The sequence below is a fragment of the Struthio camelus genome, chromosome 2, assembly GCF_040807025.1.
Source record: "Struthio camelus isolate bStrCam1 chromosome 2, bStrCam1.hap1, whole genome shotgun sequence".
NCBI lineage: Eukaryota > Metazoa > Chordata > Aves > Struthioniformes > Struthionidae > Struthio > Struthio camelus.
Window position 1 is genome coordinate 89057466 of NC_090943.1, and position 144179 is coordinate 89201644.

Consider the following 144179-nt stretch of genomic DNA (forward strand, 5'->3'; position numbering starts at 1 on the left):
GCCTCTGGAGGGGCGTGTTCGTTTAAGATGGCTGGAGTTTTGGGGGCAGTTAAAGCTCAGTGAAGAGAAACATGTTATGGTCAGTCAAAGCAGTGAGGGCCCGTACCCTAATGCCTCCTGGACACTAACGCTCCCCCCCGAGGCCACACGGCTTGTGGTGAGAGGAGCTGGGTTCTGCCCCTAACTCCAGCACTGTCCTGCTGGGCGGCCCTGGGGACATGGCTGCACGCGTGAGTGCTTTTACTACCTGTAAAACAGTGATAATGATACTGACCTGCTTTGTAAAAATCTTTAAAAACTAGGAATGAAAAGCATCATTTAAGAAGTAAGCATTATTATCGTTGCTCCTAGCAACTAGCAGCCTGCTTCCTGACAGCTGCAAAAGCAATTCACAAGTGACAAAATCCTTCTCCTAATTTCCACCTCCCCGTCTTTTTTTTCTTGTGAAACTCTTCCTTTCACCCCTTCTTCCAGCAGTAAGTGTCAGCTACGCTCTTACATGATGCAGTGTCGGGGGGAGAGGGAGGAGTCCTTCTGCCTCCTGCTGCTGCTCTGAATTTTTTTGAGGGAAGGGAGGGCTATGAGGGTCCTGGACTGCATTGTAAAAATAGGATTTTTTTTGGATCCTATACCGCTCCAAAGATATTCTTGCACTACTCTAATGGATAATAAACTGATCTTAATGTGGTCTAAATGTCTGCCAGTAACTCAAAAGGTAAATTGAAGGACAGAACTGTAAGTAGTGAACAGTGTTATTATCATTTTACTCCCACCAGAAAATCAAAATCCGTGTTTGTGCAGGCTTACTTTGTACAGCTTGTCATTCCCCTGTGAGAAGTGATGGGAGAAATGCTTGGCACACTGACTCTAAAAGCAAACACTTTTTGAAATTATGGAGTGCATTCCAAGCTTGATGAGGGTATATTAATATGTGTTGTGACAGGAGCTATGTCAAATTCCGTGGTAAAATGAACCAAATTAGGAATATGCTCATATTGTAAGTCATGGGACTGCTATGAAAATGTATTTCCTGCTAAAATAGTGCACACTAGCAAGAGGAAAAACCCATCAAAGTTCTGATAAGACATTCACTTCTTGGGCTTTTACTGATGATCTGAAATTTGTTAACATATATTCTAATGAATTTGCTGGAGTGGGAGAAGGGTGTTGCAAGGTGATCTGCTTTCGATGGGGATGGTGGAGGAGAGTGGAGGGAATAAAGTAAATGTTCCTGAGTCTTCTCTGTTACGTGGTGCCTTGTGGCAGCCAGTGGGTTGAATGCAGAGGCGCTCAGATCCCTACAGACATAACGTGGGCATTATTTCTTTAGGGTGCAAGAACGCTGTTCACATTTTTTCTGTGAGTTTTTAATGAAGATATAAATCTGAATTTGGAAGTGATTTTTAAGTAGAGTTCAGGCCAGATCTCTTCTATTTTGAATTACGGTTCATGAAATGAAACTTGGAATTGTAAAATACAGCCTTGAACAGCAGCCAATAAAACTATGTTCTATAATGTCCTTCAGTGTGCACAACTGAATGTGTCTTGTACCTTGCTGTGCTTTTTTCTGTTAGATGAACATCACTGAATAGAACTGGCACTTACTGTTCTTGTTTGTTAACCTTTTATGTACAAAATAAATTTATTTTTTAAACTTCTTTGGATAAAATAACTTTATTATCTATATCTATCTACATATATATATACACACACACATCCACACAAACATATACGCACCTAATCATATACATACAAGTAACATTTATTTACATTCTCTGGAAAAAATGCTTCTAGAATTTATCTTTCTCTCATATATTGTAACTAATCATATAGAAATAACTATTATTGCTATTTTTTTCAGTTTTAATAACAGAGAGGAAAATGTTTGATTTCCCCATCCTGATTAATTTTTTTCTGGAACTGCTTGAGTTCATTTACAAATTCATTTGTAATACAATAACAACATAACAGCAACACTCCAGTATGCAATGACCCAAACCACCCTCATCTACTCTGTGTCTGCTTGGCACAAGTGAGGGGTGAAGAGCAAATGTGACTTTAAACATAAATTCTGATGTAAATTAGACTATTAATTATTGAAATGCCTTAGGCAGAGCAGGTGTTAACGCTAGTTGTCATCAGTGCATAAGAGGAGTACTAAGGAAGTACTTTAATGTGTTTTTTGTTTGAGCAGTCTGCTCTGAAAACAGTCATGTCATGTACTGCCTAAAAGTTTCAGGCTTGTCTGTCTGGTGGTAGTTAAGCTTAACCTGGCATAAAGAGGAGTCTGTTCCAATACTTCACTGAAAGGTGCAATCTTCTGTGGAAGGGCGTCTCCAGCAGTCTTTCACTGATGAGACATTTAATCAGGATACGTTCATGCAACAGTATGAAGCTGTTACAAAGTGCAGTTAAAGTGTAAAGAAATAGAAAACATGTAAACATTGCAAAACAAGACCTTTATCATGTGCTCCCTTTTTTTTTTCCTTTTCTTCTTTCAAGATGGAATTGCTGTACATTGCTTTTTTTCTTCTCAGAATGTTCTGTCACTTGGAAGTTTTCCTCTTTCATTGTATTTCTTTTCACTCGTTTTTCTCAGCTTATTTGCTTTCAGTCCTGGAGAGAGCCCATTTAAATTTGATTTAAGCTTCTGTTTTGCACGAGGATTTTGTATGTTTATTTTGGACCTTAGCAGTCACAAGCACTGTGGTTGCAGGAGACCCAGAACTGGCCTTGTATTTCCTAAGAGTTTCCAGCTACTTTTACTCCTTTGGAGCAAACCATAACAGATCTGAGTGGAAGAAACTTCGCCAGAAATAGATCCCTGGTAAAATCAATGCCATGAAAAATGATCTTTCTCCTCCTTCTTGAGCCTGCTCTGAGACGTCAGGGCCTTGAGCTTCCCAGTAAGCCATGCCTGAGTTTTGAGGAAATCCCAAAGGCCTGGAGCATAGCTAAAGGAAGTGGATTTTACAGAGGATGAACATGTGCATACACTTGAAGTGCCCTGGCACTTCCCTGCCTCACTTCCATCATGTGAGAGGGGAACCTCTGAAGAACCATCCTTGGAAGGAATTCCTACCTTTCCTTCCTCACCTCCAACCTTCTCTTTCTTTGCCATGACTTAACCAATGCTGCATATCTCCCACTATGTCAATCCTAAAATGGGACTAATATCATTCACACGTCCATTTGAAGCTGTCTTTTCTGTTGGACCTTTTGTCAGCTGTACCTATTGTTGCCAGAACGCTAATCCTGAAATGTGATGGGAAGCTGACTTCCCTGGTATTGGTTTATATATGAGAGTTCAGAGGATTGTTCCCATGTTAGTGCTCGCACAGCTCCGTTTCAGCTCCTTCAGCTGTGCTAGATTAGTAGGATCCATGCTGGACCTTCCCTGACTCCTCCAGGTATGGATCTGTGCAACTAGATCCACAAACTCTGCCATCAAACTCTGAAGGGCCTCTCAGGACCTTCTTTTCCTTCGCTGTGACTTCAAAAATCCAGGTAGAGGCATCTAGATGTGATGCCACATTAAGACTTAAAGAAATCGTATGGCCATTTCTTAAATGACAGTAAAAAGCAGATGATTTACCACTGATTTCAAAGTGAGTTATCCACATACACATTTATTACTCACCCTCCTTTTCTTCTCCCTCCAAATTCATGTTTATTCATGGAATAATGGTTTGTTTCACAAGTATTTTGTGTGTTTCATAATGGTTTGCTAATGGATTGTTTCACAAAAACATTATTTAAATAATCAAAGATTTACCGCACATAACCCAGCAGACTGAACCTATTACTGGAAAACAGAAGTTAATCAAAGAGTGATCTACAGTTTTTCTGCCACCTGTATAAGGTAGTTTTCTGTTTCTGCTGATGCCATGCAAATAGTCTCTCCATCCCACATCTGGCCATCTGCCTCTTCAGAGACGTAGAAAACTTGAGATTTATTTGCCTGCAATACCCATGCGCAGCATGAGGATGTTGGTATGACACAAACTTTACAGGCATAACCCCCTAGCATTTCAGGAAGACAGACTCAGAGGTAGTCTGACTGCTCTCCTGACTACTCATTGTGGAGAAGGCCCTCACCTCCATCATGGGCAAAGCTGGCAGGCGTACCCTTGAGGGACAGAGGTATGGCTATGGAAATGGATTCCTGAGTGAGAAGTACTGTGGTTTACAATCTGACTTATGACACTGGAAAGATCTCACTGATGAAGATACTTAGAAGATCATCTTGTTGCATATGGCTGTCACTCCTTGGTTCGTTGGTAGGAAATGTGATCATAAAGGCCAAAAAAATCCCTCAACATATGTAAAGAGATAAAAATTGTACAAAACAAAATGGAAATATTGCAGTAGTTTCCGTTGTGAATACAGATGTCTCTCCTGCGGCATGCTATGTTGTTTCAGATGTAAGAATAAAAGAAGATTCTTTTTTTATAAATAAAAATAGAAAAATAATTTCTGCAGCCCCTTTGAATGAGTATGCCCACATAACTACAGGTTAAGGATGCCAGGTGATGAACCTGCCAATCAGTTTTAGTCATTTTAAGAATGTCTGGAATTTTTAGTAATTTTGAGAAATGACCTTTTTCATTATATTGATTAACGTGAACTTCTGTTGGCTGACAGTCTGTGTAGGTCAGCATTTAAACATATTGTTTTAAATGGTACAAGGTTCTTGGGCTCACCACTGAAATAATAGGGAAGCATGAGTCTCACTCCCTTGCAGAAAACACAGGATAAAATTTCTTCTGTTTTTGCTTTATTGGCAATAAGACATCAGATAGGAAAATTTAGAGTGAGAGGAGGAGGAGCTGGCACCTTTTTTTGAAGATTTTCTGGAGTTTCTGATCTTCTCAAGTACCACAGTGTAACATATGATACTGAGGATATATTCCTACCAGAGAGTTCTCTCTGGTAATTTTTACAATAATTCTTTTTCCCCTCCTCTCACTCCTCCTGGAGAAAAAGATAAATAACAATACATAAATTAGTGAATTTCTATATGGAAAACACAATTTCTAAATTGAATTCAAAAGTATTCAGAGAAGAAGAATGCCTCACATAGTTTCTTTCATCCTGCCTTCACCAGTAGCCTCTCTCAAATCAAATGGATAGCCTTTAATGTGTCCTGCGCCAGCTGGTAGCATCTTAAAACCTTACTCAGCTCCACTAGCGTACACCGTGTTTGTTTCTGGCCTTGCTTAAGGACAGATGCATTTTCATTTTCTTCTCTCCTGCCATACTGTGTCACTGTGTGATATTCAGATTTCTGATGACAGCTTACAAAATCGCTAAGAGCTCTCCTCTTAGTCCAATCAATTTTGTTTGTCACTGAAAGTAAAGTTTAGGCATACGTCTTTTTCAAGTCAGTGAAGATTTCCCTGATTTTTTTTTTCTTCATTTGAGTCATTTATTTCAGAAACATAGTTGCTTTATCACATTTCTTTTCTCTCATCCCATCTTAAGGCAGTGCCTTGAAGTTATGAAGGTTGCATTGAAAGACTAATGCATTCCTGCATACTTCCACTTTGCCAACAGCACTGTTAATAACATATATACCATAAGGCTTCTGCTTTCTCTCTCGCCTCCGAAAGGCACAAATAATATATATGCATATGACATCAAGCTTGCATTACACCTTTATGCTGATGTCTTGTTACAACATCACATCCATATACATGGCTGCCTCTTTTGTTATTTTACCTCGTTTGCATTGGTAACGTGTTTTTGCCTGCAACATACTGTTGTAGACTTGAAATGCAGCTCACAGTGAACTGCTTAGGCGTCTGCTTGGAAACCTCCCCAGAAATTTCAGTATCAGAAATCCTGAGATGCATCCCTGGGGTTGGGAAGAGAATGTGGTACAGAGATAAGCTAAACAGTAAGAAAGAGAGATCTTTGAGGAAAAAATCTGAAAGACAATACAGTAGAGAGGAAAATATTAGGCAGGAATGTGTTCCTATGTGTTGGGAAGTGACCTTGCATTAAGGCCTCTTTATTAGCTTTTCAGTAAGAGGAGAGAGCAACTGTAGCCACATTAGATTTTCTTTTAGGTAGAAGAGGTACGGCTGCTTAATATAGGGTCAGCAAAATAGACAGGAAAGTAAATAGAAGAAGAGGGTTTTGAAGTCCTGTTTCCCAGACTTCAGCTTCTTTTATGTGGGATTCTTTCTTTTGTCAAAGTTCTGGGTGGCTTTGAAAAGATAAATATTACCTCACCCATGCAGAATACAGAAGGTACATATTTACGAAAAAATGCAGCTATTTTGCAGTACTGAAAATTGTCCTAATGAACAAGTGCTATGTGCTTGCAATTTCTTTTCTTTTTTTCTTTTCTTTTTTTTTTTTTTTAAAGAATTCTGATAGGTAGCACAAACCTGAGGATGTTTTAAGTTTCTTTTTAAAACAGTCTGAAAAATAATCAAGTAATCTAGAGAAAATTTTTATATGTGATTATTTTAGATATCTATACATCTGTATTTTCCTTAAAGTCAGTATAAAAGACAAAATGCAATGAATAGTATTGTTGATCCTGTTCTGTTGATTTCTTTGATTCTTCTTCTGATATACAGGGTTGTTGTTGTTTTATTTTTAACAAATGTGGCTGAACTTTGCAACTCTCAGTTCTTTCACAGGTGATCCAGGTAAATTACTCATATCCTAAGGGAAAACTTACATTGCCTAAAAGCTGATTGCATAGTCAAGCAAACAGATTTTAAACACAGGTACTTGATCATTGCCACTAATGCTGTAAAATATATGCAAATACATTGCATATACATTTGAATATTTTCTTTGGAGGAAAAAAACACTGAATTTTGGACTTTGTTTTTTGTTGCTAAGCTCACTTTGATTTTAAAAGAAGTTATTAGTAACAGAGGGCTGATTTACTTAATTGCATCAAAAAGAAAAACGAAATTAGAATACAATAGACTCTTGATTGTTGATGTTCGGTTACTTATTCAAAATTTTAAAAGGCATATTATAAAATTACTTTTTATCTACCAGAATAAACCTTTTTGATTCCTTAAACTCCCAAGAATATATCTGTTTAATCCTCTCACTGGTCACCTGCTCATGAAAGAAAGTACGTGCGGGGGAGCTTCATAAGCAAAATATATTCATATGCCATATAGTAATATACATTGTAAGTCAGACTGCATTAATTTATAATCATTTTTTCAAAATCATTTTTCTTTTTCCTATACTCCATTCTCATCACAGAGCACTCTATCAATATTGTTCTTGCACATACATTTTAATCACAAATCCAATCTAAGGAGATACATTTGCAAATGAAGTATTGCATAACAAATATTTCCTGTTATTCAAAAAGACTGGACAGTCCCTTGTGATTAACAACGTACTAAGCAGTGTTTTTATAAATACTAATTTATTTAATAAAAATACAAAAATATAAATATACATATATAAAAATATCATGATGAATCAACACACAGACATTCTTTAACTCAATAAATATGGCAATAATACTAATCTTAAATATACTTTTGAGATTATGTTACAATACAGGTGTACCATGTCCCAGATAGTAGGAAAGGTAATGCAAAGCAATTTAAAAAAACAAACAAACTTTCTATCTCATTATTAAAGGCACAAAAAGCCTTTTATTGTATTTTTATTGTCGATGAAAACCTTTCTTCAGAGGTTTTCAGGCAGAGAGGGTGAATTTTAGATTTTTAAAAATCTAAATCATTCATATTCATTCACGTTGACTTATGGATTAAGCAAACTCTTACTAAGACAACATCTATTTTTTGTAATATTTTTTTTTCCCCCAAAGTAAGAGAGTAGGCCACTTTATCTAGCAACATAAACATTAATTCCACTAACACTGACCAGGTCACAGATTACTTTCTCAATCTCGGTCACTTTCCTCTCCACCATACATATCTGCTAGTTTTTTAAACCGAGGTCCCCACTCGCTGAGGTAATCGTAATCTTGGTTACCATCCGTGGTAAGCGATTCTAAAGAGCTGAGTGAATTTGCTATAGAATCATTTCCTTCGTAGGCATACGTTGCCAACGAGTCATAAGGAGGTGCACTTGGGTCTAAATCATTTTCCTTTAGTCTTCGATGAATAAAATCTTGGACATCAATATTTTCCCAAAGAGGTGCAGTCCGTCTTATCTGAAATATGGTTTCGGGGATAACATCTCTTCTCATCTTACTTTCCTCCCTCGCTTCTGGATTTCTTAGTGTGCCAATGTCAAAAGCCTGGGTATCTTCTTCCCCACCTCCCTCATCATTGTAGGTCACAATGTTATCCCGAACATCGTCCTTTGAGATAATCAAGGGTTCTTTCTTCCTCTGTCTCTTGAGGGCTGCAAACAAGACGACTAATACTGAAATGAAACAAAAGATGAATGAAGAGATGGGTAGTTAGCAGTGAAATAAAGGATCAAATATTTTACCTTATCTGTGATTCATGAAAATTTTTAAGGCTAGGATAGGAAAATTAATAGGAAAATAAGGAGAAAAGCTAGCTCCAAGTTAAAGTGAAAAAGAAAAATACTAATGTATAGCAGTCAAAGCATCTGTTCTTTTATAGCTATGGGAATAATAATTAAAATATTATATATGGATATATATATATATATATATAGATGATATAGATAAACATTTTACTATTAAGCTGAAGTTGAAAAGCAGTGAAAATAAATTGTCCTACTAATGCTTGACTTCGATTTAGTATTGTGCAGTGCTGCCTTCTGGCCATCTGCAAGGTAATTTTATCAAAAGTAGCTGTATTTCCTTTGCAAAAGTAATTTGTGCTCTTGAAAGCTAGTGATTTAGGTATTCCTGAGTGCCTAATTCACTTTTGAAAATAGGATCCACAAATCCTCTTAAAATAAGAACATGAAAGCCTTCAGCTCTCAATATTATTGACAAAACTCTTTTTGGTTTTGATGACTGCAGGAACTGAAATACAATCTCTGCTGTTATTTCTTTTCAAATACATGATCCCCCTAGTTTAGGAAATGTTAGCTGAATAGCCTTTCCTTTTGGAGAGGCAGGGATTGAAGTTGAAGTGAGACTCTACAGAGGGACATGAAAAACTGGTGTTAAGATTTGTAAATACATTATGGTACCTAAATGCCATTGATTTCAGTAAGAATTCAATGCTGAAATGTGTTTAAGAACTTGAGCCTAACTCTAATAGCTGGAGTAAACAGTGGAGGCCATCAAAATCATCTGTGGATGAGGCATAAAGGTGGATGCCAAGCCATACTTAACACATTACAACTGTGCCGAGCACTTGTGCTTAGTCATAGGAGCAAAGTTTTTTACCCTAAATAACTTGAGTGATAGTGAATAAAAAGGAAAAATGGGCGTGCTGAGGTTAGAGAGGTGAACCGCGACCTTCCGCATACAACGTTGTGAATGTAAAGGCTGTTCTATATTGTTTGTGGGGTTGTATGTGTATGGAAGCCATTCTTTTGAAGTTTTCCGAATGCTAGACAAGTAATAGCCTGCACAGAGGGGTTTAAGAACTTCCTGTGAAAGAATAGAGGCAACTGTGAGGGTAGATCACTAAAAGGTTATTGTGGAAAAAGTGTCTTTTACAGCCAGGTACATAACTTCCTCTGTGGTCCTCTGAATATTTACTATAGCTAGTCTGAGTCCAGTTGATCTTGCTAGTGGTCTAAAAAAACAAAAAAAGTGTTCTTAGAAATACATTAACTGAAGTGTACACTTGTCACCTTCTCCTTGGTGAGCTTTTTGCTAGGACATGTGGGAAGAGAAAGAGATCAACCACAAAATTTAACAGGAAAGTAAAGAGGGCAGGAGTAATGAGGGACTCCTTTCTAAAGAGTCACTCTTCCAGTAAGTAAAACTTGTGAGCGGCAATTTTTATGTCCTTAAAGTCAGGTTACCTGCTAGCATTTATTCTAGGTCCTTCATTTATCCCTTCACCTTTCTAGTGCTTCTGCTTCCCAACCATCCATCTCACCTCTTTGCTCGCACTTCATGCAATTAGCTGCGCTCACTACCACTTACAAGCATTTGAACACGGCTACACTTTTCAGCTAAATATTTCCTGAGAATAAAAATTGCAAATCATTCATGATTAAATAGCTAGTGTAATTGACTATCTCTTAATTACTGATAAACATACCATTCAGCCTCAGGAGTATGATTTTAAAGTCCTAGATGTAAGTGAAGCTCTGTTTGTAAGGTATAATATTACTCATAGGAGCATGGTATCTAAAACTGGTCCTAGATTTTCAAATTTATTTCCTGCAAACACTATTTTTTTACATTTTATGATTAGTAATAATGACAAACAGCCTATAAGGAACTTCTTTTCCCACTCTGCCACCTCCTTTCCCATTTCAGAAAAGAGTCAGGATTAAAAAAAAAAAATCATGTTAGGTACGAAATCTTTCTCTGCAGTGTCACATGAATAAAGGGTTGGAGAATATCAGGAGTCAAGAGGTGACCAGCGCTTTGCGTAGTTTATTAAACATCTCATTGAAGGCGCTTACCCAGCAGGATAATGATGCAGAGGAGAATGGCAATCAGTGCCCCTGTGCTGAGGCCAGCAGGGAGGAGCAGGGCCTCAGCGTTGCAGGACTGCATGTTGCCTCGGCTGTCGCAGGCACACACACGAATGGTCAGTGTGCCCGTGCTGCTCTGGATCGGGTAGTCATTGTCAAAGATTATGACTGGCAAGAGGTATGTGCTCATCTTGCTGCGGCTGTATCCATTTCTTCTAGTCATAATTCCTGCTGTGTTATCTAGAACAGAAAAGCAGAATAAATGAATGTTGCAGGATGAAGCTGCATGTCGCATGGGGTAGAGGAGAGGGTACTGATTAGCAGTTACCTTTGTTGTCGATGATGGAGAAGTTTGGATGAGCAGCAAATTCTGGCACCAACTCAAAGAAAAATTTGTGTCCTCGAGGAGGCTCATCCTTGTCAACTGCACTCACAGTCTGTATCAGCTAAGAGGAAGACAATACTTCATAACTTTTAGACACTTTGTTTGTCTGAAATAAGCCCTCTGCTTTTCAAGTACAGTAAAAATCCACTGAAGTTTTATCTGAAGACACAAACTGCTGTCCTAGGCCAAATGTTCTCCCCATAAACATAGAGAATAAAATAAAAAAAAAAAAAAAGGCAGTCTACTGTAAACACATAGCAGAGGGCAAAAAAGGGCCTAGTCCTCATTGCAAGACAGCCATCTGCTTTGATTTGTAGTCAGTGTCTTGCAGTGGTACAGATACAACTGCCTTTCTGAATAAGCCATAAACCTTCTGTGGCCTTATACAGTGAAGATACAGAGTAGGGTGTAAACCAGGTGTTAAGCGGATGTAATTCCCAGTCCACCTCATCTGCTCCAGGCAATAAATTGGAGTACTCCACTGGCAGGACGCTCGGCTGTCCAAAGGTAGTAAAGGGAGATGCTTTACTTCCTCCTTGAGTGAAACGTCTGCTGTGGAGCTTTATAGCTCCCCTAAAAAGGGCTGTCAACTCCAGCTGGGAGAGAATGATAATAGCACCAGCCTAGGTTCGAAGTGGAGTGGATTAAAAAAGAGAGGCCTTAACGGTAATTCTGAATTGGACATTCTTCCCTGTCACATGAAAATGTGTGCAAATACGTGTTCCTGTGTGCATACATCCACACACACTTCTTTTTTACTGATTATTTTAAACCACTGCTAGAGACTAAGGAAAAAAGTTGCAGAAGTGAGGAAGGAAAAGCTAGCCAGGAATAGCTGTGGGTTATGAAATGACTTGCAACAGTTAACATCATGTACTATTGCATAAGTAGTAGTAACTTCAATGTACAATGTGAGACAGCTATGTCCTTTGCATTCCCTCGCACTGTAGAGTGACCCATGATCTACCTTGGCTTGTTGAGGGCATATCTGAATTTTATCAGAAGATGGGAAGCTTTATGGTATAAGGATGGGAGTAAACTTCCCTTTAGGCAGCTGCAACTTGATATGGTCCAAAAAAGAAATTCGTATAGCGCTTAACCATAGAGAGGTGCTCAGCAGTCAGACTTGCTTCCCTGAAAGCTGTGGGGGGAATCAATGCTTGCCTTGAGGTTTCTAACTGCTTCCAGCATGTAGGTGTCCTACAGTCCTACAGACGTCAAAGCTACTTGTTATCAAAGGCTTACTTTGCCGCATGTTTCTCTGATATTTCCAGGGCACACATAGCATGAGTTCGTCAAGAAAAACAGCAGTTGACAAATAGCATTGATACGACTTTTAAGCTTTGCAGGAATCAAGTTGGGAAAGGCTTTTGCTCGTATGCTTTTCTGAACATCAGTTTGAGTGGGGCTTGAGGACAAAGTTAAATTTTTGGAGATACTCAGTACCTCTCAAAACACTGTATTGGGCAAGCATAATTATAGGGCTGCTAAAAATACCAAAATATTTTTATTACTATAACTTTCAGAAGCTAGAAACCTTCTGTTGCTAGTGCTGTACTATAAGATGCATAAAAAATAACAGTAAAGAAGGTCCGAGTTTGGTTCATTCACTTCTTGGGAGTTCCTTCAAAAACAACTGCAAGAGCAAGAGCTTTTCTTTCCCCGTACTACTTTTTTTTTTTATTTGTTATATTCCTGGATAGCTTGTCATGAGGGAGGAACTTGCAAGGGAATTTGCAAACAACAGCCTTGTACATGAGGAAGAGACCATGCTGAAAGTAGGATTATGTTGCTTTTCTGAGTGCAATTAGAATCGTAACTACATATTAAGGTCTCTTCATTTTTAAAGCATATGACGATCGTGGCACTTGAGGAAATTTTTAAAATGATTTAGCTAGTTCCCAAGGTTAGCCAAATCATTGCTTACAGCAAAGCAACCTGCTCAGTATGTCACTGATGCTCTAATTATACCAATATTTTTCAAATGTCACATTGTTCTTCTGTTTGCTGCAATATCCCTTTGATAGTGGCTGTGTATAGACTGAGACCAAGATGGTGTTTCAACTTAGTTTTCTGTTGTTTAACGAAAAATGTAATATTACTGCAACAATGCTTCTTTATGACAAAATACCAAATTGACATGAGAAAGTTTTCTTCTCATATTTTTAAAAGTTTGAAAAGATAGAGAGAGAGTAAAAGCATCAAATACGAGAAAGAGAATTAAAATATGTGATAATATTTGTGCAAATACTTGCTGAAAAATTTGAGGAGAAAATATCTGGATACAATAGCTACCAAAAATTGCGGTTGAGTATCGTGGGGCTTTTTGAGATGCATCAGTGGGATGTTTGTAGGATCTGGATTTGATTCCCTTCATGTGCAAATCACATGGAGGAGACAATTGTACCAGGCATAGAGGAACCTAATTACATTGAAAACTTATTGTTGAGCGTAAGGCTGAAGGAAGAAAAAAAAGCTATTACCTGCTTTAGCTATTGGCTGCATAAATTGACAACCAGCTGTTCTTCCACCAGGAAAGATGCAAGAATAAAAGAACAATGAGAAAGGGAGATTGCAGGTGAATTTTTCCAAATGATAAATAGGTGAAAGGAAATTAGAAATGTTATCTAATTAAGGTTTTTTTCCAGCTATATAGCTGGAAATAAAAGAGATGGTGTTAATGATAATCACTGCAGAAATTAGAGAGATGTGTCTATTTTTGAATGTAGCACTTTTAAGGATAAATCTAGTGTTGTTTTGTGTACATTTTGTAATTTCGTGTTGGAAATGCATTCTTCCCTTTTAAAGCAGTTCTGGACATTGAGTTATGATCACTCTTCACCAAGACTTTGGAGAAAGATCTCGGACACTGTAAGATTTATGAAGGAAGTTATTTCAGGAAAATGGCTTTTACTCTAATATGATTCAAGTACATCAGACTTAAAGGAGAAAAAGGGTACTCTCACCCCCCGCCTCCACTTCCCATGTGACTGAGCTCAGTTTCGAAAATGCAGCCTTGCTGTCATTTCTTCTACTGCTCTGCGTGTGTGCACACGTGTGCGCACATATGCTTCTGGGTATGTGTTTAAGGAAAGAGAATCATTCTTTTTAGTGGATTTTATTGGGTAAATTCAAGTTCTTAGTGGTCACCTATTTGAGGATACTGAAAACTCAATCTTAACCATTGACATAAAGCTCTTTCTTTTATACTCAGGATGAAGTAGGAGGAGTCATGAATGAGGAGTTATTGCCACTGAAGTTGGAGAATTTATTTCATGATAGGGCCAGGGATTCCAGTAAAGGGGTTGTGCCTATTTCCCAGTGGCATCTGTATGTTTTGGCTATAATACTATTTTATCTTTTTCTCCAGACTACTGTGTTCTTAAGGCCATGACTTAAGCTGTAGTCAAACGTGATTTTAGGTTATACTCTGGCTCTGTTATAGGTATTTATATTCTTCATATTTATATTCAACTCTGAAAAAGTAATCTGAACCAGTCAAAAGCATGGTGTTCACTGATGTCTGTCCCCAGGGCTGCCTTGTAGACTGCCTAATATCCCAGATTCCCTACATATATCTAGTACTTCCCTAGGTGTAGCCTGTATTCTTTTGTTTTTTTTTTTAATCTCTTTGAAAGGCAGAAAGTGAGTAAGAGCTAGCTGGGGACATTTTGAAATAATAAGGGTCCCTGAGCACTTCAGAGTGTGTCCTTGGTGTCCCTGAGACTGCGCTCCTGGGCGCAGTGAGCTGCGCTGCTAGGAATCTCCTGGGTCATGGGCTCAGCCTTGGGTTTGCCCCTAAAAGGAAGTATAGGGGCTGCTAAAGTAAAGCTAAGCTAGCAGCGCATTTTTAACAGTATAGAGATCAGCATTAGCTAGTCGCTTCTCAAGTAAGTTTTTCAGCCTGCACTAGCTTGATATGTCTTGTGTAGGAATCACAGATGCATCTTGACTCCAGGGTACACCTTTTAACAATGTAGTAACATGCTTTAAATTCATTCATTAAAAGGTTATTGACAAAAATGAAAAAGATGAGGACAATGGAAGGACAGACATAACATATTTTCAGGTTAAAAATGTCTCCCGATAAAACAAAATTTTGGACAATCAGAATGTTCCCAATGCAGTTTGCTGCTGCTTGTTTTCAAGATATCAGCCAGCATAATTAGTCATTGGAATCTATCTTTAAAACCTTTTTTTTTTAAAAAATTCCTTCTTATATAATTCAATTTAAATAAGATAGTGAAAAATAATGTCACTTTTACAGCACTTTAAGGATTCTGTGCTCTTTCAGACAGTGCCTTTCTGAAGCTTTAAAGCAATGCAGTTGTCATTTAGGATGGAATTTGTATTTCCAGTGTCAGAGAAGTAAGGTCACTGGAGACTGACACTGTTAAGCTAGAGATACTTAACAGTAACAGCTGCTGAATTTTGTTATTCTTCAAGTATGGGATTATATACCTGCAGAGGAGTGGGCCTTGAATTCATTTGAAGTGTTTGGGCTTTGATTCTTGTTATATTATGTCCTTAGTTAAACCTGAATGTTGTATAACAGAGGGCAATTTTTCAACTGTCATTTTCTCTAGTTTTGCCGGCTTCCAAGATAAGACTTAAAAAATATCACTAGTCACTTTCAAAATGAATGTGGCATTTTGCTGTTTGATTTTGTTTGTTGCTTTTTTTAGAAGTGGTTCAGGAGAAAACAGAGCAAGTCTCGGATCTCAGAGCAGTGTCTTTGTCGTTTTTTGAAATTTATTAAATGTGTTTTGTTCTGCAAATATTTTTTTCAGTGAATCGAAGAAGACCTCTCCACACACTCTATCTGTGATAAACTATGGAAAACATACTGTCGGAGAGCTTGTGCTTTTAACAATCACCAGAATATAATTGTTAGTGGAGGCTACGGGGAGAAAGTTGGGAGAGCATCTTTCTGTTTCTCTTCTGTCTTTCCCTTGCTCCTTTTCCTGCCTATATGCTTGAGCAGGGCCATTCTTGAATATGCTAATAACGTAGCACAGTGGTAAGCTTGTGAGATGAAGATTTTGTAGAACATTTGGAAGCAGCTGTACTTCTCTACAAGTGAAGTGATAATATGGTTTAAGGGCTCCCCTAGAGAGACATTTTGAAGTCAGTCCAGTTGTAAGTGGATGTCTATCTTGTCATTTAGAAGGCTGAGAGATCAAACATGTTTGGGCATTATTCTAGCATATGTTACTGCATGATGTTAGCTACAGAAAGCAGCAGCAGTCATGCCAGCGTCATGTGTGTAAGCTCAACAGACCTTGGATCCTGATACTTTATATCTTATGAAATGTTCCAAAATATCTACCACTGAATGAAGTTTCATGCCTGTTAATGAAAAATAATATGTTTCTCAAGTGTTGGCCTTGTTTCATACATATTTTGACAGTTTTAAAGCAGGACTGAACGTTTGTCAGAAGTCGGAAAATTCTCCCTTGATTCAGATTCTTACTTTAAGAGAGAGACAGAGCATTAACACGGGTCTCTCACCAAATTAAGCCAACAGGTGTCTACCTAAAAAAGGAGGCTATAATGCATAAACAGTTTGAGACTGATAATTAGAAATGGTCATGCAAAGAATGTCATCTCTTTCTGCCCTGTCTTAAAATGGGAGTATATGCAGAGTAGTGAAGAGAAAAATCTGCCAGCTTTCTGAAAGACAAAACAAACTCTTTCTATGTTCTGATATTTGGGAGCCCCTGAATGGCAGGAAAGAATATAGCATCCCCAAAAAAGGTTTTTTTTTTTTTAAATATCGTTATTAGTGGATATTGAAATTAGCTGAAATGTTACCACCAATTTTTTTAACTTGATTCGGTCTCCTATTCAAGCCACTCTTCCTGGTTTCCATGGAGAGACTGATCCTCTAATCCAGCTAAAAACTCCCAATGAATTCCCATAAGGGCATAAGAGAACTTATACTGGAGCCTTCCCCACTAAGAGTTGCTGGGGCTCTTGCCTGCCACTGAAGAATTAGGGATTTCTAAATTGTGCAAGGGGAAGGCTGTGTCATACTCTTCTTTAGCCCAGCCACTGGAATAGGGCTCACATGGTGACAAATCTGTTCCAGCCCCTGAATGCAGTTGCTTACATATCTCCAATGATAATATTTCTTCCAAGTTATACTGATGTTTGGAGATGAAGGAGTGGCAGGAAAGGAGGAGACACTCTATATGATTTTTCTCTCCCCTGACCCTCCTAAGGCAACCCTAAAAAACACAACTGGAGCTTCTAATATCTGCTGATGTTAAGAATGAGTAACGTCTCTTGGCTTTGGAGAGTAATATTTGATCATCCTGACTGCTTCCTGAAGTGACTGAGATTTAGAGAGCAGTGTGATTAATATCTGGGCCCAATTAAGAAAAAATCTTTCAAAAATTAACTAAATATATTTATCTTCTCGATCTGGCCCTCCTGCTGTGGGCACCAGAGGTAGAAGCACTACTGTGATGTGTCAGGAAGCAATTATGATTCTAGTATGCCAGCTGCTTTAGTTGGTCTCTAAAATAAGGAAGTATAGTACTAAAGGAACACAACATGATTTAATATCTTTATGCTATTAGAGGAGGACTGATAAACATGAGCAGTACAGAGTGCATGCTATCTGGGACATAGCATTTGTGCCCAAAATGTTAAAGCTTGCATCTCTATATTCATTGCTATTTTAGGCAGCAAAATAAAAGTAATCTCATTTATTGAGGGTTCTTTGTTTCTGAATTACTAAGTCAACTATGTGCCAGTGTCCAAATATGAATTCAGATTTTGAAGAATCCAACTGTTAAAAAAAAAGAGAAGAAAAGTTTGGAGCTCCCATTATTCTGCAGCTACAAGCACCACAAATTATGTATGACTATAACATGAGCAGGAATAAGAGCTATGGGGAATTACACTTGACGCATACCAGCTTTCTAATGTTTGTGTAGATTTTTTTTCAGTTAGGTAAAATAATTCCTGGAATTACATTGATATGCTAAACAGATGGGAGGTCTGAATAACATCAGATCTGTCTAATTAATGGGCCTTTGTCATCTCTGTATTTAGAAATGTACAAAATTAACCACAAAGGTAAATAAAATGCTATATATTATTGGATATTTCATCAAGTATGCTGGACTACACGGAATTTAGGTTAAGGAAACTGACAACAGATACACCGAGGTTGAACTTGCTTCAAATATACAGCAGAATCTGTGCTTGCTGGTTCAGAATATTACACATGATTAATTTCTTTGGAACTTTCATTTGGGAGCTTTGGAACTTTTCTTCATATTATGCAATTAAAATATAACACTTGTGATATCAGTCATTATATTAAGATTTCCAGATTTATTTATCTTCAGTTTCAAGTCATGTAAAGAGATTGTGTTGCATAGACAGCAGTTAGGTCACATGCCAATTATTCAGTATAAATAGCTAGAATTATCTGAACGTACTCCAGCTAGAAAAATAGGTTATAAATTGTAAAACAAAATTATGAGCGTACAATAAATAAAGACTTAAAGAATAGCTTTGCTTATTCAGTAAGCCTTGAACTGTATGCTTACGTGACAATTTACATTGCTGGTTGAGACTCTAGTTCTGATCATAAACCGCAGTTGTTTTGAAAGGAGCACCCTGTTCATTTTTCTGAAGTTATAATTCTCTCTGCTGTTTTAATATAATTTATCAGTGCCTGTTGATACACATATTTCTCTGTATATGTCATTTGCATGAAAAATAATAAGGCTTTCATGCAAAAAAATAAAATAGTGGTTAAGAACCTTTTCAAAGTCAACTGATTTCACTCAAAGTATCTTGTGCCTTTGTAACCCATTTACCTAACTTCCAGTATTAGTTTCAACAAATGAAGAATCAGCAGGGTTGAATGTAAATTCCAGCAGTTCACCATATCCTATTTTCTTCCTTTTATATATAAATACACACACACACACACACACACACACACACACACACACACACACACGTACCTTTTAAATAAGTGGTAAAATGTCATTTGAGTTGCAACTGGTGAATTACACGTATTTCCTCTTTCTACAGTTCCACAGGACCTGAGGTCCTCGGTCAACCTCAGGTGACATTTATATAATTTTCAGTTAAGAATTGCAGAGATAGATAGTTTAGAAAGGGATATACACAAGCTTTACCTAAATTCAGCTCAGTCTCATACTGAATTTTAATTTATAGTTAAAACAGTTGCATTCTCCTTTAATTTTATAAAGACTTTTTAAATATTTCTCCTCAATTTAAGCATAAAAAAGTATTTTCTTGTTTTTTATATCTGAGGATATGATTATATCAGCTAAGGCTTGGAAAAAATCCCAGAAGGAAATGGTATTATCTGATGATATAAATCTTTTGTGGCATTATACAGGACTAGTTCTGAAAGATATTTTCTGATATAATTGGGGAAAAAAACACCTTAAACTAAGATTTTGTATTTTGTTGTATTAGAGTCAAATCTTACATCCTTTTATCTCCTAAAATCTTCTTTGAATCAATTAGTAGTTCCAGTAGAAGGCAGGAAATGAGGAGAAGGTGTTGGGCTTCATCCATTCAAATTATAATACACTGAAGTCTTGACAGTATTCTAGGATAGTTTCATTACAAGTTCTCTAATGACATAAATATGTGTTTACCTGTCCTGCTTTTGCATTTTCACAAACAAATGTTTCATAGTATTTGGCAAATTCTGGTGCATGATCATTTATGTCTAAAATCCGGATGAAGACAGGTATCTGGCTGCTTTGTTTAGGATTATCTGAAAAATGAAAATAATTCATAGTTCAATGTAAAGACTAGCAATTTGTGAGAAGACCTGAAATTATCATATATTTTTTCCAATGCACATCAGAATTGCTCATTCATCTTGATCATATTAAAACAATTATGTTTAATTTTCTCCTGGCACACCTTTGATATGCTTAAGAGCCATATTTATCTTTGAAACAAGTTATTATGGTACATTTATTCTGAAATAATGCAATGTCTTTTTAAATTGATTTGCATTAAAAACAGGCCACTGAGTTATTATTGATGTCTGACTTGTATTCCACACATCAGTGCAGTAAATGATCCATTTCGGAGAGTTGTTTCCTGAGGTAGAGCTGTCAAGAGTAGCATTTACTGGTTCAAAGCAGAAGAGCAGTTAAATTGTGTCAGTCAACTAAAAAATTAATAAAAGTTGTCCCTTATTGCCCCTTTGAATGTCAAAACAAAAAATGGGTATATGTAGCTGTTATCATCAGTTGATATTCACAAACTTGACCTCCTAGATCAAGCTATAGCTACAGATGAATTTTGCAGCAGAAATATTGAAAATGGAGACCGTATTTTACAAAACAATGAGAGAGCCTTGTATGAAGAAAAGGTATCAGTCTTCCTGAAAATAAGTATATAATATATCTCTCCAAATACCTCCCCCTGTCTGTTAAGCTCATAGACGCCTGGGGAGTCTGTAAAGGAGGATGAAGAAAGGGATAAGGATGAGAAAATTTGTTCCTTGTAAACAGGGATCTCTCTCTGTTTCCCCTCTGCTGCCTGTTATTAATTGGCTGCAAAGAAAAGGACTGGTGAGAGGCATCCAGATGTGTCCAACAAAAGTGTCCAACAAAACAGGAAAGAATCCAGGTGAACGATGCAGGGCTGGCGTTTACTTCAAGCCTGGAAGAGAAGTCTCTAGTCTTGGCATCAGCTGAAGCTGTTTCCTGAGATAGGTTACAGCAGATTGAAATTAAATATAATTTTTCCCCTGGCTTAAAAGAGTCTTTCTGACAAAGTTTTATTTGTCCAGCCATGGCCTTCCCCCCCTCCCCCCCCCCCCCCCCGGAAGGATTTCCCCTGAACTAAAGGCTGAGTTTAGGATAAAGCCAATACATCTCTCCAGCACCTAATTAATTTCTAGGATTCTCAGGGAATCATTTAACTTGTCTAATACCTACTCTACACAGTTTTGTTGAGCCTGAGAATTTCAAATTGCCTTTTCTCTAGTGGCTGGAGATAGTCTTGAACTAATAAGCTGAACTTAAAGATACTCTGTCTATTGATAATATTTGACTAAAGGCAAACTTAGTGAAACAAGGTAAATCATATATATTGTAGAATTGTAATTATTTTTTTTTTAGTTCTAATGTTCTTAGATAAGCAGTCTCCAACTTACTTATTTCAGTTGCTATGACAGTGATATTGTGCCAGGGACTTTCCTCCCGGTCAAGCGGCTTGGAGATAAATAAGGATCCATTTCCTGAATAGATGTTGAATATTCTGTCAAGGTCAGTGTGTCGATCCACAGAATATCTGTCAAAACACAGTACAATTGAGTGTCACTATCTACTGTTACAGTGTCTAATTTAGCCTATGGCCAGCTATAAAAATTTTCTAATTTCACGTGTGGTTAATAGGGGATGTTTTCCTAACAAGTACCTAGGCTTCCTTGCAGTTGCTCAAGGAGGCCAGCATACAGCAAATTCTGAGAAACAAGTTTTAAGACCAGTGAGGGGGATGAAGGGAAAAGCATTTATGTAGGCAGTTTATTAAAGACTGATATTCAAAATCTTATTTTAGCTTATAATGAGAATTTTAGAATAGCAATGGCTTAACTAGAAGTGAACATCCTTAGATACTATTTTCACAAGTTAATTGCTTTCTGGAGAGCTCAGCTGTCAAAGGACACACATATCAGATATTTCAAGTATCACTTGAAAACCAGATACTTTTGGTATGTCATAGGGACCATCAAAATCAGAAGATCTTTGGATGATGTTGTTGTTTAAGATGGAAATCCTTAAAATCTAATTTTATGACACTTTTTTTTTTTTTACTTCTTTCTTTCTTATCAAGGAAAAAGTCATTTTCATAGGTGTTTTCTGATCTAGATACTAATAACTGCTGTCCACAAACAGGTTAAATTCATGTTTTTTACATGGATTGCTTAAAAATATTTTATTTCCTTCCTCTACTCGTAGCACCTTCTCCATATTGTACTGCTGCAGGTCATACCCATTTTGTTCAGAAATGTAGAAATCAGGTTTGCTAATCAGTTGCATGGCAAATATACAAATTTCAGTGCTGTATTTGTCACTGCAGATAATAATAGCAGATGGCTAACAGTTACAGCAATTTCACAGCACTGAACATTTACCTCTAATTGTTATGACTTTCTCACAGTCATTTCTTATTTAATATACTGTACAAATGGTGATCATTAAATAGTTAAGCCATGGAAAACTGGCAGTGTAATATCTAAGGGGCTATTTTCCTCATTGCAACTGGGAAAGGTGCAATACAGAAGGCTGACTGCTATCAACCAGCAGGGAGGTAGAAATACACAATTTGAGCATCTTACATAAGTTTGACTTTGGAAACGTGGCATAAAAGCATAATCCTGTGAAAGGTTTGGAGAAGGCACTGGAACATGATGCATGTTAAATGCTGATCCCTTCTTTCTTTTTACCTGGTGCCTATAGGCTCTCTTTCAGAAACATCCCCTGTACTATGTTAACTGTGTATTTCATCACAAGCTCTCATAGGTATTTCTGTGCTTCACTTTTTTCAGTGACCCCTATGAGGCTAATTACACAAGTGCCTCTCTCCTACATTGTGCACTTATCACATTTTGTGTGTGAGATTTGATCTACATCTAAATCACTTTATTTTGTGGGGAAGACTTACTTTATTGCGTTCCTGGTTACATCCGGATCTTGGGCTACAACCTGCCCAATAATACTTCCTTCCTTGGCATCTTCATCTACCTCTATTAAGTAAGAGGGTCTGCTGAACACTGGAGGCTCATCTATGTCTTCTACAGAAATTTTGACCAGAGCTGTGTCTTTAAATGGCCCCAGCTGAAGAAAGCGGGGATCAGGATGCGTGTTGGTTGCTTCCACTCTTAAGGTATATAACATCTTGTTCTCAAAATCCAGCTGCTGGGGAGCAAATAATAACAATAAAGAAAATGATGTCATTTTACAAGAAAAGTGAGTCAGTTTTGTAATGCTAAATTAGAAGTCTAGGCATTATGGGCAAAAGTTCTAAAATTCAGTCCAACTTGGATAAAGCAGAGTGCATTAAGGCTTATCTTAGGTATAGGCAGAACTGGGAGTTTTATAGGACAACAAGCCAATTATTGTCCCTCTGCCTACTACTTGTTCAAATGTCTGGAAAATCAGGCTGCTATTACAGGTGACATCAAGCCACAGGAAAGAAGTAAGACTCTTTCCAGAAGTACGAGTTACTCAGCCTTATTTTTCTCATCTCTACAGCAGTAACACGAACAGTTATCCCAGCTTCTAAAAGTTCTCTGCCCTCTGTGCACTTTCCTCTCTCTCTTACTGTCTACCCTTCCCTGTTCTGTCTCAGGAGCAAACCAGGCTTACCCTGGCTTCTATATTCCAGAATGAGAAGAAAAACTTTGAACTCTGTTTTCCAGTATATGTGACCTTTACATTATAAGCTCGGCATCCACACTTTTCCACTTATTATGCTTAATACTTATCAAAGATGCTGCTATAGGGAGTTTAACGCTTAAAAACTGGGAAATGCTAGATTTAAGGTAGAGCTCTACAGAAGCTGCAGAGCCTGTGATCCTTGATGAATGACTGAGATCAACATTCCACTTTCAGGAGAAAGATTAACAAAACTGTTGTTTCCATTTTGAAGATTGTGTCCTAATATATTTTTCTTTCTCTTTCAGTAATGGCACCTGTCAATGTTTCCTAATGCATCACCCAGACTTCCAAGTTTTTAGAGAAGAGAAGTAAAGTATGTAGACTCCAAAAAGCCTTGATCTGAATTACAGAAATTCCATGTGAACTAGGCATTCCAATTTTGGGCCAGTTCTGCTCATTAACTAATCTGGATGATCCTTGAACTATTCAGGTTTGTTCCATATGTATATAAATGTGTATATTCCTATACATTCATACATACACACACATACATGCACACACACACTCGTGTACATCTCTAAAAATAGATGTATATAAATCTATATTCTATATAAACATACTTTTCTAAATAAATATACATTTTTCATAACTGACACGAAAAGAGTAATACTGAGCATAGTGTTCATACTAGATATTATCAGATGAACCTTCCTGTGGGATCTATTCTAACCTCCAATGTAAAATAATTTTAGCAGTAGTTTGGTAACACCATCACAGCTTTTTGTAAGTTTAATAGTCTGAACTTTAAAAAGCAATCAATAAATCAGAGATGGTATTTTGAATTAAACTTCTGCCTATTCCTTTTCTTTTTTAGCTTCCATTGACATGATATCCAGCAACTTAAGTTTCACCAAGATTAGACTTAAACCAAAAGAGTTTTGAGATGTTGAAAGTTTGAGCTCAGCATTCTGGATAAGAGACTCCTGTAGACTGTCAGATAGATTAGAAAGGAACAGGTTACCCTTGGAGGTGTGAGTTCATCAAACTTAGACCTTCAGGCAAACCTCATGGCCTTGGGAGCCTTGCTGCAGCATTCAGCTGATGAGCCCCGCTGTGAACTGAACCCCTCCAGATTTTCACAGCCCTAATTCAAAACCACTGTATGTGAGAGTATATACACTGAAAAGACAGCAGCCACTGAAATATTCCTTTATATGAAGTGACATGCCAGGAAATTTCCCCCAAGACTTGAAAGTAACAGATATATGCCAAAGAAAGAGAAGAACCAAACTAATACAGGAACTGCTTGGCAGCCTGACCTCTTGGGAGATCTACCCTCCCTTCCCCTAGAAGAGGATAAAATAGCCATAACACCTGGAGAGCTAAGTACATATAAAAGAAAGGGAGAGAAAATAAACCTTTTTGACAGTTATAATCCCTTCCTGTGTGTCCTTGTCAGTGATGATGTCAAACATGTCTGATCCATCCCCATTGGAGATGCTATACTCAGTCTCTGCATTTTCACCCAAGTCAGGGTCATTGGCTTTAATTCTGCCAAGAGCAGTCCCAGGTGGTGCAGATTCAGGAGAGCTGAACTGGTAGGTACCTGGAAGATTGAATTCAAGTATGCATTATTTTAAGGACCGTTGTTCTTCTGAATAATAAACATCTCCAGTGTCTCCCGGATTTTTTTAAGTAACTTGGAGTTTGAAACTTTTTAAGAAAAAATCTATTAGTCATCATAGTAGACTTTAAAATAGGTTTCAGAGTTGATTGACAAGCTGTCAAAAAATTTTCAAGTGACTCTTCAAAGCCATTTAGCACCGTGCTTTTAATGCTTTTTCCCCCTTATTCTTCAGCTAGAAGGGACACAAAAGCGCAATAATATGTTACTGATTCTAACATTGATTATTTAATGGTGTAGATTTTTTTTTTCTCCTTCTCAATCTCCTAGAAAAGTTCCAATATAAAAGCTGTGTGGATTTTGTTTTGTTTTCCCAAGACACCAGAGTTTTAGAAACCAGTCAGGATTTTGGAAGGAGGCTAAAGTAAAGTAGGATTTTTCTTCCCTTTTGAAATATATGTTCAAGAGTTTTAGGTGTTTTATCTGAAAGTAATTCATTCAGACGTTATTGGTAATACATACTAAAGAGTCATGGTAAGAAGCATTTGGATACATGTTCATGTTAATTGCTATAGTTAATTGAAATGCAGATACATTCAGATTTTCTTTAATTTACTCTGCACATACTTTTCGCGCTCTTCTAATGGTTGGTTTCATTTAATGTTTTTATAATCAGGTTTTGCTAGAAAGAATTCTGATTACATAGACATTTTAATCTTGAATATGTTTATGAAAAGTGAATTTATATGTATTTTCTGACAAGATTTGCAATAAAAATGTAATTATAAAGACATGCTGTTGCAGAAAAAGAATTAATCATATGGTTTTATTGACCAGTTAGAACTAGACAATGAAGAACTTTCATCACTGGTAAGACATAATGTGTTTCTAAATTAGCATTTTCAGTTGTTTACTAGCAAGAAAATGTAAGAATTTTCTGATATTTTCAATATTTTACATTCCAGAACTCGGTATTTATTTTCATCTATTTACTTATGTTAATTAATATCAATTTGCTGAGTGAAGTAGTAGCACTGGAAAAACATCGTAAAGGTCTGGATCCGACAAAATTGGTACCTGACAAAATGCATAATCCTTTTTTGAATAGTCTGGAAAGGACCTGTATAAATTGCATTGACTTGTACTATAATACAGTTGAGTATCTTTTTGGAGCTAGTCCATTTCCTATATTTACATGTCCTTTGCTTTCTTTTAAGGCACTTAAAAGGTCCCAAAGGTTCCTTTTAAGTACAAGGACTGCAGCAGACATTTGAGTGCTGAATGACTCTCTGTCCCCAATTGTATACTTTAAGTACAAAAGAGTGTCACTGGAAATACCCTATATTTATATAGATAAGTAACAAAATGGAAGCTAATGCCTGATGCTAAATTGTATTTGCTGTTACAAATGTAAGGCTCTAAGTGAAAGCTCAGCGGTAGATTGTTTGGCTGCAATCTACACAGACTAAAATGTATGTTTTTGCCTTAAAACAAGCTGAAAATGGGATGAAAGTTAGGATTCTTGGCAGCTAACCATAAATTTGAAGGCTTGCTCAAATTTGGGGGTGTGGCAGGTGAGCCAGCAATACTGTAAGAACAGATTTAATCATGCCACTTATGACTTCTTCCAGAAGAAATAACTACTTTAAATGCTTTTTGTGTCTGAAAGCACTTCTTATGCGTGTGGCACTGCAAATTTTTAGCATGTGAGACGGTTAGTTTGGTGTAGGGTGCAATGAATTCCAAAAATGTAAGATTTTCATTATGGTGCAACTTTAAAGAACCTTTTCCCTTACTGCCATTAAACTGTTAGAAGGTCACAGCTCAGGCCAAAATAAAGCCAAAAATTAGTTCATCCTTACTGCAGCCGGAACAACTGATGCCTCACACTACCGTTCCGTTCTTCTATCTCCTCTAAGAAACCAATCTTTAGTTTTTCAGAACCTTGGCATAAATTCCTGTTGGCCCCACTTGCAATTCACCTTCTGCTTTAGGCCACATGTTCACTTATGGTTGCCTCACATGAGAGGAAAAGGAAAGTTATTGTTTTCAGAAGGAGCAGATTCCCAGAACTACTTAGCACTTTGAAAACATGCTCCAGTTCATAACTATCTGAGAAGAACTCAAAACCTTCAGATATTTCTTTATATTTGATTTACCATGAAGTATTGAAAACTGCCCTGCTGAGGAAAAAGAAAATGAGAGTGAATGGTCATCAGCAAAATGAAAATTACACCTCTGCATTGATCCCAAAGCAGGTCATCTGTAGCCCATGCCGTGTGTTTCAGTGAAGTTTAAAATAGCAAGCTACAGAGAGTATTTTGCGAGGCATCGAACTGTGTGAATTTCTCTAAAATTAAGGACCTAAACCAAAGGTTATTGAAATCTTCAGAACTTCTATAGACTTCACAGTTTTTCAGATCAGACTTCAGCTAGACTTGAAAGAGGAGCACCAGAAGTAACAAAGGCTAAGGAGCCTGAGAAACCAAAGTTATTTTGCAGTTCTATGAATTTTTCATACTTTTATCTTTTTTAATCTCTCTTTTTTATTGTTTTTTGTTTTAAACTCAGCAGCCAAGCCTACAATGCAATACATCAAATTCTAATCGAGGTTCAAGGATTCCTATTTGCCAAAAAATATTATGGCTTCTACAGTCAAACAGGAAAGCTGGTTAAGAATTTGTGGCTTGAGTTTGCCCTGTGAAGGTGACTCTCAGCAGGTAAACTCTGAGTGTGAATTCAAATAATGATATTTACTTTATAAGACCCTCAGTGCTATTCTTCCCCCCACCCCCCGCTGTTGTTTTTTAAAAAGCAATCTGTTGTCATGAAAGGAGATTAAAACATTATATTCAACTTAAAGAAACCTCTCTTCCATACTTTCAGAGTTTTTTAGCGTTTTAGGAAATCTTTTCTAGGATGACTTGTTTATACTATTCTGATTGTAGTTATTGCCTTGGCACTGAAGTGCTTTTCAAATTTCTGTAAGTCCAGGAGAGCGTTTTCAAAATCAGACTTATTTCTTCCGTCCTTGGTGAATCTGTTAAGAGAGCGAGGCGGGTCCCCCAATCAGTGCCAACAAGCAATTCAAATTTTATAATATGGACCTTTTCCCAGCGTATGCTGAACTGAAGCAGTACGTTTCCTATATCTACAGACTATCAAACAGTTATCAGATGCTGATTATAACAACTTGGGATTAGTTTTAAACCAGTGACAGAGGATGAAAGGATCTGTGGTATATTGTGAAAATTTCTCTATTATGCAACTTTCTGTTGTTGGCCAGTTTTCAGTCTACAGAGATATTTTTAAAATCCTTAGTCATGTCTAATGTGGTCTAGATTATCAAAAGCATTCAACATCAAGAGCTGAACCTGAATTACAAGTACCTAAATCAAGTGGTGGGATTTCCAGCAGAGCATACCCCCTACCAACTCTGACTGTGCAAGCTGGTAGGCTGGAAAATTTGGTGACTTATTTCCTTGCCTAAACATGTGGGACTGCGTCTTCAAAAACTGAGCCCTAGATGTTGTCATGAAATTTCTATAAGGTCTTTCAAATCCCTGCAATTATCCTAGGTTATTGTTGCTGCTAACATTACTGTGAACAGAGATGGGAAGTAAGTTTATTTTTCTAGAAATAGTTTGCCTTTTAAAATGAGAGATGGAAATTCTCGTTTGCCTTAATAATGCTGCAGCATAAACAGACACAGCAGTAGGCTTATATTAAAAAAAAAAGGGGGGGTGGGGGGGAAGATCCCAGATGGTCACAGTGAAACAAGTGCTTGTAGAGAAGTTCTCTGAAATTCAAACAATAGAACTATTAGATGTTCCATACTCTGGGGGAATCGAGGAGGATTGTCGTTGACATCAATCAGCGTGATATTCACGGTGGTGGTCCCCGACAGTCCTCCCATCTGGCCTCCCATGTCTTTGGCCTGGATGACCACTTGATACTGTTCCCTGTTTTCCCTGCTCATGTCCGGTAAAGCAGTTCTGATTATGCCTTGGAGAAAAGAGAAAAAGAGAGAAAAAAAGAGAAAAGAGACAGGGGAAGGATAAGGAGAAAAATAACCCACACACTTTAATTGCTTTAAAACTGTGCAGACGTTAATGCATATCAAGCAAATAAATCCAATGTAAGGTATTTGGCTTTCAATCTATTACTAGTTTAATTTGACTTTAAGAAAAGAGCAAGAAACATAACAAATATATTATTTGCTGTTTATGATGTGTTAAATTAATGTAATTACTCTTCTAATGAAAAAAATATATGTAGTTGTTGAATTAATGAAACAATTCAGCTACTTTTCCTATATATTTTAATAACATATGCAACTTCCAGCCCTGGTGAGATTTTGGCACTATAGCGCAAGGCTGAACTCTATCTTGTCATGGATTAGTTATTTCAGGCTAGTAGATCTATAGATTTTAATACCAAACGGGAGCTGTGGTGGTCATCTAGGCCTATAGGTAACAAAATAACTGGATAAGCTTTTAAAATTTATGCTGGAAAATTGCATTTCGGTGTCTCATCTTCAGATAAGAGTTCCGTAGACATAACTTAAATGTCTCAGTAATTTATACAACGCACAAGAAGGACGGGGACCTGAGGTGGGAAAGCCCAAAATCCCATACCCTAAACAGAGAAGTAATCTCCATGCTTTTCTGATCTATATCACAGAAAATCTTGTCATGAAAGTAGACACTCACAGGTTTTCTTTAGGAAAAAAAAAAAAAGGAGTGCTTTTTTATATTTAAAAAGGTGGTGGCTTTGTCAGATTCAAGTAATGAGAACTGTCTCTTGTGAAGTGGGAGAATCAAATGTGGTGTCCTTTTTGGCTTGGAGGATTTATGCCCCTGTCTTTCCCCTCTCCAGAAGGAGAGCTCTTTGCAAGCTAGGTTTGGTATGGAAACTGCGCTATTATGCAGGAAAGACTGTAGCACACCTAGTCCTAGAAAGAAAGTGACACAAAGAAGATAAACTCTCTCTAATCTAGTGGCTATAGCATTTATCTCTGATCCAGGATTACTGGGTTCTGACTACTATACCTAGGCCTGTCAATGCATTTAACATTTAAAAGCAAATTGGATAAAAACAAAAGAGAATCCTGGAACCAAAGATGAGAACCCAGATCATCTGTCTCTTTTCACCATCAGCTGATGTTAATCAGCGTGATGCTCACTGTGGTGATCCTTGGTCATGGTAATGACCATGTGGCACTGCTCCCTGTTTTCATGCTCATGTCTGGGCTTGGAGAAAAAAGATGAAGAAAGGAGAAGGTGGAAAAAAAAATCTCTAACATTTTAATCCTAGATAAGTGCCCTGTTAATACTGTAACCGTGTGAATCTTATTATCCCTTTGGCATCCCCTTGCTATATTTCACAAATAAATTGTTTTAAAAGGAAATTAGATACGATAGGCATCTTCCAAGCATGTCCACGGGATTGGGAACTTCAGGGAGCATGGGTACCATTGCACTTAAATTCTCAAAGCAAAATGATTTTATTCATGTGCAGAAAGAGAACTGTTAGGCAAAACAAGGTCATGTCTACTAAGTCTTACTTGCATTTAGGATTAGGTATCTGCTAATTTCTTTGTTTTGAACCACAATTTTGGATACATGTAGCCAAAGTTTACAGGATTTTTTCATGTGTTTGTCTGATTTTTATCTATTTTCCTGTATAAGAGTTTCAAGGGCTTCCATAGATTAAATCTTGTTTAATTTTAATAAGTGTTAGAACCAGAGCATAGTTTTACCAAATGCCTTGACTTAAAAATTGGCAATGATCAAGAATCTATTACAGACATTTATAAATATATACTTCCTTTGCCATTGTGGATTTTTTCCCCTTCTGATCTGAACTTGTTCAGCTCCCTTTTTAAAATGAACAGATGAAAATTCCAGAAAATGGTGTAAAATAAACTTTTAATTACTTTCATGGTTCTTTGAATCCTTTACACCCTTTCTCAATGGTAGACTCTTACAGTGAACAACTTCTGGAAGTGTTATCCACATAAAGGGCAGTAGTTCTTCTTCTACAATAACTTTTTTCTTTTTTCTTTTTTTTTTAAAGAAAAAGGATACTTTACCTGTAATTCAAATTCCTATTTAGAAAAAGTGTAAGTACTTCCACAATGTAAGTCATTTCATGTCATAAACTTACTGTGAAATTGGAATACGGTTAAAAGTATCTTGATCCCTGTATCCTATCTCTGTCATTGCAAAAAGTAGGACCACGTGATTTGCTAACCTGTTTCTGGATCCACTGAGAAATACGGCTGTCCCTGGAGGATGCTGTACACAATTTTAGCACTGTTTCCGTAGTTGGCATCATCAGCATCTGTGGCTGTCACTTGAATAACAGATGTACCTAAATAGATACCACACAAGGAATTAGTGGATTTTAAGACAGCTACTTCTTATACAAGAAAAAGCCACATAGGCTTTTATTTCAGTAAAAAACTGAACAGCATCCACTGGAGGAATCCAGTGTTATCTTCTGCAGACAGAATATTTCCTTCCCAAGCAAACAGTAAAATAAATTCACATCTTCCTCATGACTAAAGCTAAAATCATTATCACTAAAGCTCTGTGCTTCACTTAAACCTGAGTAAATGCATAGGGATTGGCATATGTCTTTGAAACCCAGTGCAGCATTAGTTTTCTTCCTGTGATCAAACAGATTTGAGAATTGTTTCCTGGTAGAAACATGACATCAACTGAAACTGTTCACTAAAGTTGTAGGCACCTTCTCTGTGAAAAGAATTATTAAGATTTTTAAGTCTGGCTTAACTGACACTGAAACAAATTTCCCTAGACTCATTTTCTGCTAGAATGACAACCTCCAAATACCTTAATTCAGGCTGAATAAAATATTTTGTCTCATACTAAATAATTTTAAAGATATTTTTAAAAATTAGCTCAGTTTTGCAGTCAGAAATGCAAATTTATTTTTTTTCTCTTGATCAAAATGATCCACCTATTTGGCAAATAATTTCAGTTAAACCGCAACTACATTTTTTTTAGCAAACATTTTTTTGCATGAAAATGACTTACACAAGTCCTAGATCACAATGAGGAGAATATAGGATATGCGAGATTAAGAGCATTGTGAGCCAGTACTTTGGATGTAGCTTAGGGATTAGAAGCAAATGCAAGCTTCTGAAAGCCCTTCTTATGAGATTTATAAAAGGACAAAGCTATTCTCATAAGCTTTTATTTCTCAGCAATTTTCAAGATGTCAGGATACATTTTGCTAACACAATCTAGAGCTGGCAAATGTTTGGATAAATGCAAGTGGTCCAGAAGTTAGAAGTGTAAAGGTCCTTAAGGGGATATAGCTGAATAGAGGAGGAGCTCTTTATCCCATTTTTGAAGCTTTTTTTTATATCTTACTTCCCTGGTGAACATTGTCCACTTACAGGGATATCACTTCCTGTCCTAGTTTTTCTACACCTCCAGTATATCTAGATTGAAGTCCACCTAGGTAACTTGCAGCCACACACCAGCCTAGACTATAAACTTGGACGATTCTCATTCCCCTGTGACTAATGGAATAGCAGTGCCTCATAAATCATCTATATGAAGTCATGGGGAAAACAGAAATCCGGAGTAACCAAAATCAAAGAATTATGAGAACAGCTGTTATATTAGGTCCGCTTAGATACAGATGTTTTCTCTTCATAAGTCATATCAGCTTATACACAATACTCATACCTATACAGTAGTAACAATGCCCATTATTTTAGTTCATCTGACTAGTGTGACAATAGAGGAGAAATACTTCTATCCCTGCAATAATCAGCAGAGCAAAATTACAAAAGTGCTTTGTCACAATTCATTACACTCTGAAGAGGATTTTTGCTACCAGCACTCAAGATTACTTTTTGCCTGATTAAACAGTTAGCAGTCGTCTATGCACCAAGGTGAGCGGTAAAGATAATCCTGAGGTGAATATTTAAAGACAGCTTCATCCCTAACAGGGTCCAGCAGAACTATCGGTCTAGCTGCAAAATGAAGACTATTCTCCCATAAGGAATGTAAAACTCAGTGACTCCTATCTGCTCTGAAAAAGGTAAATAAGATAAAGCCAGTGCCTTCTCAGGATCAACAGCAAACAGGGAGTCAATATCACTTGCTATCCTGTTTAAAATGAAGAAATCATCAGTGGAATGAGCATCAATCACATTCTTATACTGTGAGCTACTGTAGCATGTAAAAGTTGAGCAAGAATTAGAGGAAACCAAAATAATAAAAAAAACACACAAACAAAAAAACCCTACTTCAACAGGAAAATTTACTTCTCTGGCCCTGTTTTGGCACTGTCTTGGGATTGACACCACTAGTGTGAGGTTTACTTTCTTCTCCTGGCTTGCAATTTTCTTTAAAAAAAATCCTGAAGCCTGTTTTGAAGATTTTTTTTTTTTTAAAGAACAGCATTCCAGAGCTCAGAGCTATCTGAGTAATTTTTGCCCTTGTTTCTTTGGAATGTATATCTTTGTTTCCTAAGGCACAGTGTCATATAATTAAGTTGCCGAGGAGAGTGCAGAAGAAGCTGTAACCCTATAGAAACTTTGGAGGTCACTACCAGATAATTCAAGTGGATCTGATATAGAATGAGATCCCATTACAGTCTGCAAAATCTTGCTATTTTCTTTTGTTTGTCCGATTCTGCAGAGTGGTGAAAATGTGGAATTGGAGCAACTGCTGCTTCCTAGTGAACTTATAGCATGATTGGGAAAAGTGAATAACAGTAGTACTTCCTCAGGAAAAGGTAATGTCAGCATGCAGTTCACTCTCTTCTCTGCTAGCAAGGTCTGCTGCATCATAAAGAAGGATCCTTGGGAAAATAGGCATGTAAGCTTGTAACTTCTCTGCGTTCAAGGTCAGGAATTCAATGAGTATGGGCGGTAAAATGAACCAACTCAGAACTAGCTATGAAATTACTGGAAATGGGGTAAATGAAGCATGGGTTTTTTAAGTAAAGCCATTTGTGGGCTATTCCCTGCCCACCCAAAAAGTATCCACAGAAAGTGGATTTTAATATAATTTTTGGCTAGATTACCTCACCAGGAACCTTTTGCCCACATGTGTCAGTGTGATTTAAATTATGAATCAGGCTACTAGGTTAGAAATTGGAAGCCTCCTGAGATACTTCTGCCACTCCCACCATGGTCATAGGGAGCAAGTCTGAAACCTTCAAGGTATAGTAGAGAGGCATGTGTGACAATTCCCTTTGATTTTCACAATCTGTCACTTCGAGAAACACGTTTGTCAAGCTTTGAGCTAGGGTCTAACTTCTGTTCCAAGTAAAAGCCCTATTTGCTTTTGCACCACAGTTTACAGAGAATCAGTTATCTGTTAAAGGAGAGCTGGTACAATGACCCAGATCTCTTGCCCAGTCAGGTTTTGCAATCACCTGCAGAGGTAAGGCCATATGAATAGGAATATTGTTATGAGTCATTGACTTGGTGTCAAATAGGAAAAGAATCCCTGTCATTTCTGTCTTGTAGCTTGTCAGGAGAAAGTAGGTGAAGCCAATATATATGATACAAATATGGCCACACCTCCGACAGTCTTATCCATCTGTGTCCTCCCTGTCAGAACTGGCAGGAAAGCTATCCTTATAACTAAACCTCCCAAACAGAAAAATCTCTCCAAGTGCGTTCTTCATAGCCATGTAAATAAGTTGGCCAGGAAACTGGTGCAGCAGATGCCAGAGAAAATGTGAGACTGCAAGAGCAATCTAAGGAATAATAAACACATCACTTATCTCCAAAACAAAGAGAACGTGAACCCAATCTCAGCTAGCATGCCTGTTCCATCTCAGGGTAGGCACTAACTCTCAGAGTTCTCAAGAGGCATGGTTTGTTTTGTTTTGTTTTGTTTGGATGAATTCTTAGTATTTTTTTCAGATATCTTCCAGATTACTTTATGGGGCTTTAGCTCTCAGTTTTCTATGTCTGCATGCAACGACCAAGGAATAGCAGTTTGTCCAATGTGTTGAATTTGCCAGGCTTCATGAGCACTGAAGCTTCAGCATTGATTTTTTTGTTTTTGTTTTCCTCTTCGCTTAGGTGGTGGCTTGAGTCTGGAAACTTAGGCAATCTGCTAACATATCTGAGGGAGGCAGAGTCCTAATATGAAGGTGGAAAAAATTTAGAAAGGGGATAATTATGAGGATAATCTGAGAGAAGAAAAATCTAGACCAAATATGTATAAGTGGTACTGGTGTGTGTGACTGTGCATGTGTATAAGACTGTGGAGGCCAGACAGGAAATCTGTATTGGAGAAAGCATCACTCCACTTGGTATCGGAAAGGAGTTCCATTAACACGAGTTGCAGAAGTCACGAGGAGTGGGATATAAAGTTGAAAAAGCATTTCAGATGAGGATATTTTTCTGAATTATGTTTAAAATTCTTTGGTTCCATGTGCTACTCAGTCTTTGAAATAGTCTGGTCTCCTAGCACTTTACCAAACTGCGTTAAAAAGCTGATATAAATAACAAGTAGAAAATTGGTCTAGTGCAAAGAAGGTCTGCTACTAGATGGTACAGGCACACATTTTGCTACCTTTTCATGTAAAATTTTACTCTTCAGTATGCATCCCTTGTTCCTACTTGGTTTCTTCAATGGATACAAATTAAAGGAACTCCTGATAGTCAAAGGTATAGATCTATGCTGTTTGGAAATGCTATTTTCCTGATAACTTTTTCTGTAGCTTTCGTTTTGAACAATAAGCTCCATCTTAGGTGAAGTTCATAAGCAACTTATGTTCTTATGATAGTATTTTTCAAGATGCCAGCACGAGTACTGGATCCAAAGTGACAATGTTTTAAATATTTTTCAGAACCATGACATTTTATTTCCAAAGGGAATTCTGTAACTTCAAAATCCATCTTGAATTTGATTTTGAAATTTTTAATAAAAATATGATTTTTATTAAAGATAAAAAAGTTCTGTTCAGACTTGAGTCTTATAACATAAAGTTTTTTAAAAAGTCACTTGAAATTTAAAAAAAATATAATTGGGAAAATATTGAAACAGGAAGTTTTTGACATTACCAGAAATCTTCATTTCTATTTTTGCTCAAATCAGCTTCTGTCAAAATTGACAGTTATTGAAAAGTTCTGATTTTTCATAGACTTTTTTTGCCCAGCTCTGTTTAAAAGAGAGCTCCACTCAAAGCTGAAAGGCAGTTTCATTTTCAGAAATAGAAGACCAGCTGGAGTAAATGGAGAGGCAGTCCTTTGTCTCCCTAAAGGACAAGCTCTTGTGCTTACTTCCTGTTTTCAAGCACAATGACAATCTGCTGTTCATCAAGTTTATTCATGGAGAGAAGATTTTAGAAGTGAATTACTTTTACAAGCTGAAAAGAATTAGGAGAGCTGTGGAAAACCTCTGGAAGCAAAACTGGGAATTTTCTTCTGTTAGAAGAATGAAGAAAAGTGCAGGGGTAGTTTTGTTAATTAACATGGCTTCAGGGGTTCTTTTCATGTGGACATAGTATAGAGATGCCCCTGCTGAAGACCTGAGTGAAATATTAAGTGAATTGCGGAAATATTAAGGTATAGTAAACCAGTTTTCTTTCTGAGAAAAAGTTTTCTCTCGCTGGATAGAAGTAGTCTGTGCCTACACAATGAACTGGAGAAACTACGAACTAGGAGCGGTCATAAGCAACTACCAAGGCGGAAAGAGTTTAGTAACACATGTAATTCACCACTAGGATCCTGTTACCGCATCAGTTGGACTACATCACATCAGATTACTTTCTATCCAAAGGGCAGGATTAAACAATGTTGAGATATAACCCTTATGATCCTTTAAATTTGACTGGAAGACAAGCCCTACATAAAAAGCTGGAGGACTAGAGAACTGCAGAGTGAACTTTGCTTTTTTGTACATGACCTCAATTTAGAAGAGATTTAGCTAGACTGCTTTTTCTTTGATATAGAAAGAGTTGAAAGGTTAGTAGCATAAAAGGCCTGTAAGAGCAAAGGGAAAGGAAGAATAAAAGCAGAAAAGGAGCAAGCGTCAACAGGTAAACAGATAAATGATCCCAAGCTAGAAGAATAAATGGGCATGACTGAGAAAACCAAACAAAATCAAGTTATAACAGATAAGGAACGTGCAGAACCAGAGTCAAAGGAGCAATAATAATATGACAGAGGAAAATGAAGAAGAAACTTAAAATGTAGTTCAGCCATATACATTGAATAGAAATGTATAACAAAAGAGGAGCAAAAAGACTGGATAAAATAGGAGATCTAGTGTTTCATAAGTTTCATTTTACCCATTTAATTATTTTCAATAATCCTCTGCGTAGCTGTGATGCATAACTTCATTTCACTTGAAAATATACTGTCTCACATTTTTGTGCGTATAGTCTTGCATAATGGTTGATTGGGATGTCAGCTAATGTGCTCGCTTCTATAGGTGGGTACCATATTTTCTTTGGTCTGGCTGCCCACTGACTTCCTTTGCAGCAATCACAAACTTCTCACCTCTGTGGTGAACATAAATGGTCACTGTAATCCCTGCTAATGGCACTAAAAATAATTAATCAGAGACTCAAGAAAAAGAAGCTATACTGCCTAGTATAGTCCTACCTTCTTTTTCAGAACTACCTTTTCCTCTCCCTTTCACTCTATACCAGTAAAAACAAAGGAAACTTATCCTTACATTCCTGAAATATAAGATGCTACTTTTATACAGCTTTACTCTGGAAACATTCCTCCATATTTTATAGATATAATAAAGAAATAAGACCCATTGCTTCTTGTGTGTTGTGTTTCAACATTTTTTTTTCTAAAGTTGCCTTTTATATGACAAAATGAAGTCACATTTTAGATTGTGTTATAGGGACTTGTGCTAAAGAAGTAAGTAGGTGCTAATGTGTCTCACCACACCGAAAGATGTGCAATGTGACTAGGCTAGTCTGTCTTTAATCTGCCTGAAATGCTGTGTATGGTGGAGGCTTTTGCCACTGAATATAATGCATAGGCCATTGTAAAGTAATGTCTGAGACTGAATTGGAAAAGAATGGGTAAAGCCTCCTGCCCTTGCCCCTCCTGCTGTCCGATGCCTTGATACAATAACTTCAGTTTTCCTTTAGTAGCAATTCTAACTGTGAAGTGCATCAGATGCCCTGCATGAGAATTTGGAAAGCATTATGGACACAATAAGAAGTGGAAAATAATAGAAAGAATAGTAGAAAGAATGAGTCATTTGAAATATTGGTGGATGAACAAGTCTGTGCATGCTTTTTCTTTAGGGAAGCTTTTTTTCCCTTCTCACCTTAAAGAAAGTCACTTCTGGAACAGCAGTTCTGCTGCTGTCAAATGGCAGTGATAAGTCAGACAAAAAAAGTAGTCAGACTCTTGCAAATGTTAATGATGACTAGCTTTACTAGCCTGGTAACTAAAGAGATACAGTATAAAGAGATCTGTCATCCATAATAAATACACTGCAGCTTAGAAGTCGTTTCTATTTTGTCCAACATGCTGCACAAACTTACAATTAGGAAATACACTGCTTTTAGTCAAAGCAAGTATTTGCAGGCTATGTTCAAAAAGAACTGAAGATTAAGAATAAGAAAAAAAGAATCTAAAAATTATCCTTAAATTTTCTATTCAAAATAATGAAGAAACTCACCAGTTGCACATTTCTGTGCATATGGCAAGGCTGTTCCAGCTTGAATTAGTTGCTAATGAAATCAATATATTGAAATAGCAACAAGTAATGCCACAATATGGCAGGTAATGACCTTGGTTATTTTTCCTCTGACCACGTTAATCCTTTTACAGAGCACCTGAAAACAAGCCAGCTCTGCTGGCAAGCATCTGCAACCCATGGTGGATAGGGCACAGAAGCTCTGCCACAGCAATCCCTGAAGGAGTCATTCCCTTTTAAAGATGAGGCTCAAGGATCTTGGCATTTTGTTTTCTGGAATTCTCCAAAATAGAGAAAGAACCTTCAGCTGTTTTTATGAAAAACTTAAGAAGAGCTTGTTCTCTCGCGATCCTGCTAGGTCGTAGTAGTTCCTAAGTGGTAGTTCCTAAAGGTTACACTATGGCTACCTATTGATTAAAATACTTAATTTTGAATCAGAAATTCCAAAAGAGTTTTCAGCTGTATTTATAAGATATGGAAGTAATGGAAGTAGTCACAGGTTTGTCATTTCTTCACTGCTCTCAAGGCTCATTGTTCATTTAGCTCGGCTTTAAGAACATCATTTATTTAGTTATCTTTACATGGTTATTTTGCCCCACCCTCAAAACTCTCTGCTTGTTCACCTCTGCCCTCCCCTTTTTTGACCGAAAAAGTTCTCTGGGAGCTTCTGGATAGTCTTTAAAGCTTTCACGTAAAAGGAAAAAAGTAAGGTTAAAAGAAATAGATTTTAATAAATGTCATTTTGGGACTAAATTTGGAGTTTCTGAGGTACATGGCCATACACTTCAGAGGACAGTATGCTATATTTCACATCACAGAGAGGTTTATGTTTTGCAGGGGGACTTTCCTTGCCTAACTTTCATTTACTCTTTTATTTTGAGCTTGGCTTTTGTATCTCTTTATCAGATTTTCGGGAGTTTCTCCGCTATGGATTTCTATCTGTAACAGGGACTGGAACCTCACTGTCATTTGCATCTTCAAAATTCTTTTGTAATACAAGCAAATAGCAATCTTAACAGGGTCCCTAGATTTTCCAGGGTCTACGGATACGAAGGTAAGATCAGAAACTGCCTGTGAATCTCTATTATGACCATGAGAATGCAGTGCATTATTATTAAGACAGTAGATTGGGTTCATATTTGCTTTAATCGGGGATGATTTTGTCATCTATGGGAACTATTGTTTGAGCGGTGATAAATTCTGTCTGTTTCAATATTAATATAACTGTAGAAAGTAGTCATTTTCTATGAAAATGTAGTAAAGTAAGATATTGTTGGTAAACTCAAATTTACATTAATTTAATGTGTGATTCTTGAAAGCCTCTTACTTCTGTCATGGTTAGATAGTGTGGATGTTGTCTGTGGAAATGATAACAAAGCTGTAATTTGAAAGAGAAATAGAATCTAAAGCAGAAACAATGAAACAAATTCCAGAAGTATCTTCGTCATGGGCTTTTTTGAAATTGCACTAGTTAGAGTACTATTTTTAGACAACAGCAAAGCAGTTCTAAAATTCACATATGTAAGTATAAATATGAATGCATATATAGATGTATATTTAGACAAAACCCTTAAAATTTTAAGTAGGAATGCTCTAGAAACGTTCCTATTATTTTTTCTAGACATTTCATTCATCTTCAAAAGTGTTCAAATGTCTTGAGTACAATCTGCCAAATGATTCACATGCACAGTCTTCTGCTAAGTATTACTGAGTTGCCAGTAGGCTGCCAAATCGATCTGTACATTGACTGCAGGAATATAGTGTTTTGGTCATAGTGAATTATGCATATCATGAGGATAGTCTCATCTGGGCAATCTCAGATCTCATAGATTTGAAAACTTCTAGTTGGAAAATATTACATTTATTGATTCAAAATCACTAGTGGAGGTAATATTCTTAAACTTGCCTGAGTCCATTTCCAAAATTGATTTAGACACTGGGATGTCTAGGTCTCAGTGAAAATTAATTGGACATATGGTCCTAAACAATTTTTCGGCTTCTTCAGATGGACGTAGTTTCCTGATAGCCAGGCTATCTTTTAAAATGTTATCCATGAGTTCATTATATCCTAGTCTTCCAGTCCATGAAATATAAGACCTTTTCCTGTTCTCTCTCTTCCAGCCTCAGTGTGCTAGAGAGGAGGTTATTATTTAGGTGTTTTGCACAACTGTCACATATTTTGACTTTATGAGAAAATAAACCTTTCGATTTTTTGTTTATGCCTCCAATATACTGTGTACATAGCCCTATTTATCACAGGCTATTTATCATTTGCCTTGGGGCAGAATGAAGTAGCTGTTACTGAGTTGACTTTCTGACAGGAAGCTTTGATGAAAATTTGTGGCTTATTGACAACAACACTGTTTCATGTAGGTTATTCATGCTCATCTGTACATAATTCAATGGATAGCAAGTTAGGTATTTTTTTAAAAAATTACCAATTAAATGTAAGCAATATTTTATTAAAAGTGAGGACATGAACAACTGTTCCGTAAGCAGTAAAACTGGTATTGCAGAGAGCTTAATCATACTTGATCTTAATTTCACAGTATCACATCTATATGAGGTTGCTGGGAAAAGCTATTCCGGAAATTCTTTTGAGGCACCTGATTACATAGCTGATCATAAAGTAAATGTGAGCTTCAGAATTGCTACCTTTGTGAAAAACTTAGAGAGACATATTTTCCTAGATATTAAGAAAAATGTGGTGATTGAGGTGAGAAATGATAAAAGTCTATTGCTCCACATACTTAATAAATGATGAGCATCAATGGGAATAATATAGAACAATTTTCAAATAAGAAATGGCTAGACATGTTAGTCTATGATAAGTCTTTTCTTATTTTCATTTTCTTGACTCTATGAAAGCAGTGTATGCCACAGAAAATTTCCAAAGTGTCTATACGATTAACAAGGTGAAAAAAATATAACGTAATATGGAATTTGAGCTGAATCATCATTAATTGAATGAAGAAACACACACATGCAGTAACTGCCATTTCTATAATTTATCTTCTATGTTACCAGAAACTTCTTATTATCAATTTTCATGCCTATTTTCATGATCTTATTAAAATAAATTCCACTTTTGACTTCTGTAATATTTATAAGCTTATATGTATGTCTGTATGCATGTATGACCACTATTCTAAGTGAAGAAGTAACTCATTCAATAGCATTGCATCTGTTATTGGGCAGACACTCAAATTCCATCCATTACTTTAGGGAGCCATTTTCTGGCCTCCTTGAGGGAGAATAGCAGAGTTCTGGGACAATAACATTCCTTTCTTGAGCTGACTGTTTTGGGTGGTGTTACACTGCAGCAAAACTGTGTGAGATCATTCTAATTCACATGAGATAAAGTCTTCATTTCTCAGTAGCTCTACTAAAATTGAAGGCCGGCGTGGAAAGTGATAGCTCGTTAAATGAGGTACCCAAGATTAATAAGGATGTTGGAACCTGAACCTTTTGTTTCCTGAATGAGATTAATGTGCTTGATAAGACTGTTATCTTTTTGGAACTCTGAAAGTTATGTTCAAAGCATCTTTGTGCTGGGTATAACACTTAGTTACTTTAATTTATATTGCATCGGAATAACTTGTTGCATATTATTTTATACCAATATACAATTTATTGTCTCTTATATACACATTTTAGAAATACTTAGTATTCGTAGAGAAATCTGATGAAGAAATTTGCCTTTATGTTTCACTTACAAAATAGACACTGTCATATGTTAGCATGTTTTTAAAGAATAAGCCTGGCATTTTACACTCATCCGCATAAAGTTAGCAACTGGAATATATATTCAGGCACTCAAGTAAGTACTTTCGTTTTTAAAAAATACTGAAAGGCTTTTGTCTTCAAGAGATTACACTAAGAGCATTCCAAAGGCTTGCTGTAGTGCTTTGATTTCACAGAATAAAAGAATGAAATAGTAGTTCTCAATATAACTTATAAATTTATTTTATCATTACGTATAACTAATTCTCAAACAGATTTAATTCAGAGCTAGTTAATTCTGCTTCATGACTGAGATCTGTGTGTCCAGTCTTCCCAGGCTAGTACAGATTCAATATTTGAGAAATCCTACTCTCAAAAATCATTTCAATGAAGAAAAGGCATTTCTTTCAGCCACCTAAGACCACATAAGTAAGTTAATTATATGGTGTGAGACAATAGGAGAGAACCCTGTGCATTAGCAAGGCAGAAATGGAGAAATTAATGTTATGACTTTAAGAGCAAGATCTGCCCTTAGCCAACACGTTACCTCCTTCCTAGTATTAACTTGCTTATTTTAATCTTTTTGTGCTGCTTTAGTTTTAATACGGGATATAACGTACCTATTCCTCCATTTGCCATGTTTCTTCTGATAGAGACAGATGTGTTTTTAACATTAAAAGTGTTAATTAGTCCTAGCTATCCCAGTCCTTAGCATGAGCAGTCCAATTGCTGCAGGCTCCTGTATGGTCACATAAATGTGAGAATGGGCTCACTGTGTACCCTTTTTGTTGTAGTATATCTTCAAAGAAGCAAAATTACTTGGTGGCTGTGCTAGCAACAGCTCATGAAGGAATAAATTAGATGCCTGTAAGCTGGTACCATGCATAGGAACTCAATATTTACTGCAGCTCCTAAAACAAGTTGCACATGGCTGTGAATTGTAACACATTTATATTAAAGGTGGAAATACGGGCCAAAGCAACATAGCTATCCCTTAACATTTTCAGACTGACATTGAGATTTTCACCTTCTAGTTGTGAAGCCATCAAAGCTACAGTGAAAGGGCCTTGGTTTAAGATCCCAGCTGAAGGACAGCATCTCTAACAAGGCAGAACATCTCCCATTATACTGCACTGCAGTGTGAGCAAAAAACGCTGATGTAAAGCATTCAGGCCCATTATGGTTTTGTCCAGAGATTGGAGTGTTGAAGTTGAAAAACTACTGAAATAAAAGGAAGGGAAATGGATACATCAAACAATTTTTAGTGTAAGCATGATACAGGCACTTTTGACACTAATTTCAAGCTCTGATCTAGAGAGCTCCAGACCCACTTTCTTTTTTATGTGCACAGATAATGGGGAATAAAATGGATGCAATAAAATAGCCATGCAAACAGTATTGCACGGAATCATTTGAGAGAGATGTAAAGGGAAGCTTCATTCAAGACAACTCAGGCTTGCAAATCCCACTCGGCCAGAAGGCTCTGTCATGCCGAGGGCGCTATGACGCCCGTGACTGCAGGGGCTGAACGTGTCTCGCCGTATCTACTGGGTAGGGTTGTCTACTGGCTGTCCACTGATAGGTGGGAAAGCGCAACACATGGTGATTAAACAAACTCATGGTGACCTTGAAGTGATATCTGTTAGATTTAGGCCAGTCGGTTTACAAACCTTCGAGCCCTACGTCCTGCTTTACCACTTGTCTGTCCTGCTTACCGGTCACTGCGTTGGCGCTGCTGCCATCTGACCGCTTCCCCCAAGGAGCGGCTGAGCCCCGTATGCCATGACGGGTGAGCAGGTGGAAGTGTGCGGGAGCTCAGGCGCGGGCACAAGCTTTGAAGAGAGTCTGCTGGCAGCAGCTCGATTCCCTTCAGACAGAAACGTGAGAAATATTTACACTTTACGCCCTGTGTTTACAGTAAGCGCTTAGCCCCCTGGCTTACTGACAGCAGTTCTGCACAGGCTGCCTTTTTTCCCAAATCAGGAGGCAGCGGTTTCTTGCGGGGGGTAAATAGATGCTTCTGGATTCCCCGTCGTGCTGCCTCAGTCTTGTCCTTTCGTAACAAGCTGAGAAAGAGTCATGCTCCCCAAAAAGGGGTGGCGGGGGAGAAAAAGAAAATAAAAAATTCAAGGAACTCTGTTTAGAAGATCTAAGGATTTTCTTGCTGAAGAAAAAATGAATACATTAAACTATGGACTTACATACATTTAGCTATGCACATTTAGCTATGGTTAACTATCGCTGAATAAAACAGTCTCTCCTGCCCTTTCCTGCTATGTTCCGCACGCTCCTATCGCTTTCCTAGCGGCAGCTCCCGTGCTTATCTAACCTCCTCTCATCTGATCCAAGGAACAAAGCTAGCAGGAAAAGAATATTACAATCAAACAGCTTATTTTTCTGCTAATCTAGTTCCCTAAACTGACTTATTGTGGGGTTAGACAGGGCAGCAGGTAAGGCATAAGATCACACAGCCAGGAACAGAGAGATAATAAAAGTACAGCTGCTCCTTTTAGTTGTAGATTAAAGATCTGCTTATCTGCAATGTTAAAGTATTCTGTAACGCGTAAGTTTGTGAATTATTTGAATTCCTCAGAAATACTGATTTGAATCCTATTAGCACCGATTTTTGTCCTTCGTTTCTCTGAATGTGCCGTATCTCTCAGTTCTTTCTAGTACGACATTAATATACTCTGTGTAAACTTTAAAGGGACTGTAGTTTGGTGGCTAATGAGAAATTTTTCAAATTTGTCATCACAGTTTCTTTATTCAAGCTTCTTCCTTACTTTCATATATATTTCAAATATATACTCATTTTAAAGAGATTGCTTGTATTAGTTTTTTAAGAGATTTTTAATCAATTTCTTCTTCAGCAATGATGGTTAATCATTAATGGATAAAATGATTAATGCAAAGACAAAATTAATAAAGCTCTGACGGAGAAAGGATAACATTGAAATTCAGTATATACTTTTAATTTTATATATTATGTTAGGATGTTGAGTAGAAGCGTGCAAATATAATCTTCCCAAAGTGAAACTGTTAACATACAAGCATTAAATACATTGCTTGATTTGATCCTAAAAGGCAGCTATTGCTTTTCATTCGAGTCAAGGTTTTTTTTATTGCTTTTTTTGATCAGATAGTTATTTGGGAATGTTGTAAACTCATAGGATTTCCCATGAGGATGGTTTCATTCTGGTTCCTTTAGAGCTGAAGATTCTACTTTATACGTAATTTTGTGTGTCTAGATACACACTCCCTCTATAGATATACCTGAGGAAAAAACATGATAGTTGTGAATGGACATTTAAACGCTACATAATTTGTATACATTAATCCTAAGATAAAGTCCATTCAGGAACCTCCTAACACTTTTGTCATGTCCAGCTTTAAGTCAATGGAGCTATACAAATTCAAAGTAATCTGTTCATAGTATCAGAGCTCCAGTAAGTAAGTTACTTACAGAAGAGATCTCCTTTTTGCCAGTAAAATGCTATCCGTATTACGTATGGCGCTATACAAATGATAGAGTAATTTAAGGAAAAGAAAAATCGTGACCTAAATAGGATTCCTTTGGAGTTTCAGTGATTCTTTTTTTATAACTGTAAAAACACAGTCTGAAAATGAAGCACACCCCTCATGCTTTTCAGAAAATATTCTTCCTCACGCCAAGCACAAAATATTTACAGAGCAGACTATATACTTTCCTAACAAAAATTTAGGGTAAGCCTATTATAAAAAAAATTCTATGCAAATATCTAACAAGATGCGTATCCAAAATAAACAAAAAACCAAAATCCCCAAAGTTTCGCCAAACATTAAATCTATATTCTATTAAATGTTCTTAAAAAAAAAAGAAAAAAAAGAGTTGTTCATCCTTTTCACTTTGATGGTTTCTTTAAAAGAAGTTTAACGAGGCATTGAATTCTTATTTTATATTATCAGCTTTATTTTGTTGAAAGAAAGGGAAAATTTCTTCTTCATAAAGACTTGTTTCACAAATAACAAAGACATCAAATTTAAAAAAAGGTTATAGTAATGCATGCAGAGAAGAGAAACCTCTTCTGGCAGATTTTGACAACTATAAAGGTCTTGAAATTCTTTAGCTATAGTGGTAAATGCAAGCCTAAATATAAGAAGTATTCTAGGCACAGGATTTCTGCCACTGTGCTTTTGAATGAAATCTAAAAGGAATTCTTATGCCATATTCTAACTGCAGAATGTAAAATATCAACATGTGGAAAAATATTGATTTGAAATATATCTTTATCTTCAAGCTAAATTGATTTATTTTTGAACAAAGTGTATGTTAACAATTAGCATTTCAAAATTTTGCAGGTTAGCAAATTAGTTTCTGCAGGCTTGTGACAAAGCTACGGCAGTCAGCCATAGCCTTTGTTTTTAAGTGTCTGAAACCAGCAAAAATCTGCAGTGGAGAAAAAGATAATTATTTCCTGCTGAATTATGAAAAATGAGAGCTACCTTCATTTACACTTTTACATCTGTACATTAATGCTTATTTACATAAGCAAAGTCAGAAATAGAAAATGTGAAGATTACTGTATTTGTTTTCTTTCTTTCTTTCTTTCTTTCTTTTTTTTTTTTTTTCCTGCAAGGCCCACTTGTTCTTGTAAGACCTTCTTATACAAAATAGCAAAATGTTCTTGAGGGATGCATAGTTTTGATGATATGACACTGGAAAAAGTGATGTAACTGCTAAAGTAAATATCAGAATGCAGTCTTATTGAAAGCCAATGGTAGTCGTGAGACTTAATGATTCTGAAGAGAGACTGTAGGAGTAGTGAACAATGATAATGTAGCTTCTAATATAATCATGGCCTTTGTGTAACTGATGTTGCAATATATTTCACTGTATTACCAGACAGTAGCATGGTAACAAAGGTAGCAGTAGTAATGCATTTTACCCTGCATGTTTTCCTGCAATTTCATTTTTCTTTCTTTTTTTCTCTTTCTCTTTGTGAGTACTTATACATATATACATACATGTATGTGTGTGCATATATATCTATTAAAATATGCATTATTTAGAGTAGCTGCTAAATATAATGCATGTGGTAGGCAAGCTGTAATTCTCTATGTCTAGTTTAAAACTCGCATTTATATTTCATATATAATGCCTCTCCACCTATCCTAGTGAGAAGAAATCTTTTATGCTGGTGGTATTTGCAGTGAAAAAAAAACATAATGGGAAGGTTAGTAATTTTAAATTTAGCCATTTAAAATATGACCCTCTATATCTGTACGCTACACAAATCTTATTATGTAGAAATTCTGCAGCAGGAGCTAGCTGCCTTTGGTTAGATCTATACAATCCAGAGTGGCTCGGTGGAGTTGAGTAGGAAGAAATGAATGCCAAGTTAAATTAGGCATTATCCTTTCTCTTGAAAGGATCAATTTAAAGATTAAAATTGTGTTATGAAATACTTATTAGCTCTATGCTAAAGATGCTTAATGAGAACAATGGTAAACCTTACCCACTAAAATTAGCAGGATAGGTAAGAGAGAATGTAATAATATTGACCCAGGAGTCAAAAGGAATTGAACTTCACAAAGCATCTTATTGCTAACTTCCCTCTTTAAAAATATCTTAATAACTTTTTCTTTTATCCTGAGAAAAGTCATTTTCATAGTGATTTTTTTGTTTTGTTTTGGTAAGCATCTTTCGTTAGGAGAAAATACAGAGATCATAGCTTATGTCATTGTAACATGCATGAGATGATAGTTCCTAAATAAAGCCTCAAAACTGAAAAGAGTTTATTTTCCTCACAGTTAAGGCTGCTCTATTCTGTCTGCGTGAAGAGGAAATTGACGATTATTCCCATAGCTCATAACTTGATTTACCATCTCTGAACTTTCCTCTCCAATATTTCTAAAACATAACCGTATCAGAATGTTATGCTTGATGTCTACCTGCCCTGCATTGTGGCCAAGATTTCAGCTTACGGCTTTGGCGTTCCATAAATTTGAAATGCTGAGAACCTTCTTTTCCTTAATTTTCTATGTTTTGTTTTGATTAGCCTTTATGGGACTGTCTAGCATATTTTTCTCATTTTTGGAACTATTTTATAGAACTCTTCAGATTTTATTGAGCCAATTTACATAGTTCTGAAATAAATCTCAGCAGTCCGTAACTCTTCCAGTCAGCTATAGCACTCTTTAAAAATATAGTTACAGCAGTTATTATCCTCCAGTCCTTCAGTATAGTAGCTGATTTTAATGAGGAATTCCATGTTATTGAGTTTTAGAATCCCTTAAACTAACTTTCTCATTTAATTTTTAAGTTAATATGACTGTGAGCATTTTATATGATCACTTCCATAAAATTTATCTGAAATGATACTGCAGTCAACTTAGTTCACTGGTTTTGATTACTTCTAGAACTAACTTCACTATGTAGCACTTTAGGCATAACCATAATGCTGTTGGGGCTATGACTGGATCACGTTTAGGCATATCAAGCTAACTTATGCATAGCTCAATGGTTGCAGTTTAAATGCAGCAGCATAGGATTAATACAAAGTAATACAAATAAGCATTCATACTTGATTAGTGCTTGAATTGTGCTGAAAATCCATGTTACGCTTTCACTGCTGTTGCTATCAAACCAGTTAACCTTGTGCAAGGTTTGTCTATTGATACTGACAATTACACGTTCTATCAGAGATGTAGACTCCCTTGTGTGCTCTAGATCTAGTTATTCCAAGAAACAGGCGGTAACATAGGCAGGAATATATAGTATGAGTTGGTATTTGAACAGCAGATACACAAGTTGCTGGGAAACATTGCTAGGAATGATTCCTCATCAATTTCTTGATCTTAATATCACTTTCCTAAGCTTTCATATTTGTTAAATTTGAAAGAAATATTTATATATATAAGAACAAATCTTTATATTTTTAGGCACAAAAGTGGGAAAGGATGGGAAGAAACCTGGATTTTCCCCCAAAAGGGGAGATGAGGAAGGCCTGCACATCATGAGAATACTTTTTTCTTAAAATATGTATAGTGTACTTGTATAGTTCTTTCCAGTCAGGAATATTAATTTGATTAGACATGAAAGAATCTGTGTATCTATGGTGATATCAAATAACCTTCATGATCCTAAGTGTTTATTGCAGGTAGTGCAGGACTACTCCGGCTTTTTCTTTCTATGTAGGCTTAGGAAAGATGATCACCTTTGGCCAGGCTAAGTCATTTTTTCCAGTCGTGGCATCTGCTTCTTCATCTGGAGGAATGGGAAAGGGGCCTCCAAGGATGAAAATGTTACTGTAGTTCTCACCTATGTATGTGTCTTGACTACCAAGCAAGTAGTCAAGATATTTTGGATTTTGCTTGATTAGACGTGTGCCCTGTGCCCTGACTGTTGGATTAACATTCTTATGACTGACTTTAGAGTTCATCAAATTTCTGTTCTTTGAATACTTTGAGCTGCATTCGGGGCTTTATTCTCTGCTACCCTGAGAAATTACAAAATTACTTGTATCCATTCAAATTTGAATGATAAAAATTGCCGTTCTGATGTAGGTTTTATACCCCTAAATGTAAATGTCGACCCAAAAAAGAGCAATCAGATCTCATTTTTGCCTTCATGCTGGAAGCTAAGGGCTTTTATACTGTTTAAGTACTTTTACTTTAACGCTGTCTTCACAGAAAAGCTTGCCTTTACTGGATCTTTTATGGATACTTTTTCACCGTAAAGTAAATTCAACGTACATAATGATATTTATTTTATCATCATCCTCATCAAATATAGACTTTTCATAGACTTAAAATTTCAAAGACAGTGCCAAGGCACTGGATCTGATACTACTCTCTTTTATTCACGCTTCTCCAATGACTCTAATGAGGCTGGACTAAATGATAAGGTCAAAGTTGGACAGCATGCTTTTTTATCTTTTCTATTCCTATATAGTTCTTTCCTTAGAAATGTATTTCAAATTAAGTGACAGGTGCGCTATGAACATTTTTCCTTCATGGGTTATCAGCAAAGTAAACTCTGAATGGGAAGGGATTTCTCTATTTTCCTTGTATCTTTAGGTGAACCACTCTGCATCACATAGAGTAGTGTACGAATTACCTTTTCATGACTATAAAATAGAGCTGGTCTGGCTCTTAACGCTTCCACTACTGCTCTCAGTGACTACAATTACTTTCTATAAATTATCTTGCAATGATACATATTGGTCACAAACGTTGATTGGTGTTTTATTCTCTCTCTCATCAATGCCATCATCTGGAGCTGATTTTGCAAACTATTAAAATAATTCATGATAAGTAAATGACTGTTGACAGTTCATCTGTTAGTTGTTGCCCATATAGCCTATGTATTTTATGCTTACTCATCTTATCAGAGAAACTATTTCTACTCTAAAAAAGTAAAGCACTTATGTAATCATAACAGCTTCTGACGAGTGCATGCCAGTGAGTATTCGCCATCACTTTACATTATTTGAACAAAATCTAGGGAATGATTTTCTTTTGAGGCTACATTTCTCACCCAACTCCTAACAAAATTCCACATTTTTACTTTACACTGTAGCAGCTGTGAACAGCTGTAACCTTTTTATCCATCGAGAAAAATATTATTTTAAACAAAAAGAATTATTTCATTAGGGGAGGGCTCACATGTTTACATCTTTAAAAAAAAAAAGAGAAGAAGGAAGAAGAGAAACTACATTAAAAATATACATATTTTGAGATCAAAAAGAAGAATAAGAGTTCTTAGCTATTTAGGGACATATTTTGCATCTTTTTGATTCATGAATTGATTTACTTACATGTTTAAAGTTGTTTGTGTGTGAAAGTACAGAAAGGTTCAGTGAATTAGACAAACACAGTTTTTGCAAGCGATAGTCTCAGCTGTGGCAAAACTATGTAGTAACTGATAAAACAACCTTATGTGCTACTTTAGTTGATGGTTACAGTAAGCTTAAAATAGTAGGGAATAACTTTTACTATGGAAAAAGGATTAAAAATTTGATGAAGATGAAACAAATAAAATCAGGAACCAATTATAGAAGCTTGAGTTAAATACCTCAAAAAACAAATTACTTATGAGTTCCAAATCCACTCAAACTTGTTTGCATTTTACTTAAGGAGAAGTTTTTACCTACCAACTCCAGACATCTCCGGAATGCTGGCAGTGTACATGTCCTTGGTGAATTTTGGTTCATTGTCATTGATATCGTGGATTTTAATGATAAATTCAGATTCTGGCTCCACTTGTCTTCCAGTCTTTCTGTCTATAGCCTTGGCGCGTAGCACATACAGGGACTTTTCTTCTCTGTCCAATTTCTTTGCAGCATGAATATCTCCTGTATTTTCATCTATAATGAACAGACTGCCGGCCCCATCTCCTGTTAATATGTATTTTAAATTTCCATCTCCTTTATCTTGGTCAGTGTGTAGCTTCAGGGAGGTAGAAAAGAAGAATTCTATAAACATATGCATTGTTATTACAGGCTAAATCATTCAGCACATATGAATAAGTCTGTACAATCTTGACTGTAATTAGGGTCAGCAGTGGTTATCTTCTGTTTCACGGTTGGAAAAGTTACAAATTTGAGACTCAGTCATACACAAAAGTATACCTCTAAACAACTTTGTAAGGACACAAGGGGATGTAGAAGATAATAGAGAAATATTTAAAATGACCAGCTGATAATAAAAAAATGATATTTCTTTCAATAGTCTGTCCAGAAATCAACAGGAGTCTCCCTACTGAAGATAGCAGGGGTCTAAACTATCAAATTTCTCTTTGTAAAATAACGCCTATCTTCCTGTTTTCTGGTCTCTGGTAAGGCAACTAGTTGCCTTGTAACAGCAATGAAGAAAAGTAGTTTAAAGATTAGAGTTTTCTGAATGTCCCAAAATCATCTGTAAAAGTTCTGATTTCAGAAACCTTTTTTTTTTTTTTTTATTTTAAGGACCATCTTACCTCTGTTAATTACTTCCTTCTTTCTAGTCCTCTCCACACAGGAGATATAATTTTCAAGAACGCTAGGAGGTAAATTTTCAAAGTATTGAGTGGAGTTCAGCAGTTCTTTTCCTACTATATCTCTTCACAAGAGTTCCAAACTGTATCCCTGTGTGAACTTACAGGCACTGATTAGTTTGCCATATAATATCATTATAAAAAACTGACTTAAAACAACAGTGAAAGCAAGTCAAAAAAGCTGACTCAGGCACTAGAACTTCCTACCTAATACTCTTTTCTTGAATCCTGTCCTCATAATTTCATTTAAAGGGATATACAATTCCTTTTCATGAGCATCTTTGGTATATTTTCCTTAGGTATATATTTATAGTCACATATGGCCACAGCTTGATGACCTGAGTGTTTTTCAAATACAGACAGAAAGAATCTTATCCTTCTTTTTTTTTTTTTTTTTTTGGTCCAAAGGGAACAATATCATAACATATCATCCACCCGAAAAAGAAATATTTTTCAGTATCAGCAAAGGTATTGCTCTAGGTAGTCACTAGAGCCAGAAAACTTATTTTGAGCCACTTTTTTTCTTGTTTCTGTACTCATGCCTGTGCTTAACTCCATGTTTCCTAGCTGAGCTGTTTCATCCTTTTATTACTCTACCTGTATGAAGGGCATTTGTGGTGGATTTTGTTAAATTTCTTCATTTTGATTTTTTTCTCTCCAGTTTTATACTGCAGCCTAACATATTCACCATATTGAGCTGATTCTTATTGTAATCTTATAGGTAAGGCAGGATGAGAGGTCTGTTTTAATAATTATAGGGCTTAATGTATTCAGCATATCTCTGTAATGAATATCTACAAAAATTCTTGACGATTACATACACTGGGATGAAAGAATTGTATACAACAAGCATACAGCCCTCCAAAAAGATACCGGCAACTTGGCAACTCTATAGATAATACATAGAAAATAAATATAATCACTGAGTGACCTCAGAGACTGATAGTGGAACATTAAGTAATCAATACAAAAAGAAATTAAAATAATTGATTATGATAAATATTTTTTATTCAGGGAAAAAAAAAGAGTAGATTAATTTTCATATCAAATACAAAATATAATGCATTTCTGTTGGCCAGTTGACTGCATCTCCTGCCCCGCAGGACAATTTCCTGCCCCTAAGAAATGCTGCACATTCATCCTTGTTGAGATTTTCCTCACCTTGTGGCATAAACATCACTTTTGCCGTTCTTCTTGAGGTAGAAGCTTTTTTAAATATGCCAAATTAAGTATCAGATCTCTGGATTGATGTCCCTCACCGGAACCTCATTTTCTCGTAAGCACAGGCCAGCTTCTCTTCGAGTCATTGCAATGTCCCCCCTGTGCAGTGTCCCATTGTGCTACATATCTTAGCACCCTCAGCCTCTCGGGGAGGCACTATGGCAAGAAGTGGGGCTAGGAGCTGCGTGAGGAACTCTAGGAATCACAAGAGATTAAATCATCCAACATGAGAGTCAGATGGACTTGGAGGTGGGTGGAGGCAGAAGGTGAGATGGGGGAAGCACCAGCGAAGTTGGGGCCTCTGTGAAGCTAACGCCCATGCTGGTTATGAGGAGGTGCTTCTTAATTCCCACACAGTTATAAGGAGGTACTACTTAATTCCCACAAAATATGCTTATCAATGACTTATCAGTGATTTGCTAAATTGTTTCCATAGCGCTAACATTAGTCAGACATGTAAATTCTGAAAAACTGAGTAGTTGCACATCCTGTTTTCATGTTTTTAGAAAGTTATATTCCTGCACATGTGTATCTTCAGCACACATTGTGATGGATATAAATGTATGTAACTAGCTTATTGTTAGAGGGATTAAACTACCCCCTGGCCCACAGAAATTATATTCACAGCAGCCTGCTTGGCAGATTGCAAAGCAAGAGCCTTAACTGTCAGGAGCCTTAGTCTTGAATTGTCAGGTCCGCTATGCAGTGAAAGAGCGTAATCTGGCCAGACACATCAAAAGTTTCTTGCTTTAGAAATAAACACAAATTACTGGAACAAAATATCATATAGTTCTGAACTGAAAAATAAAGGGGCTGAGGGTGTAGAATGAGATTTTTCTGTTATTCTTCCCAATTTGGAAGAGAAAACAAAATTCTACATTTAAAAAAGACTATATTGTATGTGTGGAATTGTATCAGAAATAATAAATAAATAATGCATACGTTATTGGAAATTATTTCTAAGAAATTATTTCAATATAATTTTACTTGAAAGTGTGATAATAACGTAGTTTATGTTTGCACAACGGTTAAATACTTTTTCTAGTCAGCTTTGCTAACGAAAGCATCTTTCAGGAAATACAGAGTGAAAAATGTAAATAGTGCTTGTGTGAACAAACCCAGGGTCAATAACCCTTGCAATAGAGCAATAATGAGCCAGTAGTGGGAGAAGTAATCACCTCTCCTGTGCTAGCAAATGGCTCTGGAAACACACATCTGTCCATAGCCATTTTCTTATCCTGCCAGTCAACTGTATATAGATCCCTGAAGAATAGGTTAATTTCTTTATCTGTATTATGAAACTATCCACTGAGAGGTCAAGTATCTCAAACTGTGAGGTATATATTGACCTTCCTGCTTATTTCATGTTTCTACCAAATGATGAACAGAATTTTCAAACACAGTAAATGTCCGTATACTGTTGCCAATTTTCTATTGGCAAGATCACCTGAAGTACAGTCATAAACTATCAGTTTTACTTTACTTTAGTTTTCACTAAACATTTAAGGAACCTTCATCTATCTGTGATATAGATTTTTACATAAGATAGTTTGGGCCAAATATGGGGATATTTTGATTTAAAAAAAAGAAGAAAGATGTTATCCAGTGTCTTCTAGAAATAAAATGCTAGCTGTATAAAACTAATTACACCATTCTCTGATGATGATAGAGTTCTGAAAGTAAAAAATATGCTTTTAATTTCTGAGGAAGGGTAGTTGCACATAATATTGTAGATATTTACACAAAATAAATTTAGGAATTTATAAAGTTCTAAAAAGGGTTTGCAAGCTAATTTTGATCAATCTATATTATGTTTTTATGATTGGTAATGTAAAGAGTTTAAATATTTTGAATATATAATATATATGCTATATAACATAAAACATGTCTTCAACCTTTCAAATTTTAATTGCTCTACAGAAAGCCTACAGAAAATTGCAAGTAAATATGCTTTGTTATAGCGTGTTTACAAAATATCGTGACTTTTATTCAGTAAAGACAAAAAACAAGAACAGGCTAATTTTCTTAATCCTATTCACAGTTATAGTAAATAGTAGTAAATTTTGCGAATTTAGTAAGCTGCTTCTGTGTGTAAAGGGAGCTCAGTTGTTCAGCCTGGAAAAACTAGTGTTCATATTTTTGGTCTGAAGTAACGTTGACTACTGCAAATTTCCCAGCGTCAGTAGGTCTGGGGAGATCTACCATTTGCTATCAGCTATTATTCTTATTGAAATATTTTGTTTTGCTTTACCCTACATGTTCCTTTTCAGTAGCTGGAGCAAAGGGTTAGCAAACCAAAATTCTCTGTGAATGGAAAAAGAACTTGTCAATTACCTCATTTCTAGTGTCATAAATTGTACGTTCTACAGTTTCTGTGAGGAGCTAGAAGTCATACACTTCAGTAAAATAAAATAAAATAGATAATATAACAGATTACTCAGTATATAGCAACCACCTCAATAGCAAATGTTTTCATAAATTCAGTATTCAGCATCAAGTCATCCGAAATTTGTTGGAATGGAGTATGTTACACACATTTCCTTTTCTGTAGTCTCTTATATGGCTGGCTAAATACATTCTCAACACAATTTCTCCTGAGGATCATCAACGATAAAGATACTGGTAATGGTAACGGGAGTGACAATTAGCCATTTTTGTTACAATGTATGCTTTAGAAATGTGGACATATTTGCAAATATTCTCCCAATCTTTTTTTTTTTTTCTCTCTCTATTTAAATAGAAAAAGCATGCATTTGAAATTAGCCTGTCTATCCAGCTCCGTGAAGCTGAATTTTTATGTGACATGGTAGCCAAGCTCTGGATGCTATTAGAAAAAATCTTAACGTAAATTTACATGTGTCAATGCTAGTGTAAATTCCAATAAGTAAATGAGTAGAAAAACAACAGGTTATCTCAGAGTAATAGTTGTGCAGCAAATTTCTATTTCCTCTCAATTAAGTACCTTACTTCTTTGGTCCTCACCTAACATTTAATATTTATCAGTAAATGGTAGTTATGACATATAACTGTCTAGTTTCAGGAAGTATTTTGTCTAACATTGTTAGTATGTGCAAAGGCTTGTCCCTAACCTCTCCCAAACTACTACCATTATCCTGAGCTGAAAAGATACAAGTGTTGTTTGGAGGAAAAATGATATCTCCTATGACCAAGTTAATGGACTGATATGGAAAGGCAAAAGGAGACACATAGAAGAAAGAGAAAAAAAATGTTGTCATAGCAAACAGTTTCCTAAAAGACCACATTTAAAATTAATTGTACAGTTGATCTGCTTCTCAGCTCTCTATAATGGAGGATAACTCTTTTGAAATTGGGCAGATATATAATCAATGGAAAAGGGGAGAATCAATGGACACAGCTAACACAAATTATGCAGTGATAAGAAGGAATTTTCCCCATTTGCAAACACAAAATTACCAGACTTCATTTAGATTTCATTTTATTTGCAATTTATTTCTGTACACCTATTGTTGTAGATGAAGAAGGAAGAAAAGAGCCATATGAGCTACTTAAGTTGTGAGATTGTTATGCATAAATACAGTGAAAACACGTAGTTAGTTGCCTAAAGCTCAGAAAAGAGGTATGAGCTCATTGTGGAGAGGAATGCAACGACAAGAAGGACAAAGACACATGAAGGGAAGGGTAGATCCATGCTTTCATGGTGGCAGGTGCTGTACTGATGTTTACAGTTTAGATGGCTTAACTGCCATCTAAAGTCTGCCTCTGTATCATGGTACAGAAAAATGTCTCTTACTGCAGATTGCCTCCCTTCATTGCCTTCACCCACACAGCTGTCTCCAGCAGAGGAGTCTTGATATCCTTCATGTCTCCCATGGACCCTGTTTGCTTGTAAATGCCATCTAAAAAGTGTGAACAATGGTCTTTCCTTACTTTTAAGTGAAGAGCTAATGGAGGATCACTGAGATCACATTAACTGTTTTTGATCTCGCTAAATTGGTACAATTGAATGTTTCTATAGGAGAAGAAGGCCAAATTGCTTTCTGCATTGTTGCAGTTAAACTACAGCGAGAATGCAAGCAAACCTCTTTAAGGGTATCTGTCTCAGGCCTTCTTATACTGAAAGGCACTCCCTTCTAGGAAGCAGATGTCAGTGGAGATAGCACAGGGTGACAGTACAGGGTTTTTAGTCAGAAATCTTATTTCAGGTGTTTCATAAACTGGCCATATAGGTAGGCAGGTGACTCGCAGCTGGCTTGGAGGGCAAGTGATTTCATAGCCATGTCAAATCCCAGTCCCAGACTCCTGAACTCTCTAAAATCCTGGGAACATCTTAGAGAGAGATGAGGCTTCAATTCATCTTGACTGTTTATATTTGCTTTCCTGATACCAGGACAAGCAGGAATGGAAGGAATATTCAAACTGGAGTGTTTTCCTGACACGGCAAAACAGTACTGGGTCCCACAGGTTAGATACAACCATGGCGCATTACCTTTCTCCCTATGTTCGTTCTTGATAATGTAGTCTCGTTTATTGTGCAATACTGTGCTTCGGTGTTTCTCCTTACCTGTTATTCACCATTAAGTATCAGTATAAAAGAGAGCTCCTCTGTGCAAAAATCTGGTCAGTTGTATTAGAAAGTTGTATTGCTGCTTTACCGTTTTATTTCTTTTTAATTCATCCTGTAGAATTGTCAAGGTGCTTTTATAATTTCTGCAACTGTGCTATCATATTCAAAAGGGCTCGATTCCTTGTTGCATATTACAGTTGTGTGAAACCATTTCCAGGGATCCTACTGCTGTCTTCTCTGTTACTTCTTTCCACGTTCACCAACAAAGTTGGATTTATATTTGCATAATAAGCTGCAAATGCTAAAGGTAAGATTTTGTATGTCCCTATATGTATTTTAGAAGTTTTGAGCACTGGCTTGTTGCATGCTCTTTGTTAATTTTGGCTGGATCAGGTTTTGTTCCACTGTGTGTTATTCAAAAGCCTTTTGTAAAGGAGAACATTAGGGTTTGCCTGCTGTCTTTGTTTTCTTTCTATTGCTGGAAGCATAGGAATAAAAATGTAAAGTATAAATGGTGCTGGATATTCTGATTTGAGGCTATCACAACTTAGTCAGTTGGGGAAACTTGGAAGCTATAAAAAACAATTTTTTGTGTTGTTGTTGTTGGTTTTTTTCCCTTGTGAAACTGAAAACTAATCCAGGAGTGAAATTGGTACTGTCTTTTCATACTAAATATATTTCTACTTAAGATTTTGCTGAACCATAACACAGCTGTTCGAACACATCTCTATTCTTTTTATACTTCATATACAATTTATGCCTCAGATGGAAAATATCTCTTTTTTTCTCCCCAAAGCACTGCATATTTGGCCTTTTAGTTCCCACTACAGTTAAGGTTCTTTCTTATATACCAGTCAAAATTTTACCTTTACTATTCTTTTCCTTGAGTTTACCTTTCGTAACATAGCTCTTTTTATGGCTTAAGGTAAAAGACTATGCCATGTATAACTTTAGATTTAATTTTTTTTCCATAAAATTAGCATAATACAGCATTACTGATAGTTTGATTGCTAGAAAGCGTTGAGTTTTGGTTGTAATATCCCCAGACCTAATGACTCTGGAAAACTTAAAGAGAAATCATGGTCTGTATATGGCATAAATAAACAAGTGATAAGGTACCTTTAACTGTTGGATTTGGTATAAGTCTTTCAAATACGCGTATGCACTTTGAAATGTGAAAGCAATGAGTATAAATGTTAAGCAATGTGAAGAGAAACATAAGCTAACTGGGCATGTCCAAAGTGAGAAGTCATACAGTGACACTTTCAGAAGTGGTGGTGGAGATGTTCTCTCTGTCCTTCTAGGGTTCCTCAAACATCTCCTAATCACACTTGTCTAGCCATACCTGCTGAACTGAGGGAAGAAACACGCAAAACAGAAGAAAACACTGCTCCATGTGTATACTGCCTTTTCAAAACCAGGTGCACATTTACATCAGTTTTTATTCGTATTTGGTGGTTGTACTATGCCATTTATTCTGCAGCAGTGGTGCAGAAAAGTTTGAATTTTCCAAAGCTGCACAGCGTGTCTTAAAGCAAAAATTGATTTGACTCTGGGAAACTGGACTGTAATTCTCACTCTGCCTTTACTCCAAGCCAAGAAGGTATGCATACAGAGTTGGGAAAGAAGACAATAGTTGAGGAGGAGGAGGAGGGATGAGCATTACATAAACCGAAAGAAATTAATTAATATAGAAAACGCAGGAAGAACTGCAGTTGAAATAAGAATTTGTAGTACCACAGCCAAACTTGAAATCTCACAGAAAATATGTGGGGTGCTAGTGACAGGTAGGTTATTAACCAGCGTCCCCACTGTATGATTTCAAATCTCCTTGTGAGATTTACAGCAGCTGGGATGCAGCCGCACCAGCAGCTCAGCCAATATTCTCCTTCATTAGCATTTTAACTAATTAAAAAGTCTAACGGCATCTTAATAACTGCAGTAGCTCTTCAGTGTGGATTGCAATAGCAGTATCTGCTTTACCTTGATTTTCTATTCATGTGTGTTTAATCAAAAGGTTTTTTTATGTATATGCTAAATGGCAATGTATATACCTGACTTGAATTTGTGACATCAGCATAAACTTCTTAATTAAAACAACCCCACTCTGTGTGTGATGGTAACCTAAGTGACTGTATATTAAACAAGGCAAATGACATTTACTTTTCTTATCTTCTGTTTTCCAGCATCTGGTTCTTGTGTTCAGCTGTCTATTGTTACAAATTCTCTGGAGAATGATATTATGAAACACACTGCTGACACCAGCTGCAGTGCTGATTCTGACTTGGTAGGGAGAGACACAGTAGATCTGCTTTTCACTTAGGAAGGACTGAGCAGAATCCTTCATAGTCTTTTGGTCCTGCTGAAATAAATATAATTAGGGGAAATTAATTCCCTTGGCCCACATCTCTTCCCCAAATCTTGAGGATAAAGTCCTGGAAATTAGGGTTTTTCTTAAGTGTGTCTTTACCCTATCTATTTTTTACTTCTCCTGTGTCCTATACTCTAGATCATAGCCAAATCTGGAAAAGTGGTTGTACCTCTTACTTCTGCAAAAAGAATTGGATCTCAGAGCACATGGCGTTTGTTTGTTCCACTTTCTCTGTTCTCAGAATCAAAAACAGGGTTGCACGTTTTCAGTCAAAAGAAATAAGCCAAACTAATTTTTTTCTTCATGGTTTGCTGCGAACTGTCATTTGGCTGTTCCAGAACATGAGATAAAAGGTTTACAAGAAATGACTTTGGTCATCAATTATGTCCACAGGCCAGAAATAATCACATCACAACTCAACATCAAGCAACATCACTTTAATCAATCACTGGAATAGGTGCTAAGTCCACCACTATTTTAAAGGCTTCACAATAAGATATAGGATATTTTTCTCATAGATTTTCTCTGAGTAGAAATTTCTGGGTCACATCTTCCTGCGTGTGATGTCGCTTGCTGTTTTAGAGGCACCAAATTGATTGGTGGTTCCACGAGGTATGCACAGTGCTATGCAAGAATAAAAGCTCTGGCCCCAGAACAAGTATAAGCATATTAAATAGATAGAATATCCCTTACCCTGAACAGAACAAATTAATTGGGCTCAGCTCTGCACTAATATGTACATAAGCAATAGCGACTAGGCCAGAGTCAGTGATCCTGCTAGCCAAGTACTCTTTCTTTGATAGTGATAATAGGAGGTGCTGTTTCAGGAAAGCATACAAGTCTGGCCGCTCTTTGCAGTTCATTCTTCCTTTGCTGCCCCAGATCTACAGGTATTGGATTACGGCTGTTTGAGGCACCTGGGTTTTTTTTTGTTGTTGTTATTATTTTCTTTTTATATGAATCTAATGTCCCTGAAGTTGTTTAGGTATCGTTGACTTAACTTTGGACAAGTGCTGCAATGATCAAATTAAACTATTCCTATCTGTGGATCATCCACCCTGATTTGAAGAATAGATTGATAACAGGACTTTCTTCCTACTTTTTTACTTTTTTGGTACTTTTAATCAAAGCACTGATTTCAATAGAGCACTGGAGCATGCTGCCCAGAGAGGTGGTGGTCTCCATCCTTGGAGATGTTCAAAAGCCATCTAGCAGAGTCCTGAGCAGGCTGCTCTAGGTGACCCTGCTTGAGCAGGGGGATTAGACTATTAGATCTGGCTTAGATCTGGATTAGTCCTCTGGATTAGATCTCCAGAGGTGCCTTCCAACCTCAATCATTCTGTGATTCTGTAGTAGTTTTATATGCGTGTACAGATACACACACACACATACACACACACACACACACACACACACACACACACACACACACATTTGTAAGGCGATGTTTCCAGATCAAGACTGAATATCTTTCATAAAGTCATACAGCACAATACAAGAGTAATAGAGTGAGATGTCAAGATGTGAAGCAATGTGATCAAAGAGCCTTTTTTGGCCTTAAAGTCTGTAAACATGCATCCAGGTTGGCAGCATCACACAAATAGAAAAAGACAGTAGCTCTGTTGACTCAAAGGAAGTGGATACAAAACTGTGCATTTTTCCTAAGCTGTCCAACTATTTATCGCTTCCAGAAATATTTAGAAAATTTAAAATATTTACAGTTCTTAAAATATATTTATTTTTACATAAAGTGTGTTTCAATCCTGAAATCCAAGCTAAGGAGTGATGTTTGGGGGTTCCACGTTTATGGATAGAGTCACTTCTCTATCTAAAAGTTTCAAATTACAACTTTAAAAGATGTATTTTTCCTAATTCCATGCTCTGTACACAGATAATGAGAACTTAATACGGTTTGATCTTTAGAGCCAAAACCCCTAAGAGGGTGAATTGTACTTGTTACGTTATTTAGTATTAGCAAACTGTCTTACTGTCTTTTACTTAGTTATATCTTTTCCAGCTTAATTAAGATGAGATTTTTTTCCTTTCTATGTTTCAATAATGGCAAGGATTTTCAGGATAAAGTGACTTTTGTAGAACTGAGTCCAGCTGGACCTTAGTAGATATTTTTCACAAGATCTGAGAAAAAGTCTGCTCAGGACTAGAAGACTAAGTTGTATCAAAGAACGTAGCGTCACTGAAGTAGCAATAGTGATTTTAAAAGGTATTTAACCCGCTACCTGAGGAGTGAGCATTTTTGTATAGTAACAATTAACAGAATATATATCTCTAGATCTCTATACCTATCTATCTATCTATCTTATGCAAATTTTTTGCATGGAATTTATGTTTACAATTCTAAGCAGAACAGATAGTCTTTCTCCTTCTACTGAGAGTAAATGAAGGGAAATAAATTTGAGTTTTATTTTGACTTATACCTTTTCCTGATGGTCTCTTACAGCTAAATATTTTGTGGACACTGTACAGTCCTCACAAGCAGTAATTTGGTCAGTCCTGGATACTCATATTTAGAATATGTTTGTTAAATGATGACTCTTTAAATGTCTGAAATGTGTAAGTAAAACTAAACTTCCAAGTGTGCAATGGTGGAAGGTAGGTAAGGCTTGACTTAAAACACTGTTAAAGTCCTTTCCTAGTGCTTATTTGTGGCAAAGTGTGGAGGTATGCAGTGCAAGAGTTATTTAACCTTCCTGTTTTAGATACTCAGAACAAATATTAATGAAAAATAAAACAGCAGGAGCTGCATAGAGGATGAGTTAAATTAATGTTATTTTAAGAACGTGGATAGATAAAGTATTTGGGTCTGGTTAAAGCAGATAAAAATCTGACTATATCAATGTTAATTCGGTATTAACCTTATTAAAAACCTGACTTTTTAGGAAAGTAGGTTCTTCAGTACTGATTGCCTACATCCTTTGAAACTCATATTTCTCTTGGTAGCTATTCAGTAGTTTACACACAGCACAACTGATTGCCTTGCTAATTAAGTAGTATTGACTATTTGGAGATAGATTTTAAAATAGAACTTGAGATATTACTATTTGGGATAAGGAATCAGCAGTGCTCCTTTTTTAAGTGGTTTCCACCTGCGATTTCTGCTGTCATCTCTGATTTGGCCTCCTCTTCAAGAAGATAAACCCCATCACTGTGCTGAAACTTTCCCCAGGTAGGGACGTTTCAGTTTCGTGTCTGGTTGTTGTCACTGACTGGCTCTGTAACCTCAAATCACTGCTTCAGCATCACTGCTGCAGTTTGCTCTTCAGAAAATGAGATATTATGTCATTGCCTACCTCACCATAGGTACTGTGAGTTCATCTAACATAGAATACTTGGAGATATTTTGATGAAATGTGCTTACTGAAGTGAAAATTATTATTAATAGTCATAGTTATAAGGTTTTATTTCTCCCTTCCTCTTCTATCCTCATCAAAGAGACGAAAATATCTTCTCTTTATCCTGAAGAGAATGTAACGTAAGGAAAAAAAAAGCATTTTCATAGCTGTAAGGAGTATAACATTCAGACTGTATCTTTTGTTGTTTCTTTTCCTTTTCCACATTTTGAAGTCAATCCAGATTTAGCCACCTGAAGTACAAGGACAGTTAGGTGCAGTGTCTCTGACAGAATGAAAACAGAATGGATTGTTCATGTTTTTCTCCATTAACAATTTTAGTGAAGGGCTAAAGAATTTCTTCTGTGTGGATTTACACTTTGCCTTTCACTTCATATCCTTGTGCAAATGATTCTAAATCTTTCATATGAAATGCGTGGGAATCAGGCTGTGACCTCTACCACTTCACAATTGCTAGCCTTTACAGAGATGAATTTACTTTCATGTTCTATACATCTTACAGTAACAGTGGAAAAAAAATCATAAATGATTTATTTTGCTTTTTTAAAATGATATCCCTTCCATTTACTTCACCAAAAACATATACAGAAATTCTTGTTGCATGCCACACTCCTCTTTTGATCCAGTTTGTTGTCCACGCTTTTTGTGTACATCTAATTAGCATCCATTTAAAATTAAATATATACAATTATTTCTTTTAATCAGTTGAATTACACAGAACATATGGTAATTCTTTCCAAAAGCATATATAATTTTTTTTTTTTTTTGATTTAAGGCATCTTTAGTCTCACTAATTTTAAATTCGAATGTTGCAGTGATAAAAATATTTACTTACCCAGTTTCTCTTATTTTATTTTTCACTTGTTAATTCAGTCCTATCAGGTAGCTACCTGACCTAGTTATATCTGAACAGTTAATGTTTTACCTCCTGGTTTGTGACAGTGTTTATCCATCACAAATGCTTATTAAAAAGAAAAATATACTTACTTCCACAATCCCTATTAGATTGAACTATCAGAAAAGCATCATTTGTAAAGCTTGCTTCAGTATATGCAACATTTTTAACAGCCTCATAGAGAGCTATCAATTCTCCTTCAGCTACATAAAAGTTGTAAACTAAAACTTTTTTTTATAAGGACCAAATTAATTCTCAGTATTTACGGAAAGTAAATCAATTTCTGATCTTAACTTGAAATATGTAGCAGTAGCTACAGTTTGAGAAGCAAAACTGGCTACATATAGTGACAATCAGATTTTAAGTTAGATAAATGCAATTCGAAAGTGCATATGTAAAAGTATTGCAAATATTCCACTAATACTTAAGTGCTTGTTGTTTTCATACATTAAAAAAGTAAAAACAATCATTTATAGCACTTTATACCACAAAGTCAAGCATTCAAGCATGTTTCCCTAGATAGGTAGCTAAAAATATTTGGTTTTATTTTTTTCTCTTCCTTTTCCTAGCGTGATTGCCTATCTTATTTAACTCAAGGTCTCCAAACACTGTCCTCAATCCAAAGAATATCTGATTCATGGCCTTTTTCGTGGCATTCCTGTATTCTTGCAGCTAAGCAAGCCCTTCAAAAGGACTCTGTGAGGTTGTGTTAGGTCTACGACTTAAACAGAGGGGAAGTGATGCCATTTCTCCTCTAGTTCATACCAGGCAAGTGGAGAATACGTAATAACTCATTTAATATTATCAGCCTAGTATTCATTTCCTCACACTCCTAGTTTGAAAAAAAAGGTATGGCAGCTTCTATGCGAAATTGGTGTGATTTGCCTTGAGATTGGATATATGATGGGGAAGAATTTACAACCTCTGCCAAGTTCATGGAGGCCGGGATGCTTTCTAATTCTTTTTATTAAACTCTGCTGTGCGAAAACAGACAAAAGAGACTTCAGCAGAGTTACTCGAATGTAAACTGGTGTGAGAAAGCAGAGGTTAGCCCAGGGTGTTTATGTTGCTATTGTAATACATAGAGCAAGGATTTGACCACGGTGTTGCATTTCTACCACTTATAAGGGGCTACAGATTCCTCTTCTGATTGATACCCAGCATAGTGTTAAACTGACTGATTATGTTGGCTAGACTAACATATTTTTCAGTTTCTGAAAGGCTGAAATGTGTGATGATTCCTGCAATGGACAGGATTTGATGTATCAGACAAATACAGGAAGAGAAGAAAAGACTTGCTGTTCTTGACAGTTGCTTGTTGACAGCTCCCCTTTTTCTCTTCAAGGTGACTATTCATAAACCTTACTCCGACAGACAAGATGTTGCGCAATACCCCTATCTGATGCTGTCAAATTGCCCTTTCTAAGTAGTCACATATTGATTTGCTCTGATGGGTTTTACACTCCTTTTATCACCAGACTGGCAGATACTAGTAAACCACAATATAGTCAAAATGCTTCCTCTTTTCAGAATTGCTCACCTAATGTAATCGATGCAATAAATATACCGCATCATGAAAAGCATCCTGTGAAATAAATTTTTCTCTCCCTCCCACTTTTCCTTGCAAAATAAATGAATGCCTGATAACAGATAATGATAGGTCTGCAGATTGCCACTAGTCTAATCTTCTCTTCCCAGTGGCTTAAAGCTGCAAGGCTGAGAAATACCAGCCTAAAAAGTTTTACAAGAAGCCATGACTAGTCTGAGAATAACAATAGCTTATTGTGGCAGAGCCCTGAGCCAACCAGAGCTTTGCAGTAGACCTGCTTAGATCTTTTAGCACAGGGAGCTTGCCAAGACCAAGAGGCTTTTAAACTCCAAAAAGTCATTTTTTATTAAAATATAAAAATGATATTTTAAATGGAAATTGAAAGCCTGCAGCTCGGCATCTCTGCTAGGCAAAGAGTAAGCACTATGGTGAACAATAAAGGAGACACCATAAACTAGCCTTTACTGCTATGTTGGGCTCAGGTGAGTGTAATTTTAAGGGAGAAATTCCACATTTGAGAGAGGAAGCATGGAGGGAGGGAAAGGGGAAAAAATTGGGGGGAATGATAATCGTTTCATCTTTATTTTACTGTCTCATATTGGCTTTAAAAGCAGCTGTGTGTTTTGTCATATGCCTATGTGCATGTTACGGGTGAAGATGGCACTAATAGCCTTGTTAAAATTCTCAAAAAAAGTTATCTTGCAAAAGCTCCATCTTCCATCAGGCACCTGCTTGATAGGGCACACATGCAAATAACCGGCAGCTTTCTTCAGCCTCCTTTTTTTTAACTTGAAGGTCTTGGCATCCTGGCCAGTCTGCCTCAGCTTATGGAATTAAACAAGGGGAAAAAAGAGGTAAACAGTTTGAGAATTTCCTCATTTTTTTGAGTCTTTATTTCTTGATTTAGTTCCATTTTTCACACGCAGTTTACCTGATTTAACATTGAACATAGAAAACACACAATATCCTTGAATACAGCACAGGAAGGGATCTAAAGGGGTAATCTCTGCCATCCTCCAGCTTCCAGGCAAGATCAGCATTTCTGGCACATCTTTGTTTGGTCTGTTCTGAAACCTCCAGTGCTGAAATAATCCTGTCACTTTAGGTGATCTTTTCCAGTACTTCACTGTATTTATTATATTTACTATCAGAGGCTTTTCCTGATGTTGAATGTAAATCATCCTTATGACAATTGGAACCCAAATTCTTGTCCTGAGCATGACATGAAGATAAGATTATTTTATTTTTTTCATCAGTCTTTTATGTAATTGAAGAAATGGAGGGGATACTTCATGCCAGCTGCCATATCTGTACCAAAGAGTGACAAATCTTGTTATTGTGTATATATGTATATAAAACTTACGCATTGGAAATCTCTGACCATTTGGGTTGTTTTCACAATTGTTTCTTTATTTTGTGAAGTGTGATGCCCAAACTCGATTGTAAAATTCAAATTTTGGCATATCAGTGCAAGCTAATTTTAAAGACATTTCACATCTAAACTCCTGTTTATACATGGATTATGCATGATGTGATTAGATCTCTTTAGATATTTCGGAAACTTTAATTAAAAAAGTATTTAATTTGTCAGACTTGAGCAACTCTCCTGTCTCCAATAGAAAAGTCTTATTTGTTTTTTGAAAATCTAGTATTTGTCTTTCATTATTTTTGTCCCACCCCCCTCCAACCTTCTTTTCAAAAACAGCAATCAAATTTTATCCATTTCCTTCTGACTATAGGTTACCGGAATCCTAAGATATGAACCAAAAATAAATTCTACCTCCAGAAATCCTTAAAAAACATTTATATTGGAAGCTTTTGGAGCAATACTTATTTTTAAATAAGTAAAGCTATATCTCTTTATTAGTAGTTGTACTACGGCATATACTTGTAGACCAGGATTTCACGGCTATGTGTATGTGTGGGGTTTTTTTCAAACAATTGGGATTTTTGGGTTTTTTTGTCTTGGCTTGCTTCCTCTCTTGTACTTTTATTCTGGGGTTGCAGCTCCCTAGAGTGGTGGCTGCTTAAAGCTAGCTCAAGTGCTCGTTTAAAAAAATACACTAACTGCAGAATGAAAGAAAAGAAAAGATAATACTGATGTTTTATATTTGTTGTCAATTTTGGAACCAAACGGGTTTTATTTTACTTTAAGAGCAGAATTTGTAATGAAAAAGATATTCTTAAATGTTCTTCAAAAGTTGTGTTTTAAAAGACAGCGTTCAATTATAGCACATCCTAGATGCAGCATGTTAAGAACGTTCATGATGAAGTCTTGCCTACACTGAATTATATCTATGAATGATTATATTTCTGCAAGACATGGCCATCTATGATTCTGTTATTTTTTGGAAATTTGGCATACTGCTAAGTCAAAAGATGGAGAAGAAACAGGCAGTTTTTAGCAGAGATAGCTCAGATGCTGTGCTGACTGCAGCAGTCTTTCATGCGAGACGCTTAGGAAGTGCCTATGGCTGGAATTGGAGGGCATATTTGAAGTGCTGGCAGGATAGTGCACCTGTATGTTCTCACACCCTAAGAATTACAAAACTGATTCTGTTGAAGAAAAATAGCAAATATTGTGAAGCATGCCTTATGGATTAATTGAATAAGCTGATTAAAGGTTCAAGTGAAAATGTAGGTTCTCTGTCATACTCTTAAGACAAAAATAAAGTGAAATTCAGTACTTAAACAAGCAATATTTAGGTGTTAAATAAAAAAAAAGGGGGGGGGGATGAGGGGTGGACGGAAGCATTATGCTTCAGGATGGTGAAATACAGGTTACCACGGAGTTCAGCACTGCAGGTATTGTCAAGAGCCAGATCAGTGAGGCACCCTTTTCAGACCCTTTCATGGGCTGGGTTTCTTACTCCCTGACTCCTCAGGGCTGAAGCTGAGAACAGGTGACTCCTCAGCAGTGTGGCTGAGGGTGAGAATAAGGAGGTAAGGACTTCACTGACCCTGTTTTCTGGCTTCTCTGCTGCTTCACATCTGAAAAGGGAGCCCACTCTGTTTTTTTGTGGTGTGCCATGGGCAGCTTGCAAAATAAAGTGAGAGAATATTTCCACATACTAGGAAGTTTTCTGTCTATATATTATAAAGCAACACTATCCAATCCCATTAAGTAAGAAAAAGCATACAATGTGAAGAGACTATTGAGCGAATTTCAGCCTTAAATAGCAGCAATTCTTGTGGGTAATCCAATAATGTGGATTCTAGTAATCCAATGAAGCTTCTTGTATTGTTATATGAAGTTTTTCTCTCTATTTTTATAAGGAAGACTGCTACAGTAGGTAACCTCACTTGTAGATATCTAAATAGTGGTGCAGACTACGAGAAATAAGTGGTTGCATTTGAATAGATGTTGCAAAGCCAAAAAAGTAAAAAAAAAAAAAAAAAAACAAACCCTCTGCATATTTTTCTTTTCCCTCCCTACTTTTTAACAAAACACATAGGTGAATGTCGTGAATCAAACTCACTGGTTAACTGCAGGCAGAAAAGAGATTTTTCTTTGGTTTGCATCCAATTTAAATGGTGCTTATGACATGCAAAGCCCAATTCATTTATTTTTATGAAAGTTATTAAACAGGAGGATGTTCATGGAGCAGCCTAATTTTGACGTGTCACTTCATTTCAGTTTGTATTTCTCCTTTTAATATGAGAAAGAATGGTTCTGTTTCCTAAAGCCTGAATATATTGTTGTATTTCTAAAACTTCCAGGATACGACAGATATTGGAGCTGTTTTACATTGTATAATTTATGATTGTTCTAACATAACATTGTCTGGAACTTCACACACTATCTGCCAATCAGATGCCTTTGATTTGCAAAGTGTGCTGACTGATATAGGGAGAGACTGACTTTCCTGTGAAGAAGTGTAATCGGGGGACCGTTAGCGCAAGGAGAAAAAGTCCCTTGTCTCCTAAAATCACTTAGGTACTTTGTTGCAAACCGTAAAGTACTCCATTATCCAAAATGGCTAATGGTTTTGAATAGGTCAACTTCTTTCTGCCTGGGGATATTTCCTAAGGACTGCAGTTGAAGAAAAGGCATGTTAGGCATTTTCCAGAATTGATGCCTATTCAGTGGGTATCAGGTAAGTTACTTAGAAATGAAGGCACATAAAATAAGTAATAGCTTTGGAAAATAAAACTAATTATCCCTAAAGGGCTATCTGGTTAGTGACTCCTTTGCTTTTTATTACCTTTTTCTTTAATTAATGAACACAATCCCCATCAATACTTTAAAACTCTTAATTGCATATCCCTTTTTTAGGTTATCTGTTTTTTGGTTTGTTTTTTTTTTTTTTTGGTCTGTTTAGGAAATGAGTAGATTTAGATAGCCTTTCTTCTCAGAGCAGATCACTGTTTTAGACCCCATTTCTTAGATTCTGCGTGGGGGTTCTGCTCAAGCCCTTTTCTCTCCTTAAAGCTAGAGCAGCTGAGAAGCTGGATCTTTGGCCCCTCCCTAGCAAAAGGAAAGGTCATCTCAGAAATCAAGGAACGCTACAGTATGGTATAAAGACTGTTCTTTTCTTTAACCCCTTCACACTTCACAAAATACTGTCAGCTGTTCCTTTTCCTTTAAAAAGATATTTCTCTCGCATATTGAAGTCTGAATGCTGTATTGTAACATATTCCACTTTCTTTCCTTTTTGTGAAGTCTCGGTAAACAGAATGAGTTTTACAGTTCCCTTCACAACATTATGTGAAAATTTCTGATGGGTACAAGTGTTGGTGGTTGCACACTCAACGTTCACAGTAAGAAACAGGTATTTTGAAGTAGTATGAAAATTTTAATTTTTTGGAAAAAAAAATCTCTTTTTTTTTTCTCTTTTATATGATCAAACTTTAACCAGGGCTCTGTGTGCTTGCTTCACCTCTGCTTGAAAATTTCAGTTATGAACTGTTTGCAGCGAACTTTACCTTCCTCTCTTTTTTTTTTTATACAACAGCAAGCATGATGGGGCCACAGTTTTCTCTAAGCATTTCCTGAAATTAATTAAAAATAAGGAGAAACTGAATGAAGTCATAAGCAGTTCTTGCATTGTTTCAGGTATGATAAACAGGAGACAGAGCAAGAGAGACTGGATCTAAGAAATTTCAAGTCTTCCTAAGCATTTTTTTTTTTCGTGGAAACGTGTACCAGTGTGTAAGACAGTAGGGTCCTCTGAGTTGGGAGAAGGAGAGAGAGATGTGTAATGAATATATTGCTGGTTCTCTGGATTTGCCTTACCTCCTATCGCATTCACAAGGCAATTGTTTTGCATACATATCCCGTCCCTTAAGGGTGCATAATATTAGGTTCAAGTCTGTTTTGAGTAATTTCCTTACTGCAACTGTTCTAGCCACTAAGCCTGTTGAATTAAATGTTAACGTCCTTAGCTCACCAACTTATATTTTCTATCTCTGCTAAGCACATTAGATGCACTTACTGGCTTCCATTTCGTGTCACCTATCACTATTACCACTGCCTTTGTCCAAAAGCTATCCAGGGATAGCTGGGGACACAGGCTCAGCTCTGGCTGTTCGGACTCCATTAGCATCGTGTCGAGCTGTTGAATAGCCCGGGAGCTGTGCTCCAGGTCTGTGGAAATTAGGGAAGTGCTAGGCTTGTGATCTATCTTACTAGTGCACCAGACCTATTTTTAAGTTACGTCTGGTCGCAGGGTGAAACCTACCTGAAAGCATCATTCGGATAAATGAGACCTGGGTTATATCTGCCCAGCCCTGTTGAGATTACTCCAGTGTGTGTGGGAAAGAAACAAAAAAAGTAAGGATGATGGAGCTGTTGACTTTCCATTCTGGTACAACTTTTGGGAAGGAGGCCAGAGGGTGCCGGTAACCCAGGCAACAGTTGCTAATTGGCCTTAGATACATGGAAAGTCACAGAGGCTGCCCTACCCCTAGGTGGCTAGCGAGGCCATTGGCTGCCAGCAATCTGATTTTAAAAAGCTAAGAGAGCAGCCCCTCAGATGGGTGGGAGGACACAAACAGAGTGTCCTCACGAACACAGACAGTGACCTGACAGAATAAAAGTGTTCGAAAAACGAATTTATTGGGGAAAAATAATTTCTTAGTACTGTGGTTATACGATCCCTTAGAAGTATATGTCCTGATAAAGTTTCTTAATTCATTTTGTTTTATTTCTAGAACAGCGTTTATTATTCTGCCCCAGGAATCCAGCTGCATGCGCCTAGCCATACTAAAGAAGGACTGGGTAAGAATTCTTGCTACTAGCTAGTCCCCATGGGTTGGAATAAAAGTGTTCTCTCTTCACACGTGCCAGTCTGCTAATTACCGTCACTCTGAGCAGATGAATACTAAACCTCAGATTTAAGCCTTTCTCAGAAACAATATTGGTGAAAAAGTTGTTTTCTTTTAAAGAAAAGAATTCCTTAGTTGGCTTCTCTTTGTACAGTACTTGGAGCTGCTGTGTATGTCATGTGTACTCAGGATAATTTGAACCAACTGAAAGGGTACTGCTGTGGTTTTATACCACTTTAGCTGAGGATAGCCATGATCATTTTGTCCTGTCATGAATTGCTGTAAACTTAACGCAACCATATGGAGGGTATCAGGCCGCTCCGATGCCATCTCTTTGGAACGCAAGGTAAGGTTTGGGTCAATTTCCATCTGTTCAGAGACTCAGTAATGCCGCCCCCTCCCTCAGGGCCTTTGTACATTATTTCACAGAGAAATGTGAGAAAATTCAGCCTGTTCTCTGAGTTGAAAGAAAACAGTCATCTCAGATCCAAACGTTGTATGGCCATTTGTTTTCCTTCGTGGACTCAACTCCATGTTAATAAGGTCCAATGGCTTTTAGTTAGCTTGGAACAAGGAGAGAGTAAGTTTGCATCTGTTACAGCAAACTCTGTAGGCATTGTTAGAGGTTGATCTCCCTCATGCGAAACAGAGATGAGGATGATAGTTTTGACGAAAGCTTAACTCATTTGAGATTTACAATGGCATAAATTGTCTGGAGTCCATCCATCTATCCCAATCGGACTGCAACCAGGATCAGCTCTTATGTTTCATACTTACTTGTCCTTTGTGACAACTTTCTAGTTTTACAAATCTGTTTTATTTTTTATTTCTGTGACTGGAGGTAGAACTTGAGTTTATGGAGATCTAGAATATTGTGCACTTTATCTTATATTTTCTTTGAAAGCTTATTCAATATTCTAAGATATCTGCAACCCAATTTAGTTTAGAATGGTATGAAGTTATTTCACTTTTTATTTCCTTTTCTTACAACAAAACTCCCTATTTTATACACTGATAAACAAAAGTAGCAGTAGGATTATAGGATCTCATCTTATTTCCACCATTGCAAATCAGAATTGACTACACTGCAACAGAATTGCATGGGTGTAGTATTGGTACAAATGAAGGTCAGAAACAAGTTCATAATTACCATGGTTGGCTTCACTGGCATTTCTGTTTTAATAACGCATGATTTCCAGATGAGCATGCTTCCCTTGATCAGATCCCTTGATCAGATGTATTAATAAATGTTGAAAAACAGTTCTGGCTCTTTTAATCAGAAATGCCTCAATCCGCTTGATATTTGAGCACCAGAAAATGAGAGCTACATGACAATCCATGCTAGTGACAGCACTGTGGATGAATGACAGAAGCAGGAATGACCATCTATTAAAGTCATATCTTAAGATAAATATTTGCTTGAATCTCTGCGAATTGTAGGTGTTATCGTAGATCACCACCAAGATCACTTAGTTATACCAGAATGCAAGGCAGATCAGGTGGATGGTGTGGCACACCAAAAGGCTACAAATCTGAGAATATTTGAGGTGAACATTATCAGAAAAGGTAGGAGTCCGGAGAGCTGGAATTTAGAGGTACTCTTGCAGGGAGTAGCTGATGTTGAGGGGTCTCAAAGAATGGAAGATCTTTCAAGTCATTAAGTAAAGATCTGAGCTAGTTTATGGGAAAAATGATGAAAATTTTTGTTTCTTTTCTTTTTTCTCAGGCACTTTATCCATGCTTAGCATTGTGGAGAGATAACAATTTTACTATTAATGAATAGAATTTTATATTTGAATTGAGGAGGTATACATCCCGGTATAGTGACAAATGCCACAAGGTAGATGAATGAAGGCATAACTTCTCTATTCCCTTATCTGAAATGTATGTTTAGCAGTTGAAAACTGGAAATGATTCAGTGGTAAAACTTGCATTGGCATATATAATAAGAAATTGGTAATTTTTAGTTTGAATAGTTCCCTGTTTTATTCATGGAACTACTTCATTTCTCCCATAACTTTGAATGACAATGAAGCCTCAAGTGGTCCGTGACACTTGCTTTGTTTGGTTTCTAATAAGATATTGGAACCATTGCTGTGTAGCAAACAAAACAACTATAGAGAGGGAGGCAAAATACCAAGGTTGTCAGATGCATCCCCTCTAAAGAATCCTTTAAAAACAAAGCTTACCTTGCCCACATATTGAGTATCTGGACCTGTGTACTCCTCCAGCAAGAAAAATTGATTCCACATCCAGCCACGCTTCGTGCGATGCAGTGTTTTTCCATCATTCTCTGACAATCCTGTTATCCTTTCACTGTGCGAGTGCTTGTTAGTCCTTTTTTGGGATAGTATCATAGGAATTGCATGAAGCATACAGCCCCAAAGCAAAACTGTCAAGGAGTAAGTCCTCATCACTTACAGAGATGCTGTTAGGCTCCAATTCCCTAATAATTCACCAGAAAATTTTTTAAATGTTGTATTCCTCTTGTAAATAGGACCTAAAGGGTGGAGAAAAGTATTTGAGTAAATTGCAATACTCTTGCTTTCCTAAGCTCATAGCAGAGTATACCAATAGGCTAGTGATCATGACAATGACCCAATACCATGAGGTACGCAAAAAGGACCAACTGCATGTTTAATTGATTGCTTTCCTCAATTACATGCAAGAATTAAAGAGAGTTGAAAGCCAAGTCTTTTAATGCCTCTCTGATCCTTTTTTGTTTCTCTTCCCCGCCCGTTGTATACAGACATCAATTCAAAACATGATTTAATTGAGTAAAATATTTCTTGATCTGAAAAGTTTAGAGGCCTGTAGTTATTGACGTACCAGTTTCAGAGACTTGCTGAATATCAGAGCTAGTTCCCAGCTACCAGCAGCATCTTGAGACAATGCAACAGTCCGAACAGCAAGAAATCTGCTAACCTAATCTCTCCCATTGCTTAGCCTGACTTCATGCTCTCTTGGTACCTGTGAAGAAGTTTCTGTAAAGCTGAATGTTTTGTTACTTCATCATTTATACCTTCTTCTTTCCCCTCACTAGCCCCTACCTGTACAGAGGATCCATGCTACTTTCTGCATAAAGTAGCTACGATATAAGAAGAAATTTAAAGTCTTATTGATGCCTTCTAGAGATTCCTCGTCCAAAAATGAAAAGTCCTTGCTAGACAAGTATCTATTCATAGCAGTCCTCCTGAGGCTGACAGAATTCTGCATTTGGGATAAAATTCTTCATTGGAATGTATTTTTTCTTTTTTCCCCTCCTGAACAAAAGGGAAATTTCATGACATAGACTTTTATTTGCAGTAGTGTGAAACCGAGATGGATGTTTTCTGTATAAATTTGTAAACAATATTTAAGCAAAAGAAAATACTTTTTCTTTTTCTTTTTTTTCTTTTTCTTTTTTTTTTTTTTTTGCAAATGCACACTCTCGATTCAAAAGTACAACTGAGATGCCTCAGTCTCTTTCATTAACTGGGCTTTCTGGCAAACCAGCTTTAGTTATAGAGCATCATTTACTGAGCTGTCATTGCATATCACAGAAAACTATGGTAACTGTGCATCAGGAAAAGTATAGCTTAGTCTGGAAATCCTAGTCCATAAACAATGATGATACTTGAAGCCACATCTCCCACATACTTTAGGATATTGAAATTCTACAAACCACCCGTATCTATCCTCCTTTCTTCCTAAACCCACCTTTACCAGCAACCAGTTTCATTTTGTTTTTCAGAGGTTTTTTTCTTGTATAAAAAGGTGGAACTTCTTGGAAATAAGAGGTTTTTCATGAAAATTATTTTTCACTTGAGAATCAAAACTGTTGGAATGGAAAACATTCAGTGAATTGTACTTTGAAGGCCTTAATGATTTAATAGGTAGAATCTTGTTCTTGTGTAGAGTTCTCCTTAAAATGCTGATATTCTGTATGGTCTCAGGATCTTAACTAGCAATCCTGAAGAAGGATCAAAGTCTTAGTATTTTAGTAACTTCAAACAGAGTTTTATCTGAGCAAGAAGTGAAGGCTTGAAATATTTATCACTTTCTAACATCATGCTCAAAAACAAAAAGAAAACAATTTAATAGGAGTCAAATTTATGCAGAAGATCATGGATATAATGCAGGAAAACTCTTTTTTATTTCTTTATTTTAATTGAAGAATCAAAGAACAAACTAAATTAACTCTATTTGCATAAAGTCATGCATGTAAGCAGCTCTTGGCATACATTAAAAGATATGTTTTCTTTGAATTCTGTAGATATGCTCAAAGTCTTGTTTTTTTCCCCTTGTAATGCTTGATATGTTCCTTTTGTGTTCAGAGGACCTGAGGGGGAAACCTCCTGTGGCTAATTTAACACTAGTAAATTTTGACGTTATTAATTGGACAGCACATCACATACATGATAATATTGTCTTGTGATTCAGGCTCACTGGATTCAAATCAAAGGGGTTTTATTGAAAAAAGACTCAGCAATCTTTCATCCTGAGTGACATGGATGTCTAAAGTTTGATTACTCCAATGTCCTGAATATTGAAAATAGAGACTGAAATTTTTTTTTATTATTGAATAATAGCATTTGTCAATGTAGAACATATAGCGTGATCATCTGGATCCTCAAATCCATCCCATTGCTGCAGCAGGCAAATATTTTCTTTCTTCTTGGTCATAAACATTAAAACTAGCTCAGTGATCTGCCCGCTGCTACAAAATATTACAAGAAAGTTGTTAGGGACCTCACAAAGCTGCTATTTTCCAGCTTAAAATTTCCTTCTGGACAGTTCACCACTGTTTTACTGTTGCATTTACATTGTTATTGACATCAGATAGTTCCTCTCTCTCTTTCATACTTAGCTTATTTTGGTTTTGTTTTGTTAGACTAAATGCATCAAAGGCTACAAGTCTCCTGTTGTATGACAGGATCCAAATCCCTACTCATTTTATTAGCTCTTCTCTGCATCTGTCCAAGTTTCACTTTGTCATTACTGAACAGGTATGATAATAGGTAAGAATATCATTATGTACGTTTCTTGTACAACAGATCTGAAGTTTCTTATCTTTACTTGAGATACCTTGCTTAATATGTCCTAAAATAGCACTTATTCTTTCACGGCTGCATTACATTGATGATTCACTGAATTGTAGCCCAAAAATTCATCTTATATACATTCTGAAGGATAAAATGTTATTTTCATATTGATCAAATTTTAGATATGATTGTTTTTGCTTTGGATATGCTTGATATGTTGCCACTTAACTATTCTGATACATTTTATGTATTTATATGCTTAAGGCTAGTTTATTTCTCTAATTTCTTTGAATGTACCAACCCTTCTGTATATATACATATATATACTAAAAAAAAAAAAAAAACTAAAAAGGGTTTGGCAACTTAGAAAAATCTAACACTTAAAAAATTTAGTTCGGCTTACTTTTTCCTTTTTTTGAGGCAGTACTAGGTGGAAGAGATAGGGAATGTCAATGTATTTGCATTGGGTCAACCGGAGATGTGTGGTTACATATTCAGTTTTGAAATAATGTTCAATGGGTAGTAGGATGCTTTCCTTTTACTTTTTTCAAACTTAAGTGTTTTTAATCAACCCAAACTCTCCTCATTCTTTTCTGTCCAAAACCTGTTTGCATTACTCAAACAAAGTTATAAGCAGTTTGTACTGCTCTTTTCTTTGCATTCAAGGAAATACTTCAAAGAGGTCTTTGACAAATACATCTTGTCTGGTAGCCATCTGGTCAAGAGAGCAGTGGATCAGGAATTGAGTCTGATAGACGCAGAAGGGGTATTTGAATACTGAACCAAAGGATTCTGGGGTAGTCTAGAAAAATAAGAGCGGACTTTCAAAGGCTGTACACAGCTGCTCCTAGCCAGCTGTAAGAAATTATTTCTGTGCAAAGAATAATCTTTTAATAGCGAGTTGGTTTTTTGATTTTATTTTTTTTTCCCCCGCTAAGAGTCTAAGTTCGCATATTTTGTTCCGGCCTGCGCAGAACTTGGAATCTGAGATCGTGTAGTGTGTGGTTTTCTGTGTGGTGCTGCCCTCTACTGATTGTTTCCCTAATTAAAAGAAAGAATTTACTGCTGCTGAGAGAGAAGACAGTACCCTTCAAGTAAAGAAGGACAAGCCTCTCTATTTGGAATGAAAAAAAAAGTTATAGCTATACCCCATTTTCTCCTGCTTTTGATTTTTACAGTAGTTTGATGTACTGTCTGTAAAGAGAGATTTATTAGGCTATGTTAATCTGGACCAGTTAATCATTATGGAAAAAATCTAATTAGATTTCTTCTAAGGGGAGTAAAGATCTTTGGTCTGAAACTGGAGACTAGAATTTTAGTGATTTTCATTGTAAATGAAGAAGAAGAGTTACTGATCAAAACTGCATATGCATCCTCTCTTGCTTCTCTTCTGCTTCCACCATTTATTCAGTGCAATGACCAGTTTAGTGTTCTATTAAAAAATGGAAAATGGTTTTCCTCCTCGTTGCGTTGAAAACTTCTTTTGAGATGGGCTATTCATATATTAAACATTTTAATGCTACAGGTTGTGTAGAATCTGTATGCTTTTCCCATATTATGAATCAGAGGGTCTGAGTGGAGAAAATAAATATTTTGCTTTTTTCCGTTTGAGAGATCCATGGCAGTAGCCTAGAATCACTACAGCCTCTCCTTGCAGTAAGAACTCTCATATCAGTATCCTACAAGAGCTCCAGGTAAATGAATTATCTCTGAATGAAAGACAGGTTTCTCCTTAGCATATTAGCAATTGAAAAAATTATATATCTTTTAAAGCCTTTTTGAATGTAAAATATTCTATTTAGATTCTTCAGGTGTAGTGTGAAATAAGCCCTGCTGGGATCAGCACTAGGGATTTGTTAGCAATGATGCCAATTTAAATGTTTCTATAGCAATTGCCATGGCAATGTTTTTAATTAGTGCAGCACAGTCACTCACAAGCATGACATGAAGAAAGGCTAACCTTCGGCAACTTGATAATGTATCCCATATTAGTTGGTTTCGTTTGTTAATAAAAGTAAAATTCTATTCTAAAAGAAAGAGTCTGCGGTGTTCATTTATGTCTAAAAATAGTGCAGAGTTGACTGCAGCTACGCTACTCCATATTGCTCTCACCAGTCCTTACATAAAGAGCTGTAGCTCGTGTTCAGAACGATTCAGACAACCTGTAAAACTTAAAATATGTATTTAGACGTGACATAGTAAGTGTAAATCTTGTGTAGCCTGTATGGGAGTGGACTCCTCGACTTTGGCTGTGCTTTCTTCTGCAAACAAAATATCTAAGTGTAGCTTTAACCTACCTAGCCTGAATACTAAGTGCAGTGAAGCTGTAGCAACACAGGCTGTGCTATGAACTGCACACGGCCACCAAGAATTCCAAGACTTAGCTGAGATCTGTGCCACTATACCTTCACTCTTATTGTTCCCCTAATTGAAGATAGTCCAGGTACATGTATACATGCTCCTCACTGCAGCGCTCAGATACTCTCTGAGTACAGTGACCCTACAAACACGAATATAAACTGTGCATGTGTCACTTCCAAAAAACAAGCTCCTTTTGTTTTCACTCCCTACTTTTCCTCTCCCTTTCTTCTTCACAGCTAAAGATGAAATTGAAGGTAACAATGAGAAGATGAAAAGGAAGAAGAAAGCAGCCAATGTGAATGCTGACTATGACATCCAGTGTTGAACCTGGGAGTATCAAGAAGCATGTTTTCATTTATTTCTAGGAAAGCTGAAGTCGCTTATGAGAGATCATAAGTAATTAAGGGACAGATTTTCAGCTGATGAATACCCCCTCTCTGATGTAATGCCGTAGAAGTACCCAAATCCCAGTCCAACACAGGAGCAATGGCCGTATTAAAGACAAAACAGTTCCCTGCTCAGCAGCTCTCACTGCAAACCTTTTGGAACAGATTTTCACAACCACTTTTTGCCCGTTGCTGATCTGTTGAGCAGGATATACAGCGGAGTTGAATTCAGCTGAAAATTTTGCCAGGAAACAGCTGAAGACAGTTCTTTGTGCCTGGGACACCAGTGCGGTTTTCCTTAGCTGTATAAATCAATGAGTCACGTGAATAAAAGCAAAGTTTTAGGGAACATGAACTAATAGCAATTTATATTGAATGTCAGTTGAATTAAGGTCCTTAGGCAAATGAAGCTATGGTCTGTAGGTGCATTATGAGAACCATTTGTCTTGCTGTGACTAGCGGGAGTTAGCGTTTATTTTAGAGCTCTGCCAGCGTCTTGGACACATACACTGGAGATACTGGTCCAAATTCAACCGTGGCTTTAGCCACCCTTTCTATAGCACTCGCAGCAAGTGACGCCAGTCCCACAAGTGGGTGGATCTGGCAGGAATATGTATTGATTTGTGTCCAGGCAGTCCCCACTGGCACAAAACCCGTGCGGAGACACAGCTGTGATTTAAAGCAGCTGTCCCTGGGCAGTGAAAACACCATCTGCCCTTCTCTGGAGCAAGGCCCTTTTGTGGTGCAGATGAAACTGTCTCTGGCCCCTTTTGCCCTACCCATCCCTCCATCAGTCAGAAAATGAAACCTGCAGCATTTCTGATCCATCCTGAATAAGGAGGCTTACTTGTAAGCAATGACATTCAATTAGGCTAAAGAGAGACTTTTAAAGTATCTTTTCTTGAGGCAGCAGCTCACTGGATTACAAAAGAGAAACCTGATTTTTTTTTTTACATTAAAAAGCCCTAAAACCTTCTTCCCCATTAATGATCCCTTTTACAGGATCTGCTTTTCATCAACATGAGGGGAACTGAGAAACACAGCACTTGTACACTCTTAATGCAAGGGCTTTTGAACATCTTTCTTTGATCTTTAGTATCGATTTTTCTCCACTGGGAACACATTTCACTCTTATCATATAATGAAACTGCATTATATGTTTTCATACCACACCTTATTTACAAATTCAACACATTTATGTTTTTTGCAGACTAGTCTTCAGAGCCAAGAGGAAAAATAAATACTGTCATCAAAGCAAGATTTCTTCTCTTGGCTTCCCCTTTAGAACTGGAACATTTATTTGATATGACAAGTCCTGTCACTCATAAACCAGTTGTCTGTACTTTGATATTGATACCCTGCGTTATTGAAGGCATTTTTGTGTTTTATAAACATCATAACCTCCTATCTGCCAGATACAAAACAAAGCAGTATCTGGAGGTGTAGAATAATGTTTTCCAGATCCGTCAGTTCTAATCAGTCTCTCTGCATGAAGCAGATGAAATTCACCTATGGCAACACTGGTAATGACTGAACGTACTTACCAATTCTACTGATAACTGGGAATGTATGTTTTTGTCAAATGTCTCTTTCTTGCTGCTCTACTACACAGTGGTCCACTCCGGTTATACCGCTAGGTCCTAATGAAGCAGTGTGAGATTCCATGTCAGATTCCTCCTACCTCTATATATCTCCTCAGCTTAACATATGGTAGGATAAAAGCTTCCTCTATTTTCTGAATCTACAGCTTGTATAATGGCCCAAAAGCAACTCAGCATTTCCGGCAATAAAGACAGTTCTTCTAGCTAATATTTCCCAAATTTTTTGAAAACATTTATTGCTCCTATCCTTTTTTTTTTCTGCTTATGTACTTCTCAGTCATTAGAAATCCTCTTCTCAAGAAAGATAGTAAATATCAGATATAATTTATGCTTGCAAGCGGATATCTATTCACTTTCCTGAACTGGAAAAACTCAGTTGCTGAACAATTAAAGTTAGATAGCAGATTCAAGGCTGGTGATTGTAACCTATTGTTACTGCTTTCTCCTAAAGGAGCTGAACAGCTGCTGAGTGCTGTCATTTAACTGAGCTCAACCCACTTTATATCCTTTCCCTGTCTCAAAGGGGATCTCAAAACTGAGAAGAGTCTCACCCTTGGAGCTGAGCAGGCCCCTTGCAACCACTGGAACTGGCGAACAGAAACAGTGCACAGGTTTAATACCACTTTTGTCATTTGTTATTGCAATCAATCTGAAAGGAGTCTGACACAGCTGAGGTTTCAGCCTGTGTTTCCAAAACAAACACCTTATCATACCTACCTACAAGCATTAATTCTACCTCTTAAGGGAACAACATAGGCCTGAGAAATACAGAGTAGGAAGATGACGTTTTCCTTCTCTATATCTGAATCTCTATTCTAAAAAAAAAAAAAATCTTTCATTTGCATGTTTTATTTGATTTAATTAATGAAAGAGAAATGAAAAACAAGCAAATTCTCAGCCCAGGATCTGTTCTTCAACAGCAGGCACCTATGAAGCTTAACCATGTAGAGAAGCATATAATGATTTTTCCCTTACATGTTTTCCTAGTTTCCAACAATATTATGCATTAGTCACCCCCAATAGATTTTCTTCTTCATGACTTTCTCCACTTTTACCTTGAAACCACGTAACCTTCCAGGAACCACTACCTTCTGCAGCAAGGCGACTCACAGCTTAGCAACTTATTTTGAGAAGAACCACCTCCTTTTGTTTTCTTCTGAATATTGTACCTGACAGCTTCATTAGACACCTAGTCCTATCTTTGGAAGTCACAGAGAATAGTCAGTCCCTCTTCGTGCTCTTTGCCTCTCATGTATTCATAGACTTTTATCACCTGTAGCTCTTTTCTGAATCTTTTCTAGTTTTACAGTATTCCTTTTGAGATGGGAGATCAGTGTTTGGTGCAGTATTCAAGCTACAGGAGTTTCATGGATATATACACAGTAGCTCACTCACATTCTCTATTTAGTTTCATAATGATTCATAGCATACTATTTGTTTGTTTAATTGTTGAAGAGCTCTGGGCTAACATTTTCGTGGAATTACCTACTGTTATATTAAGGTGTTGTTTCCCAATGGTACTAGTCAGACTTTGTTATTTTAAATGTAAAATCTAGGTTTTATCATGTGTATTACTTTGCATAACTTTATCTGTCATTTTGGTGTCCAGTCACTACATCTCATAAGATACACCTGTCCTGGTAAGCTACTATAGTCATGTTGTTAAAACATTGTAAGATAGAGGCTGATTGGCTGATCGCAATAGCATGGCTCAAATTCATTTGGCTAAACTCTCCTCTCCTCTCCTCTTCCTCACCTCCCTCCAAAGCAGGATTGTCTTGTCCCTATCACCTATGAGAAGTCATCCCAGGCTTGATCCTTAAGCAGTGCCAGGAATTTTCTGGGAGAGTGCCAGCTGGTATAGGCTAAAATGATGTTAGGGACAATGAAATGGTATGGAGAATACATCACAAAAGCCTATGTCCTTGCCATGTGAAGTATATTAGTACAATCATAGCCATAAGATGCTTCTGCAAGCCTTCACAAAGACCCCTGGACTTTCTTATGCTGAAAGTCACTTGCAAACTTTTTCACCTTGATATTCAAACCTATTTTTTGTTTATTTATGAGTATGTTGAACAATCCTGGTCCTAGCACAGATCCCTGTGGAACATCAAAGCAGACCTTATTTCAATGTCAAAACTTGTTATTCATTTCTTCCTTCTGGTTTCTGACATTTAATCAATTACTGATATATGCAGAGACCTTCTCTTCCAACTCATGGCTGCTTAAGAGCCTTTGGTGCTCGACCTTGTCAAAGCCTTCTAGCATAGCTAAACCATATCACACAGGTCACAGTTGTCTATATGCTCCCTTTCAGAGGACTCCAACAGGTCTATGAGACAGAACTTCTCTTTACAACAATTATGCTGACTTTTTCCCATTATGTCACATGTCCACCAATTGAGTTCTTTTAAAAAGTTGCTAATAATATCCTTGATGTCAGCATCAGACTTTGTCCCTACGATTTGTATCTTGTAAAACTGAAACCCTTTGTAAAAATTTGCATTACATTTCGTACCTTGAGATTCTCAAATATCAAGGAAATTAAAATAAAAAGTTACAGAAAATAATTACTATTTTAACAGTTTCATCGTTGATATCCTTTAAGAAAGATTCTTGATTGTATTCATCAAGTTGCTGCCATTTACTGCTATTTGAAATCCTAATGTACTGAAATTAGATCTTCTGATGATTCCCTGGTGAAAAAGAATTCTGGCATTTAATCCTTAAAAGCTAACAACCCTTTCTGTTTTCTCCTGAAAGTGGCAAAACATGAAAAACGAACCACAGAATGCTGTGTAGCCACAAAAATAGCATTGATGGTAAAGTTTTTCAGGGAACTTTCCAAAAACATGTTTTTCAGTTTTTATTTATAACAGTTTGCGAAAATCAAAATGTTTTCCCAGCCTTTGATGAAATGATAGAAATGGCATCCCACAGATTCATGGCTGTGGAATGAGTCTGCGGGGTGGGAGGTGTCTATTCTATTACACTAGTGGAGCTCCAGTTCTGCCATTTGTTTCCTGAGGCCATTTGTTGCTCTAGCCCCAGAGCTAATACTCTGGAAGATGTGGTCAACCAAATTCTCGGTGTTGCTTGATTCTTCGTGCTACAAAGAAGGTGAGCTAACAGCCCACCAAGAATTGTGACCGATAGCTCAGATTTTGGCTTCCATGCTCAATTTCATATTGAAATTTTGACTAGTTCAAAATTCAAAGCCTTTTGGGGAAAGGAATCGTCTAAAGTTGAGCTACTGATGATTTCCCTTTTTTTTTTTTTGCTATTGAGTTTGTTGATATTTTTGTTAATTTTCCCATTTGAAAAGTTTCTAAAGAACTTCTTTTCATTTCAAAACGGAATATTTTTTCAGAATTTCAAGATTTTCTCTAGTGACTATTTTCTGAATTTGTCCTCCTCTGATTTGAACCATTACAGAGTTTTAAGTGGTTAATTGTTGCTGTAGTGATAGGCAACTTTAGAAGACTGAAATAGAAAACAGCGTCTCAGACCCATCTGGGAAACAGGCTAAAGATGGGGAAATATGTCATCTGCATATACGTTTAATCATTTAATCGTGCTCTGATCATACAGCACTTGTTATTGCTAATACCAGCTGTTTTATTATCTGCTTCCTTTGTTTTCAGCAACCAGCCAGAGATGATTAGCTTATTTCACTTAAAATACCAGCTAGCTTTTAAGTGACAAGGAATGTGTTTCATTTGCCAGAACCTGGGCTGGAGTTGAGAGTTAAATAGTGTATATGTCAGTGTGAATTCCCAGAGCATGTAGATTTTCACGTGATTTATTTGTATCAATTCAAAACACATACAGTGTCCTTAAGATAGCGTTCTAGAATGAGCCTCTATGTTTTGTTGCCCTTTTCAGCAGCATTCAGTAAGAAACAAAAGATATGACTGAATGAAACCATACATATCGTTCTACTTTCAGAGTTAAGAAAGATCAGAAATATGCCCCCAAGCAGTTGATATCTTATGCAAAGCATTTGAAAAGTGTAGGGTTATGTTATCCGTTCCAGTATAGATGCTTTGTCCCAGCTGGCAGGGCATAGTCAAGCTCCCAGATTTCTTTCCCGCATACGCTTCAATACGCACACGTGCCCTATCTCTCTCCCTCCCCCCCTCCCCACCCTCTGCAAAGATGAGGGAAGAGCGTATATGAGGGACGTAGGCTGCATTTGGTTCCCATACTGCTAAGACAACTCATAAAATATCTGGCTTCACAGGAAACAAACCACAACAACCACGTGAAACAGGAAAAAGAAAACACACAGGTAGTCGTCAGGGATGTGTATGTCAGTCCTTTTCTTCCTCTTGTTTTATACAGGAATGAATATTTTTGTGTGAAACAAAGTCAGGCTTCCTACAAATGCATTTCCTCTCTTTTTACCTCTGTGACTCTGAACTCACTATTACAGCATTGAAATTTGATGTCGCTTTATAGTGGTATGGCTGTGGGTGCACAGTAGCAGTTAATGAAATATTTTCATTACCACTCTCAATAAAAAGCATTCAGAACTGTCCTTTTTTCCTAACTCAGAGAAGTGGCATTGTATGAACTATCCGCAGGTAGTTCTTTTGTAGAAATGAATGTACCTTCATCTAAATCTCATTACTACAGTCTTGACTTTATAATAAAAATTTTATAGTAATTGTTATTAATAGAAAGAATGAACAACAATGGTCCAGCAAAGTCAAATGCAATTGTCCTATCGGCCAAGGTCTTTTATCTGATTAATTCTGAATTCTGTGAAGGGAAAAGCGGCTGCAATGCTATCATTAAGATGGGCATCATGATGTCACAGTTTGAGATTAGTTGTAATATAAATCCTGTATAACCCAACATTTTTATGAGTATTGAAAAATGACTATTTTTAGTAACAGGAAGTGCTAAATGAAGCCTGCAGAACCTTTCAGCTATATACATCTCCCCAAACATCTGCGTTTTGTATAAAGGTAATAAGAAAGAAATAGGAAGGAAGCTGAGTGGAATAAGGTCTGTCTTCCAGCTAACACAGTTGAGCTCATTGAATAATGTGACTGAATTTTTCATGAATGATTTTTTGCCAAAAATTCTATTTCTAGTTGACTTAGAGCAGCATACATGGAGATATGCAGAAAATCAAACTTGTTGCTCAATGTGGAATTATGTCTAGATTTTCCTTTAGAATGGTGACATGCCTCCAGTACTTGGGAAAGCAAAATCCAGATTCAGAACTAAATACAAATGTATGCCTTTACAGTCAGCACTGTTTGTTTACTAGTCTTACATTAGGAAAAGTTCTTAAACAGTAGGAGATTAGGCTCTGTTAAGATTTATAATTTTGTGTTGACTGATACTTTTTAACAATTTGACTCGTTCCCCACCTTTCAGCTCCTATAAATGGTCTTTTATTTTACAAGAATGATTTTTTTTCTTTTTAATAGCTGCAAGCCTTTTAGTTCTTCAAGGATCTGTTCCAAAATTCCTTGAGGCCAATGTATATAAGTCAGTGGGCTTCCAACCAGGTCAGAGTTATGCTGAAGCTTTTAAAAAAGCAAATCAAATGGTAGTTTATTTTATTTTGCACTCACAGTCCCTGATGAAGTAATAATAATGTAGGAACAAAATTTCTTCCTTTCTCGTCATTTGCCTGGAGCGCATAAGTTAGCTTAAGTGCTTTCCCATCAATCTTCTGTGTGTTGTGCTCCTTCAATTTGTGTTAACATCACTGCTAAAATAAGGAGCTGTCCCTGACAGAGTTTTACCTTTCAGTTTTTATAGGTACTTTGTGGACTACTGTTTAATATACTTCAGAAATATTCTCATTACAGCCCTAGCTGGCAAATGTATGTCTGTTTTTATAGAATACACAAATTCCATATCTGCAGTATAATTACATTTTGCAATAAACTTACAAAAAAGTTTTATGGACTTCATTTGTCACTGTAAAGTAGGATCTAGGGGGAAAAAATAGAGGCTTGTGTTATTTATTGTTTTGGTGTTCAAGATATACTTAGTTTTCTTACTATGAAATACTAGATATGTGTTATCCAAAAGAGGGAGCCATAGCATTATGCTATATCTTTCAACTTTATGAGATGGTGAAACTGCATACATTATTTTATTTTTTTTTATTGATTATACTTAAGCATGAAGTTTGCACTGAGACTTGTTCTTATATGCATAAGCTATATAGCTCAGGACTAGATAACACTTGCTAATAATCTTAATGCAGAGCTTCATGAAATGCTTGTACTAAAGTCAAATATGCTTAAACAAGAGAAAAACAACTTGTCATAAAACAAGTTAGAGTAAAGTCTCTTGCTCTTGATTCCATTAGATTCTTTTTTAGCAACGTAGAGGGAATGATTTAAACACTGTACTCTCTTCCCACCTTATGAAAAGGAAAAAAGATAAATACGTGTAAATATAAGTATATATCTCAAAGAAGAGTGATCAAGGCAAATATTTACTAAAAAACTTGGATTCTTTGTCTCTGTAGTAAGTGAAGTGGAATCGTAAAACATCACTCTTACTAACTGATGAGATACTCTGTTGTTTGAAGCCTTTGTCCTGAGGAACGCAGTGCTCATAAATTCCACCTCACCTCTGCTCCACACATCCCTGCAGCCTTATGCAAGGAGGGACTTCCTAGCGCTGTTAACAGCAGAGGAGCGTTGATAGGCTGTACCTAAACGTTGCTTAATCTCCTTATAATCTTTTTGAACCAAAGTGTGGGTTTGATTTGCCTGTTCCTTTACAAACAAGCTCTCTTCCCGTTTTGGCTATCGTCAGATCTCATTGTTTGGTAGCAATGCAGGTGCCAGACAGTAAATGTTAATGTTGGTATTAAAGGCTTATGTGGTAAAAGGGAAAAAGAAGGTCGAGTTGTGATGTGAGTCCAAATACAAATGCTGTAGTTGCAATTCTCATCGAGTTTATAACATACTCGTTACAGCTTCTATGGAATGTAATTTTTAAATAGTTTTTGTTATTTTTCTATCTTACTCTTAGGTAGTATTGGGTATTATAACCTACATAAAGTACATAATCTAAAGATTGTTTCCAGTGAAATGAATATTAAGTAGATAAGAAAACGGAAAAGCAAATGTACGTTGCAGAGGAAGAAAGAGGACAACAGAGAAGTTACAAACACTTCAGAATTAGAAGCTGCAGGAAAGATGGTTAAGTGGTGGTGTTCAGCAGAGAAATATTTATTTAAAGTTAAATGTGAGCGTCCCATTCAGAGCATGCATTTCTTAGTTGAAGTTCAGCTGTTCTTTCAGTATCTGTCCTATTTCATATCACTTCATTTTCAGTTGTTTGGTGTAAGACGCATGAATCTGATTTTTTCAGAGCTGCTGAGAATCACTGGGTCCAGGAATTAAACCAGCTTTATAAATGCCCAGCAACTCTGCAAGCATTATTTGTTACTCTGGGTCTACCATTTCATTTATTCTGAGATCCACTTAACTCTTATATTCCTAGCTTTTTCTCACTGGAGAAACACGTATTTTAAGAGCATCTGCTACTTTTTTGTGGAGCTTGAAATATGCACACATCTGGGAATAAGCATCATTAACAAAAATCAGAGTTTACCAGAGTGGTATCTAAAGCCACCCTGTAGTTTCAACAGAAGTACAGTATTTAAATAAAGTTCTAGGAAAACTCATATATTATTGGTATTATGATAAATATTAAGAGTTACTCAAGGGCAAAGCAGAGATGTAGGATTGAATTTTTTTTGAGAAAAAGTCAACCGTATAAAGCATAACGGAGTAAATAGTCCACCTTGCTCCCCTCTTAGTCTTCTAAAATATTTTAACTGAGCAAAATATCTACTTAGTTTCTTCTTCCCTCTGAAATTCTTTAAATAGTTTTTGCTTACTCTTTATCGTATGCTAAAGTATACTTTATCACATGAAGTCAATTCAGCCAATTGCGTGCCTTGTGGAAACACCTTGTCACTTGCCCTCCCAGTAATTACATTTGAACTCAGAACTTGGAGAAAAAAAGAGATGGTTAGTAGCTGCTTATGTTCAACAAAACATTTTAAATTTTTAAAATTTTCCACCTTCGGTTTTAGTAGCAATATTTTGTGATCCTTTGCTATATTGCTTCATAATGTGTGAACAGCTTGCACTACTACTTCTATTGTGATGTGATGTGCTTTAATGGTTAATATAAAATAATTAATAAAAAAAATAATTTATTCTTTAAAATATTGAAGGCTCTTATTATCTAATACCAACTGAAATACCTTATCTTTACTACCATATTGAACAGCTCCCATGCTTGTGTTATAATCAAAGTTTGTAATTTTGCACAGAAGTTAATTTCACTGAATTCAAAATTATGTTATCAGATACCTTTAAGTCATCATGAAAGAAACGATAAGCTCGAGGTTAAACCTATATTCTGACCTTTAGCTCTCTCTTTTGGTCTTGGAGGATAAATAAGAAAAGGCACTTGTTAACACCAGCTTGTGAGTGTTCAAGTTATAACAGGCAATGCATAGACAATATGCTGTAAGTAGAAACTTCCTCATTTGGATGTAAGCATATTAAATGTAATTAAAAATAAAAGTGCTTAATCCAGCCATATTTTTACTTTCTATTTTTTCTGTTGACATTTGAAAGTATGTTCCCTTTTCTACATTTGGGTCCACAAAAGTTCTTTTAAGTGCCATCAAGCTTCCTCTTATTAATCCATTACCAAGAGTCTTTGGTCATTTCTCTCACTGAATGATTCATAGCTTCAAAATCATCTGAGCAGTATGATCTTTGAGTGTGACTGGCGTTCAGAATTTGGTTACAGTTATTTGATTATTTGGGCAGAGGGGAAAAGAGGGAGGTGGTATGGGAGACCTTAGCCTCATTTGAAGGTCAAACAAGTCACAATTTGTCTGATTTTTCTCCCAACTTGTGCATAAAGAAGTATCTTTAACCTCTCTGATTTTTCCTCTAACATTTGGTGTATCAGAAATCAGTATTTGATGTCACTCTGCAGTATTGTTTCTTTTGACATTCACCTTGCAAGGAGCATTCCACTTTCCTTGGTCAAGTTCTTATGACATTACCTCCTGATGGCAGAAGATAATGCATTAAAAAAAAATAAATAAATAAACTCAAGTCAGATGACCTTTTTCACATATTGCATGTACTATGGTTTTATCTTATAATATTATGAATCTATACACATTATAGCTATATGTGCATATTATATCCATTAGCTTCTTAGATTCTGTGCACATACCAACCCATGTGCAGGAGGAAGAGTATGAAGTGGCTGGAAAGGTAAAATTCTTATCACTTAACATTAGTCCTAATTTCAAAATAGTTGACTATTTCCTCCCTATTTCCAGGTGAGATAGCCCAGCCTACATGATGTGATATTAGTCAGGCACTTCAGGTGTTCTTAAAAAAGCTGCTCTTCAGCTGCAAGATGAATTCGGCCCTTTGTGTGTCTCTACAAATCTCATGTTATCTGCTCTCCCTTGGATGCTGAATGGCTGTGATAGGGTTTCCTCCTTGTAAAAAGACCAGATCTAAATGTTACAGCTCTCCATGGGAATCCTCAGCCAGACTATGTTGAGGTTTTCATCAGAACTACGTGCATTTTTTGGTGTTTACCTGAAGCTTATACTTTACTGCTTTCTCAGAATACTTTGAAAGGTTTTGTTGTAACTACTAACCAGTAATCGGTAATTTCTGATGGGCACCATATGAATATCAATTCACTTGGTCTAATGCAACATTTACCTCCTTTCAGTTTAGTCACAGTGAGATGAAACTGTATCATTACGAAGATATTGTATACAACGCAGTAATATTATTTGTATAATTTTCTCAGCTCCTAGTATTTCTCCTTCAATATTTAATTCCAATATTTTATCCTCACTCAGTGAGAATTCAATTTACTCAGTTGGAAGAGTGTCTTTTTTCCCGGACAGTAAGCTATGTCTCTGTTTATATCTACCAGCAATTTAACAGTGCTTCAAATTGTATAATAAAATTCTTTGTTTACTCTTATCTCAACTAAAGTCAAAGACAAAACTTCAACTTCAGCAATACAGATTTACATCCAAAAAGTTAACTTATTCGTGGCTTCATATGTGATTGTATTAACTAAAATTGGAAGTTTTCATGCTTTACAGTTTTAAAACGATAAAACTGCATGCGTGCCTTCTTCTCTACCCCGATGATGTTCAAATTTATTAGTGGTATGAAAAGGTAAAGCTATTCTGAATAAGAAATTCTCCACTCAGGGCCACAATCTCTCCCTTTGTTTATCTCCAGTATTTCCAGTATACGAAAGCAAGGCTACTTAACAGACGTGCCTTGTTTGTAAACCTCAAGTCTGTTGAAAATGCAGTAGGCAAATTGTTGTTGTTGTTTTCATTTTAATTACTGTGGTTTATAGACACTACAAGCATTTTCCATCACAAAAGTGGATTTCTGTATGCAAATTTAACCATATTTGTAATAGGCAGATTTTTTTTGTTTAATGTTCATTTCAATGGGACTCTTTGAAATAGGCTCCTTAGAAGCCAGCAGACTCATGGAGTAAAAAGCACTCACTTAAACCAGTGTAGAGCCAATGAGCTAGGCTGTGTTATGTTGTTCTATAAGAACTGGGCTTGGTGTCTTTAATTACAAATGATAAATTAAGTACCTTTCACTTAAAGAATAGGTAATATTTTCCATATTGCTGGAATGTAGACACATTATCTTTCATCAGGCAATCACCGCCAGTGGACATAAATGTGATAGAAGAGTATGTAATTTGCAGGTGGCCAGATCACTGACTGCCCTAATAGGTTTGCTTGTATGATTGACATATGGACACCTCGTATCCAGTGATGTGAGAGCATGAAATGAAGTCACATTGGATCCTAGGCTTTAGTCCAGTCCCTGGCCTGTGCTCTTAATGTCTGAGAACAGACATTAGTGATTGTTAAGACCCTCTGAATCTCTTATTGTGTCAATATGAATATTAAGACAAGCATGACAGTGATATTAATCCTTTTGAACAAGGTATCGGTAACGTTTATGATGAGAGGAAGGATGTTTTCCTCTGCTTGCTAACCCTCGACCTATCAGTTAGTGCGATAAAGCTAAACCTTAGGAGTAATTAAGTAAATTAGGAACAAGAAGCCAACTTTGCATTCGCACTGCAGAAGGGCATTTAAATGAAAGTTAGCACGTATATTGCTTTGTTGACCTCTGGGCTGACCACTTAGATAATTATGCAATAAGGTTGAAAGAGCATTCAGAAAAACTATGTGGTAGCAGCAAGATTCTAGGTGTCCTGACTGACTGCTCCTTGCAGGAAAAATAGGCTGAAAATCCCACTCTGAAATAATGGCTTAAATTTTCTGTAGGTAGGAATTTTGGCAATCAAATTGCCAAATCTTCATTTGGCAATCTCTACCTGTTTACAGGTAGAGATTGTATGTGTCCTAGAGTAAATACAGATGCTTCACTGAATGTAATTAGTCCATACCATATCGTTGTATTCGGGTGGTTTAGTCATTAGTACCTCCCCCAAGGAATTCTGATTTCGGTATTAGGTTACTGACTTGAAGAGGACATTACTTATTTTTCCAAAATTTTCCTTCAGCCTTGACAGTGTAAGCAGAACCACTGTTTCTCCCTGATTTCCTCTTTGATATTAACCAGCCTGGGTCTGCTGTTAAAGGCTACACAGTTGAAATGGTCTGCAGAGCTCTCCTCAACACAAAGAACCTGAGTAGCTTAGTTTACATGTTGTTGGTTAGAATACATACCACAGGAGTCCTCACAGTGCCATGATTTTATGTAGCTGGTACATGTATGGCTTTCATGACATTGATGCTATGCATATAAAAAAAGGTATTTATGTGTATATATAAAATATGTGCGTGCATATTTGTATATGTGTATATATGTGTATGTATATATACATATATACACACATATATGTTTCCACCACAGACAATGAAATTTCAGGATTTCTTTATTGTCTACTAAACTCGCAGGCTGACTGGCATGAAATTTAATTTCCGTTAATCAACTTGAGGTGAAGGAAGCAGAAAATTAATGATGTGACTCATTTATTTTCCATTCTACAGAAATGTCCCCCTATTTATGTTCCTTAAAAGCATGTGTTTTCTGATGCCAGCTTTCCTACTGAATAAGTCAATGATTCTGATGCTATTGGTACTGAGAGCATATAGATAAACCCTAATTTTCAGCAGTAGGTCATATCGCTCCCTCTATAGGGTAGTAGCCCATAGTGCTGTATTTAAAAAGAATTCAAATCAAGTAATCCATAATCTTAGGCTGGACTACATGAATAGTCTTAGGCTGGACTACACTTCAGCTCCATGAATCCACTCTCCAGTCTTTTGAGGGAAAGCCAAAAGAAGCCTTCCCTTCTCCTTTCTCCAGATAACTATTATTTCTTTCTATCAAGATGACAGGGCTTCCTCTGGTGGCCCTGTGCACGTTCTTTAAAGCATGTATCTGGTTACTGCAATGTATGTTTCTGCCATGGTTTTGTATTCTTTGGGACCCACGTTTGTAGGTCCTGGGAAAGTTCCTGGTGATATGCCTGGGGCATGGCTACTGTTTCAAACTGCCTGCACTTTCAGGAAGATATCACTTAAATAGTTATACTGAGCTTATATATTTTCCTGCCTGCCAAATATAGTGGCATTCTTTTTTAATGGAAGTTGAGGTCTTCATTATGTTATGAGACCTTGAACCTTAAGCCTACGTTGAGGCTTCTTTTAGCCCTGTTCAGAACACAAATTGTGAACGTATACTACTCCTAGTGTGGTACGCACACAAATACTATATACAAACAATACGAGAGCTATCTGGTCTTATTTGCTGTTGCTAGGAAATTATTTTAGACTTATGTTTTCTTTGAAATCATCATCCATATGATATTACCTTCGATTATTAGGTGCACCTCTGGAGTATTCATTGGTTACTGTGATCCTGTGTCTGTGGACAGCAGTGCACTTCAGCATCTAAACAAGTCCTGGGTGGACCTAATCCTTGAGAGTAGTTTAAAATATTCAAAATATAAACTTTTACTTCTGGAAAATGTTATCAAATAGAATCTGAACATCCCTGGGACAGAAAAAAACCAACAAAATTAACCATTGTATATTTGAAAAATTTATTCTTTGTGAATCTATATTTTTGGGCTTTGTTAGGTGTATTTGCTCTGCCATGCAAATGTGAATTGGATGAATATAAATGCAAATTGAAAACAAATAATAATGAGAACCAACGTTATTCACAGAAGTACTAAATCTTTCCCTCTCATCAATGTTAACATATATCCATCTGGAGGTGGAAAAACATTGAATACACTCCTAAGCTTTCATCTATTAGAATCAACATTTTCAGATCTACATCAGGCAATATGAATGAGCCTCTTTTATTTTACTTTTTCTTACATTTTTCTCCAAATGCATCTATCCATGGTGTAGTCTAGCCACTTCCTAACTTACTCCCCTTTTTGCTTTCCATAGTGCTTTTTTCCCCTTTCCTGAATAAAAACTTAAAGGAAAGGTTTTCAACTAGTAGTTTCTTAGCTGCTTTGTAGCTCAGAGAGCAGCTGTAGCAGCTTTTCAGAGAACTTATTTTCCTTAATTGCCTTAAAGAGTAGCTAGAAGTACATTAAAATACATGATTAACATCTTTTCTCTTCTGCAAGTTGTGATGTTTGCTGAAGGGATGGTTTGCCATCATGATTAGCGAGGATTTATCAGGAGGATTATGAAGGGAAGAGCAGGCAGCACCAGAAACTCAAATTAGGTTAAAATGTGACGCATGCTATTGAAACATTGCAAAGCCTTCACTTAAAGTGGTATGTGAGTTCTCAGTCATCATAGTAATAATAGTAAACAAATAGAAACATCTTCAGTATTATAGATAGAGAAGTTTCATGTTCATGAGGGAAAATGAAGAGAATAATTCATTTTCTTTAGAACACAAGGGGTTCTACTTAGTGTCTTACCCCTACAAAAGAGATAAACGTAATCCAAAAATGTATCTTAGTAGGTAAAGAATGCATATATTACATAAATTTAAAACGATTTGGGGCTGGATCTGGCTCAATTACTGATAAACCACGGGGTGCAGTAAAGAATGAAAAGTCTACATTAATTTTTAAATATAATTCCATTTTTCATCATGCCTAAATTCTCATTAGAGGTGAAATTTCCTTTCACATTAGTGAAGTAAATGTAAGGATTATTGCAAATCTTGCAAGAAATGAGAAAAAAAATACCTTCTGTAATGTAATATTCTTATTTTTACTCTGAGGAAAATATATATTTTTGTCAGATAGAATCACTATAAAAACACAAATTCAGCACTCATTTTTACTCTAGGTACGAAAATGCACAGAAGTAATTTCACTAGCTTCAGTGGGACTAGTCTTATTACAAAATATTATTCTTTCTGAATAAGGTCTCCAGCATCTGGTGCAAGCACAGACAGCTCTCCTGACAAATAAGTCAAACAATTACAAGAATTTCCTTTTGAAACAACTATGTTTTTCAAATTTTATTTTTCTATAAAGGCAAGACATTTCCATGAGATTTCCCATCACCAGCACCTACGCCTTAAAAATCAGAAGAGAAGGAAGAACTTGTTTGTTTCCAATAGTTTGCCACCACAAAACTTTACAATTAGATTCCATTATTATAAAGATTTATGATAAGAACAGTGCAAATCATATAAAAGTATTATGATAAAGAACAATGTAAGCAGGTAAGCAAATCCAGAAAGACAGAAAGTAATACTGTGAACTTCAGTAAGCCCATTTTAGCATACTGGTTACTTTAAATGTTTATCATTCATCTTATAATTTGCCTGAATTATATTTGATTTTATTGAAAACAAAACAAAACAAATTCTAGCTGTGAAGTGAGGTTACTTTGATTTGTCATATTGTGGTAAGAGTAGTTTACTGATACCTTGTGGTCAAATGATGTATAACTTATAACTCCTGGGTTTAAAAGTATTTTATTTTATTTTTGTTATGCCTATTTTTTTCTTTCAAATCAGAAGTTATGGAATTAACTTCTTCCTTCTTCCCAGATCACTCTTTCCCATTTCCCTCTTTGTCATCTTCTCAAAAGCATGTATTGAATAACGGAAGACAGAGGAAATAAAGAATAATTATTTTGCTAAGACCTTGAGCTGAAGGTGTTAAATCAGTATAACTTTTGCATTTCCTTTATTGAACAATCTTATATACCCTAATGTTTTGTTGAACTCTTTTGGAAGAGAGGCCGGGATATAAATATCAAATTCTGCACCACTGATTATCAATGTAATTGATCATCAGTTTCCAAAAGTAATGGACAAACCAAATAATGCTTGTATTTGTTGCTCAATAGGCTGGCATAAATTATGAACTGCCTTCAAAGGAGCTGAATGAATTAAAGTATATGCAAATTGAGATTAACTCCTTGTGAGTTTTGTTGTGTAGTTTGTTTAATAATGATGAAAAGACCTGCTGTTCCCATCCCTGAACATAGAAGCACTACCCATGATTTTTTCTATTTCGTTGAATCTTTTCTTGGATGTCATTTATTAAACAATGAAAAAAAAGTTTTGATTTTGGACAAGTGCTTTAGGAACTCTTCTTCAACATACTTATATATCATAAGAAAATGCTTCCAGCCTAGCTTGGAAAGTTGGGATCTCTGAGCAATGACATGCCTGGCCCAACACTGCAATATTCTTTCAGGCAGAATTGTCAGTGAAGCTAGTGGTTATTTCCCTTGACTAGGGTTTGTGAGGTCAAAGAAACCTGAATAACATTTAATATCTAGAAAATTTGTACTTACATAAACTTCTCTGACATTTGCATTTTTGTATCAGGGGATTCTAATACCAAAGCTACGTGTGCGTGAGACAGTGAAAACTGAGTCTAATGTGATGTCATCTTTGTGCTGCTATTACACTTACTGCTAAAAGATGTGAAATTTGAATACAGAAATTTGCATTTAACTGGTAAAGAAATACACTGGCCGTCACTTGAGACATTCCCATTTTGCAGTTCCAGAAATATATTTCTGGAAAAACATTTGCATTTATTTATGGTGTTATTTAAGAACACATGTCAAATTTATTTTTACTCACATTGGAGCAGTCACATGGAGAAATTACAAGACTGGTAAAGAGGAGGCTGAGTTCTACACCTGGCTCTGACACTGAGCTACTGCGTAACTTTGAGCAAGTCACTGTTCTGTTCACTCTCTGTTCAATAATCTCTGCATACAGGAGGAAGATGGTGCCACATCTCTCTTCTTGCAATATTTCTGAGATTACATATTTCAGACTGTAAATGACACGTTTCATTTGCTAATTTCTCTCTAGTTACTTTACACACTATGCATTCAAAAATTATTTCCTTTTGGAACTTAATCATTTTAGACCATTCTTATAAGCTACAGAATATACTCAATCTTTTTCTTTTTTTCCCTGAAGTTAGTAACAGTGCTTTCCTTCAGGTAATCAAAGCCAAGTTTCACTAGAATTTTCTACTGTACAGCACAAAGCGTATTCTGATCAAAACATGTCTCTCTTATTCAGTGATGCTAGGCAAGTAGGCCTTGATGCCATTGGATTTTTGTCGTGGCCAGTTACTGAAAGTCAACACAGTAACTCACCTTTTGCCATTTAGCAATTTGCTATTTGATTAAAAGGCCAATGGAGAAAGTTATTAAAATGATGCTTGACTGCTTTTACTAGAATTCTTTTTGTTCATAGTTGAGAATCACTTCCCTTTGCTTTCTTTTCCTCCTTCTATCCCCCTTTAGTGAAATTTGGGATTTATTCTGACAGAACGACTTTTCATAAGCGCTCTCACTTCCATGCAGAATGCAGTCAGCTTCCCCTCAGACATCCCTATTCATGTTCAAATATTTGTGCTTCTGCAGATAACATTTGCATGTAACACCTGCTGCAAGCCTTAGAAATTCAGAAGGCATCCTGATATGAGTGGGAGAGGCATTTTTGTCTCTGCTTTTGCTCCAGTTGCATTCTACAGTTAAATAGCACTGAGGGCACAAAAGAAACATCTATAAAATTATATAGTTGATGCTGTCCTATATCCAGGTCTGCATAGCCCAGATTTCTTACAAGCATAAGACTTGTGCAGGAATTGGGAGAATTTTTAAACAATGATCATTACTGAGTTTTGATTCCCAGTATGGTCTTGCTGTATTTCCAGAAAGGTTTGAAAAGCTATGAAAAGATGGAGTGGGTAGGGAGAGGAAAAGGACAGCAGTTTTGTGTCTCTATATATCTCTGAAAATAGCGACAATATTTTTTTCTGTGTTACCCTATAATAAACCAAATTCTGAAGTTAGAGTTGTCCCTTCACGTGTCCAGTTATCATCAAGTTTTGGACAGCCACCGGGAGACATCAGCCTACCTTGTTTTATCTCCTGGACAAAGTACTCCTCAGAGGAGCTTGTGAACTCTGACTTTCTACCTCTGAAGGCTTCTGCCAGCAGATACCCTGCAACCTGTTGTGGGGCTTCAGAAACCATTTCACAATGCCAGAGTTCGAGCTAATGTCAGGAGTAAGTTGTACTGTTCTTTCTGTAACATTGTGGGTAATAACCAATTGTGGGTGCACCAATGTTTAAACTGATTGCTATCAGTAATTACTTTCTGTTTTGGTAGATAAGTTGAGGAATGAAATTATCCTCATTGGCTGATCCCATCGCCAGGGAGTGTCTCTGCCAAACCCATCTGCAACTACCATTGAGTGCAGCATCCTTGCAGAGAGGCAGTCAGATGAGGCAATGGTCCCTGCAATGAGCTGATGCCCAGCAGTGAGAAAGCTCATCCAGAATGGCCACTTGTGCAGACAGGTATGGAAATACTGAAAACCTGAAGCCCTCTTACCATAAAGCTGTGCAAAGCATATGACAGGACTGTTTCATTTGATACTGTGTCTCCAAACTGCTTTTTGGGTTGAGACAATATATACTAGATGCTTATGTAATATAATTTTCTATAATAGTGGCCACAACACAGCTTCTGCAACGAAATATTCTACTTTTTTCCTGTGTTTATTTGTGTGAACAAACTTTGGTTGTTGAAGTCACCCCATCAAGATTAAAAAGACATGACAACAATGTTAGGTACAACCTTGGTATGTAATATTGATACACATACATGTCCTCGTTTAAAATTAATCTTATTTATCTAACTTCAAACAACAAAACAAGAATTATTTCTTTTATGAGCATTTGATTATATAACGTGATCTTCTAAAAGTTTTAGATCTTTGCTAATAGCAAGTTACATTAGCTGTCAACATATTATTCAACCCTCTTTTAAATTCGTATTATTAGATAGTGCAGTCAAATGACGGGACAATATATTTTATCTGTCAAATTGACATATATATAATAGTATGTGTTTTTTTAAAACCAGCATCATTCTTCTACAGAGTTCTTAATAATCATAGAAAAAACGTAGCACAAAGCATCTAAATAATTGAGCCACTTTCATTTTTTGGAAAGCAAATTAACATTTTCAACATGAAAATGACTTGGAAATAATGATTTTTTAGAGACCTGTAATTATCAAATCCTATCAATACCACCAGTACTATTTATTACACAAAGCATTTGATCCTCTCAGCAAAGCTATTGCAAGTGTTACACTTGCCTTTTCATCCGTATTTATCCTTATCATGAAAACCTAGGAGAACAGTACACAGTAAGGGAGAACAATCCTGCTGTGCTTTAAGTAAGATACAAGTTTGGCCAGTGACTCAAATCAGAGCAAGACTGATACTTTGGTTGCAGACTTTTCTACTGCAAATGGAAGTTATCCCAACCAAAGTACCATTCTGTTACTCTGACTCACTACTTAAATGTGCCTGTGAGAAGGCAAATGGCTACAGTTTGCACATTGCCATACAACTGCAAAGGGATATCGATTTCTTTACAGTTTGTATGCATCATTCTTTGTTTGAAGCTCATATGCCCAGTGAAATTGAGTGGATATGATTGCACAGTTCTTGCATGTGGAAAAAAAGCAAAATGTCATTCATTAGGCAACAGCATTCTGCTGCTTACTTCAAAGTCAAGCGATCAGGTTGGCCTTTTGTGCCCTCTGCCTTACTTTCTCTGCTAGTCTCTGTTTATAAATATCAGGTTAGGAAGACTATCTGTTAGTTCTTTTGGAAACAGTCTTACACTTTAAGCCTGCTGACTTTGGCTTCATGCTCTGAATATCCTATGGAGCATCTCCCTCAGCTCCTGAACACTGAGCTGTCACTTTTAACCCCATAGCAAGTTTAAAAAATAAAATCTCACTCTCCCTGCCAAGGAAAAACAAAACAAAGCATCAGTACTTCATTCTTATGGATAGTTACAACCTTCTTTTTTTTTTAATTCAGTTTAACTGTGTTTGTTTTGCTGAGATCTTTTCAATAAAAAAAATGAGATGAAAGACTGAAAAGGATGACAGCTTATATCTGGACAGGAGAAAAGCACTCTGCACAAAAGTTAGGCTATATATTTACTGTTATATTGAAGTAAAAATTGAATAAAAGTAACAGTATATCTAACGATAATAGCAGTTAGCATACACATTGTTAGCTTTCTAGTACACACAAGCAGTTATCAAGTATGCAGCAACAGAAGTTTAGGTTTCAGCAATTCAGTACAATTATTTTTATTTCATTCTCTACTGCATAAAAAAAAGAAAAAAAAACCCAGCTGCTCTACTGACCCCTTCCCCCACCTCCCACTCCCCCCTAAATGTATCTACCAGAGATCTTTAATGTTCTTGACATTTTTTAAGAAAGCATCTACTTTTTTGTTGTCAGCAATTTCAATGTTAAAGAAAGTTCATCTACTTACCTTGTTCGTCAGCGTGAGACTAGCTCTGCCCAGCGCTGCTTCTCTACCTGCTTCCTCCCCTCTGCCTGTCACAGCATCTCCACCGCTGTGCGTACTCGCATCTAACTAGGGCTCCCTCTCTCCCAGCATCACTTTTAACTCAGGCAGGCAGCGAGCTGCAGCCAAAGGGACTCTCTATCTGATTGGTTTCCATTCAGTGCCCCTGATTAATCAGAAACATCCCTCACAGAGAGAGATATTGCAGCTGATAGAGCCGCAGTGCTCAGCATGGGGAGGTCTGGGGCTTGGGGGGGAGGGGGGGGGCGCTCAGGCTTTGCCAGCCATACGGTGATTTGCAAGTGAATGCGGTGGGAGGGTACAGAGAGGAGGGCTTTACTAAGGACCCTCTTATTAACTGAGACTTAAACACGGAGACTCATCCTACCAGCCCAGTTTGATCTGTTTTCAGTTTTAATAAGGGTGAAGGCATGCCCATAACCTGTGAATTATCCGGAGAAAAGATTTACTCTAATTATCTATACTAGCAATTCAGTGCCATTTGTGTGCACATATTCACTGAAGTATGCAAAATTATCCCATACTGCTACAGTGACAAATGCTTTTAAATTGAAAAAAGGCAAAGAGTGGAAGATTTTCTCCTGTACTCCATACGTTTACAACACTAGTCTCACTTACAGCTCTTAATAATCATAGGCTTTGCACTGTGCCTCAAAGTGGACATAATAACAAGTTTTAAAGGAAGTTTTAGGTATTATGGCTTACAACGTGCAGGTCATCCACAGAAATATATATTTTTTCCAGGCAACAGTACTGAAATTTCCTGCTTCTTGGTGCAGCCTGTTTAAGTACAAGTGAGCAGGAAGAAATCAGAACTCCCTGCTCTGTCCCCAGATGTGCAATATTGCAGAATATTGTGGTTTGCTTGAAAGACCATCATCTTCAACTGAACCATCAGGTGCTGCCTATTAAAATGGATGGACCAAAATGTCATAACCCGACTTCTTGAGTTTCATATTCATGCATTTTTGTGGATTTCTGGGCACTGCTAACTATTTCAGCCACTGGTTTAAGTCAAATATCTGTAATGGGGCCCGTGGGAACTGGTACTCTGCAATCACTTTCTATCCCAAAATACCCTGAAGATACCCTTGATCGGATGTCTGCTGTGGGCAGCAGTAGAACAACATGAAATGTTGAAAGATGTTGTTCTCTGGGCTTGCGGTATAAATAACTTAGTACCAGCATTTTCTTCCTAGAAAGATTGCGAGTGATGCCAATTCCTAATTATGAAATATCATCTGGGCTGTGGGTTTAGTAATTGGGCTGAGAGGACAATCATTGTGGTGGAGAAACTTTACTGTAAAGAGAAAGATAATGTTTATATCAGTAGATAATTAAGAAACTTCCGTAAATAATTCTTATGCTTTTATTATGGCTTTAATGCTACCATTGATGAACTCAGCAGGATTCTATTCACAGTACACTGTTTCTGATGAAAACCATTTCACTACTACATCCTATTTGAAATTATTATTAATGCCTATAGACATTGGTCAGAATCTTTCCATTCATTTCAATGGGAGATAAATTGGGCCCTGAATGGACTAAGCCTTCTCTGAGAACCAGTGTACTGCTACACATGCATTAAAACAATATTTACATATGTGTAATTGAGGGTAGAATTTGGCCTAACATTTTGAAAGTTGAAAAGCAAAACCCAGATCCAGAAAAAAATCAATTACTATATCCCAGCTAAAAATGTATAAAGCAAAGTTTTAATCAGCATTTTTATCTCACACTCAGACGACTTTGACAGTACAGCTACTGGAAAAAAATATTTAGTAGAATTTTTGTTTCAGCAATTAAGTGGGAATGTGAAAAGAAAATCTACAGGTAGATGGATGCGTAATTCTGATACCCCATGGCCACAGAGAAGCCTTAAATATTAGGGATCCCAGATCTTTTCCTAATAGAAAGATGAAAGGATGATCAAAAGGCATGAGTAATGGCTGTACTTTTTCATTGTGTTGGCTCTTTTCACTCTTTTGGCTGTTCTTTGGGAACATTGTGGCTGCTCTAATTAATATTAGGAGATCATTTAGCTACAGAGGAATCTCCCAAGTCGGAGAGATATACAGGGCATCTTTGCACAGTCCTTCATTGAACTTCACAAGAGGTTCTTCGGTGGCAGCTGAGGATCTGATCTCTGCTCTAAAGGCAGACATAGATCAGTTCAATACCAGGCACTGAACACTCAGATAAATGGGAAAGGCTGCTTTTCTCAAGTTAATGCCATCTATAAGTTAGTATTAAAACAAACAACATTATTTATCTTAGACAGCATAATGCCTGCTCTCTTGCTCTCATATTTTTCATGGTGTTGTAAATACAGTCGAATAACTACCATAGGGGGAAAAAAGAAATAATATGCTATACATTCACAGATAAGAGACACTTTTAATGTAAACATTATTGCATGATCAGGGTAAAGCCCTAACGAGGTTATACGTCAATAGGAGGCCAAAAAAGAAAAAGTGTAGGTGTGATGGCAAATAGGAGGGAATGGGTGGAAATCAGAGGATATGCTGTAGCTTGCAAAAGGTTACCCCATTTAGGGGAGGGGAAAAAAAATGGCTCCTTCTGTAAAAGAGTAGGCAATGGAAAGAAATATGAAAAAGCAGAAAGTGCACCAAAAGGGTAAGGCGGGATTTTTTTGATTGTAAGACAGGCTGTATTTCAGTTTTATGTTTTATGAAAGCTTGCTGGTATCAAGCCTCTTCTCTTCCAATCCTCCTTCATCTTCCTTTCTTTTCCTTCCTAATGGAAAGCACCTAAAGATTGGTCTTTTAGAGTCCATGGGAAGTACTGATTATAAACCCAATCTTTGTTGAAATTCTGAGCACTTCCTTGTTTCGCAGAGGCTAAGTTCACTCAGCAGTGCATGAATTTGGGCTGGTTGCCAGGTTAACTCATTCTGAGTTCAATCACTCTTTCCCGTTATTTTCTCTTTTCCATCTAATTGTTTAGGTAAAACTAAATGCAAATAAAACTTCAGAAGAGGAAAGGAATCATATATTTTTATCCCTAGGTGTTTCGACCTACATATAGTCAGCAGATAATGTCTAGAAATCTGTCAGTGAGACTTTGATATCTCACCTAATCTATTCTCATACTTCCCCTGATAAACTGGGGCGGGACTGAATCCTCACAAATCTGTGTTCCTGCAAATATCCTAGGGTTTGTAGCGAGAAATTGGTCTGGGGCTTGGTAGTACAAATTTTCCTTCAATATGCCACCTTTATGATTTTTGTCCATTGTTAGAAATGCTAACTATGTATTTAATCTTTCTCAAGTAGGAGACACTATGTTATGCCAAAAAAGAACAGAATGGAACAGAATGGAACAATGAAGAAGCACATAAATAAGAAAAGCTCCCTGAGATTTACAAGAACAAAGCTAATTAATAGTTGTGCAACTTGAACTCTGTTCATTTTCACTGGAGCCTTCAAGATTCTGAAACACAAAGAAACTCAATCAAATAACTACCACTAGTCGAAAAATTGCATCTAAACATGACTTTATTTTCGGTTAATCATTTCAAAAGAAAACTATCAGCTTCTTTCCTAGTTTTTCTCCAACCTTTCTTCTCTCTTTCTGCGAAAGACTAAATGATTCATTTGTTAAAGAATATGCTGAAGTGTGACTTTGAAAGATTGACAGAACTGTGCTAAATCAAACCTGGCAAGCACTTGAATTTGGCTATATATTTGATATATATAGAATAGAGCAAAAGAAAAAGGGAGATCTTCTGCTCCTTTCCCCTTTTCTAACCTCTTCCTCTGGTGTAATTATGCAAGGAACAGCCACTCCGTCTTGTCTGAGGAAGAATTAAAATTCTGTATCTCGCTCCAAGTTCCCCAAGAAGGCAAGAAAGAGGTGTGTGTGGGAAGGGTAAGAACATGTAACAAGGCCAAAACATGGTAAGAACAATAAGCCAGCGCTAAATTTTAAGCTATTTAAAGCAAGGCAAAGTTAAAATGCATACATCTATGCCACAGAGATCACTGGATTAGGCTGACGTGTCTCCAGCTGTAATTGTGTTTGTGTTTTGAGAAAGGCGGTAGTAAAAGCTTTAGATAAGAATATATCCAACAGTTAGTTCCACAGCTTACTCTGCATATTCTTTTCACAGTATTTTTAAGTAAATTAAATCCCTAAATTCAAAATTTTCCCAGCTTGGCAAAAACCCAGTGGTAATTTTTTTAAACAGTTGGCAAAAAATGATTGAAGCTATTTACATACACACACGCACATACATGTGTGTGCATATGTACATACACACACACCTTGCTCTCCATCTATTCCTACGAGAAAGGCTGTTTATCTCAAAGTCAGGATTAAAAAATAACATAAATTAACATGGCTTGATACATTAAATACATAAAAAAGCGTTTTAAAAAATCCCTAGAAGCTCCAAATATTTTTTTTATTATAATTTCATGTCATTCAAAAACAAATGGAACTGATCACTTCTGTCTTGCTTTCCTCTGTCTCCAGATACACTGCCTTGAGATTTTAAAATAAGATAATGCTGGGCTAGGTTTTGCTAAGAGGAAACTGAAATTTTAAAACATCAAACTAGAATTTGTAGCAAACCAAGCCATATGCTTTTACATTTTCTCAGTATTTAGTCATTTCAACGCTTATGAAAATTTTGAAAATACATAATCATCAATGTGACTACATATACAAAAATTAAAATATTCTATTTTTTACATCCTAAATGATGAACTTACTTACCAAAAAGACTGTAGAAACATGCAGTTTGTATAGTGTATGCTTGTAGTGCACAAGCATAAACTATATATACTGCACTATATTTAAACAAAATCCACGAATTTTAAGTGGCAGATATTAAGATGCGACAAGAAAGTGAAGATAAAATCATATACATGATAGTATGTCAGGCTGAGTTTCAAATAACTGTTTGATGAACTGACTTACTGAGCACTTCGTTTCTCCATAATACATAGCTGATTTTTATGTGTATAATTAGAGCCGGTCAAGATTTTCAACATGGATTTTTGCTTAGCAATATTGGTTTATTAAAACTGTTGGGAGATATTGGTACCTTCTTGTTTATTTCCTTTATCAATTCTTTAAGGAGGAAACTGTAAGCATATCATTCCTTCAAGAAATGAAACGAAACCTTTCAGAATGATTCAAATGAAGTGTTTTCATTGATCTAAACCAAACTGGGCTTTTGTTTTGTTTTGACTTTTTGTTTCATTGTAGTTTGCAGAACATTTTGAAACTGTTTTTTGGAGGGGAAGGACCTTCTTTCTCACAAACTTCAAAAGTCAAATTGAATAGGCAGCTCCTTGACCCCTCCGAAGTAATTATCCCATTAATTGCAATATTTCTTGTTCTAATACACTCCTATAAGATGTTCCTGGGATAACGTTTGCTTCCACTGCAGGGATGGAATAATTGAATTAAGCGCTATATGGCACAGGAAACAATGTAATAGTTTGATTGGGTATCCTGAATCCATTCTCTACTCAAAACAACATGATCCTTACATTAAGAAAATGGAACTTCTTAAATATTAATAAAAACATGCAGCATTCCTGAACAGCCCAATAAAATGTATGTTTGAGCACAGGATGGACCTCCACATATGCTGCTGACAGAACAGAAGACCCGTATTTGCAATGACATTTAAGTACCTTCCATAGAAAATAAGGAAGTATATAAACAAAACATTTAAATCACTCTCGAAACCATCCCACTCTTTCAGGCAGGCAGAATCCATTCTCAGCTTGATATTATAAAAACACCACTTCGGTGGCCACAGCCTTAGCTCAGATGCATCAAACCGCAGCTGCCGCCCCCCCCCCCCACTCTCTCACTTGTACACATACACACACACATACACACAAACCGTTTTAGAGCAACAAGGGCAACACATGGGGCTTGTTGGAGACACAGACTAAATGCTAAACAGTGTGAATGCAGCCAGCCTGCTACAGAGAGAATGAACTCTCCGCAGTGTAGATGCAAGCTATGGTATTTGCACTAGGTATTTAATAGTACAGTTATCTTTAAGTATTCAAAATTAATTTGTAAATCTGGCCCAGAAAAATGCTAACAGAAAGAAAATAGAAAATACATTTTAAATGAATTTGACCAGAATTGTAGCATATCAAGAAAATTACTAATTTTTTCAAAGGCTTTATTTTCTGGGGAAAGGATATAAAATATTGTGATATTTCTGACTTGCTAAGCTACAGCTAGAAAGTGCATAGAACACACGTACTAAGCTAAGTACATTTAGCTTTTCACAGGAGATTTCCAGCCTTAGTTCCTTAGCAAAAGTCCACATGAGCTCTGTATGTGTGTTCAAATATTTATCAGTCTGAACTGCTAACCCTTCCACTGCCGTCGCTTCCTAAGCTTGATCCTTGAAATCTTTCCTTATAGTGTGTGACATATGACAGTCATGAAGAGTTATTGGAAAATTGTGGGAGAGTGGTTGTTTTCCTCTAGCATTGAACAAGGAATTGATTTAGAATAAGGAAAATAATAAGCTTCCTGCTAGGTTATGTAGTAGAAAGCTCGTCCCCACAAGCACAAAGGTGCACAGAGAGACTATGGCAGGTGGGGAGAGCCTGAATAACATGATCAGCCCATCAAGGTCTCATCTGCACCAGCACAAAGGGGCTCAAGACTACTTATAGGATGTTTAGAAGAGGAACTAAAGGCTGAGAAAGGAAGGGTTCTAGGCAATCTGGGGAGGAATAACGGTAGGAAACTAGAGGGATAAGAGGATAAACTGGGCTAGACACTTGTAAACAGGTTGCTGGTCAGCGTGCTTGTCTGGCCATGCCCTGCAGCTGCAGGAGGGCTGCAGGTTCAGAGACTCGCATGTCCTGGTGCCAGCAACTGGGGAAACTGGGGATCTGGGTGAGCTACTAGGTGGACTGAGTGTCCAAGTCCAGCACCTGGAGGCATCCATGATATGTGTATATGCATATATATACATATACATACATACACACACACACACGCACACACACACACACACACACACACACACACACACACACACACACACACACACACACACACACACACACACACACACAGAGGTTATGTTCAACTAACAGACCTTCATCCTGAATGGCCAGAGAGGGGAACAGGATGAGGCCGCTGGTGCTATCTGTGTTTGCATGAGTGCTGAGTGCATCTATCCATGTTGATCTGTGTCGTTAGCCACATATATGTGTATGTATGTTGTATATATGTGCTAGTATGGCTGCTTACTGAGGATACAATCTCAGCCTCACTGCTGATTGGACCTGGGGACATGGAAATGCCCTGGCCTTGCCCCATCCGGCTACTATGCTGAGCCTCCTTTTCTCTACAGTGTTTAATTCCCTTCCTAAAGCTTTTCCTGGTTCCATCAGATTTTATTTTGCCCCTTAATATGACAAAGGTAAAGAATGATCTCCAAACTGAATGAATTATTTTGCATCCTTTCTGTATTGGAATAAATGTACACATATAAATGAGTGCGTTAACAGGGATTTTAGGCTGTCTGTGTAGAACATCCCTGGGCCTCTCCCATGTTGCTTTCTGCTTATAGATGCAACAGCAATGCATAAATGCATAATCTTTACAGTACATGAAGTTGCTATGCTCCTCCACTTTGGCACACACCATTTCCATTTAGGTCAGGTTATTTAGAGGAACTTCTTCACCTTCTGTGTGGTAATACTCAAGTTCCTCTCCACTGCTGTCCTTGGAGCATCACCAAAATCTGTAATTGCACTGTAATTGGATCTCGAGATGGAATTCATTTCACTTATTTCAGTGATTCAGAAGTTAGGCAGCCACTTCAAGCTATTCCATCTGTAATCAGTGGAAGGAGGAAGAGGTCTCCAGAGGAAGAGTCATCCCATTTTAAGATAGATGTCTAAGATATTCGAGGAAAATTGGAGTTGCTAAGCAACCCCATCTGGAATTTCTTTGTCTCTCTCAACCGACTACAAAGGGAACCCTGCTGACAACCTCAACTGTTTGCCTAATTTTCAACAACTGATGGTAGGTAAGATGAATCCTTTTCTCAAAGGTCCAGCTCCATGAGTTATGAAATGTCTATGATTCAAAATGCCAATTATTCAAGATCATTTTCTTCCCTTACTTGTTGATAAAGTACAATTATAGGCACCGTGACTGGGAAGCAAAAATGAAAGTGGAACCCCAAAAGAAGGCAAAGAAGATTTTAGATTTTTGTTATTTGTTCAAAAATATAATGACCTCTAATTGTTTTCTCAGAGCTTAGCTATGCCATGCTGCTTACTTACACAAATATACAGATCATTAAAAAGTTACCATACTGAAAGAATTTGCAGTGCTATTAACCAGTTTCACCTAGACAAACCAATTATATTTAACATACCCATAGATAGATTCCAGTAGCTGTGTCATCATAGAAAGTATGGTGATGGTTAAGAGTTTTCTAATTAAGAATATTTTAGAATAGAAAAGAGAATAGTTTGACAATACCAGTAGGTTCTGTGGAAACATTTTAATTTAGTCAAGATTTCGTCAAAGCATTATCAGCATTATCTTGTTTGCTTTTCAAGTAGCTTGTGAGGCAACTGGAGAACTGCAGGCTTGTGTAAATTGATTCCAAGCCAAGGATTTATCAACAGCGTTGAAGACTGCAAAGCCTGAGAGCCCCAGGCTTGAGCTTTGGTGCTGAGGGAAACTAGCTTCCATAGCATGAGCCTGGCTCAGGTGAGAGGTAGTATTGCCTCTAGAAACTTTCTGGTGCCTTTTGTGGGCTTCTGTGATAGGAAGACAGCTTAAAGTATTTGAGGAAACCTCCTGCCTCATTTCATTTGCAAAAATCAAGCCATTTTGATTTTCTGTAGAGTTACTATTTTATTCAGAAAATTTCATTCACTGGATTTTTTCTTTATTTTTTTGTTTATTATTTCTGCTTTTAGTTTTGATTTGAAAAAAACCCTAGACTATTGAGCAGAAATTCTGTTTCAGCAATCTCTAATAGCATTGCTCTCACCAATGGGAGGAGAGGAAGAGAGGGAATTAGTATAGTGCTCTGGCCTCTCTGTGGCTCTTCTTTTGTCATACGAAATATTATGGCCTGTTTTATGGAACTGCAGTCTACACAGTGCTTAATTCTCTGTCCTTTCTCTAAAAAAAGCTGCAGTTGGTTGAATGGGAATTTTTATAGAAAAATTGCTTTGGTTTAAGTTCCAGGTTATCAATTTTTTAGTGACAACGTGTTTTCGGTAATGGTTAATCTAACTACAATAGGAAAGTTTAAAAAGAGATCCCCTTCTGAGGCATTCCATATAATATCAATCAGTCTTTATGAATTTCAGGAGCAATACAATAATATTGAATTTCTGAATACATCCAGGACATTAATGGAAAACCTAGAACCATATTCTTTAAGTGTGTGTACAAACACACTTGAACTTTATAGAAGCAAACATAAAAATGCTACAAATTTTGGTTATTTTTATTTTTTACATGACCTGAAATCAGTGGCTATTTTCTACTGTCCTCTAAGCACCTTAGGTTAGGTTTGAAAATAAGAAAGTGGAGGGACAGAGGGTAGCTCAGAATGAGAATATAAAAGACTGAGGAGATAGATGGGAGGAAAATATATTAGGTAAATACATCCAAATTTGAGGCCTGATCATCTGGTTCCTTTGTTGATTAGCACAGCATCCAAAAGGTATTCAAAATTCAAATTTATTCAAAATCCAAAAATTATTTACATTTTAGCAAACAACAGTATACACTGTTCCAAAAAATGCATCATCCTAAGAGGTACTGAGCAGCCAGAGCTTCAAAATACTGTGCTGGGGTGAATAGGTATCCTCCTAGGATGAGGTCCAGGTGGAGGAGTGAAGTACTTTGTTACTGAATTTCTCCAAATAGCAAAATAATAGGGTTACGTCAGTAGAGAGACAACACAGTGGTTTGGATGTTGCCAACTTCATAGAAGCACTTGTGTGAATCCAACATTATGTTGTGACAGTCAATCTTTATTAGTATCATTTATTTCTATTTTCATAGTGAAAAGAGGGCTTCTGTAGAACTCAGGGTCATATTATGCTAGATGCTTTAGAAGCATGCTTTTAGATGGTTTTTTTGCATTAGTAAATATACAGTTTAAATAACCTGAGACCTCTTAAGATGAGTGGAAGGGATGCAAAGGAATGGCAGATGTGAAAATACTGAAATGATTTTTCACAGTCATATAGCAGGTTAGAGAAGGGAGGAGAGGATTCACCTCTCCACCTTCCCACTCTAGTGCTGTATAACCCCTAGAAAATCATGTTGATTTGAGACCTCTTAACTGAAACTCGTTAGAAGCTTAGTCATGGCCACATTTCCCTGGTTAGAGAGCTGGATATGCACCTTCTGTTCTCTTCAGCAGTGCGCTGTCTGGCACTTGAGCAGCACCCTCTTTTGGTATGGATTTTTTTCTTAAGGAGGATCCAGTGGACCACCTCCACCTAGAGAAGTTTTTTTTCTCAAAAGGCCAGAGATCATTTGCCCACCATCTGCAGGGATGCAGTGTACCTTTTGCAATGTTGTACTATCTTCCACCTTGTCAAGAGACACTCAGGTTTTCTCAGTTCTAACCATTGCATGCAGTGGCCAAATGACTTTGACATACATTATCCAGGAAGCTAAAGCTGATAACATCTGCTTGCACATTTTGGCCAGTTGCAAATCACAGAATCCACAGGAATATATTCAAATCCCACCAGCTTCCCATTTCTCATCCTTCCTAGCCTCTCTCTTTTTGACTTAATTATTTATTTTTAAACTACAAGAATATTCAGAACTGAGTATTCTCCCAACCCCCAAGATCAAAACTCAAGAAGCTAATGGAATTAGAAGAAAATCAAGAAGATAATGGAATTAAAACAAACCATGTCCAAAGAAATCATTCTCCAAACAGATGAGCCAAAATAACTAAGTGGTATTATTTCTGAGCTTAACTGTTGTGCATATCACTTGTAAAAGACATAGAAATGCTTTGGAACAAATAAAGACCAGAACTTAAAGTTATAGCTATATCAGCTTTAGCAGTGGGGCAAATTAAAACACAGAAGCACCTTTCTGGAAAGCCTGGGTAAAATATAAGAATAAGCAATACTAATCCAGCATGATGTGTTACAATAGTCAAGCAGTCAGCAACAATTTTTCCTCAAAATTTCCACATTTTTTCAGCCATTAAGTTATATATTGTACAAATAACAGAACACCATTTTCCACTAGCCTTAGTTATTTCTGAGAATTTAGCCTGTAATTTTAATTGCAGAAATATGCTGTGATCAATTCATATCTTCAGAATTTTGAATAAGGATTATTGTTGATAAAATCTGAACAGGATCTTCTGTCACAAACCTTTAATGGCAACGTTGTCCAATTGCTACCAAGAAATCATCTTCATTATATACATAAACACTGTTGTATTGCCTTAGGCAAAAGCTTAGCTATTTAGTGTGTGGGTGGTTAATACAGTGAATTCTCTCCTATTCTCTCAAGCCAAGTCAAGCCGAGAACTGAGGCCACTGCAGTAAGGAAATCTTCGGGTTGGAATCCCTTGTAGTTGATCAATTAGGAAACAAAGGATAATTTTCTTTACTACAGTGGTGTCATTTTGCTTTTATAACTAAGGATTTTCTAACTTTTGTCCTGCAAAGCACAATTTTGTGAGCTTAGCTGATAATTCAGCTGTTAGAAAAAATGACTCTGAGTAAAACTTAGAGTGTAAGATTAAAAGAAATGCCTATATTTTAATCTCAGTGCATCCAGCTTCAACTGCAGTGTTCCGTTAACTTTTCTCTTTGCCCGAGATCTGCAGAATCAGTCACTCGCCTGCTGCTACCACATTGCGTTTCATGATTCTTGAGGGATTGGTATGGTCCCTGCAGGGAAGACCGCAAAGGAGCAGCCACCCTTTTGTTGGCCCTTGCTGTCTTCCTTGCAGAGCCCAGCTGGGCCCCTTCAATCCAGAGCCCTGGTGCGGTCCTGCCTCCCCACTTGCTGGGGGAACTGCTTTCCTGCTACTGCTCTCTCCTCTCTCTCCTTCATCTGAGGTGTACAGACAGGACTTTCATGCTTCTCCCTGGTGTCTGAGCCCTAAGCACCACTTTGCTGCCCTTTAGCTGGAAACTTGATGTTTTAGAGGACAAAAAAACCCAAACAGTCGGAGGGCTATTAAAGAGGTGACTCTGAATTAAAAGAACTTCCTCTGCAGTATAACTCTGAAGAACCAGCATTGTAAAATTAATTCTCTCCTGGTAAGCTACAGCGCTACTGCAGGCAAAGGGTCCTTCATGTCTGGAAAGATGCAATGATCTTTTGTCTGTCAGACCTGTGGTCAGAATCAATACACTCACAGGGACTAGCTTAGAAATGACTGCTGAATTTCCTCGAGTGTAAGCTGCATTCTCTTAAAACTTCCCTCTGGGATTTTTTTTAAGACTCCCTTCTCCTCTTTTATGGGTTCTAAGTTGTTTGCCTGGTCTCATTTTGGTTTATATACCTTCTGCCAAGCCTCTTAAAAGATTAAACTAAATTTGCTCCCCTTTCCATCTAGGCATGTAGTGAGAGTGAGAAAGAATCTGATGATATTCTGCATGTCACTGATTAGTTTCAAACTATGCATTGTCTTTGTTTTTAAGCACAGTGCCATTCACAATCCTAATGCAAAAAAAAAAAAAATTATCTATTTGCAACTCTTCTCAAGGGCAGACACTATTTTTGTATTAGAAGGAATGTGAACCCTGGCAAAATGAGACCACTACTGAAATTCAGCCTATATTAAGCTGTCTAAAACTGTTTTTGGTAGTGTGGTCCAAACTGAGGTCACCTGGGAGATCCCTTTATGTGTCAAAACAGGCATGCAGTCTGTACTCAGTGCTGCTCCAGAGACATTAAAGACCTCCATGATAGATTAACTCAGCCCAGACACAAAGCCAACCTCTTTGTGATCATTCTGACACATTTGCCTTTACCCCAAAGGAAAGCCATAGTCATTTACTCAAATGTAGTTTCTCCTCTGACTGATGGTTGTTGCATTTAGAGATGAAAAACATCCCAAGCCTACAGGACTTCGGCTGTTGACATCCTAGCACCAGCAGCAGGAAGTCAAAAAGCCTTAGATTAAGAGGGCTTCAGGGCAAATTTACTTTATTCAGATAGTTTCTGTTTCATTCTGGCATGTTCTTCGGTTGCCATAAGGTTTGCTCTCATTAATTCTTTTTTTAATAAACAATTAGATTTTTAACATATGAAATGTAAACAATAAACATGAGGTCAGCATGAAAATAGCTATCAACAAATGTCTATTTTTTAGAGCAGCAGAGTTTCATTTTCTAAAATGTCCTTAAGGAACTGTTTGTTGCAGATTTATTCCTGATGTGGTTAGTGTTTTCTAGTCATGTATTGAATATTTAGTGTCTCTTCTCCTGTCTTCTCAGAATGTACGTGTTTTTAGAATTACAAACCCAAGGATGTAACCACCTCTGGGCTCCAGAGAAGTGTTATTGTAGTGGATTTCTAATGATCAGAGAGCAGCTCACAAACCTTTTGGTTTTCTTTCTTTCTAAATTTTCTATGGAAACATTGTATGTTCAGCTTCTGTGCAATTTTTTTCAAGTTTAAAAGTTGCCTTTAAGCACGTTCACAGCTGCAGGCCTCTCATCTCCTTGAAGAAGAATCAATTTACCACACCTGCCCGCTGTGTAGGTTTGGAGAACTAATAAATAGAGCTGTCTTTAATATCATAGCACAACAACAAAATTATGTTAAAATATTTTAATTAAAAGCCAATGACTAGTTGAAAAGAAAATCAGTGGAGTAAAACAAAGTATATCGAGGTAATCAGTTTTCTGTTGCCTATACAAAACAGTGACTGTATGGAAAAAACTTTGGGTATGAACAGATGGATTTATCAGTTTTCAATATTTTATTGGGATTTTGACTTTTTGGCTTCATTTTAGATGGGAAAATTTTTGCTATATCAAAAATTCTCAAAGCACAGGAAAATTGTTTCCTGACAGCTCTACTAATAAGATCAGGTTTACATAGCTTCAGGCTATAAATAAAAATATCCTTCTAACTGTTTGAAATGCATGCATGGCAAAATAGTATAGAATATTTTAGCAAGTAGGATGCAAAAATAGTAAGTGGATACAATCTAACCAAATATCATACATTTTAAGCAAAATGTGTGTTTAAAAATTGAACATAAACTTCACCTTGTAGTAGTGTTATTATTTAAGCCTATGGGATAAGGCAAGAGAACAACAATTTTTTTATGTGCCCTTTTTTATACATACTAGTGCTGTCAGTGTGACATTATCATCACTTTCCATCTAATTACTTGTTCAAGGTAACAATAAAGCTGCTTTCTTCCCACATACAAATATATTATGAATTATTGCCTCTTTAAACACAAAGCAGCCTTTTAGCACAGCACGAGCTTCAAACGACGAAATAATGCATGCTAGCGAAGAAAGACTGTGGAAAGTTCTATGCAGTGAGCACCTCACATTTTTAGATGTCTCAGTGAGAATATTCAGAGGTTTTTGAATGAGTGTAGGGGCGTTGTTTGCCCCCCCCCTCCTTTTTTAAATCTTTCTTCCAGTACCTAAGCAAATCAGGAGGCATTCTTCAAATAGCATGTGGGGAGGTGTCTGAAGACATCAGGTTGTGATGTGCACTCCATGATTTGGCTTTCAGGGTGTTCATGATGAGAACATTCCTCAAAGATGACAAACTTGTGTAAAAAGGAAGGAAATGAAATGACTCAGACATGTCACACTGCAAATACAGCAAACAGAATGAGAGGAGAAGAGCAAGAAGAGAAGGTCTTTCACACTGGACAAAGAAAGTAGGTCATACATTTCAAGAAACGTTAATTTATTTATGAATTAGTAAAAACTGAATTCTTGCTCACTAAATTTTAATGAGGCAACTTTGACACCCTATTCTTTCTTGCATACTGACTGGTTAATGCTTCATCACCTAAGCACATTTGCACCTTGTATCTTTGCTGTGGATTATGGGGTGGTACAAGAAGTGCATTCCCCAACAAAATATTGGAAAGTTTCTCCAGCTCTTTGATGTGTACTCCAACTACCACGTGCAGAGCAATTCTACTTTTCTCTGTGATCACATTTCTGTGCTGAGTCTTTGTCCAAGCCACTTCTTCTTTTTACCATCTGCGATACTAATGATAGGAAAATATAGGCTGATAAACCATAACAGTAGGAGTGAAGGTTGCAATGAGATGTTCTAGAGTGCATGATATCTGTAGTAAGGGGAAACGGTGCCTCTTTGTGGGAGATAGCAGGATTTCTTTTATTTAACATTGAATTTCCTTGCTTTTGCTTTCTGAAATATACTTTACGTATAATTACTTAACTGCTTCACAACAAACTTCATGATTTTTCTTGGCTTATGGATATATTAGGACAACTACATACAGGATAATTGTGCATCAGGTTTTTGGCTGTGTTTGCCCCTCAACTAAAAAGAAAAATGCAAAATTTGAGAGCTTTAGTCTTGATGATTTCTTGGCATCCAGAGGCTAGTTGGAGAAGGCATGCCTTCTGTAGCTTAATTGGATGCATCAATCTTCTTCTTCCCAAATAGATCAATAGTACTGTATGCATGCACTGGGTCCAAAGCTTTCTGGATGCATCGGACCTGCTGAGGCCCATGTCTGAATGTGTGCGGTATGTCTCATGTGCATTGGTCATGCTGTGTGTGCAAGAGCTGGGTGTAGAGCATATGTATTATACAGCATGATTTCCTAATGATGAACAAAAAAATTAGGATCCCTGGTCATGTAAATAGGAGAACTCATGCTATTGCTTTCCATGTATGGTAGTATAAAAAACCTACATAAATAAGGTATGTTTTTTCTAATTGTGTGCTTCATTTTTCAATTGATTGAAAAGTAGCACCATCAAAAAGTGCTCTGAAAATGTCTTACTTTTCGATGGAAGATTTAAGTGACAAACCCAATAAGATCTTTTTTTTTTTCAATTTAAAATTTGTAGACAGTTTAACAAAGCTATTATTAGTCTAAACTTCCTTTCTAGTTTTTAGAATTATTTATTTATTTATTTATATTAAAACTAAAATAAAAATCCAAAAGGCATAAACTCTCCATGGAAATTATTTCTGATGAAAAACAAAGCTTATGTTTCAAGCAAAACCAATAGAAATATTTCAACTGTCCAATCAGAAGTCAGCATTGAATCAAAATAGACAGAGAATGCTTTCCAGATCATGATTATTTGAACCATCTACCTTTAAAATGTTTGAAGGATTTGGCTAAGTTAGCTAAGCAATTCAATAGTTAACCTCTTCACAAAAATATATGCATCTTACTCATGGAGAAGAAGGCAGGCAGGGGATATGTTCATACCAGTGTGCCATTCAATGCCTCTGATGCCTGTGTGCTCAAGTTGCCATTCCTCGAAGGCGCCATTCTCGTGGGTCACAGTTTACCAGTGTCTTTGACGGATGACACAAGAGATAGGAGTATGACGCTTAGCTGGCAAGAGAGCTCTGATTAATCCAATCATCTGTTATATGAGAAGCTTTTACACTCCCATCTCACTAGCAAAACTTTTTTTAACTTCTGCTTCTCTCACAGCATCTGTGAAACCCCCTTCAGCAACCATTTTGTGAGCCCAGCTTCCCTATAATCAATCTGGAAATCAGCTGATGCTCTCTCTATGGAAAACTCCATCTACTCTTCCGTACAACTGTTCATAATTGGGATGGCACTGCTGAAGGCAAAAAATTGAATTTTTTTTAGAAGAAATCATTTATTTGGCTGAATTACATTTACTATACCAGGTTCTAGATAAATAGAGAGAGGTATTCCCTGCTAATCACCTTATAAAAGCCATATAATGCAATCCCTATTACTCGAAGGAGTAAATCATTGTGAGGTTTTCTGGTGCAGTATATTAAATTTTTCAGCCTTGAATAGGCGGATACATGTAAATCAGCTATAAACATGTTTTAATTTGGTTGGTATGCTTTCACTGCTTTGCATTATTCTGAGTTAAACGAAATATCCAGATAATACTGGTAAGCCGGAAGCCAGTAGCAGTAGGGTCTTTTTTTTTGTCATTTAGTTTAACCTGAATTTTTATATTGCAAATTCTCAAATTGTCAGAAATACTTTATAGCAATGTTTTCCTCTGAAATTGCTTTGACTTGAATTTGTGCATGACTAAAAGGACTTTCAAAGAGGATTTTCAGAGAAAAATAGGTAAAGTTAGAGATATATCTTAATGACAGAGCAGATAATATCACAGTGATATAAATCACAAAATCAAGCACTACACATTCAAAGAACTTAGAGTTAAGATTAAATTTAAAAGAAATACAAACTTGTATTAAAATTTGCAAGTCAAGACTCTAAAACAGTGTTAAATCTGGCTTTGTGACGGTGCTAGTGGAGACCCAGCCAGGTTTATTTGTTACTCTTTGTTGCATTTTTGTTGTATGATTAAAAAAAAATGATTGATGTTGTTTGGCAGCACTGACTGTACATTTATATTTAATAACATGCTTCAATTTTTTTAAAGGTACACTTAAATCTAAGAATCTCGTGGAAGTAGTTCTAACTTCTTGATTGAAATCCTGCATCCACTAGAGCAAGTGACAAATCTAATACTGACTCCCATGGAGCCAAACTTTCATCTCTTTTTGGTGTATTTTGTTTTCATTTAAACCCCCAGTGATCTCAGCTCTTTTTAGAACAGTTATAATATGTGGATTATGTACAGGGTATGTTCTCTGGACTTGGGAATACCTTTAGTATAGCCTGTTACCATCTGGAGAGAACTCTTTGCAAATAGTTATTTCTGTGCGGATTTTCTCTGGAGCTGACCTTGTGCAGCCAATAAGTTTCAGTGGAAGATGCTGGAGTTCCTAGAGAAGCTCCACCAAAAATGATTCTGAAATACACTTTAGGATGAAGCACTACAGAAAGAAGCTGGCTGAACTGTGCATGGCTCTAGCTTTTTTAATCACAAACTTTAGGCCGCAAACAGAATAGTTCCTTTGACCGTGTGAGATGACTCAGGTATATAAGGTTACTCACGTGCATTCTTGCCAAATTGATATGCTTGAAGCCTTTTTCTCTACCTCATTCTGCAATAAGACTTTGAGGTGCAAGCCACTGATCTTTATGTTTTTAAGTAACTAGACCAAATTTTGAAGTTTCAAGGGCATGTTCAATTGTTCTAATTGAGTTACATTACCTAGAACTATATGAGAAGTTTCATTTATTTCTCACCTATATCATATCTGGTTATAAAAGTTGCATTTGTCACCAGGTTCTGGCCCACATAGTTTTTGCTGACTTCAACTGTTACTTTTCCATTCTAGTAATGTCAGGATTTATGTCTGAGCATGTTCATTCAACAGAGCCAATCCCTGCAGTCAATATGTGATTTTTTTCACCAAAAATATGACCCTAAAGAAATAAAATGACTTCAGGACAAGGTTTGCATGTCAGGTAAATTAATCTGATGAAAGTCTAAATAGCACTTGTTTGATTCTGAGTCTTAAGGATTGCAAAGGTTAGCCTGCTTCGCCTTTCCTTCCTCATTGAAAGTTAAATGCTAGCTTTTACTGTGTTTTAATTGGAGCTTGGGATGTCTGTTTAAATACCTGCCTCAGTGTTTTGAACGAAATTCACAATATACTTCTGCCAGATACTGGGAAATGCTGGATTGAACAGAACACATCCAGCTATAATGTACAAAAAATAATTTAAAATATCACTTTACTCAGTCAGGTGAGAGTAATCCTATCCTAGGAAGCAATTAGAAAGGTTTACAGCTATTAGTTGTCTCAGGTCAGGGACCAGGAAAAGAAACCTATATATTTAAATAAGTATGGGACGTTATTATTATCTGTCTTGCCAGGATTTAGGACATCACTGTCACTTAACAAGTGTTTTATAAAACTATTCGTCTATGCTAAATTACCTTTTATATATTAGAAAAAACCTTTGCTTGCATTAAAACTAATTGGTCGTATATAATCCTGGCTTGCATTCTCTTTATTCTTAGCATAACCTACCTTTTCCCTCCTCCTCCTCTTTTTCTCCTCTACTTGGGTTCTCTTCAAACTGAAATGTAGCTAAGGGACAGAGTTGGAGATCTCCTCATTATGAAGTGCCATCTCATGACTGAATATGTGTTGCGATAGCATTTTCTGCTGGGTTCAGTTGTTATATGAGTAAAAGTATAGTGCTTAATCTCGGGTTGTCATTGCTTGCGAGGCAATAGCAGACGCTTCCTAACTGTTAGATAGAAGGAGATAAATATAGACTGGAAGTAGAAAAGAAAAAAAGTCAAGAAATCAGCTGATGCCAGGATACTTTCTTCTCCTTAAGACACTGCTGAAGTTCCTCTCTTAGAATTATCTAACCTTTGCTTAACTAAGAAAAAAGTCTTATATTTCTTTATTTTCTTTAGGTGAAGGAGTAATGTCAGTGAAAATGAAGTGGTTGGTAGTTTTCATCTGAGTTACCAGCTCAAGTCAAAGTTTTGAAGGAGACAAAAATTTGCTTTGACATTTTTACTCATGTGAAAAGTACAACTTGGCTTGTCTCGTTCTCACATTGGTTGACTCCTGGTGAAGGCACACAGTTGCCAGAAAGCAAGAAGAGATACAGTAAGATCCCATCACTCTCCACATTATGCTTTCTTCCCATTTCAAAATCGTTTAGTAACAGAACTTTGGGAGTAAGGCACCAGAAGCTAGCGTAGTACTGTACAAATTTTGCTAAACTTTGTGAGCTGTATAAAGAGGGATGCAGCCAATAGCGACAGAATCTGCCTGTTGGAGGGAAATTAAGGATTTTTTCAGGCTGCTGTCCATGTTTCGCACTTTGAGGTGTCTTTGCATCCCTAATTGTGCTCAAGTCACCCTACAGATCTTGAGTAACCCCAGTTTTAGTAATTGTATGGGATTTTTGTTTTTGTTTTTGTTATTTTCTGTTCTTCAGCTAGAAGAAGCAAATCTAGCAAAAAGACTATCTGGTTTTCCATCTAACCTCCTTTTTTCAAGACTTTGGCTTTCAACAAGACCAAAGCATTAGGCCTTGAGGAAGTTAAAGAATAAGCAAGAAACTTAAGGGTAAGTATCCTATATTGATGCATTCCAACAGTTCATATGTATGTTAATTGTTTTTGACTCTAAGCACCTTCAGTATTGACATGTCTGAGGATTTCTTTTAATTAATTTTTTTTTAATTTTTAATTAGCTTCCCTGAATCTAGTCTTATCCGAAGCTCTCAGTGCCTTGCTGCATGAGCCAAGAGCAGTGAGGAAAAGCAGTGAAGATAATATTTTACATATTTCTTGATCACTTGATCAAGAAATTCAAGCTACTTGAATGTAGCTGTTGATCTTTTTTCTTTTTAATAAGGTCTTTCAGTTGATCATGCAGAACTTGAAAAAACAAGAAAAGACTAACATTTTTGGTAGCCAGTGAAACCAAATAATTTTCAGATCCTTCAAAAACTCTTCTGCACATGTAAAAATTGAAAAGGAAAAGCCAGAAAAAAATTTTATATAAATAATTTGAGCGGAATTGAAACATTTTGAATTTGATGCTCAGGCATCAGATTTCACCAATTATTGCTTTTATGTTTCAAGGACAAGGCCCAGTTTCTCTGTCAGTTTGAGAAGCTTATTTTATAGCCCAGTGAACTCCAAAGCCTTCCCAAGAGCTCTAGGGCAAATAGTATGCAGCTGACAGATCACTTTGTCAGTAGTGCAGTAGGATTTTGCAAAGAACTTTTGACATTGCCCGTCACTGTTTTAACTGCACCCATTAGCCTTAGCTCTGCCAGTACAGATTTTGAAATTAATGACAACATGCTATATGTATATTTTCTGAAAAGCTTTTGGTAGGTCTTAGTTTGAACTTGATTGAATGCATCACAGCTATATATTTTGTAATTCTTATGGCTATGTAAGAAGTGAATGATTCAGGATGGTGGATCAGCATGAGGTGTGTCATGTGCAGAGAAATAGGGAGGTAACTTTCCGTATAGTATTTATTGTTTTGTGACTGTTAAATCTGGGGAATAACATCTGCAGATCTGAAAATATTAACCAGCTTGAGGAAATTCTCCACTTTGTTATTTAGATTCTTTCTTCAATAATGGATGTTTAACATTAGTTGGTGATGTTTTATAGAAATTTTCACTGTCTACATATGTGTCTACACTGTGTGCATATGTGTCTAAATATGTATTTCACTTGAATATGCAGGTGGAAAAGTGCTAGTTTGTTCTCTGAGGGGACTTTCTTTTTAATTCACTTTTTTAAGACAATGCCAAAAGCACTGGAAGCGCCTTGTGTTTATTCTGCTATGCCACTCCATTAAACAAACTATTAAAAAATTGTCATCCAACTCACTCCTGCACTTCTACAAAGAAAGTCACTTTAACACACAGGAAAGTTTACCTTTGTTCCATATTACCAATAATTATGCATGGTAGTTCCTAGAGTATTTCCCTTTCAAATGACCCTTTGATGCTTGCTTCATCCTTTGAGGGCAACAGAAGTGCTCTCAGAGACTGTCTTCAACTTGATAGTTACCAGATCAGATTTATGGGAATTAATTTGAGGATTAGGATAAATAAATTTTGGAATGTTAGAACTAAGTGAAAGCTGGAATGCAGATACGATTAAACAAACTGAAAAAGGTGAAGTTCTTAACCTTAGTCAAATCTTGACTTCAATTTAAATTTTTTGATAAAATGATGGTTATGGAAAAAGAAATTGGTAGGTGAAAGGATAGTGTAAATGAATTCTCCATTTTTAAGAAAAAATAATTTTTACAAATTAGATGAAAAGGATCCTATTTTAATGTTTTCAAAATATTTTTAGGGTTGAAAATTATTTTTCCTTTTAAAAGTGATTTGAAACGTAAGAAAGAAATAGATGAAATAACTACTGAAACAAAGCATTATAGAAATTAAAACAGAATATTTATATTACTTCATTTTGTTTGGCTTTTTTTTTTTTTTGCAGTGAGGTGAAGAAAAATGCAAATAGAGAAACTAATCAAAAATTTCAAGATTTTAAAACATTTCCCCACCTGAGGGTAAGCTTTTTTTTATATATATTTGAAACACCATTGATTTATTACAGAGTGGAGAAACATTTCCTATCTGACTCTATTTAAATGTTGAAAAATATAAAAGGTATATTATGTTAAGATAAGTCTTCTTTGATAAATACTGGCTATATATCTTGATAATTGTTTCCTCAGAGATTTGTGCATGTCTTTTAGTGCAGCTGTGGGCTCTTCTTTCATACTTCATCTGTCTATTGCGTGTTTAAATCAATGGTTCCTTGGTGTGACTGTCAAAATTCAGAGCTGGTGAGATCAGTACAGCTAACAGGGAGTATATCTACCTAAATGGCAAGTTTTCAGGCCACCGGTTCGGACACTGCCAAATAACTGTTAATTTTCTGATTAACATTAGTTTATTGAAAAGGTTGCTCTCATTTATATCCAATTACCTGCAGAAGCAGGCTATGCCAGGAGATAGTAATAGGCAGAGAATAGAGGATTTCTCCTTTCTCTTATCCAAAACATATAATATACAACATTCGTGAGTTCTTTGCATGCAGGAAAAGTATTGCAGTTGCCTAAACTAACTCCTAGCAGGTGATAGACCAGAAAAACAATCATGAGGAAGGGAAAAATAGGATGAGGAGAGAGAATTATTAAAAAAAGAGAAAGAGATTTAAATATCACTTTGCTGAAGACTCTTAAATTATTTTGCTTCTTCTTTTTCTACTCTAGTGGAAAAACAAGAGAGAAAAAACTGACGAAGCAGAGGAAAAAAAATCAAACCATTTTATATTTCGGTTTTAGATTTTACTTTACAAAATATATGAAAGTAAGTCCAAACCTTAACATACCCTTCAAAGAAAAATGATGATTTTTGACCTGTCTATTAAACAGAGTTGGGGATATGAATCTATCACAGAGTCTTCATCTTCTCACGCAACTTTGATCCAAATCCACTCTAATCAGTGGCAGGCTTTCCCCTGACTTCAGTGAGAGCTGAAACAATCCTTAGCTGAGAATCCTACTAATTAAAGTTTTGTTGCACCTGGACTTTGCCCTTCAGCATTTTCATTTTGCTTCAGTTCTGCAGCAATGCCACTCTGTAAAATGGTCTTAAAAGTAAGGGTTTGGTCATCTGTGCATATGGAGTCATCCAAAGAATGCTTTGGTACCATAGGAAATGATTTGACAGGCAGCATTGCCCATCTCACCCTTTTAAAGATCTCGAGTCAGACAGAACATTTCGTAAGACTTCAGAAATGAATGGGGATTTTTATGTTGCAGGTTAGTCCAGAATTAATTGGAAGGTGTTTTGGGGAAGGTTTGCTCTTGGCAAATGCTAATTCACCTATTCAGTCACCCTCTTACACATTCCATGCTTAATTTTTTTGTCTTTATCTCTTGCTGCAATGCTCGCTCAGCCTGATTCATCCAATCATCCCCTTCTCCTCTGTTCTGCTCCTCCAATTCCTTCCTTTTCTCCCTTTCTTTCCCTGATCTCTCTGCTACCAGTTCTATTTTCTCTCTAAATCTTCTCCTTGGTTGTTAGTCTTTTTCTGGCTCCTTTTCCTAGTGATAAAAGATCTTCCTCCCTCTCAAAAGTCCTTCAGTGACCATTTTGCTTTTCCAGTAATCATCTTGTCTCCCTCTGCTCCTTCAATGTTAAGGGAAGTGGATACATTGCCTGAAAACATTTTGCACACCTTTTCTTCTCCCATTCCTCTCCAGTCCAGAAGGCTTCCCAAAACAGTTCTTATCTGCCAAGAGCATTCTTGTTTTTTGTTGACATCATCATCCTGAATGTCTCTGAGTTCCATCTGAACATCATCATTAATTCAGAAATTTGCTGGGTATAAATTTTTCAGTTTGTTCTGTATAATACTTCTAGGACAAGACCTTCAATGGATCTCCAGAAGGGCAAACTCGTGTCTCACCTGTTGCAACATCATGCTACTTGCCCTTGATAAATAAAAAATAAAATAATAATAACAAAAAAGAATCCTGGGTTCATATAGAATCTCACCACATGGATGATTTGTATTCTCTGTCTCCATGGCCACAAAACCTTCCTTTTTTGTGCATATGCTTCCTCTGGCTTAGCTTGCTTATAGCTTGCTATATCTTGTCTTAAAAGGCTTTGATTTTGTGGATGACAATTACAATTTCTTACCCTGCTTATCATTCCTTACTTTTTATCAGAAAGGATATATACCTGGAACCACTGATAAGACCAAATGTTAGATCCTATTGTTATTTTGTTAAATATTCAAACAAGCAGCTTCAAAATTCTTTTTTATGCTTGTCCTCTAACTTAAGAGAAGTATGAGTTAAGTTATTGCATTATTACTTGTTACATTTTTTTTTATTTCTTTTGTCGAAAATGACTACATGAAATTTGATCATTTTTAGGCTCCTAATGTGTAGAAATCGCTGCCTTTCAGCAGCACATACCCGTCCTTTTGCCTTATTCATCTCGTATTTCTTTTTTTATAGCTGGAGTGTGAGTTGTGTGGTACATTGATATTTAATTATTTTAAACCGATGCAACATGTTGCCTGATGTGCTCATTCAGAACTGTGACGTTAAGGTTATAGGAAAAATCATAAGCACTCAGCTGAAATTAAAGATATTTTTCTGAAAAAAATCTTCCGGGTTAGCACTATGCTCACACAGATGCTCAGTAAACCTTTTTGGTTACCAGTTTGGTAGGCCTTTTTGGTAGCCAGTCTTTCAGGTTAAGGAAGTCAAAATCCTGGGGCTCCTAGTTCCTAGAACAAAAACCTAAGACCAGCCTTACCAGATCAGACCAAAAAGGTTATCTAGTCCAACATCCTTTCTTCAGCTGGGAAGAGGGCTAATGGGATTCCTTTCTGCATGGAGAAGGTGAAACATCGCGTGTCATTTCTGATACAAAATCAGAAATGTTCTCTTCCCCTCATACTTAGCAATTGCATCTATTTTTTATTCTCTAGTCCATTTTCAGAAAGATCAGCTCCATGTATTTCTGTAAGACATGAAAGCTATGGTTTTCTCTGATAGCATAAAATTTCTGGCTCTATTAATAAGGCAGTCCTGTGAATTACCTTCAAGACTGCTATTTTACAAGTGCTGGACCACCCTGCACAAATTCCATCACTCTGCTGCAGTTGAAGTACACACCCTTTTTCTGCAGGTAGGAACTTCTACGTCTAATCCCCACTGTCCAGCTTCTTATTGCTTCACAGTTTAATCTTCTGAATTCTAGACACCAGGGAGGATTATCTGCAGGCATCTTTCTAGCTATCTTCAAAAGGTGCAGTCCTCCCTGAAATCCACAATAAAGCCTGCCAGCAGGTGAGGTGAAGACTTCTGATGTAGTCCTTTCACCCCAGGAGGTCTATTTCCTTTATACTGGTTTTGTTACTGTGAGAAATGTCCTCTTTCGGAATAGAAGACTTCTCAATATCATTCTAAAAGTTCTGGTACTGATATTTTATGGTCTCTTCAGTGCTAATAGTTTTCACTTGCCACAAATATTATTGCTCTGTCAGGTGATATCAGCAAGACCTCAGAATAAAGAGAAATAAATCACAGGAGGAATTTCAGCGAGGCTCCCAGAAGCCTTCTCAGTTTCTGCTACCCTAAATAAGGTTAGCAATAATGAATTCCAGGCCACAGTTGTTATCTACAGAGGCAGCAACAGAGTGTGATTCTAGCTTAAAAATTCTATCTTTCCTCTCCCAAGTTATTTGAGTAGATTCCTGGCTCCAGAGCTTCCAGTGTGGATGATTTCATTGTACCTGCACAGATGTGTATGCAATCCTCATATGTGCATGTATGAGTCACATAAGTTTACAGATACATTATTGTGATAAAATGCATTAAGTGTTTGTTTTGTTTTGGTTTGTTTTTGTCCAGTATATTTCTGTACCATGTTTTGGTTGGTTGAATGACAGATTAATTCTGGTTCGGGAAGATCAGGATTTTGGCCATATACGTGAAAGTATGGATGATGAATTTAGTTTTCATTTTAGCCTGTGTTAGTTAAGTTCTTCTATTAGTTTGGTTTTATGGTAGCTATTGTTTAATTCATGAAGCTGCATATTTTCATGATAGATGATCCCACTTACTGTTGCATATCTAAAGCTGTTAAATGTTGAATTATGGGTTTGGAGAAAATTTCTCTTCCTATGGAACATCTCTGGACTATGGTGCTAAGTACACAGAATGATTCAGTGAATTAACAAAATTTGTGCAAATGATGCCAATGAACATTCCAGTAGATCAAAATTTAAACAGGGAAGAATCTAGTCTGAAGACATGTATTTAATTTATCTGTATATTGAGTTTACAGAGGAATAAATTAGCATTAATTTAGATCAAATAGATATTCCATTGGTAAGAAAGAAGAACAAGAGACCGCGCAATTCTTACTTTTATTATTGCTGAAACAAAGGTCAAGCTGTCTTACAAATTCCATTTGATCAGAGAATGTATTAGAGCGATTTTTCACATCTTGTGTAATCAATAGCTGTGGAAAAACATTCAAAAGAACATTCATGTTCACACTGTTCCATGAAGATTTTAAGATCTCATTTTGAAAACTCTGTAATTTGACCTACCCTTAAATTTGGGCCATGCCACCACAGTCGGGGATTTGAAACTTCAGAGAAAATTTGAACCCAAATGAAAAATAAGATTAAGACTTAGGTGTGGGGATTTGTTCTTATTTGACTTCCACCCAGCATGACAGCTAGATCCCATGAATAGATATCAAAAGGCTTATTTTCTCTACGAGTGGAAAGTTTATGAGAGCTATTATTTTCATGACATTTCAGACCTCTAAAGCTATGAACGCTGATAAATGCACATGTCCGCATGGGACACCCTTTCAACGAAAGGTAGAAAATAAATTTTTCTCATTTCCAATTCAAATGATCATACAAGTATCCCTGGCTCCAAGTCTAATCTCATCTTTAAGTGTTAATTCCTTTCGCCAGAAGTTGAAAGGAGTCCGTGATCCAGACTTGGACATTGACCCATTTTCTAAATAGATGGAGTACTTGATAGTGAGCTGAACAAAGTGCAAGTAACATTTTCAAAATGCCTATAAGATTTTGAAGCATAACTCCTATTTCAGAAATTACTATGACACTTAGGAGATCAAGGGTACTATTTCTCAGACTGCACAGGTGACTGAACTTAAGGCATAGTTACCTTAGGAAAAATATTCTCTATGACTCTGGAAAAAAATGAGCCTATATGTAAAAATAAAGCAATATTCCAAACTATCCCCAAAAAGCCAAATTAACTGCATCATAGGAACATTTGTATGTGGAATGATAGCATCTTCTGTTTCTCATAGCCCTCCTATCTTAGAGGAACAGAACCTGTTCTTCAATCCCAGGGATTCCATTAAATAAATAAATACATAAATAAATAAATAAGGAATTGGTAAGAGGTGAAGTTCCTTTGTTTTCTTTCTGCTTCTAAAAGTAGTGATGTTCTTAATACTATGAATTCAACCCAAGAGAAGAGAAATTATAGGCAAAAGTATTTAGAAAACCCTAAAATAGGGACAAAACAGTAATTTTCTTTCAGAAATCAGAATGTCGCAGTGTAAGTCTAAAATAAGTGCAGCGTTCTATAAGAAAAAATTGTACTTCTTTGAAAGAAAGAAATTTGGCATGTGTGAGTCTTTGAGGAAATGAAATAGTAAGACAAATACAGCGGAAAAAGGCAGACATTCAAAAAACAAATTTCAGAATATGATTCTAAAATTTTCTACATGTATTTTATAAATATTTCTGATTTCTGTTAGAATTGAGGTTTCTGCTCACCTCAGCTGTAGGAAAAGCTTGTAGGGCTTGCAGTTCAGACACTAAAATCATTTAACTTCAAGACATAAATTTTATGTATTAGTTTCAATGTTCATAGAATTACTTATTTCAAGGTTGGGGAAGATATTATCACAGTGCTTCAAACTCATAGGCAATCATGATGCTATATCCTGAAGATAGCTGGTGGCAAATGAGACTAGCTAATACTTCAGTGAAAAAGAAATCTTAATAAACCAGCTCTAAGGTCACAATGGCATATGTTGCTGTCACTATGTCATCATGTAGAATATTTAAATTGACTCAGATCTTGTAAATAATTCTCCAAAGCATAAGCCACAAAGGAAGATTTAGTCATGTCATGTGAAAATTCCTCTATCTTCCCACTCTTAACAGCAACACAGCTTCCTGCTAATATAGTCATGCAGGCATTTCTCCTCAGTGAAGAGTGAGCTTACGGGGGCAATTCATCTCTCAGTTGAATACTGTCGGCATAGTCAGTAGATTCTTCTGTAAAACTGGTAGAGATAAACAAGCATTTCTAAAACATGATTAACCTGTCCTGTCTTAATCATCTAACAAATATAGTGTGGTTTCCTGGTGGCCTGCTGCTGAGGCTTCTTTGATCACCTCCTTCCTTCAGACTTGTAATAGTCTCATTAGAGACACAGAGGAGAACTTTCTTAGAGACGTTCTTAAGCACAGCCACTGCCATCCCTTTCATTCTTAGAAGATGCTCCAATTCTCCTCAGCAGCTATATCTCAGTTTTGTTTGTCTGCTAGAATACAGTTTCACATTGACACTGGGAAAAGTGTATTTCCAATGGCCTAATGCACCACTGCTGAAGTAAATGAAGAAGAAGATCTTAGCAGAGTGCAAAAAAAGAGTGAGCTAGGTTAAAGTGCCTGAGGAGATGAAAATAAATGCTGTGACTGAAGACTCATAAGAAATAGAAGCACTGAAACTGTCCATGAAGGTTTTAAAGCAGACTGGGACTGACTTACTAGAATTGAAAATAAGGAAGAAAAAAACATAGGAAATGAGGATGTACTGAGCAGAGAGCAGCAAGAATTGTCTAGGTGAAAAGAGCAGAATTAGGAGCCAGTGGAAGCAAGAAAAAGAAGACAAGAGGTTTGTGAGACAGATTTTATGAGACATTGTAGCAGGAGAAGAGAAATCAGATTGCCAAGCAAAGCAGACTAAAACCAGACAGAGTCCAGACAGTTAATTTCCAGTACTTTTACACAGACTGACTTTCTCATACATTCACTAATTTGTATGTTCTTAATTTGTAAGGTAAATAGTGAATGAGGTTAGAGATGAAAAGAAGAAAAAAAAATCTCAGAAACTGGGTAAGTAGACATTTACATGAAAAACTGTACCTGTTTTTATCTGTGCAATGCAAGCTATACATTTTATTGCGCCAGTCTCCTAAATCAATATATATTTTGGGAACTGCAGCATACCCTTTTTCTCTGCTTAAGACTCTCCAGTCTAGTAAAAAAAAAAAAAAAAAAAAAAAAGGTAGAACTGTAAAATTCTGTATTAAGCTACCTGAGAAGTCAGCTCCAAACCTTTCAAACTGGGCACTTTGAATAAAATAATGCATTTGTCCTTAATTTCTCAGTTTTGCATTTGTAAAATAGCAGTAATCTTATCTATGAGTCTGACCAGAGTCGCAAGAAAATGAATTCATGTTCAGAAAACTCTTATTTAACTCATGTGATAAATGCCAGAGAGAACAGCATATGGAGATTTCTTACAGCATGATTTGATTAGCAAACAGATCTAATGTCACACACTGATCTATACAAAACAGTATGAAAGACCTACTTTTTCTGTGATCACTATCAGCCTTCTGAATCAAATAGGGAAGCCATCTACGGAAGAAAATAATGTATGATCTCATTTTAAAAATTACACCATAATATGCAAACAAAAAGAGGGGTAATAAGGTTTCATGATTTAATAATATTAATCTTCAAATGTTTGAAACAGATAAATGCTAGAAAAGTTAGTAATTGGTGCAGATTTAATGTTCATATTGAGTTTTACATATCAGATAAGGTTCTTGATGTGCCTCCAATGAGAGCTTTGCTTCTCAGCTGAGATGACACTGAAATGACAATACATGCTGGCTTTCAAGTGTGTTTCCAAAGAGATTAATGGTTATAGTATAAATGAGGCTGAAATTCTCACTAGAAAACTACAAAATTCAATGCCTTAAGAACAGAGTGTGAAATAGATGGTGTTGCAAGCCCTGCTAAAGTCAAGGTAAATGACAACAAGCGGTCTCCTCTCGTGAGTATCTGAAAGACCACTTGTCACCCACAATATTCATGTATCCAAGTTGGGATTTTGTGGTGTGGATGGGTCAACCTATAGATGGGTAAATAGCTGGTTGAATGGTTAGGCTCAGCGAGTAGCAGCCAAAGGTTTGTATTCTACCTGGAGGCCTGTGACTGGTAAAGGTCTATACTGGGACCAGCCCTGTTGGACGTTCTATCGATGGCATGGAGAGGGTGGCAGAGGGTACTCCCATCAAGTTTGGAGGTGACACTGAATTTAGGGGGACCAGTCAACACACTGGAGGGCAGAGCTGCCATCCAGAGAGACTTGGACAGGCTGGAAGAATTGGCCAACAGGAACCTCGTGATATTCAGCACAGATAAACACCAAGCTCTTTCCCTGGGCAGGAAGCGCCTTGTGCACGCACACCAGCTGGGGCTGTCTGGCTGGGGAGCAGCTCTGCAGGAAGGGAGCTGGGGACCTCAGCAGGCACAAGCCAAGCATGAGCCAGCATTGTGCCGCGGCTGCAGACAGCCAGCAGCCTCCTGGGCTGCGTTCACAGGGGCACAGCCAGGAGATCAAGGAGAGAGAGATTATCCCGCTGTACTCAGCACTCGTTAGAGCACATCTAGATATTGCATCCAGTCTAAGCTCTCAAGAAAAGTATCATAGGAAAGTGATCTAAAATTTCCACATTCAATGTTTGGTAAGGTATTAGATTTTTTTATTGAATTTGTAATGTCTGAGACCTTCAGCATTCAATGAATAGAGGTGACTGTAAATTGTCTGCCGAACCAGCATTTGATTTTGAAAATGCAGGTCTATTAAGCTTATAATCTTCTGTGTGAAACATTTTGAGTCTGATTTTTTTTTTTTTTCAACCTTTAAGGAGGCTTCTGAAAGATTTCTGACATATTAGCAGATGAAAATCTGTAATGCTTTACCTGGAAGGAGCTTAATAAAATAGATATTTTTGCTTAGCGCTGAAAAAATATCCATGTCATCGATCAAAAGGGGTCAAGGAGCCTTTATTCACTACAAATTAGAAAAATACAAGTAAAAATGACATCTATAGTGAGCCAGGAGCCCAAGGTTTTGACCAGCTTTGGCTGCACAAACAGTGCTAAATATCCAGGTGTCACCTCACTAAAAAGCTGAGAGCTCTGTTTAGACGTAAGCATAGGTCTTTGTTGTACTCAGCCAAAATTTCCGTTTCACTGAAGAGGCCCACATCGTTCTTTTCCATGTGCCAAATGTTAGAGCTGTTTTGAATGTGGGTATCTCCATAACATCTTTCCCTGTTCCTCTGTTCAATGTATGTGATATTTCAGGATAATATACAATAAAAATGTGTTACTTCCTCCTGTCTAACTTCTAAGCAGCACCCACTGCTATGGAATACTTTGTATCGCTGCAAAACGGGGAGTTTTCTGAACACATGGGAGGGAAGGCACTCTTCAAAATTTGCATTCCTCTAGCATCTGTCAGGAAAGCGCTAGGATAACTTGATGCAGAGGACAAACTGGATATTTTTATCTCCCACTATTTTCTTTCTCCTTTTTCTTTTCGCATGATAAGGCAGTCTAGATATCCTTGTTACCAAAAGCTGCCTGTTGCTCATGGGTATTATGTGCATCCCTTCTCTTGTCCCTTCACCTCCAGCATTTATTCCTTCAAAGACTACCCAGAACAGAATTCCTTTTCTTTATTGTATGTGTTTTCTCAAGAAAAGGAAATGGGAACATCTTCCATTGTTTGATCCATTATTATTTTGATTGTGTTTATCTAAGTAAAGGACTGGTCAACCTTCTCTCCTTCTTCTCTGATCCAGTCAGAGATGTCTTTTAAAGTGGCCTTGCATGAAGACATTAACTAAATTGGCTGGTATTTTTTCCGTTAAAGAGAATTTCATTAGCAAATGTCATTTGCGGAACTCTCATCTCTCTGCAGAACAGAAACATTTGAAATGAAAAGGACAGGATAGATCATACTCCAGATCACATCAAGACTCCAGGGATTTGCCTGGGATAGTTTGCAGCTCTCAGAACTCTTTTTTTTTTTATGATGTCTGCAGAATCATAGCTCATTTACATAGAAGATTGCATCATCTTGCAGAAATGATGTGGCTATCTTGGTTATTAAAGTAGTGTTGTAGTGAATCGTATGTCTAAAGGATCCATACCTTAATCGAGTTCTGAATCCAGATAATTTTCAGTAAGGTAGTATACTTGTTATGCTTGTTTTTATGCCAGATTTACTGAAAATGGTACTAAGGAAGATTTTTAGGAATTATATATTTAATATAAATTTAACATAAGTTTTTGCTTATGTCCAGTTTCTTTTTATAGTCTTACATACTTTTAAACTTATTACTTAACTTTAACACTCCTGAAACAGTTTTATTCATTGTTTTCACAAAGAATGCCTGAATTCATATTAATGCTGTATTCTTCTTCTTTTTTAACTTTTTATTGGAGAATATTTATATTTGTAAGTTCACATAGTATACTATTTGTCTTATCACCCACTTAATATCTCAAGTTAAGCAAGTGGTAAACTATCATTATTTCATATTATCTTCATCATGATTTTATTCATGTATTATTTTGGTATTTGTTTGGTTCCAACATGTAATTCCAAGCGAATTCCTTTATAATATGTTATTAATATCATCTTATTATAAATTGCTTTCAATTTACTTCAAATATCATTTCCGGTAGGTGTTTCTTAACCTTAACGGCTGTGATGACCCCTTTTGGTCTACTAAATAATTCTGAAATAACCCCGAACAATCATGATCCACCAGTTAATCTGGTAACTCAAATGTGGATTAGACTATAATTAGTTTCAATGTGTTTTAATGGTGAAAAAAAAATTTTAGCACATTAAAATGATGAACAATACCTGCAAATAAAGAGCCAAGTTGAAGCCAGCCTGAGAATGGGGTGTACTGAGCAAGTAGTGAAATTGCAAGCTTTCTGGTACCATTGCCTCTTTAGGCAGGAAGAGGGACTGGAAGAAATGTAAACACGTCTCAGAGTTGGGATTACTGTCACTAATACTGATCTATTCAGAAACGTTTAGCTGAGGTTAGAATACAAATTGCCATCAGCATTTTTAGTGGTTCAATATTACACGCTTGTGATTCTGCTTAGGTAGTGTGACTTCCGTAATTTCTTAATGACAAAGCTGTGGCTTAAGGTAATATTTACTCCATATTCTACGAATGTGTTTAACAATCTTTAGAAGACATACAACGTAATTTCTGTAAATAATATATATTTCCCTGTGTCGGTTGTATAAAAATGAATAAAACTTTACTCTTTTTATTTTTCCTGCCTCTTAGTTTTGCCAAGGCAAAACTTGGGATATTGAACACTTTTTCAGCTTAAGTATTACCTTTGTCTTAAACATCTTCCACAGCTCATAAGAGAGCTGAAAGAAGCGAAGACAATATGTTCGGTTTGGGCTTTTAATAGAAAAAGGGAGCTATTCTGAATTTTAGTGGTTTTTTATTCCTACACCATCTCACCCTGTATAAATTTTCCCTGGAAGTTTCAGAATCGGTAGAAATAAATAGGCATTTTTTGGTATAGAATGAGCAAGCTGAGGCCAGAGAATGGCAGTCTTCCATACATTAACATTAAGAATACATTTTGTTAGGCAAAATGTATTTTTCCATATTATTTATTGATATCATTTTAGGAAGTTTCTTGCTGCTTACTGTTTGGATTCCTTCCAATCCACCCAAAGCCCTCACACATGATAATAACACAAGGTATATCATAGCCCTACTTACTGTAACCAAATTACTCCTTTCTATCCCTCCTTGAATCATTAAAAATCAGTCCTACAAAGTGGTGAACATCCTTTGCTCCCACTGCAATGAACTGAGTATAAAATGGTGTCTTCCTGACTGTGCAGATAAACTGACATTTTGGACTGGGGAGATGTAACTACCCCTTACTTACCATGATTGAAGCATATCAGTCCTCCAGCCAGCTCATCTGCAAACTACATCCATGTTCACCGCGAGCGTCCCAGACATCATTTCCCACCCTGATGTTTTCTTCTGCCAGCTGCTCTGTTTCTGGTGTGCAGTTTTAGTATTACTAGTAATTCAGCAACACTTTGAAATTTCAAGTTCCGGATGCTAAAATGGAAATGAATGTCAAAATTAAGTAAGAATTTCCTTGGACACTAATTGTTCATTTTCATATGTAGTTCAGCAAAGCTCTTAGGTCATCCTTCACATAAAGTGGCCACGCTAAGTAGGTGGTAATGAAATGCTTAACAAAGAGTCTCGGGGGCTGAACTAGATCTGGGACCTAGGTCATTATTTCATACCTATAGTATAAAAATATCAAAGATTTTTTTTCCTTATGAGATTTTTTTAAAAAAATAATATGTACAATGGCATCCCTAAAAGCTCTATCTCATATGCCTATGCACTCATATTCATGCATATACGAAACTGTTCTTTTAAAGATATTTTAATGTGTTTTTAATGCTGTTACTGACTTGATATATAAAATCTAATTGTTTCCAGTACAGAGTTCTTGTTAGACAGAAAGCCTCCTGGTTTGCTATTGTTAAAAATATCTGAAACCTCACTGAATAATAGCTGTTACAAAACTCCTTTGATTTTACATTTTTCCTTTCACAGTGTGTGGCTCTGTACTCTATTTCACAGTGTAATGCTCTGTTGAAAGCTGTCACTCTTAAGAAGCAGTATGATAGTTGTCAGTGATATCCAAAGAATACTGAATAACATATACATATCTTACTTTTAATGTATCCTTAACACATTGACTTTCCTGGCTGTAGGAGCTAGTAAAAAGAGAATCAGCATAAGGTGAAGCATATCTCCTGCTGTGTGGCTAAACTGCATGAAATCTCATGCTTCATTAATGATGCTTCTCATACCAGCTGGCCAATGGTACTTGAAAATGAATCAAAAGTACTATAGGGATTTTCTTTTTTTTCTGGTTGTGACATTTATAAACAATTATGAACTGCTAGCTTCTACTTTTTCAATAGGTAAAGATTTCATTGCTTTACTTTAGTCATAAAAGAAACACAGTATAATGGTTAAAGCTGAGGGAGTGGGGAAGGCACTATTAGTCTATTTAATCAACATTTTTCTTACTTTGGGTAAGATATCCTCTCTGTGCTTCATTTTCTAATGTGGACATGCTATTCTATATGATAATGCAGCAATAAAATTCTTTCCAATTGTACCCCGCTGTGAAGCTTCCACCTCCCTCTGAACTCAAACAACAATTTTTGGTGCCTTTCTTTCTGATTTCCTAATTTAAAAGAAAGGAAAAGACGGCCTTAAAGGACTCTGAGTTTTAAAATGGGAGTGATTGCCACCTGCTAAAAATCAATCTATTTACAGGTATTTCAAATAGATCACACCAAAGTTCAGGTCACTCACTATTTTTTTTTTTTTAATCCTTTGATCTGCACCTCAAAATCCACTATCAGATGATGCTTTATGCAATGAACATACAGAATATGAATAGAATATATAGATTATAGAAATTATAGGTCCTTATTAAGGTCTCAGTTCTGGTGATGCATGTTTTAACGTATGATTGCAGTCCAGAGGGAGGTTTTCCTGGTAGCTGTCATGTGCGCAGACCCCTCTAACACTGTTGGAAGACGAAGGGAATTTGATTTTCTCCTTTGTACTTTAAGAGCCGGTGTGCGGATATTTTTGACCATATATCAGAGCTCAGTTTAATGACAAAAAAAATTTCTCCACCTCCATTCCATTTGCCTTTGGAAGGTACGAGCTGCCAAACCAGAGCAGAGATCTACTGGTTACGTTTGTCTTGAGCATGAACAAAAAAGCTCGAGAAATCAGAAGGGAAAATCTTAACAACATGGCAACTTGGAAGAAAACAGGACTTCCTCACATATGTCAGCCTTTTGCTTTTGTCTTTCTTTCAGCCCTTGCTTGATGTTCTTCTGAAACAAGAGAATTCTGCCCTTGCCCATTCTCTGGCCAGATCTGAGTAAGTTGCCCTCCAGTATTAACTTTCTTCCAGCTGCTCCACAGTTCTGATGAATTAGGCTTCTCAAGACAGGAAGAGTCTGAGACACTTTCCTGCTTTCCTTTGGGTCATCTGGTTCTCCTCTGCTATAACAAGTCAAGGCTGCTATCTATATAACTCTTCTTTCTGTTGTCTCAGCTGCAGGAATGATGCTGTGTTCACTTGCTGATGGTGTAGCCCTGGCTCTCACAAAATAGGAAGCTATATCAGAGAGAGGCTTTCATGTTACTGGTAAGTCTGCATTCAGTACCAAGGTGGGCAGTGTTACCTGGGAAGGGGCTACAGGCTGGACTATGCTTCTGTTGGGTGCACCAGCATATTCCTGTTTTGTTTTGTGACTGGTTATCAGTCGATTCTGGTTTCCCATGCAGATCAGTGGGTAAAAAATGTTCTGACATTCATAAGGGTTGAATCCCTTTGAAAAAAAGTTTTCCAAAGCTTTCTAAGCTTTTTTCTCTCTCTCCAGAGAGCTCATTTTTACTTTCTGGGGAAAGGTGACAGGAAACAATCGAATTGTGTTTTAAATATATCCTAAATAATTTCATGTCCTCCCCACCTCCCCTTCATTTTTTTGCTTCAGAGCTACTTTTGGAGACCGTACTCCAGTTCTACTTAGTCCTCTAAGATTTGATGAATTGAATTTCTGGAGCAGCATTTGCAGTTTCAGATAGTACAATATTCTCTTCTCTGCAATCAGGAAAGAAAATAAGCCTGCCACAAAAGAAAGAAAGAATAACTTTTACCCACATTTACGTTGCTTACTCCAGATATACATACCTAAAGATGATAGTACCGCATAATTATTCTATTGTTCCTTTTTTCCTCTCTGCACCTTTAACCTTAATATTAAAGGATATATCTTGTCTTCTGGAGTTACATGTTTATCAATCCACATTGCATTTAGATTATCACAGGTGAGACTGTTTTTTCCTTCTGGTTTGTTTTGAAGTGTAAGAAGACATACAGCCTACTGTTTTTTTTTTTTGAATTTATCTATTTCCTGTGTTCACTGTGAGGGTCTGAGGTACTTTCCATGTTAAAGGATAAGCTAATCATTTATCAGCATCATAATCTAATACTTGAATGAATATTCAGCATTCTCATTTGTGTCTTACCTGAAGTAGAAAAGGCTTCTAACTGTAGACCAAGTATATCCTTCATGCTGTTGATTTCTGTTAGCAAATGCAGGGTTCGTTATAAGGCTGAACTCTGCACTCAGGCTCATGTACCGAAAATGAGAGCATCAGCTAATGTACTTTTCTGCTCTTACTGTGAATGAAGAAAATAACAGTCAATATACTTCTAAGAAACACATTCTCCAAGATCAGCAGAAATTTTAGTGGCCAGCTGATAAGAAAAACAAAATTCACCTCTTAACTTTGAAATGACCTTGCAGACCTTCATTTTCCCTCTAATCTTTTGTTACTGCTTAAGAATACCATAAAAAAAAATGGTAAAGAAGAAATCATTATAATGAAACAACTCTAATAACTTCTTTATCCGGAGGTAACATTTTTGAACATATCTGAATGATTTAGAAATGAAACCAGAAATTCACTTTCAGTAACAGACTTAAAGAGTTTGCAAATGACATGTAAGAGGCTATGAAAGTCTCAAAGTGTCAAGGGATTAAAGCTTCTGAGTCTCTCTTTATATTCAAATCACTTATTTGAGTGATTATAAAGAATTTCCATTTTTTCTTCCAGCAGAGTTTAAATATATTTAAAATATTATCCTAGCTTATTTATCCTTTCTGAGAAACATGTTATTTTTGTTTTCCAGTGCTGTTCCTTTCATATGAAAAGAAAAACTTTATCTCATTTTGTCTTTTATGAGGTTTTTTTCCCCCATCAAAAACATGTCAATGGAAAAATGTTACTGATATTTTACAATTCTATCAGCTGTGATGTTATTTTTAAAACATTAAAACATAGTTTGATGCTTCATAATCAATATCTTTGAGTTCTGCATGACCGTTCTCTAACTTGCCAATTAAGTCTATATTTAACCTATGTGAATGATCTGCTGATGGTAGTTTTGAGCAGTTGCACCTCTGTAAGGAAGCTTTGAATGTTTCATACCTTTGCAAATCAACCTATGTGAGCAGTTGCTTAAATATGAATATTGAAATCCTGCAAGATGATTCCTTATCATAGTTGAGAGATATTAAAAGCATTTTTTTCCCAGAACAGTAGTAAAAATAAGCCAAAGAGTATCAACTAAATATTAGTAATTAAACTTCAATATGTTGACCAAGTCTTTATCTTTCTATTTTTAAAGTGGAATTGTTTTCCTCAGAAACTGTTTCCGGACAGAGGGAAATACTGAACCAGTTATGCCACGATAATAGACTAAGAAATGGCTGTTTCTCCGAACGGAACTACCAGAGTGCAATGTTCTTCTAATAACATAGCTACCAGTGTTACTCCTACTTAAATAAGTACTTAAATATTTTGATTGTATTTGAGTTTTGTACTGTGACTCTCCTATTACTACTGCCATTCAATGTGAAGGGTGCTCCACGTTACTCATTATTTCCATCTTCATTAGACAATGACATTAAAGAACAATAGACTTTAAATATTGACACTTTTGTGCATCTCAGAAATTGAAGATATAGGATAAGGGCTCTTCTTGGTGCTTTCTTGAAGCAAGCGGTACTTGCTGAGTTGTTGTAAAGTGAAATACTGATTTCAAACTTTCAAAAGCTTCTTTTTTCCCTTTCTTGTCAAAATTTCTTAATGCGTAATTTTAATCACTCTGCAAAAACAACATCCTGTGATGATAATTTAGTGAATGAGACTATCAGCATTATAGGCATATTCTGAGCTGGCGTAAATTAGCCTAGCTCTACTCATTGCAATAGAGCTAGGTCATTGAAAAATGAACTTAAATTTAACACTAGCCTCAATTTGGAAAAGCCTGTAAGCACGCATTTAAACACTTTGTTGAATTGGAGCAAGCTATTGAATCATGACTTCTGTGTACGGAGCAAAAAAAATTCATGAAAGATTGTTTTTCTAGCAGGATCTGTAGGAGATGTTGAAAAAGCTGCGTTCATAAATAATGAGGTGACCTCTCCATACAGTCCATCTGTGGAGAGAGTACTTAATGATGTTTTGTAATGAGTGCTTGGTTTTGAATTGTATTTACAACCATTTTAAAATAATTTTACATTCTCAGATTGGAATAATAAGTCTACAGTTAAATTTATAGTCTGAACTTTGAGATTCACCTAATAGTTGAAGAACCGCTAAGATAAGGACTAATATATGATATTGTTGTGCTTCATCCAAGGATACAAGTAGTAATCCAGAAATAACATTACACCAATACAACATATATAAAATAATAAAAAAATTATTGAAAAGTAGTGAGTGATACGAAACAATATAAAAGATGTTTTTGTAGCAGTCTCGAGAATCAATATTGTCAGTCATCAACTGATAGATAAAAAAACAATCAGCATCCCTTACAATCTGTTTTAATCTAATTCTGCTGAGGTTACTTTCCAAAGTGAATATTGATACTTACTACTTTACTACCTTCCTCTTCTAAAAAGTCACTCTGCACTGAGCAATGGAAAAAAGGAACTGGGTATTCTGAGCTGCTGTAAGTTTTATTGGCTGCTTTCATTGGTCCTACATTTGACTTTGTAAAACCTTAAAGAGGTTCTTTACTAAAAGTATTGCTTTCCTTTTTCAGAAGTCCTGGTCAACAATATGAATGGTTATCCTTATGATGATGCTTTTTTCTCCTGTTATACATATGCAAAAGAAAAGTCACAAATACCACTACACGATGTGGAGTTTCATCTTTTCATAGGTTGGCCTGAATCTCAGCCTGTGAACAATAGCTAATAGGCTCTGTAACTAATTCCCTAACTCTATAACAGTTGAGAAAGCTGAGGACAAAACACAAGATTACACAGGACTAAAAAAGAAAAAGATTTATTTTGTGGGAATATACAACATTTAATTAATGCACAGTGGTGTACATTGTAGACTGATGTTCTGAACTCCAAAAAAAAAAAAAAAAAGGGAATGTGATGCACAACCCAAAAGTGAATATACTTGTCTACTGTGTGGAACAAATATACCATCTACGGTCAAGTACACGTTCTAATGCACTGGTTACCTTGTCTGATTGTTACCTTTTTAAAAAAGTATCCCCCCACTTCTTTTTATATTCTGATCTGCACTTAGGTAAACTGGGATAATTAACATCACATATTTATTTTTACTTCATTACTGACATTTACACCTGTACTGTTAAGGTGCGCTAATATGTTATTTGTGCTATATTTTACTGTCTTTATTGCTTTTTTGCCATTCACATTTTAGCTAAGACAGACACTAATAAAGCCCTTGTATTATTTATCTCTGTCATTGGCATAATAACAGCATTAATGAAAAAAAGATAAAAACTAAGACACTGGTAATTACTCGAGTCACATTTACCACACAATGAAATATAATCCAATGCATCCTTATACTGTGCCCTTCATGTAGTCAAATCACAGTGAGAAGTACACAGAGCTGTCACGAAGCATAAGTCAAGCTGAACGAATGGGTTTTTAATTTTGACTGGAAAATACAGTAAACCCACTGTTAATGATCTCATGCAGAAGGACATTGCAAAGGCATACCATAGTTGAAAATCTTTTAACTAGTGGAATCAAGCTGGTTAGGAGGAAGAGATTTGAAGATGGAGCAATATTATCACTACATAATGAGAACAGGCTGAATATAGCTACAGCATAGTGAATATAAATTGATATGACCAAAAATGGGACAAAATAAATCCTAAAGGCCAGGTTAATTAAATAGCTTAAATGCCCATGATGAAATTTGGAGGTGTTTAAGAAAATCTGGATGGCAGAAGATTACATTAATTAATACGTGGAAGCTGAATGAGGGCAAGTGGATCAAAATGTCAGTCTTGAATAATAGGGCTTGTATCTTCATGACAGCTGGTGATATAAAATTACTGATGTGGGAAGAATACAGAAAATCTTTTCTTTATAATTTAGTAACTTGGCAGGTCCAAATTCATTTATTTATCCCTATTATTGACATTGTTTGACTGGAGCAGAGTGTACAATTTCTCTACAGTTGTCATATTTACGTGTTATATATGGCTTCCCCAGTGTGTAAGGTAATATAGACTATTATATGTATTAATGTGTAATTATAAATAATTGCAGAAACATCTTTTAGAGTTTGTTTGTCCCAGCCGAGTTTAGTTCAGAGTTCCATACTCTTTACTTCTATTTTCCTTGTATGTACTTTATCTTCCTGCAGGACTGAGGAATTTTAGTACAAACAACAGACTGCAGTGTCATTTTAGACCACCTGCTTTATACAGTGCTTTTTCCATATCTCATTTGATTTTGTACAGGGGATGAAATTTTGAGCCCACTGAAATTAATGATACTGTAGACACAGACTTCTATGGGGTACAGATTTTGTACATAATATTCTCAACAGTATACGTGCACAAGCTTAAATTTAATCCTTTCATTAGCAACGGATGAACCACCCTGGGTTCAGTGATTTGCTTCAGTTAAGCATCAGAAAGATTTGGCCGCTTCTCCAACTATCCATATTAATTGGCAAATGTGTAGGAAATCTCAGGGCAATTGACTCTCTCAGGAAATTTCTAGCAATTACTGCATCTGTTTAACTGAAAAGAGCTATCAGAATTTTGGCAGTTTCTTTCCAGTATCCTGTCGGAATCAGGAAGAATGGATGCCATAAAAAAATATTTATTTTTTTAAGAAAAATATTGAGGAAATATTCTAAAGGACAATATCAATCTTTGTGTTATTTAGACAGTTGTATGTTCACAATAGCTCCTCATGCATCTGCACTGATTTCTAGCCTCAAAAGTCCTGGGAGCGAGGTTTGTTTAAAACTACATAAAACATGTTTTTCTACAAATT

The 144179-nt window shown here is 36.5% G+C and overlaps 1 protein-coding gene across 4 annotated transcripts; it reads right to left on the reverse strand.

The window, feature by feature from the left end:
* Positions 1 to 7479: 7479 nt before the first annotated feature.
* CDH9 (cadherin 9) lies at positions 7480 to 102141 on the reverse strand. 4 transcript variants are annotated; one of them, XM_068931506.1, is made up of 12 exons: positions 101865 to 102141; positions 74776 to 75086; positions 51489 to 51783; positions 31211 to 31330; positions 28793 to 28960; positions 24750 to 24937; positions 22616 to 22866; positions 21105 to 21241; positions 19585 to 19706; positions 10871 to 10988; positions 10531 to 10782; positions 7480 to 8385 (listed from the first exon to the last, which is right to left on the reverse strand). In XM_068931506.1, the coding sequence occupies exons 2-12, from the start codon at positions 74998 to 75000 to the stop codon at positions 7898 to 7900; spliced, it is 2364 nt and encodes a 787-aa protein (XP_068787607.1). In that variant the 5' UTR covers positions 75001 to 75086; positions 101865 to 102141; the 3' UTR covers positions 7480 to 7897. The 4 variants fall into 4 exon arrangements, with proteins under 4 accessions (XP_068787607.1, XP_068787605.1, XP_068787606.1 ...); XM_068931504.1 differs by having other exon boundaries at positions 22616 to 22869; XM_068931505.1 differs by lacking the exon at positions 101865 to 102141 and adding an exon at positions 94900 to 94992 and having other exon boundaries at positions 22616 to 22869.
* Positions 102142 to 144179: the final 42038 nt, after the last annotated feature.

Coding starts and splice junctions, on each gene's coding strand:
- CDH9 (XM_068931504.1), bottom strand. CDS start 75,000: ATGAGGACTTACTCCTTGACAGTTTTGCTTTGGGGCTGTATGCTTCAT. Junction 22,870..24,749: donor GGATTATAACTGTCAAAAAG/GTTTATTTTCTC, acceptor TTTGCTCCCCAG/CAGCTGGATTTTGAGAACAA. Junction 8,386..10,530: donor CTGCATCATTATCCTGCTGG/GTAAGCGCCTTC, acceptor GTTTCATTTCAG/TATTAGTCGTCTTGTTTGCA.